The sequence below is a fragment of the Podarcis melisellensis genome, assembly GCF_964234715.1.
Source record: "Podarcis melisellensis genome assembly, chromosome: 8".
Taxonomy (NCBI): Eukaryota; Metazoa; Chordata; class Lepidosauria; order Squamata; family Lacertidae; genus Podarcis; species Podarcis melisellensis.
The window spans coordinates 21,976,909-22,109,831 of NC_138540.1; the positions used below are offsets into that span (position 1 = coordinate 21,976,909).

The 132,923-nt window shown below is 43.9% G+C and overlaps 2 protein-coding genes across 4 annotated transcripts; one reads left to right on the forward strand and one right to left on the reverse strand.

Annotated features, from left to right (window-relative positions):
• Positions 1-1,754: 1,754 nt before the first annotated feature.
• CFAP74 (cilia and flagella associated protein 74) lies at positions 1,755-79,267 on the reverse strand. Of its 3 annotated transcripts, none has more exons than XM_081923402.1 (39): positions 79,117-79,267; positions 75,568-75,731; positions 73,280-73,388; positions 72,169-72,324; positions 69,590-69,688; positions 65,194-65,298; positions 62,869-63,042; positions 61,325-61,435; positions 61,123-61,225; positions 60,284-60,441; positions 57,889-58,096; positions 56,048-56,242; positions 53,821-53,994; positions 52,149-52,267; positions 49,465-49,531; positions 47,386-47,475; positions 41,424-41,615; positions 39,061-39,205; positions 36,321-36,442; positions 35,531-35,653; positions 33,437-33,558; positions 30,770-30,898; positions 24,673-24,760; positions 23,307-23,480; positions 22,346-22,479; positions 20,602-20,878; positions 19,403-19,537; positions 18,190-18,317; positions 16,508-16,642; positions 13,916-14,025; positions 12,300-12,355; positions 9,883-10,002; positions 8,320-8,475; positions 7,281-7,407; positions 6,028-6,182; positions 5,027-5,162; positions 4,491-4,618; positions 3,593-3,727; positions 1,755-2,731 (listed from the first exon to the last, which is right to left on the reverse strand). In XM_081923402.1, exons 2-39 carry the CDS (start codon positions 75,704-75,706, stop codon positions 2,633-2,635), a joined length of 5,133 nt encoding a protein of 1,710 aa, XP_081779528.1. In that variant the 5' UTR covers positions 75,707-75,731; positions 79,117-79,267; the 3' UTR covers positions 1,755-2,632. The 3 variants fall into 3 exon arrangements, with proteins under 3 accessions (XP_081779528.1, XP_081779527.1, XP_081779529.1); XM_081923401.1 differs by lacking the exon at positions 79,117-79,267 and adding an exon at positions 78,962-79,092; XM_081923403.1 differs by lacking the exons at positions 1,755-2,731; positions 3,593-3,727; positions 4,491-4,618; ... (1 more) ...; positions 6,028-6,182; positions 79,117-79,267 and adding an exon at positions 78,962-79,092 and having other exon boundaries at positions 7,278-7,407; positions 8,320-8,417.
• Positions 79,268-91,048: 11,781 nt separating this feature from the next.
• Positions 91,049-124,228, forward strand: GABRD (gamma-aminobutyric acid type A receptor subunit delta). The gene is made up of 9 exons (XM_081923726.1): positions 91,049-92,268; positions 112,748-112,860; positions 114,361-114,428; positions 114,586-114,806; positions 115,917-115,999; positions 119,458-119,595; positions 120,448-120,603; positions 121,761-121,972; positions 122,835-124,228. The coding sequence occupies exons 1-9, from the start codon at positions 92,201-92,203 to the stop codon at positions 123,123-123,125; spliced, it is 1,350 nt and encodes a 449-aa protein (XP_081779852.1). The 5' UTR covers positions 91,049-92,200; the 3' UTR covers positions 123,126-124,228.
• The last annotated feature ends 8,695 nt before the right edge of the window (positions 124,229-132,923 follow it).

Below are 132,923 nucleotides of genomic sequence, written 5' to 3' on the forward strand. Positions count from 1 at the left end.
TGAGGATTAGGGCTGCTCAGTCTCTCAGCCTTACCCACCTCGCAGGGTTGAAGTGAAGATAAAAAGGGGGGAAAGGAGAACCACGTTCACCACTTCAAGCTCTTCAGAGAATATAAATATAATAATAATAAATGTGGAAATTGACTTATGAAGGCACGGAAAACCGATGTGGAACCCCTCCTTCCAAATGCTTTTCAAATATTACTCTTACCCCACCAGGCAGTTGAGCAACACTTTGGTAATGCTATCTACCCACTTCTCCAAAGGATCCCTTCCCACCTCCACCACAGAGCCCCTGTTCTCCACATCCAGCTCTTGCGTTGAGGCAGTTAGTTTCACCTTCTGAATCCAAGTTCCCCAACCTGGTGCCCTCCAAGAGATTGTCTCCTATCAGCCCCAACCAGCATGGCCAATGCGCAGGGCTGGTGGGAGTTTGCAATCCAAAATATCTAGAGGGCACCAGGATGGGAAGGCTGTAATCTGAACAGCTGAGGGTGTTTTGAAACATGTATCATGAACACATCTGTAATTCAGCCAATGATTGAGAGTGGACTCATTTCAATCAACTCAAGGTGGGGCTAGAGATGCATTAAAAAGTGCAGTCCAGTGGGGCAAAGCCCCACCAATCCTCAACCTCCTGGCAGTCAGCCTCACCAACCCGCGCCCTTACTTGCAACCACTCATGGGGTTGGCTCTGCCTTTCGTTGACTCTGGTGCCAGCTACTATTGATCTTGCTGCCTTCTGCTCCACCAGTCCCAATGGGCATCAGCCACCACTGCCTGAGGCTCTGTGGGTGGGTGTTTACCCAATTTTGGTATAAACTAGCAAAAGCATGATTTCTTCCAAAATCTCTGCGCTCTAAACCTTTATTGGATATTGTATCTCAATTTCTGACAACAACCAGAGTGATCTAAAACACGGATGGGGAACCTACAGCAGTCTAGATGTTGCTGGACTAAAACTCCCATCAGTGGAGGGCTGAGGCTGATGGGAGTTGGAGTCCAATGGCATCTAGAAGGCTACAGGTTTCACAACCCCTGGCTCCGAAAGGTTATCTAAAGCTGCATCTATCTTCACAGGCACACAACCAATCAATCAAAGAGATTTGTATGATTGGGTAGGCCTTGACACTGATGCAACAGCATGCGATGTCTGCAAGTCTTTACATTACCAAATATTCCACGTAGCACACATTTATTGTAATAACTGGTTGTGGAACAAGCATTTGCATGCAGAGGCCACATACTGGGCAGTGCAAGCTCCTACAGTATAATTATTGTCATTTATAGCACCACCCGTGGTGTGCAATTATCACCCTGGAACAGACCTCATTGGCTCAGAGGCCAGGATGGAATGTTCTGCCAGCTGATCAGACTGTGAGGATAAACAGCTATTAGCTGCCCTTCACAGTGATTGACATATGTTTGCAAAAGGTCTGGAAAAACTTCAGTCAAGCGAACTTCTAAGGAAGAAACACACAGTGTGATTACGAAGTGGATGGGTGTGGATCTGTGGCTCAAAACCCCCACAAACTCCCATCATTTCAGGCTACAACATTGCTTCTTGAACAACTGGAGGCTGTGTGAGTTCAAAACTGAGACAGTCCCGGCACCACGGGGAAATAATTAGTTTTTTGCTGCTTTGGCCCTTGCTGAAACATAAGGAAGAAAGTATACCAGACCTCCTTTCTTTTTCTTTTTTTAAAAAAAGTTTGAATCAACTGAATACACAACGTAAGCTACTTTAAAACATCTTTGTATTCAGAGGACTTTACTCAAAACAACAGTGCAGCATTGACTCAAATTAAAGTCATCAGTGGGTTCCTTGAAATATGGCAGGTTTGGCTGCTAACCATCCATCTGTGGAGTCTCATTCTCCACCTTATTTGCCAAATTCAACACCCCGCCTACATCCCTCCTTCTAGTTTCAGAAGATAAGTTGGGCTCACCATTACTAGAAAACCATAAGGGGTCACGTAAAAGAAAAATCAGAGCAGTGGTTCTGTGGAAGGAGGAGTTTGACCCCCTTCCCCATCCTGTTTTCCAGATCTATATAGCTCTGAAACTGCAATTAGCCTTGCTGGTGTTTGGTTACCTGCATTATTCTGATTGTTAAGAGTAATTTACAGCTTCAAAAGGGGAAGGATTTAGATCCAAAAGGCGGGGGGTGGGGGGGGGAGAGGAAATGTCACAGCTCCCATAAAATTTGGATTCTGCAAAAAGAAAACAGAAAAAGGAAGAAATCAGGTGATACAATCACAGCTGCCCTACCTAAGAGCCCAAGGGTGGAGCTTAAAAGGAAAGTAAGACTTTCCTGTGCCTTCCATCTCTGAAAGCTGAGAATGCCACAAGGATCCCACCTTGGCCCATATATTCTGAAGGAATCTTCCTGGTTTCAGTAGAGCTGGTTATGAAAGGATACAAAGGACCCCCAATTTAAGCAACTTTAAGGGAACTGGATTATGCCATTTCAGATTGCAGACTTTTCCTCATCTTCTTTTTGATCTGTTATCTTTTGCTTCAGTTCTGGATGCTCTGGGAAATTCATGAGGATGAATGATCCAACACCCCCAGGGATGTTTTTCCATCTTTCTTCAGAAAGGGCAATTTGGAGCCTCAGCTCAGTGGCAGTTCACTTGGTCACGATCCTGCCCATGAAGTAGACACTGTACACCTCCTTGATGTCTCCCTTCACATTCAATATGGCTGATCCAGTCACAGGCTGGTTGGGCTGCAGAGACAAGATGGAGGGAAGCGCTAGGCAGAAATTGCAGGCAGCCCAGTGCACAGAAATGCTAGCCCTGCCTCCCCATTGACTTCTTTATGTTTTCTGAACTACAGCTCCCGTCAACCCTGACCACTGGTCATGCTGGCTGGGGCTGACAGATTGCCTGGAGGGCCACAGGTGCTCCAGTACTGTTATAAAGGGTGCATAAATGTCACTCACCCTCTCCCCACAACCAAATAGATTCATCTAGAGCAGGAATGGGAGACTTGTGACCCTCCAGATGCTGCTGAAATACAACTTCAACCATCCATCAGCACTGATCTTGAGGAAGATTCCTCCTTTGCTTCTTTTTTGGCAAGGGGTAGGAGAATTCCCCATCGGCACCAATAGGATCAGGAAGAAAGGAAAGAGTTAAATTCTCCCCATACCACCTGCTGCAGTCTGGAGAATTATCAGCCCCCACATCAGATGCTACTTCCATTAAAAATAAAAATTGCACGTTATATACAAAGCTGCTTGTCGTGTTCAGTTTGGCCCTGAGTGTCTATTATAAAATGACTCTCATGCTTCACATGGACATATGAAGATGCCCCATTGGCCCATCTAGGCCAGACATCTAACTGGCAGTGGCTATGAAGGATGTCAGGCAGAGATGTTTCAAGCCTGGCTATGCAAGATCCTTTTAACTGCAGATGCCAGATATTGAACATGGAATATTCTGTCAGCTATGCTGGTGTTTTACCTAAGCCTCCTTTGCTTAACAGGGAAACTGACCTTATAAAAAACTTCGCTCCTCCTATCCTACTGCTTGGGGAAGTATAATACAATAGCAATAAATGGCACATTTTAAAACTTGCAACATACATTTGATCCAGCAGGGGGCACCCAAGAAACATTGATGGGTTTGGTTTGTCCACGCTCAATGCTTCCTTTCACAGGATCGACAGTGAATCCTTTTAGCTGAAGAAGTTGCATGTTTTCCCAGTTGAATTCTACATTCTGCAGAAACGAAAGGTTCACAACATGCTGTCAGACACTATGGCTGATGAAACCTCATGGCACAAAACATGCCTGGGTGAATAAGCGAACATGCCCTAAGATCTGCTCCCCATTTGTAGAACTGATTCAAACTGGGATTCTTTTTTTTTTTAAAAAAAAAGGAAGGCAAGAGACCATCTCATTTTTTCTGAGTATCCCATAATAAGGTGAATCTATAGCACTGATTTGTGCTGGTGTAAAAAAAACCCCGAACACCAGCAATTTCTGCTCCCATTTCTGTTTGTGCATGAATTCTCTGAACATCCCTAAACACAAAGATGTGCAGAGCTGGACTCTACATGCTAGTTTGCCAGGGTCTGTAAGAGAACAATGGGGTCTCTGCCACTGCGTCTGACATCAAACCTCACCTATACCTCTATTTCCCTTTTTCCTCTTCGCAATTCTCCCGCAGGGAAACGGTGGTGGGAGTTTTCCCCAGGTGACACATCCCAGGGTATTGTCGCTCCCTTTCTCAATGTGCCTCTTTCACCTCTGCTAGCAAAATGGTTCATGAGAAGGAAGGCCAAAAATTGCAGAGAGACTTGCAAGCGTAGAAAATGACTGAGGGAGATGATTGGCTTTTTCCTACAACTTGAGTCCCATCCCTTCCAAACAGTGTTAACACACTCCTTAGAATATGGCCCATGTTTCCCAGAAAACCACTGTGCTGGGTCCTCTAAGGGTGAGGGTGTTGACATATGCCTGGTCCCTACGGCTCCTGCACCTTCTTTGATGCAAACTGAGTGCTTCGTATCGCGCCAACTCTCAGCTCCCGAGTGGCTGGGATAACAAAAGTCTCTGACTGGACACATTCCAGGTTCAGAAGAATGGAGTTTGTAGACTTGCCGCTCTCTGCAGGAGAAACAAATCCAGTTGTAATTGTTGGTGGGGCAAGAAGAAGTTGGTAAAAACACATACACATACACTCCTAAACAGTATTAATTGGGATTGTACAGGGACCGTAACTACTGTCACTGGTAGGGATAGACAAATTTGCCAATTTCAGTTTGTTTGTTTGCTTGTTTCATAAAATTTATACACTGCTTGGTTTAATAAAAAAATTCTCAAAGCTGTTTACCAAAAAAGACAATGACATTATCAGTAAAAACAACTAATTAAAAACATAAAAATCAGCAATAAACAAAAACAGATTAAAACATACATCAGCATTCTACATGGTGCGGCAAGTTAATCTAAACATGCTTCTAAAAATGAAACAGAGATTCATCCATCAATATGGATGGGTTTAAGGTGGGCTACCTGCTTTGGTTGCTTCTTCAGCCATAGACGTAGTTACGGCCAGTGACTCAATGGGCACATCCAGCGGGTCACCTCCTTCCACATACATTATGTGGTTCCGTGCTGCCCCTTTCAGCTGGATCACACGGATGGTTTCCTAAAAAGAAGATTATCGCAGCCTAATGTTTATTCCACTTTACTGCAACAGCCCTCAGTAGTTTCGGCAGCAATTCTCTATGCAAACAGCTTTGAGGGTTTTTTTCTTTAAACAATTGGAAATTAAGTGGTTGCTTTTGGGCAACTATTCAAAGCTCTCCACCAAAGTTCAGAAACTTTGTGGAAATCCATATGAAGTTTGGGCTTTGCTGGGGGGTTTTAGTGGCTTTGCAAAGGGAAGAGTTGTTCTTGTTGCTTTTCCAGGGTATTTGAGAGTCCTTTGCCCTTTGGCCTAGTAAACACTAGATGGCACTCCTCATTCATCACCAATGTTCCTTCGTTCACTAGTTCACCTTAAAGTAGGGAAGACACTTTCACAACTCAGTCCTTGAGGCCAGTCACTTCTGTTTGGATTGTGCCACACATAGTGTACCAAGAACCAAATTTACAAGAGCCTTAGGAACATAGGAAGCTGTTTTACACTGCATCAGACTCTCAACACCGATTGGAGGTGAGTCTCCAGGCTTTCAAGAAGGAGTCTTCCCTGGCACTTGCTACCTGGAAATGCTGGGGGTTGAACCTGGAATCCTCTACATGCAAAACAAATGCCACACCACTCAGCCCTTTCTCTAAGATACAGGAACAAAGGAAGCTGCCTTATACAACTAGACCATGTTGGGTCCATCTAGCTCAGTGATGCTGATACTGGCTAGCAGCTCTCCAGGGTTTCAGACTGCAGACACTCCTAGCCCTACATGGAGATGCTGGGGATTCCAGGGCACTAGCAGGACCTGAGCAGAACAGAACTCTTCCCTCCTGCAGTTTCCAGCAATTGATGTTCAGAGCCCTACCTGAGCCAATCTCACCTTGCCAAAGATTAAAATGTGGATGCAATCGGAATAATACAGGCTCTCATGATCAGGGCTGAAGGTGATGGTGAACTCTTGACACTTCTTGAAAGTGATGGTGCCTTCCACGGGAGAGACGCTGAACACACTCAAGCCATTGTAATTTTGTGTACCTGGGAAAGGATGGAAACACAAACCGGTAGGAGAAAAGCAGCTGGAGAGCCACATCTCCTTGGCCAATATTTTCAGCACTCTGTTCTACAGGAGAGGTAAAAAACCCAGCAGCAAAGCTGGAAAAATCTGGATGATTAAAAGTATTAAGCTGGAGCCTGCTGTCAAGCTTGTAAAAAGGTACAAGAGAGAAACACACAACACACATACACACGGCTTAGGGAACTAAAGTACCACAGATTAGAACAATTCAAAGCAAATATTGAACACAAGGCTTGTCACCTGGCCAAGGAAGCCCTATCTGTCTTTAGTTTATTAAGTAAAGCTGCATAACTATGCATGTGAGAAAAGATTACTTAAGATTTCAGCAGTCACAGCAGTCTTCATCTTACAGGAGAGATCCTCATTCTTTCCTATTCAGGTAGGAATACCTCTGAAGATGGTGCTTGCAAATGGTTGTATTAAAAGTAAATGATCAGGGCATTTAAACACCGTCGCCTACATTTTGTTAACTCCAACTCCATAGGCTTTTCCCTCTCCTTCATCTGCCATCCAGCAGCAGCTATTCCATTCGTCTGCTGCAGAGAAGAGAAGCAGGGCCAGCCCTTTTCCCTTTCACGCTGCACCTTCCAGATTGTAAATTTGAGGGCAGGAACTGCTGTAGACTGCTACAGTTTGGCTTTTGCTAAAACGTATGCTATACATCTCACTATCTGCTCTGACCAAAATGAAAACAGTTATTTCTTAAATTAATTTCAGTGGAAAAGGAATGTCAAAAATGATGCAGAAAATAATGTAATTATTTATGTTATGTTCATGGACTAAAAAAAGGATGGCGGGTGATTGTGTGATTTCTGTTCCTGACCTCGGATGAATGTGCGGATTGCGGCAATTTCCACTCCTGGTTCCAAAAGAATTCTCCAACATCCCTACTTACACCGTATGGCTGGAATTATAAACAGCAACTGTGCCTACTCTTAGAATTACTTTCATAGAATATATACAGATCCTGATCAACACAGGATTGCTTTGAGTAAGTCCACAATTATCTCCATCACTTCCATTAATGAATATTCAAAACATTATGAGCTATTATTTACCAACTACATCTGCTTTCCCTGGAGATGCGAGGAAAGGGGGAATCTTTGGCTGTTCTCTCTCTCTGCTTGGTGAGAGCGAGTCAAGAAGAATATTGTATTTCAGGGTCAGATTCGAAGTGTTCTCTATCTGCAAGAGACCAATCAACCAATGGCAGAATCAAAAGCTGTGTTCCTGCAAACTGACTTCAACCTTTTTCTGTGGTTGTCTTTCTGCTATATCCATGCATGGGCACATTTATATTAACAAGGAATCTTGATTAATAATAATAGCAATCAGCTGCAGCTGCCTTAATATTTGTATACCACCTTCAAGTATTCTAAATGTATTGCATGTGTGATCTAGTTGTAATCCTTACTCTGTACAGAAGTGATGGAGAACCTGTGACTTTGAGTGTTGCTAGACTCCAGCTCCCATCAGCCCCAGGCAGCTTGGGCCAAGGATGATGGGAGCTGCGGTCCAGCAACAGCTGGAGGTAAGTAAGTATTATTATCCCACATGCTGCAGATGAGGGGACAGAGGCTGTGGTTTGCTTAAGGCCAGCTAGTGAGTTGTGAAGCAGAGGTGGGATTCAAACTGGGGGTTTCTTGATTCATAGCCCAGTGTCTTAGCCACTAATTCAAGGCATTGTTTGTTTTGTCCGTGTAAAAAATGATCATATAAATACACTCTTTCTGGTCATCACTTGGGATTTGGAGCATACTTTCTCCTGGCTTTTTACAGTATTGAAAAGGCAGCTGTTTAATTCCAGGCTTCCTCAACCTCGGCCCTCCTGATGTTTTTGGCCTACAACTCCCATGATCCCTAGCTAGCAGGACCAGTGGTCAGGGATGATGGGAATTGTAGTCAGATGTTCGGGTTCCAAAGAATGTTCATAAACCAGAACACTCACTTCTGGGTTTGCGGTGTTTGGGATCCAAGGTACAACTGTACTGCTTTTATTCATGTGCGTAATTTCTGTTCCTGACCTCAGACGGACCATCTCTTCCATTTCTGATCGAATCCTTCAACATCTCTATTCACAGTGCAGTTGTGATTTACCTTGAAAGTGGCAGTGGCTGTTTCCTTAGCAAGAACATATCCCATGTTGAATACATCTCCTTCCACTGAGCAAGAAATTGAAGGGATGACACCCTGGCCTGTCAGGGTAAGGGTTAGAGTGAATTTCCCACTACGGATCTCCAGCATTTCAAAGTACTGTGGGATAAAACATTATTGGTCAGTAAGGATAGCATTATTTCAGGTGGCATGAGCCACCTAAGGGGCTCAATAAAAGCTGAGTGTCAGTGTCACCTTCCTGATATTTAGGGGCTACTGATAGTAAAGTGTCCATTACGGATGGCTAGACCCATGTGTCTCAAAGGGGAAGGGACTAAGTCCCACTGGGAGCATTGGCACTCGATAACATTCCATCATTCTCAGGGCAAATTGTACAGAAGAAAACCACTAGGGACAGCCCTGTTTCTTTTTTGTACACTTGGACTAATGAGCAAATGGGGGCACTGACCCACCAACCTCAGTCTCCTCTCAGCTAGCCACCACTTGCCTGCCTTTTTACAACCCGTCAGGATGTGGCTCTGCCTGTTATTGGCTCTGGCTCCACCTGGCTTTCATTTGAATGTGTGATATATCTAAATGTACACACACATTTCTATTTATATATGCATATTCATTCTTTGTTTTAATATGTCTGTCTGTTTGTACTTATAGCTAATTGAACTGAATTATTTTTTTGTATTACTGTCATCAGAGAGGTAGAAGACGTGCCTGTAAGATTTCATCCCTCAGGTGCCAAAATAACCTAGCTGGCCTTGTAGCCTGACTTTGAGGGGAACCGTGTCTGCTGGCTGCACTGCCTCAGGCGGCAAAATGCTTTGGCCCTTCCCTGTGCACTTAACATGTCTGCCCAGCGTTAACAAGCCAGGCATACATGATCTGAGTGCAGACTCTGCTGGCATGCTAACACAGCATGTATTGTGGGACAGCGCATGTGACAGGTATATTTAAGCATGGTGGGGGCATGCAGAACTCATGAACGATTAACCACCTGTCATGAAGTCTGCATCACATAAACTGGGCCTTAAGATAAAATGGGTACGGAGGAGAGTATGCCAGGGCTGCAGAGCCTTTTTCAGCCAGAGGGCCACATTTCCTTGTGGAGAACTTTCCAGGGGCCACATTCCAGTGGTGGGCAAAGCCGGAGGTAAAAAGTGGGGGGGAGCAATGGATGTGCCTCCTACCTTTGTACATAGGCAACATTTCAACCACTGAAAAGTCAGGTGTTCTACACACACACACACACACACAACCCTACCTCCATCTTTCATCCAGGTAAGAAAGAGGCATTAGCATAGTTCGAAACCCACACATTTATCCAAGCTATCCTAGTTCAAGGACACATCCTCAAAGAATTTCCGCAGGCCCAGGGAATGGTGTGGAAGGGGTTGTGGCCTGTGGAGAGTTCTGAGGGTCAAATAATGAAGCCTGGAGGACCGCAGTTGATTCCTGGGCTTGAGGTTCTCCACCCTTGCAGTACGATCCCCTTGGAGGAAAGGTGGGGCACCAGTGAAATAAACTAAACCAATTCCTTGTTTAGAGACTCACCGGTGTGTTCTCCTCTGGGCAGAATGAGATGAGAAGATTGCGGGATTCACCTTCCTCCAGTGTCCAGAAAGGATTTAGCACCGTGAAGGATCCAAAGGGATTCAAGAAGGAATATCCCAGCTGAAAATGACAGCTCAAGGAAACACAAGTTTAGTGGTAACCAAAGCAACCACTCCACCCCCCAAAAAGAAAAGAAATGGAGACAGCCATGGCAATCTGTTACCTAGGGACTATTACAAGAATTAGCAAGTATGGGGACTTCCCTTCAGATATTACCGTATTTTTCGCTCTATAAGACGCACTTTTCCCCCTCCAAAAATTAAGGGGAAATGTGTGTGCATCTTATGGAGTGAGTGCAGGCTCCATGGCTTCAGCGAAAGCAACGCAAAGCCTCCAGCAGCGCAGCGCCCCTTCAGCAAAGCGGGAGGAGAAATGGAAGGGGCTCCGTTTCTCCTGCTGCTTCACTGAAGGGGTGCTGCACAGAGAGGGAGAGAATTTTTTTTCTTGTTCTCCCTCTCTAAAACTAAGTGCGTCTTATGGCCGGGCGCGTCCTATAGAGCAAAAAATATGGTAATTAGTATTTGCCGGAGGACTGAATTGATCTACCTAGCCTGGTTGGGTTGCCATGTGTTGCCTAACTACATACAGGGGCACTTCCGGCTACATAAAAGACTCTGGGCACAGGCTTATGATGTACACTTGCATAAAATCTGCAGCTGCTAATCTAGATCTGCAGATGCAAACACTGGTTTCTGAGCAACTTAAGATGGAGGGGTGAATCGGTGTTTCACCAGGACTCTGCTTTGCAGTATGTTGAAAAACCTTGTAACCAAAGGAAGAGGCCTAATTATCATCAGCTTGTGGTAACATGGAGGTGGGTTTTTTCACCAATGGCACCAGTGGTATGTAATGCCTTCCTTGAGGAAATAAGAGAGGCCCCATCAATATTGGCATTCTGCTGGCTCTTGAATACATGCATACCTATTTAGGGTTCCAGCGTTTTCCTGAACTTTAACTTCATGATCTAATAGTTTTAACTGTTTTTTTAATTGTTATGTTTTTGTACTGGCTTGTTTCATTGCAGATATTAGCTATGGATGTTTGTTTTCATGAAATTGTTTCACTGTGTATTTTAATTACGTATAGATTTTATAATTGATTTTACATATGTAAACTACTTAGAAGCCATTTTGGCATGTAAATGGTGTATACATTAAAAATAATAAACTAAACTAAACTAATAAAATAAAATAAAATAAAATAAAAGAGGAAGGAGCAAGAGATCGACAGACCAGCATAAACAACATGGGGCTGGCTGCCCCTCCACCAGGTCACTTCCTAACAGCTCAGATTGCATGCCAAGAACAATATCAGATGGTGGACAGCTGATATGCAGGTTGTAGCAAAGTGCCTCATCTATTTCATTTATTTGCAGATTTATAAAAACGCTTCGCAACAGAAAGTTAACAAACAGTAAAAATATACCATACTTTTCCGAGTATAAGACTAGGGGTTTTTTTTAACTAAAAAGTAATGTTAAAGGGGGGGTAGTCTTATCCATGGGGACAATCTCCCCCCATTTTCTTAATTTTGGGTCCCCAAAATTAGGGGGCGAGTTATACATGGAAAAATATGGTACAGGATATATAAAATATCATCTTACTTTATGTTCCCTACCTCAAGCAGGCTTACCCACTATTGCTGCTGGCAGTGACAAGCAAGAATGTGATCTGTAGCTGATGACTCCGAGATCCCTGGCATTTTAATTTACCCACAATATCCCAACACAAAGGCCTTGTAGTGGGCACAGGATCCCACCTGCTCAGCTTCCAACCCCTTCCATTGCTGAGTGCAGAAGGTCTGAAGGGGCCTCCTATATCCAGATGACAGGGAACACTGCCTTTTCAGGGTTCCAGATTGTGTGTTGGTTTCAAACAAATAGATAATATAGCCCCTTTCAATCCTTGCCCACTCAGCACAGGAATTCAGTAACTGAGATGTGCTCTTATAAGATGCACCTACTATTCCATTGTCTTTTTGTATAATCTCCACTACAGATACAAACTGTTCCTGCTCCTCAGGAAACCCCTGGGAACAGCAGTTCTCCAAAGCGGTGGAGGAAACCTCTAGTGATTCTCAATTCTCTCACCAAACCATAATTTTCAGGATCCTCTGGTTGCAATCATGCCAATTCAATGGGTACCCAACTTAAATTAGTAGCACAGGTATCTCCATAATATAATATTCTAACCTGTGACTTTGAAGATGGAAGTATATGTGGGTATCCTATTGTGTTTGTTTTGGAATATTTGGAATATTTCACCCCAAACAGCAGAAGGTGAGTCCAGTTGATGTCTTCTACTGAACAGCCACAGATTTTGGAGAACAGAGAGGGGATGATTCAAAGCAAAGGATACAACCAGCTGTTCTTGAGAGATGTTATGTAGCTTCACTTCTTTCTTAACTGTGTGCCCTAGTAAACAAGAGAACCTCACATTTACAAAGGTGAGCCACCCAGAAAGCATCTTTACTGGACGGCCATACAAATAAAAACAACAAACAAACAAACCAGGAAATCCAGCCAGCAGAAGTCTATTTTAAAAATCCACCCAGAAGCCATTCTCATATTATTCCAGAAAACAAAACAACACCCCCCCAAATAAAATTTAAAAATCAAAGAAGAATTCTTAAGATGCTTTCAGATGTTTCAGTAGGGAAGACAGAGGTCCAGCTGTTCCATGTGTAGAACTGGGACACTTTTTACAAGTGCCACACTATGTTTATTTGGTACTTGAAGGAACTGATCCTTTAGTGTGGCAGCACCTACTCTTTGGAACTCCCTGTCCATTGATGTTTGTCAAGGGCCTTGACTGTTTAGTTTTCAGCACCTGCTAAAAATTTTTGTTTAGGCAAGCCTACCAACACATGCAATTTTTAGCATGTAATGTTCATGACATCCATTTGTTGCAAAACTGCTTTTATTTTTATTTTGATAAATGTTTATGTCAATTGAGTTTTTTAACATATGATTTTATTGGCACCTAAAAAAAAGTTTATTAATTTTGAATACAAGAACAAACATACAATCAGTTGCAGTTTCCCCCTGCTACATCCCCATAACAACCCCAACTACGTATTAGCATTTTAAATTATTATTATTTGCATTTTTTTATGGGAAAGTCTTAGAGGCTTTTGGTGATTAGGCAATGGTATAAGCCTTGTTAAATAAATACAGTGTGGCTGCCAATGCCCTTTTAGGGACAATATATGATTTGAGCCATGTCAAGAATCAGACTGTGTGTGTTCTAAAATTATCTAGTGAGTTCACAGTAAAGGCAAAGACTCAAACAAGGGAGTCCCTCCTGATTCAGCACTACAGCCCCATCTGTGGTGTACATTTATAGCACTATCATGTCACTTTAAACATTCCTAACTCTCTACAAGGCTCAAGACAGATCTGGCTAATGGGTGGATTTTATGTTTCAAAAAGTGGGGGAGCAGCTTGTGTAGCGATTAAACCAACTCAGCTCTTTACTGAGCATTTGGTCTGGTTTGTTTAAGGAGCAGTTATATGAAAATGACCGCTCGTCTGATATTCATCCTGATTTGCTTTGCGGGGTACTTACACATCGGCCCACTAATCATTTGTTCACTCCACAATTCTCAATGCATTTCCCTCTCACTTTCCAAACCACTTTTGTTTTGTTTTTTAAGTGGAATTGTTGTGCCAGGTCCTTTAATTCACTTTAACTGCACAAACCTACAGTTCCAGTTAAGTGTTCCAATCCCTCCTGCAAAATGTTTATAGCCTGGAGATCACCCCATGTGTTTCCCAAGGGTCAATGCGGAAATCAGAGCTAAAGATTCCTTGATAGATGCCCATGCAACCTCCCTTTAAAAACCTCCAGTGAAAGAGTTCAGCATCTTCCAAGGTCTGCTGCACCCTTCTACACTCCATCTTAAGACTCATGACATATTTTTGCTGCTTTAACACCATTCTAGCAATAGGGTGTGAGGAGGCTTGGTTCCATACCTACGGCAACATCCCCAAAGTTGAAGACTGTTCTCCCATTATTAGAAATCACCATAAGAGCAGGTGCTACGGAAGGACAATGCAGCTCTAGGTACAAGGTAAAATAAGGGCTACAAACACACACAAAAATAAAGAAAAATGATGATTACTCTCAGAATATATAAGGTATCTGGTTGTTCCAATATATGGACTGCAAGCCACCCTAGTGTTTTATTCAAGGTCTCAAGTACAGCATGTGCAAACATGGCTTGAAAATGGGAGGCATTGGAAATACAGTTTTCTTGAATTTGAAGGCTTGTGCACCAATATCTGATATATGGGTTGGGCTAAAAATGGTATTTCCCTAATATGGATTTTGAATCAGCAGTAGAATTAAGAGTGTAGAAGGTATGAAAGAAGAACATTTTCCTTTGGGCTAATGGTAGTATAGAGTAAAAGGAGGGGATTTTTGGTGGGACAATAGTGGGAGGGGAGAAAGGGCAAAACCTCTACTCCTCCCCCATGGCTAAGTAAGGTCCATTAATTTCAATGGATCTACTCTGACTGGTTCTTAATTATGGATTGAGAATCATGACTACTTTGGTCCTCAGTTAATCCTGACAACAACAAAAACATGGTGCCCAAATCTAGGTGCTTTCCTATTTTCTTTCTCTTTCTGCATTGTATTTATTGGTCTGTGGCCAGGGACTGAGATTCCTTTCTTAATCTTTGTATGGTGCTGAGGAAACTAGGAACTTTATAAATAAATTAATGAACAACCACACCCATTGAAAAGTAGGAGAGACATTATGCTGCACAAGGGGGCAGAGGATGAGAAAGAATGGTTGGCCTAAAGGTGGGTTGGGGAACTTTTGACCCCCCAGAGGCTGCTGGACCATCCCTGAGCACTGGCTGTGCTGGCTGGGACTGATGGGAACTGGAGTGCAATAACCTCTGGAGGGCCAAAGCTTCTCCAGCCCTGGCCCAAAGCCATGAAGTTAGTTCATGAGAGAAGCAAGATTTGAACCAGAACTGCCTGGGTTTCATTTTAGTCATTTCCCCACTGTGCTACACTAACCAATTTATTATTTATTACTGTTTTATTATTACCTTTATATCTCGCCTGTTCTCCAAGGAACAAAGGGTGATGGACACGGATCAGCCTCACCCCATTCTATCCTCACAAAAACGCTGTGAAGTAGGCGAGGCTGAGAGACTGTGACTGGCCCAAGGTCACACCCTGAAAGCTTCATGGTCGAGTGGGGATTTGATCTCTGGCCTCTTGGGTCCCAGTCCAGCACTCTAATAACTACACCACAGCAGCACTTGTTCCAGCTGGCTTTGTGTAGTAAGCTTCTTAACTGGTTTACCTATCCACTCAACTCCTACTGCAAATAATCCATCAGTGCAGTGGTAAATTACAACAAATTGAAGTGTTTTTTTTCCTTTTCCTTTTTCATATTTAATAGAACAAAATAGCTACTTTAAAAGTGACCCCTGATACACTGCCATGTGGCAGGGGAAGCAGTGCCCTCTCTCTCTCACACCCACACCTCAACTCCCATCTACATCTATGCTCAAGGCATTTAAAACTATATGACCAGGGTACAAGACTGACAAAAGTATGCTTGAGCAAGTCTAGTCTTTAATTATCCTGTGACGCAAAGAAGTCTGTGTCTGTTGCAACAGGCACACAGACTACTTGCTAATTTTAGCAGCTACAGATGTAGCCAAAGCAACCACAACAACAACACCCCCGCCACATGAACTGTATGGGGGATTGCAGCTCCCAGATAGTGCACCTGCTTGGCTTGCAGGAGGCCTTGGCTTTAATCCCCAGCGTCTCCACAGTTAGAAGGGGAAGGAGATAGGAAAGATCTCTCACTCTCTGCAATTGACCCTGGAGAGCTGCTTTTAGTTAACAGACCAAGAATGGGAAGCCTGCAGCCCTCTAGATGTTGTTGGACTCCAGCTCCCATCAGTCCTAGCCAGCAGGGCCAATGGTCAGGGATGATGGGGGCTGTAGTCCAACAACATCACAGAGGTCCACAGGTTCCCCACCCCTGATTCGGATGGAGAGAATTCAGAGCCACCCTAACAAGGCTGCAGCACCATTCAACTCCATAAGAATGGATATTTAGATCTGACTAAATGCATATATCTTTCTCTCAGCATCATCTCAGAGGCCCACAGGTTTCCCTTCCCTGGACAGAAGGCTCTTGGGAGCTGGGAGCACCATCCAAAAAAGAAGGCTGCCTGCTGTGTCTCTGTAGGAGTAGCTGCACTGTCTTTTATCAAGGCTGATTACAATGCAGATGGGGAACCTGTGGCCCTCTTGATGTAGCTGGACTCTGCCTCCCAACAGCTCCAGCCAGCATGGCCAGTCCTTTGGGATGATAGGAGTTGGAGTCCAATAAGAACTAGCCACCCAGAATGGCTAGGGCAACCCAGACAGATGAGTGGGGTACAAATAAATAAATATTATTATTATTATTATTATTATTATTATTATTATTAGGCTCTCCCTCTCAATGGCAGACAATGCTGGGCTAGCTGAATCAGTGGCCTGGCAGGTGGCTCTGTATACATTTAGTTCCACATTCATCACTGTACTTGTAGTGTAGGTTTTCAGTTCCTTTCTTCTCGTCTATATCTCCACATGCTATCAGGCAAGGGATAACATATTTGTCAAAGTGGTTGGCGAAGCTCCGGATCAGAGATAAATGAGCTGCGATATACTCTTCGGAACTAGAGAGGAGGGAAAGAGAACATTGATGGCAAGGAAAAAAGAAAAGCAAAACAAATCATCTCGCGCATCCTTTCAGTAACAAGTCATGGCTGTGGATTTGATGCATTTATAGCAGAAGAGGAGTCATTCACAGCTAAATGAAGTTTCCCTGTTCAAATGCAGTATGCCACTGAATACCAGTGGTGTGGAACAGGCAACTGGAACAGGAGAGGTCTAGTCTTTAGGTCTTGCTGGGAAGCACACAATTGGCCACTCTTGGAAATCTTTGATCTGATCTATCTGAGATTTTATTATGCTCCCTACCAGGGATCACTAAGAGGGAAGAGCAAGCCAGGGATGAGTCTATGGCAGCTGCAGGCACAGTTATCTCAGACCAGAGCAGAGATGACTTTACTGGCAGGCATCAGAAAGGGCCAGTAGAGCAAGAGGCAGACAGATCTGATCCATAGGCAGGGCCTGAGGCTCTAGCTGGGGATGCAGAGAGAGTGTGGTAAATCTACAAGGGGGGCCTGGAGCAGGAGTCAAAGATTTTCCCTGACAAGTGTACCAATAAAAAAATTAAAAATCTGTGCCACGGTAAAGGTAAAAGGACCCCTTACCATTAGGTCCAGTCGCAGATGACTCTGGGGTTGCGGCGCTCATCTTGCTTTACTGGCCGAGGGAGCCGGCATACAGCTTCTGGGTCATGTGGCCAGCATGACTAAGCCGCTTCTGGCGAACCAGAGCAGCACACAGAAACACTGTTTACCTTCCTGCCACAATGGTACCTATTTATCTACTTCTGCTGGCATGCTTTCAAACTGCTAGGTTGGCAGGAGCAGAGACTAAGCAGTGGGAGTGCACCTCGTCGCAGGGATTCGAACCACTGACCAAATTACACAAGTAAAGGTTAATTCTGCTACCCCCATAAATGATTCTCTGCTACTGAGTTACAGCCCTACCTGCTTAGAAGTGGGTAAAAAGAAGCCAGGATGACTGCTGGAGAGAGTTCCATCAAATGGCAAGGTTGCTAGCCACATCTTTTGTAAGGGAGACTGCTGGCTAATCCATTAGGAATCTATCTTAAATTGTAGATTATTGATTAGGTGTGGGAGCAGCCATTGTGGTGCTCTGCAAATGAGTTGCACCAGCTCTGCTTGCCTGTTTCCTGCTTGTTTGTTCTTAAGTCTTCAGTTATTCTGGGGTCCCAATGCTCTAGCAGAATCTACCATCTCTGAAGCCTATCCTGCCTACTCTCATGCCGGGTGGCTATGAGCCACTTTTTAAAAAATTCCCATAATGCTGAAGTTTAACAAAGCATCACTCTGGGGTTTGTGGGAAACAGCAGCTCTTGGCTACTCACTTTTACCATTAGATAAATCCATAATGGGGGGAAGGGTGCTAGTGTAGGAGAATGGCCCACTGAGGGCATTGTGCTAAAGATTTCCCAAGCCTGATGCCAGCCCCAATTAGCTGTCCACACCCTGGCATGCACCCTGACAGTCATGGAGAGGTGCACTTGGTCAGCCATGGATGAGGGAAATGGAAAATGCCTTTTCTCACGCACTCTGGAGAAATGTCCTCTGGGTTGGGCGGCTGAAATGGTCGGGTGTGCTTTGAGATTTGACTGATGGAGAGTATGCTTGATGGCCTCTTTCCATCTTTCCGGGTAAGCAGGGCTTCCTCTTTCCTTCTCTGGCATGGAGAGAGAGAGAGAGAGAGAGAGAGAGAGAGAGAGAGAGAGAGAGAGAGAGAGAGAGAGAGAAGCAGGGAAGCAAAACCTTTTGATTAACTGCTGGAATGGGGGGGAGTCAGAGCAAACCTCCTTTGCTGAAAGCAGGTGCCTAATGGGAGGGGAAAGGAAGATGATAACAGAGCTGAGTAGAGAGGAGAGTTATGGGGAAGGAATATGTTGTGCCATGAGGGCAAGACATGGACTCCACTTCCAATGAAGACCTTGTGCAGAAGTGGATCACCAGGTGCGGAGGAGTCACTATGCTTGCTTTCTGGCAGGTGGAACGCTTGGTTACGGAGGGAGTTGGCAAGGTGTCAGGAAGGTCTGCATGGTGTAAATGCACTCACGGAGCCAATCCAGTGCTCCTGCTGATGCCTTTGCCCCATACCGACTTCCCCGTTGCCTCACCCCTCCTGAAAAGCAACAGCAATCTACATTCTGGGAAGTGACTGTAGTGGCTCCTCCCCACCCAACAAGTTGCTTCTGGCTCTGTGAGCCCTTCTCGTAACGGACTGCTTGTTGATAGGGGCTGATTTGTGGGCAAGAGCAGGGATATGGTAGAAATAGGCATGTCTGGAGAGCAAAATGTTAACAGGAGGTTGATGAGGAAAGACCATCACTATCTCCAGTACCAGAGGCAATGTGCCTTTGAGTATCAGTTGCTGAAGAATGGGTAGTAGAGACTGGTTCATTAGGACAAATGGGGCACTGCCCCACCAACCTCAGTCTGCCTGCAGACAGGTCCCCCACCCCCTGTCTTCTAACTTACAACCACTGCCTGCCAGCATCCTCCTCCTTAGTGTCAGTGTCACCATTAAAGGATAGGGACAAAACTAGAACTGGTTGGCTTTCACTGTCAACGGCTTTGACCCTCCCTACTTCTTGGGCTCCCTTGCCTTCGGTTCCACCAGCTGCATCAGCCACCGCTACGCGGCTTGGCAATTCCTAAAACTGCACCTGCCTCTCCACACAGTGTGACATGGGTACGGCAGATGTTCTTTGCAATGAGCAACACGCAGGAGGCAAAGATCCCTCCCACACTTACCTGCAGTTCCAACTCCCGAGCCTTCCTCTCCATCTGAGCCTTTGCTTCAGCAGCCTGGCATAGCAGGTGGACTGCCTCCAGCCTGATAAGCTGATCACACAACACTGGACGAAAGGACACTTCCAGCATGCATTTCTGGCATGTGGGGGAGGAGAGAGGAGGCCAGAAAGAAAGAGAACATGCAGAATGAACTTGGGTAGTTAAATGGAGTTTAGACTTATGCTACATTTAACAGACACTCCAATCCATAATAGAGAACAAAGCAGGAGGCCTGCTGGATGTGGCCAAAGCATTCTGTTCTCACTGTTATTCACCTCAATGCTATGAGGATAAAATGTGGAAGAAGGAAACCATAGATGCCCCTTTGAGCTCCAATGGAAATCCCACAGCAGGAAATGAGTAGAACAGCACTCTAGCACACATGATACCTAGCAACTGTTATTCAGAGGCATACTGGAGGTAATATAGATATTATGACTGGTAGCCTTCATGGATTTGTCAAATCCCCCTTCAAAGTCATCCAAATTGGTAGCCAGAACTATAGTTTGTGGCAGCGAATTCCACAGTTTAACTGTGTGCTGTGTGAAGATGTACCTCCCTTTGACTGTTGTGAATCTCCCACCATTCCGCTGCCCTGTAAGACCCCATGAGGTTATAGTATTGTGAAAGAGGCCTATCCACGTTCTCCAAACTGCACATAATCTTATACGCCTCTATCATGTTCCCCATTACTCAATTTGCTTTCTAAACTAAAACTCGCCAAGGCTTTGCAACCATTCCTCAAAGGGGAGTTACTCCAGTCCCTTGATCATTCTGGTTGCCCTTTTCTGCCCTTACACTGTATGGTGCCCCACAAGGCCTGTCAATTCTGTGCCTCCCTCTGGACTCACAAGATATACATTGTATAGCAAATGAACACAATCCAGTTCATGTCCATGTTACTTCCTAAATCTGGGGTTTTACGCTTGCAGCATAGGCTCTCCTTATTAAGAAGCCTGAACTATATCTAGTGGAGAACAAAAAAAGGACTCTGATTACATTTCTTCTTTAAAAATGTGAATTAAAGCTACATGTGCTCTCAACACTTTATTTTCCTTTAAGGGAGGTGCATCAGGCCAGATACATAGGCTGTAGTACTCCATAAGCATGAAGGTTCTATTTTTATCCAGATCTTTAATAGGCTGAGAGTGTGTGTTTACCTTTCCAGGCAGGACAGTTCCGACACATGGCATGATCGTAATAGGAGAGTCTTCTGGAACAAGGAACTGGAAGGAAGTTGGCCCAACGGGGACCACTTCTCCTTTGCCAACTCTTGGGACACTGTGAGTGAACTGATTGACACTGACGTGATTGTTGATCACAAAGATATTTGCTGTTGACACGTCGTTGAGAGCAGTGGCAGAAAACTGGACCAAGGTATGAGAGAGCTCAAGAGGAGGGTGGACTCCGACTGCCTTGCATGACAGCTTGAATTCTCTAAAAATGGAAACACAGCTGAAAAAATCCGGTCACAGCACAATATGCAGCCTGTTGCCAAGACTTTAAATAAGCCCTATGACAAGTATCTCATTGCTTTCAGGTAAAAAGATGTTTCGCTGCCCATTCCAGGTTCTGTGGCACCCCTATGGCTCAAGACTATACGGAAATCAAACCATGATGACACAAGATGGAAACAGCCCCTCTAATCCCAATGTTCAGGTGTGAGTGTGGTTGCTTAAGTAGCCAAAATGGCTCCATACCCATGCAGAATAAAGAGTTTTCATCAGAGGACAAAAAAGGTTGCACCAACCAAGTTATTCTTAGAGTAGATCCACTGGGTTGGTCTTCAATGTTAGCCCTATGCAAAATAGACCCACTGAAATTAATGGGCATGGCTAATGTACTCTTAGTAAAATTTAAATGATACAATCAATTGCAATTAATGGACCTAAGTTTGCTATGTCTTTTATTTTCAACGAGTCCACCCTGAATAGACCTGAAGATGTATAAAACTCAAAACCTTTCTTAACAAAAAGCTTAAAGGGGAAACATTCCCCAAACAGCCCTACAAAAACATGCATCCTGGATGAACACACTGCACAGGAGCACTTCATGCTGCAACATTTTGCTCTCAGTCCCACTTCTGGAATACTTTATTTTCACTGAAAAGATGCTGCTGATGCTGAAACATGACTGCAGAAATGCTGAAAGAAGTTGGAATGTTCTCTGGTGGTTTATTACAAGTAGAGCAACTGCAAATATTCACTTTTAAGTTTTGGGTTTGGTTCTAACATGCAAAGCTCCGGAGCGGGGGAAGCTTCGCTGCGAAGAAGCGACAGGTAGCAATGCATGTTTAACCCAGTCCCACAGCTGCTAATTTTCCTATGCAGTTCTTCCACCCTGGCTGATTTCCCCTCAGCAGGGCTCCAAGACTGGTGGCATTTCCAGGCTGTCATTGTTTTCATGTAGGATTCAATCACACACCAGCAATTCCAGACTGCTCAATTATAGTTGATGGGAGGGAGGGTCTTTTGCAACAAGCCTTCTTTCCCCCAAAGGTTGAAAAGTGGCAGGGAAATGCAGTTTGAAAGTGTGGGGTAGCACTTTCATGCCACATCATCTAATCTCCCTGTGAGGAAATCAGATTGCATGCTCATTAAATAGCCCATATCATCTGATCTCTCAGCAAACAAATCAGGATGAATGCTCAACAAACAGGTCATTTGGAAGCATTCTGAGGGTCCTGGCTAAGCAAAGGAAAGTGGCCTCTGTGTGCATGTGCATGCAGAATTCAAGCACCCTGCCCCCAAAGCAGTAAACAGGTATAGGTTGGCCTTCACCTCCTTCCAACTACCTGCAATGTGTTTTGGCCATTTGGGGCAAACCTGAATCAGACTGGGGGATCAAACCTGGTTATCCTGCCTCATTGGCAGAACCCTTGATGGCTTGAAACTCTGTGCACACCTGTTGATTTCAGTCTTGCAAGTCAGCTCAAAATTGTATTCTTTTGCCCGCTGGGCTTTGAAGATGATGTCCAGCTGCAACTGTTCAAGAGGCAGGAGCATTCCAAATCCATCATTGGGCTGAATTTCTACAAACTTTCAGCAGGAGGCAAAAAAGCATCACTCTCTCAGACAAACTAGCTATAATCCAAATGTTAACCCTCCAGAAAATAACCTACCTATTCTAAACCCTCCCAATTTGGATCCTGCCCCCAACCCAACTCCGTAAGTGGTAGAAAAAAATCACACTCATTTATCTTCTCACAATATAAAAACAAAGACACTGCATGTACTTTTGTCACTTATGTAAAAATCTTTCAATAAAAACATTTTTTTTTAAAGAAAGGGAGTAAAAGAGAAAAATAAATGTACAGTATTGAGAATATACCAAAAGGGAAAAAAGCACTATCGATCAAATGGAAACAGGGGAAATGCATTGCCTAATAATGCACTTATCAGGAACAAATATTCATTTGGTCCTAGCCCATGCGTATTGTGATGATCAGGGCTGTGTGTTTGCATATATTCTGAGTGGAGTACAGAAAACCCTAGAGTGCAGTACTGGGAACACAATTATGTTGAAAATCTCCATTTAAAAAAAGTTCCTAACCTTCATGGCTATAAAATGGTATACTTTGAAAGCGTGGGTGAAACGAACATAGCTCCTCGCCACTTTTCCATAATGTGCAAACCCAGAATGAATTAACATGTTAGAATATATTATGCAACACACACTAAATGATATACATTTGCTTAGTTTGGTAATTTGTGCACGTTACAGAACTGAGCTGTTCATGGGACAGATTTTATTCAAAATGAGATATATGCAGCTCTGATAGTAATCATTTGGGTGCAGTTCTCTCCTTCATTACAAAACTTCATGGAATATTTATTGTGTTAGAAACTGAGAAGAAGGTATTTACCTCTGGGAGTTCCACAAATCCAAATTCCTGGGGAAGGATGGCTTTGTTTGTTAGTGTGATTGTTGTTTGGACAGCTTCGTAGATAGAGCAAAATCCAAAGTCCACTTCAGTTGGTCTGATCTCCAAATCTGAGGTTGTAACAATTGCATGGACCGTAAATTCAACTGGCTTACTCTGAAACAAGAATACAAGTTGTGTTGTGGTGTAATGATTGAATTAGGGCAGAAGAGATTCAGATCCAAATCTCAATTCAAATATGAAGCGCGCTGGGTAACATTGAGTCAACCCAAGTTTATTGTTCCAATAATTTTGTTAAGAGATCTCTCCCCATCCTTGCTATCTTAAGTGCAATTCCTAGAGATCCCTAGAAAGAAAGAATTACCATTAAAACAATGTGTCCACCTTGTAGATATGCTCTAAGAGAGATGCATCAAGAGAAACATATACATTAAAAAATTAAAACTGAAAACATCAGAATGACTTATGGGAAATATTGGGAATGATTATGAAAAGCAGTAGAAGTATGAGATGAGATGATCAGATCTCCCCCGACCTCAGAGCATGGTGAAGTCGCCCCCAAAAATTTATAATTTGGCATAATATTTGGATTGATTATTGAATAATATGTATAATTTGGAATATACGATGTGGTTTGACTGGATTGTTAAAATGGAAAGTTTAATAAAGATCATATATATAAAAAAACCCTGAACACTGTGCTTTAGGTTACAGTCCTAGACTTTGTATCCCTTCAAGGCAACTCCTGCTGGCCTGGGGAGCTCTCCTAGGTTCTGAAGAAAACCATTCTGACCCAATCCCTGCACTTCACGTGTGAGGAACATTTTTTAGCTGAGGAGCTACATTCATTTATGGGTAACCTTCAAGGGGTGGGTGGGGGTCAGTGCCAAAGTGGGTGGGGCTGGAGGTAGGGCAAACTGATGTGCCTCTCACCTTCCTACAGTAGGCTACATTCGAGTCATGCCAAACTCAGAAGTTCCAGCATACACATTTTCCCATGCAACACCCAGGCAAGCAAGAAACATTATTATAACTCCAGCCATGCCCTTGAAGAAGGGTACAGAGCTAGGTCAGCAAAGAGGGATGCTCTGGGGACAGTGAGTATAGCCTAAAGCCTTGAGGGTCAGATAGAGAAGCCCCCATCATAGGGTGGGCACATTTGGCTTCCAGACCTGAGGCTCCCCACCTCAGCTGTACTTGGTTCTCTGTTTCCTACCACTGATGGATATTATGCTACTCAAACCATTTCCCTCAGACCTGGACCACACCCAGCAGGCTCTCATCCTGCCTGAGCAGGACACAATCTTCCCTTGTTCTCTAACAACAAGCAGCTGAATCTTGCACCAACCTGATCTGAAACCATGACCATCATTGGGACTTCCAGAACTCTTGTTTTTACATCAAAGTACTTCCTTGCATCTTCTCGAAGAGAGTGCCTGAAACAGCAAGGTATCACATACTCTTTAAAGAGCCAAGCAGAAGGAACCAGACAGAAGGAAATCATTATGAAAGCCTTTTAACATGGCTGACTTTGGTCCTGTTATCATGTAGCCAAACCTTACAAGAAGATGGGGACAGTCCTTGAGAAGCTGTTTGGGGCTTTTTCAGCTCAAACAAAATGAGGTACATGGTGCTTGAAGAATGTCTGCTGAACCTGTGCAAGTAATGCTATCTGGAAATATGCTTCCAGGGGAAATTTTGGCCCTCCAGATGCTGGACTACAACTCTCATCATTCCCAACCATTAGGCGTGCTGGCTGGGGCTGATTGGAATTGGAGTCCAACTACATATGGAGGGTCAAAGGTTCCCTAGCCCTACAGTACAGGCTTGAAACGTATTTCACCCAGATAACAAATGCTCATAGAAAAGTTTCACATTAAGTGTTTAGATCATGCAAATGACGTTAATAATTGCCTATCTCTTTCAAAACCTTAAACAACAACTTCCCCCACCCAATACTGCATCAAATCGCTGAATAACAACTGATTCCTGCAATGTAGATAGTGTAAAATCCAGGCTTGTTTCGTGCGACAGTGTATTTTTAAGTACCAATTCCATGTGGGAACTGCAAAGCACATGAAAGGGTCTTGGCCTCTGTTTCTTTGCGTGTAATTCCCATTAATGCTCTCATAAGTGTTTTCGGCTTGCATTACTAAAGGGAGCTGATTATGGGGCCATGTTGTATTTACCAGCGTTTTAAGAAAGTATTAACCGATATATTGCTCTTTTCCTAGCAAAATATTGACGACTATAAATAGGGCTTTAGAAACTTGCTCGATAATCAGTATGCAAGCTTCCTCGGCCCCAGCTGTAGTCAGGAGCACAGATGAGACACCCATCTTGGGCAATCTGTTCCTTTTGACATTGACGTTAATTAATTACCAGCTCTTCTGAGTCAGTATCAATAGGAAGGCAATACCACACAGATACTGAAATAAGAGCAGGCTGTAAGGAGAGTCGTAAAGACCATCTCCGTCTGTCTGATTACCCACCACGGAGAGGGGATGTGTAGGGATTCGCTTGCCAGAGCTTCTTGCCTAGCGCAAGCCTTGTTTGCAATTTTGAGCCAAATTAGTACAAATAATGTATCATTTTTAGAACCCCCATCCTATTTATAATCTCTGGGTCCTGTAACACAGAGTGATTTTTCCCATTTTGTCTCCAGGGAGACAGTGTTCTGTCTTGGAGTCTTTGCTTTATAAAAACGGGTCGCTAGTGAGACGGTACAAGGTCATATAGATTTGGTTTCCCTCCTTTTATAATATCATAAAAAGTGGAGGCAATGCTGTGAAAATGTTGTAGATGTATGGTTTTCAAATTTAAAAAGGAGGAGGTAACCTCAAAATAGATTCCAAAGGGAAAAAATATTTAATGAGTTGCCCAGTATATGTTGACAAAATCTTTGTCTGGAGCAACTGTAATATTGTTAGACTATCAAAATCAAATCAGGGAAAACAATATTCTGTAAGATGATAAAACAATATTTATAAAAGAGAGGGAGAGAAACTGAGTAAACAATCAGCATACAATACAAAATTGCCATACTGAGTCATGTGAATACATTTGAAATCCTTTTTTGAAGAAATGATTGGCAACGGATTTATGATTTTCTCCTACTCAGAGCAGACCCACTGAAATTCATGGCCATGACTAACTTGCTCTGAGCAACACTTAGTTGGAGACAACGCTTAGAATATAATAGTTTATGACAACCTATTTTCAAGCCAGCCATTAAATGAACACCTTCAGCTAGCAAATTATGCAATATTCTTGAGAAAAAAGACAAATTTTGCATATCAAAAGGGCATCTTTTAGATTAGAAACCTGCAACAATTATATCAAGTTGTCCTCTTTTGTAGTCAAGCATTGTCACAAAAGCCATTGTATGCTTTTTGTTTTGTTTTTTTCAGAAGAGAGCAAGGATCCATTCATGAAACTCAGGCTTCTGCTAGAATTTGTCTTCCCAAACAACCCCTGTGAACAAAAGCCCCTCTTTTGGAACCCCTCAGAAGCTTCTCAGGATTTCCTTCATGAGAAAATTATTGATGGCAGATAAGTTTCTCCAAGCCCATTGGTACTGATCTTTCCCCTATTGCAATGGGCAGCCATGTGGGGAGTGCCAGGCGTGTTTCTAGATCACACATTTAGTTGACATGGAGTGATGGCAGAGCCAACAGGTGGTCAGTTGCAACCACAGGTTTGGCATCTGCTCAGAAAATGGATGGATACAAGGACCATATACAAATTGCACATTGATACTTATAGACACATAAACACAAAGGGAAGTAGGTGTTTACAACTGCACACATTAACACCCAATCAGAAATTCAGCGAAGCAGGGCAGTGATAAAAAGTATCTGCAAATGAATGACTCTTAGGTGGTGTGGTGTGATGGACACAGGGACATGGAAAACTATCTCATACCTTTGACCCTCTAAATGTTGCTGAATCACAATGCCTATCAGGTCTAGGAAGCATGGCCAGTGGTTGGGAAGTGGCTGGGGATTATGGGTGTTGTAGTTCATCTTTAACATTTTCAACACCAAACTTTAGTAAACCCTCCCTGTAACCCTGCTCTGCCTTCCATGCACCCCATCCCCTTTTATCCGATCTCTGCTTGGTGAACCAGTCAGGGGCTTATTTCATGAGTCAGAACCTCCTTAATCTCATCAAATCTCCTTTGAAGCTTTCCCCCAGCCCCCCCCGAAATGCAGATTAACATTTTAAATCCAAGCTGTGTCGCCTCTATCCACTTGACAAAACTATAGCAGTGTTTCACAACATTTGAAGTTTAGGGACTGGAAACTGTCATAATAATGGTAACTCTCTTTCTATAATGGGATAGGAATTTAATTCTGCACAGAGACATGCAGTGTTTGCATTTCTTAAGGCTCTACTGCAAAAAAGTGCTCTGGTAATTTATTCCACCAGAATGCAAATAACAGATGCTGATGCTGCTTTCATCTTGGTCTATGTAGTTCCGTGGTTCTCTAAAGTCTCAGGCAGAATCCTTCCCAACCCTGTGACCTGATGGCCTTTAGCCCAGGGACCGGAAAACTGCAGATAGAAGGACCTTTTCCATGCATAGGCTGAAAAAGAGGCCTTACACTAAATCTGTATGTTGTAAGAACAGAAGTAGAGCCCTGCTGAATCAGGCCGAAGGCCCATCTAATCCTACATCCTGTTCTCACAGTGGTCAACCAGATGTCTCAATGGGAAGTCTGCAAGCAGGAACTGAGTGGAAGAGCCCTCTCCCGTCTTGTAATTCCCAACAACTGGTATTCAGAGGTATTACTGTATTTTTCGCTCTATAAGACACACCAGACCATAAGACGCACCTAGTTTTTGGAGGAGGAAAACAAGAAAAGAAAAAATTCTGAATTTCAGAAGCCAGAACAGCAAGAGGGATCGCTGTGCAGTGAAAGCAGCAATCCCTCTTGCTGTTCTGGCTTCTGTGATAGCTGTGCAGCCTGCATTCGCTCCATAAGATGCACACACATTTCCCCTTACTTTTTAGGAGGGAAAAGGTGAGTCTTATAGAGCAAAAAAAACGGTACTTCCTCTGACAGGGGAGGGAGAACAAAGCCATCATAGCTAGTAGCCATCTGCTTCTCCTCCCCTGGAACTTACTCCACGGTCCTTTGGGACCCAATGTTAAACTTGGTGGTATTCATGGACAACTGGCATTCAAAGGCATTACTGCCCCCAACAGTGGCAGCAAAGCATAGCCACCAGGGTGAGTAGACACTGACAGCCTTGTCCTCTATGAATTTGTCTAATACTCTTTTAAAGCCATTCAAGTTGGCAGCCATCACTGCATAGTAGGAATGTAATCCAAGTCAATTTCCTTTCAGGACACTCCTAAATATGTTGGGGGGGGGAGGAAGAGAGGCATGGTGGGAAAGAGCCAATAGACCTTTTAAACTACATGGTAGTCAGAAGTGTATTCCTTAATGTAAGGTAAACTACTCACAATATTTAAATAGCATGCTGCATAGTTCACATCTGTGCTGTCTAAATGCTATTGTTGGATGAACTGGTGATTAATTTTTTCTTACAATTAAGCTGAGCACAGGAAAAGTTAATCCCATCTTCCCTTTCCCCAGGATACCTGAAGGAGTGTCTCCACTCCCATCGTTCTGCCTGGACACTGAGGTCCAGTGCCGAGGGCCTTCTGGCAGTTCCCTCGCTGCGAGAAGTGAGGTTACAGGGAACCAGGCAGAGGGCCTTCTTGGTAGTGGCACTCGCCCTTTGGAATGCCCTCCCACCAGATGTCAAAGAGAAAAACAACTACCAGACTTTTAAAAGACATCTGAAGGCAGCCCTGTTTAGGGGAGCTTTTAATGTTTGACGCACTATTGTATTTTAATATTTTGTTGGAAGCCGCCCAGAGTGGCTGGGGAAACACAGCTAGATGGGTGGGGTATAAATAAGTTCTTCTTGTTGTAAACTCTTAGTTAAGGTCACACAATTATACACCAACAGTACAATCCTATGAGTCCTTGATGGGGGGCACAGACTACCTATTTATTGACTGAGCATTTGTCCTGCATTCATTCTGATTTGCTTACAGGGTGTTTACACATCTTCCCATTAGTCAGTCATTCATCCCACACTCATCAAAGCATTTCCCTATCACTGTGTAATCTTGGTCCTCTCACTGCCACTCAGCCTAACCTGCCTCACCAGGTTGTTGTGAGGCTAAAAGTGGAGAAAGTATAACATATGTTACATTGAGCTCCTTGGAGGAAAGGTAAGATAGAAATGAAATATAGTAACAACAACCTTAAGACACTGGAAGTTGTCTTATACTTGGCCTATCTAGCTTAATACAGTCATACCTCATGTTACGTTTGCTTCATGTTATGTTCTTTCAGGTTATGTCCTGTGGTGACCCGATAGTACTGGAAAGGGTTACTTCTGGGTTTCGCCGCTTGCGCATGTGCAGAAGCGTAAAATGACGTCACACGCATGCAGAGAAGTGGCGAATCGCAACCCGCACGTGCGCAGATGCGCCGCTGTGGGTTGCACTATTTTCATGTTGCGAACGGGCCTCCGGAATGGATCCAATTAGCAACCAGAGGTACCACTGTATTGTCTACACTGAGCAGCAGTAGCTCTCCAGGGTTTCAGGCTAGGAATATTCCCAGCCCTACCTGGAGATGTTGAGGATTGAACACAGGATCTTCTGTATGCAAACAGATGCTCTACCACTGATCTAGGACCACTGATCTAGAACAACAGTTTGGGACCAGGATATCTGAAGGGCCACCATCTATGGTATGGTGCACAGAGATATCTCCAGAGGCCCCATAGTGATGTCATGGCTAGGTAACTCCATCCCAAGAGATTTCCACTTGACGCCATCTCTCTTCTCCTTTCAATAACATCTCAGGATAGTTTTATTCTCTCATACCCTGGGTGACCCAATATGAAATTGTCTTGCTGCTACCTTCTGTTCCCATTTCCATGGTCTGCATTGTTCTGAAATTTTTGTAGGCTGCTTTGGGAGCTATAGAAGTGGGATGTCATTAGGGGCCAATGACTGCACCCACATGAAAAAGGCAAATAGATGATGGAAGGATCCCAGGCAGAGCAGGGAAATAAAGATCTCCCAGGATGGGCGACTAGGGGAGGAAATGAAAGCTCCCAGGCTGATTTGTGGGGAAGGTGGAGGCAGGATAAGAATTGTATTTGTGTACTGCTTTGTATTTTAGTTTTTCTTCTTTATTTTTTATCTTGCTGCTGTTATAAGAATGTGCATTTCATAATGTATTTCTTATTGTCATTAGTTGTATTTCTATAACCATTCAGAATTTTATGTTGTATAGATAGTATGCTATGTATGGACAAAGGGTGGTTTGTAAAGTTAATAAATATAAAAATAATAAAGATTAGCATTTAAATAGAATTGAGACACTTGGCCATGGATGGCTGAGGTCTACCTTGGCAGAAACTTCAGCTGCACACTAAAGGATGAATGAGCTTGAATGTAGCCTGTCTTTGGAAGCAGCTCCATGTGGTTGGCAAGTTCCTTGCAAACTTCAAACTTCAATCGCAAGGCACTTTTTGCTCTGCAAAGAGAAGAGGAACATCTGAGTTGGCATGACATTCTCTGGCCACCTCTAATGACAGATCTGACTGTATCAGCTACCATTTCTTCTCGCATTGCACAAATACACAATGATAGCTGAATATGTTAATTTTGGCTTCTCTCAGGCCACATTCACACCCTGCATTTAAAGCACTACTATGATACAACTTTCAACAGTCATGCTTTCTTCCCCCAAAGAATTCTGGGAGCTGTAGTTCAGCCCGGACACTGAGATCCAGCGCCGAGGGCATTCTGGCAATTCCCTCATTGTGAGAAGTGAGGTTACAGGGAACCAGACAGAGGGCCTTCTCGGTAGTGGCGCCCACCCTGTGGAACGCCCTTCCATCAGATGTGAAGGAAATAAGCAGCTATCTTATCTTTAAAAGACATCTGAAGGCAGCCGTGTTTAGATAAGTTTTTAATATTTAATGTTGTATTGTTTTTAACACTCGATTGGGAGCTCCCCGGGGTGGCTGGGGAAACTCGGCCAGATGGGCGGGGTATAAATAATAAATTATTATTTTTATTATTAAGGTTTCTGAGAGTTCTTACGAGACCCGGCTTCTCCTCATAGAGCTACAATTTCCAGAGTGTTTTAACGTTGGAAAGGGGATGAGCCTATAGCCTATATTTTAAGACAGCAAAAACATCTCATTTAAGGAGCAATTAGCAGGAGAGCATTCGTCCAGTGCAGGATCCTGAACACCATACAAAGAAAACAAAAAAATGATTGATATTTGGTTTTAAAAAAAATATGAAAAGCAGCTCAGGTTTGGGGCTAAGCAACTTGACAGTTTTCTGTCGGGAACACCTCAAAACCTTGGATTTGCATTGTGAGGATGAAGCAAATGGATCTGATAGCAAAGATACTCTGCCACTATACTTATAATCCCTTTCCTGGTAGTGAGTGTTATCTAGACCCAGGAAAGTCTCTTACATAACTTGACGTTTGTCACACTTGTAAGCTGAATTTCTGAGATAGCAGCTTTATTCATTTCCTTCCAACTGTGAAGAATCTCAGTGGGGTCTAATTCTAGTAAGGAGTTTAGGATGTATCCCTTTCCAACAAAAATAGGAAAAAAGGAAAAGAAAAGAAAAGAAAAAAGAGAAAAATAAATACCATTCAATTGTATTCGCTTGCATTTAACTAGAATGCGAAATAGTGATAAAGAGGAGCAAGTTAAAAATAGCAAGACTCAACATCTAGCTAGCAAAATCCATGGATTCAAAAAAGGGGGGGGGCGTCAGCAATGGCTGGTCAGGGGAGATGACAGAACCATTTCTAAATAGCAAAAATTGAGCTTCCATGGCCTACAAGTGGGATGGTGCTTGTCTGCCAAGAAACAAAAACCTAAACTTTTTCCTTTTAAAACTGCCATGTGTAGAAGTCCTGTGGAGATAAATGGGAATCTTATATCCCTATGAAACTACAACATAAAAATATGGGCCAAGGGCATATATCAGCTAATCAATTAATTACTTTGTTACCGCCAATAACCAGTATTCACAGAACAGCTAAATAGAATACAAATATCCAGAGCCAGTCTAATTCTGGACCACCTGCCCTGCTTTTTTAAAAAAAATAATAATTTACTTTTAATAGTTTTAATAAATACAGAAAAATGAAAAAAATGAGGGATAAAAATGAGGGATAAGAAGCCTCATCCCCTAACAACAACAACAAAACCTGCTTAATTTCTACAAAATTAAAGAACTTGGGTGTAGCCAAATCCTACTCAGAGTAGACCCACTGAAAGTAATGTACCTAAATTAGTCATCATCATTAACTTCAATGGATCTACTCTGAATAGGATTAGCAACGGATGCAACCCTATTCAGAATAGATCCATTGAAGTTAATGATGATCAGCAACCAGCACAGCTTCCCCATCACTTCCTTTAATATGGACCCCAGAGTTGCTTCTGACACATGTGAACGACCTAGCAAAGGCTAATGTAAATGCCTGCCCAAAGCTCTCCTGCTGTTTACATTGGGAAGGAAAGGGTCAGCAGGCCTTTGCCTGCATTTGAGGAGAGAGCAAATAATGATAAGGTGTGTAGAAAAGGCCCGTAATCATGGGGTAGGGCTGGGAGGCTGTGGGGTTGAAGGCTGGCCACCCAAAGGCAAGGCTGGCCACCCAAGGTGACCACCTCTGAGGAAGGCAGGAAACAGACTGTGGTTGAGGAGGACTAAGCCCTGCCTACTTACTACAGCTTTGTGTGCATCGGATGACAGGTGGCGCCAATACCCATTGTGATGGACCTTCATCCCAGCAGAATAAAAGTGTACTTGGGAACACAATTGAGTTCCCAGCTTTAAATAAATAATGGCAGATTAACAAAACCAACAGTGCAATCCTATTCATGTCTGCTCAAGCTAAGTTCCATTGAGTTAATTTAGACTTCCTCCCAAGTAAATGTGAATATGATTGCAGCAAATACTAATAAATGAGGGCAAATTTAAGAATCAGTCAACCTGCAGAAGAACCTGGAAGTAGATGAATTCCTGGGCCACCCACCTGCTTTGGATGATGATGCAGTCCTGATACAGCCTGTCATACATGCAGATTTTGAGGTCAACGTTTGGATTGGGCACCCACACTGGCACAGCCACAGAAACAGCAGTGACACTGAAGGACAACTGAACACGAACAGATGCAAAGTTTCAGGGGCAACGCGGTCTTGTATGCTGAAAAAACAATTGCTGCCCCAAGTGTTCAGGTTCAAACTCTTCCCCCAAACTCTTGGAAGCCCAAATTACATACGAGAGTGGCAGATATGTTTGCTTAGTCTAGGGATGGGGAATGTTTGTGGCCCTCCAGATATCTTCCTTACCTGACCTTTGGCAACACTGCCTGGGGCTGATGGGAGCTAGAGTGCAACAACATTTGGAAAGCCACAGTTTCCCAAGCAGCCGGTAGAGTGCTTTGAAACTCTTATCAGCTTAGGGAGGGACCACCTTGTTTCAAAAGGGACTCCCTTCAATAGGAACCTGGATAGGGCTGCCCTCTTCTACCTTTTCTCTTCACTCTATTTCTCTTGTGTGTCTTTTTAGTTCCTAAGCCCAAGGGAGTGACCATTTCTTTCCACTTTTGCTGTTGATGCCAGCTCTCTCATTTATCTGAAAAGTGTGTGGGGGTGATAAATGAATGAATGAATATTGTATCACTTTGCTCTCACAGGAGGCAGTGATGGCCACCAACTTGGATGGCTTGAAAAGAGGATGGAGGACAAGGCTATCAGTGGCTATGGTTAGAAGCAGTAATGCTTCTGAATACCAGTTGCTGAAAACTGCGGGAGAGCAGAGTGCTATTGTGCTTGAATCTTGCTTGCAGATTTAGCAAAGGCATCTGGCTGGGCACTGTGAGAACAGAATGCTGAACTAGACAGGCTGTTATTCTGATCCAACAGGCTCTTTTTATGTTCTTATGCTCAACTCTCTGAAAAAGCACCATCATCCTAAGAAGGGGCGCTAGTCAGAATTGCCTGCAGATCTTAGGGTGAAAAATACACGTTTGGAGGCAACTCAGGTGACCAAGGGCACTTCCAAATTGCCTGTTTATTGCACATTCATTCCTATTTGTATGCAGGGAGCTTAGATGATGTTGCATCGAAGCAAGTGTTGCCCTACACTTTTCAGTGCATTTCTCCATCAAAATCTGTCCCAAAAGTCTGATCTTTGTGAGGAAACTTGGTTTGTTGTGAAAGACCTCCCAGTAAACTGCAATTGCACAATGTGATTTACTAGTACGAGGTTAAACCCCACATGAAAATAGTAACAGTATGAAAGTGCCCTAACCTGGGGCCCCAGGCCTCTGCCAAACAGCTACAATACTGCAGCTGTTTGCCCTGGAGAAGAGGTGGCTGGATGCTTAATGCTTACTCCTTGAAAACCCCTTTTCTTGCTCAGGTTTCTGAATGTGCCTTTGCCACATCAGGGGAAAAGAACACCTGTGGGGACTAGAAGATGATGTTGCAAGGATGGGGGTGTGGGGGATGGTGGGCAGCGGGAGACAAGTTAAGCACCTTTTTTGGCAGAAGGTCCCAGTTTGACTCCTGGGCATCTCCAGGCAGGGCTGGGAAAGAATCCTCCAAGGAGAGCTCTTGCCAGTCAGTGTTGACAATGTGACACTATATGCCCTGGCTTGATGTAAGACAGCTTCCTATACTGCTCTTTTCACCTGCCACTTCCCCACTGCTAAGCATGTTTTACTGCTGTTTGGCAGCAACCCAGCTTCCCAGACCTGCTAGGTGCATATGTGGGCCTGTCAGGTGTGCACTTCTGGACCTTCCAGAAGAGGGTTTCAAACCCATTTTGTCCTGAGCAAATTCTTCTAGAGCCATGCCTACCCTGGCCACATCCCTCACTAGCCTTGCTTTGCACCCTCCCCTAGTGATTGGCATTCCATGGCTGGAATGTTTCTTTGAAGTGTGATAATACTTTTGGTTTGCCTAGTATGTGTCTGGCCAAACCCACTCTGGGAATGTGGACTCAGCAAAGTTCCCCATGAGAAAATGTGGCCCTTATGCTGAAAAGCCCTCCATCCATTCCACAGCACATCCTAGCACCAGCACAAAAAGCAAACATAAGACTCAGAGCAATAACTACTCACTGGTTTGCAGTCTGGGTTGTCAAAGGTAATCTTGAAATCAGCCTCCACAGCCCCAGGAACTGCTGGGGTGAACATAATCTGAAGTTTGACAGAGCTGAAGGGTCCGATATCACCTTCAGAAACCTGGATAATAAGCAAAAATGAAGAGTAACGACAGCTCAACTTTCTAAAAATGGTTTGTGGTTATTGCTTACTTTCACTTCCTTTTTATCTTCACTTTGCATCTTTTCTCATCCATGTTTAAGTTGCATACACACCATACCTTTAAAGCATATTTCCCACCTTCCCAAAGAATCCTAGGAACGCTAGTTTACCCCCCACAGAGCAACAATTCCCAGTACCCTTTACAAGCTACCATTTCCAGGGTTCTTGTGTGGGGGAGTAAATACTCTCCCTATTAAGCTTCAGGAGGAATTTGGCTGAAGGACACGGTTTCTGGCATCCCCAAGATCACTGGATATAAGAATGTATTTTGACTGTAATTGCTTTTAAAATGTTTTTTCTTGGTCAAATTGTTGACCTTTCTTATTGTGACCTGCTTATTGGCACAGTCCACTATGGGAAAGTGCCACTAAAATAAAATAAACTACATGAAGATATCTCACCTAAGGTATTGGAAAGCCTTTACATTCACCAATAAGCTCACAGGGTTATATCCCATGTTAGTCCAACCCAGAGTAGACTCACTGAAGTTAACAGGTGTGACTAATTAGGTCCGTTAATTCAAAATGGTCTACTCTGGGTAGGACTTTGTTAAGCTACAACTACAGTTTCTCTTTCAATGCATTACCTTGCCCACTGTGATCTCAAGTACTTCTTCCCTAGACTGCTGTCCCAGAGGTCTCTCAGCTGAAGGGACTTGTAGGCTTTCCCCAATGATGTCCGTGTCGGAAGCCAGATTATCAAGTTGCTCTAAAAGGTAGACAAATGAGGAAACCCTGTAATATTATTAACCATATTTATTTATTTGTCTCCACCTCCTGCCTCTAAAATCGAACTCAAAGTGGCTTGTTAAAATCAGACATTGAAAACAATTGGAAAAACAAGGGGGGAAACAAAAAACCTGAACTGTTCACCAATAACATTATATAATATGCAGATCCAACTCAACCCCAACTCACGAAAAGAATAGCAGAAAGTGAAGATCCAAATGCCTGGGAGAAAAAGAGTGCTTTTGCCTGCTGCCTAAAACAGATGGTGCCAGCTGTGCCTCCCTAGAGGGAAAATTCCACTAACAGGAGCAACCACTGAGAAGGGGTACACGAGAATGGCCTCAGATGACAAAAGCAGTGTCAGGGTTGGTTCAGAGTTGGAGAACCTGTGGTTTTCTTGATGCTGTTGGACTACAACTCCCATCATCCCTATGTTCCTGGTCGGGGTTGGGGTTCTGCATGCCTCTTATATAGCATGTGTGGTCCCCCAGATACTGCTAGACTAAAACTCCCATCATCCCTATTAGCCATTTGTGGCAGCAGCTGGTGAGAGTTGGAGTCGAACATCTGGTGGGCCATAGGTTCCTCAACCACTGCTATAAAACAAAACATGACTCTTCAGACAATGATACTAGAATCAACAGCCTCCTGAACTCTGCAAAATTATCTAAAGCATGTTTGCTCCTTCTTGGTGTTTTGTACAGGAAGTTGATGGGATGAGTGATTTCTCTTGGCTATCATAGAATACTCCAGCTGTTCCTTTCTGACTTCTAGAAACTGCTTCCAAAGGGCTGGTGCTGCAACACCAAAAGCCCAGTTCCCAAGCGATCTAAGGGGCAAGGAGGTCCCTTTGGCAACCTGTCCCAAGTCATGTAGGGCTGACATCAAAATGCTGCGCTGTATTTGGTAGCCTATTGGCCACCAGTGAAGCCCTCTCAGTAGAGGTGTTATATGGTATTTGCAGAATGTCTCAGTTAACATTCTAGCATTCATGAACAATAAATGAGAGTGAGCTATTGGGATAGGTGGCAGTTACTGTCGCCCCCCCTCCCCGCATTGCTTTCACCACTGCAAGAGTTATGAGAGATAGTGAGGAAATGAAAAATATAAAGGTGTGAAAGTACTGCTTGTCCTCTCCAGGCCTGCAAATGGATTGGGCCCAAAGGGTGAAAGCAGGGGAGGTAAGGGTGGCAAGAAACTGCAGAGGCAGATGTGAAATATATTCGGAGTCGAGAGTGGATTTCATGCTCTTTATTCAGCTCATAGTGGTGAGGAGGAGGAATGGAAGTTCCCCCAGAATGCCTGCTTTATATATATTATTTACACAATGAGCCCCACATGATTGGCTAATTCCAGGATTCACCTGTAGGCTAATCAGGTTGCGGATTCACTTCCACCTGGAGCTGCATTGGGTGGCTCCTGTGGACCAATCAGACTGCTGCATTCTGGACCTATTGTTCTAGGACCAATCAGACTGCTGGATTCTGAATCCTATTGTTCTAGGACCAATCGGACTGCTGCCTTTTGGATCCTATTCAACTCAGTACATAACAAGATGATTCTAGTCAGAATTGGGCATTCTAATACAGCTGTGTCCAGGACCCTGATGGTCACTGGAGACTGATTCATTAGGGTGAATGGGGCACTGCCCTGCCAATCACAGTCTGCCCTCAGCCAGGCCCCACGTGCCTGCCTTCTTAAAGCCAGTCCATGGGAGTGGCATTGTCCATCACCTTCCTTCCTCTTACTCTCACAGTTTTTCCCTATGGAATTCAGCTGGGAGGAGGCCAAGGACACAACTGGAATTATTACAGGCTAGAGTTTTGTTGAAAAGCAGCACAGCAGGGCAACTGTGGCACAGGCAGCATTTGATAAGGACAAAAAATGGGGGAGCAAATATTTCCAAACTGAATGGCTTTATTTTCTCCAAAATAAATAAACTTGATGACGCTTTTGAAACATTTAAAAGCTGGGGAGAGAAACTTATGCAATTTATCGTTGTGTCACTTTGTTCATAAAATTGCAGGTTGCAAAAATAAACTTGTCACATGGTTCTCGCTTTTTGAGAGGTGGGTGTTTCAGATAATTTCAAGAACAATGATAAGGATTCTGTATCCGTGGGAAGAAATCCTTGGAGGTTTTGTACTTGAGGGGAAACTGCCATTGCCTGCTCAGGACAGGGTTGCAGGAATACGCACCTTGAGGTGCTCCTTGATAATTCTTTGTCATTAGAGGACCAAGTGACCCCAGAAGGTTGGGAATGCTGTCCTTGGGCTGAAAAGGATTCCCCACTACTGTTTTAGGCCCCTTTCCAAGCTATCATTCTCTCTCCTTGCAGGTCTATGAAGATGGGGGGCGGGGGAATCCAAAATCCATAGTAGGGTAATAATGTTATTAGGCAGCTAACCCAAATGTCACAAAATGGCGAGCATGATTTTGATTTCTTCAGAACTCTTGAACAAGCCAAGTTTTGAAGGAAGCTTTTTAAAAACAAAAACAAACCAGGCACAAATAGTTTCTGCAAGAGATTTTTTTCTACTTCTACTTTTACTTACACTCTTGGAATTTACCTTAAATCACTTAAACCAGAAACCTTACCAAAATTGTCAGGCAGAGGGGTGTGGTGAATAACCTCTTCAGAGCGGTTAAGAGAAACCGTTTCTTTGTCACCAGTGAAGCGCCCCATACTAAAGTTGCTGTCTTTCTTATTCCCAGTTGTTGTTTCAACCACAGGGGCACAAACCTAAACGGGAGATATACAAAAAGCTCTCGGGTTTACGAATTCCAATTATTTTCAGATGGACTAAGATTTGATTTGATTTATCGTATTTATATCCTGCTTTTCATTCAGATAAATCTCAAAGCCGCTTACAAACAATAAATAACAGTAACATAATAGAACATCACAAATACAGCATAAATCAAATAAAAATAATCAACAAATGATCAGTAAGCTTTATGGTTGAGTAGGGATTTGAACCCTGGTCTCACCAGCTTCTAGTCTGACTCTCTAACCATCACACCACACTGACTCCCAACACAGTATCTGATCAGTCTGGCCTCCATATAGGGCTATTTCCTGGACAGCTACTCAGCCTTTTGATTCTGAAGGGAAAAAACTATCAGTAGCCACAGAACAGGACCATCCACATAAGAACACCAGAAAAACCTGCTTGATCAGGCCAGTGGCCAGTGACTCATCTAGTCCAACATCCTGTTCTCACACTGGCCAAGCAGACATCTTATGGCAGGAGTGGCCAACTCCCCAGAGACTGCGATCTACTCACAGTTAAAGACTGGCAGTGATCTACCCCCTTTTTGATCTACCACAGACATCCAATGATGTTACCTGTTGGACGTGCTTGTCTTATGGAAAATATGCAAGCAGGACTTGAGCACAGCAGCACTTTCCCCACTTGCAATTCCCAGAGACAGGCTGCCTCTAACAGAGGGGGGTGGAACACAGTCATCATGATAAGAGATTGAAAAATAGATAAGAGATAAGTTAAGAGATAATATAGACAAGAGATAGATAACAGATAAGCAAGGAAAATGATAATATAAAAGATAAGAGATAAGAATATATAAGAGAGATGAGAGATAAGAGGTATGTAAGCTATATATGATAGAAGATGAGATATAAAAGATGAGAGGCAGGTATGTAAAGAGGCAGGCAGGTGGGGACTGGCTGACAAAGACTGAGCTTGGTAGGGCGGCCTCCACAGAGTATATGAAAGGAAATGTCAGTGCTATATAAAACCTTGCCTTTTGTATCATCAGTTCCAGGGCCATTTCCCCTGAAACACTGCACCATATATTGCATAAAACCAGGGTATTTTTTGGAGGGGAGGGGGGAGACAAATACTCTTGAACAACATAACAGCCAGGAAACTCAGGAGGAATATATGGTCAACGAGCAGAAGCAGCCACTGACCTCAGTGTTGCTGCCATACTAGAGTAAAGTAAACTGCCCTAATCTCTGAATGGCACAAATGGGGAACGTAGGAGTCTCAGTTTAGAGAAATTTTTCATTTGTTCCAAAATGAAAGAGAGCTCATAGTGCTCATAATGATCAAGGGGCTTGATGTTTATGGTTGTGGTAACTGCCTGCTCTCTGCTTCATTTAAGTTAGTCATCAAAGCGTTCACTGGCTTATCCCAAAAAAGGTTCCTGGGAAAAACACACACTTTGATTCGATAAAACAGTAACAAACAAGGCATGTGCAGTTTGGGACAGAGAAATTTGTTCATTTCAGTTTCTCATTTTTGCAATTCAGTTCAGCTGCCCCCATTTCCTGAGTTTGCTAAAAAATTTTAAAGTTCGCACAAGGTTTGTATGCATTTGCTACATACAAGCAATTTTATACAGACCAATTCCCTCAACATAATGTGGTTTTGTACATCATTTTCCATAATATGAGCATTTTTGTGCTTTTTTGTAAACATTTTTTGGTTGGGTGGATGCACCAAAAATTGAAAGCAGTGCAAATTTTCAAGTGATAACTGCATTTCATTTTGATGAATGGTTCAGGAAGTTTGGTATGTTTCTATTAAAATGCAAACAAAATATGTTTCTCCTCTATCCCTATATTCAGTCTGTACCCCACCCCATCCCACAAGAAATCTTATCAGAATGCTTTCTTTCTTTCTTTCCTTAATAGTCTTGCCTGAAAAGCAATCATTAATTTTGCTTTAAGTTTTCATATTTCTAGTAGCAACTTTAGGCTGGGGAGAAATAACATCACTGGGCTAGACTCTTGGATCCTATTAGGAAGCCAATCCAGAGCAAAAGGAATAGAGAAGAAACTCTGAATTGCAAACTCATCAGGAAAGGATTCCTGCTTCCAAGGAGGCTTAAGGGAAATGACAATCAGATCTCTCTGGGAAAGGAGCACCTATCAATGACTAGTTTGAGATATGCCGATCTATGTCGCTTAGAGCTCTCAACTGAGGAAGGCTTACAAAGACTGCTTTGTCGATGGAAGGTGGTGCAGTCACAGTATGTTGCACCATTGCAGTGTGTGTAGTGTCAGCTGCTTTGCGGAGCTGGAATCGTGTTCCCAAGGCGCCACAGTTCGTCAAGGTGATGGTCCGTGAAATTGTCTCTCCCACCACATGAGTGCCAAAGTCAATGAGCTCTTTATCTAGTGCCAGCTGAAAAGAGAGGGAGAGAGGGAGGAAACATAATTACTACTGTCCTAGATAGGCAGTAATGTCAGTTAAATGAACGGCTACCATTTCAAGCACAAGACCTTAAAATCCTTATTGCCGCTTCAAAAGGCAATGTCACAGTGGGATCTTTTCCCCTTGACTGTTGCATGGAAGCTGCAGCAGATTTATAAATCAATGATTTTTATATTATTTTTTTACAAAAAGAAAAATGAAATCAAATTATAAAGAATGTAAATCATTAAAAAAACACCCATCTAAATACTACAGATTGCACTCAGTGTTCATCCTACTCAGAGCCAGGATTAAGGCCCATTAAATTCAGCGAGTCTACTCTGAGAAGGACTTACAAGGATAGAACCCAACATCTCTCATATACAATTGGGTTAATACTAAATCTTGATAAAAACACAAGTCAAAGTTTAATCTCTAAATTAAATCAATGCTTCTACTAGGTACATCAAGTTAGAGGAGGCTTGTCTATGTAAATGAAAAACTCACTGAATCATTTATCAAATATGAATATTAACACTCTATCATCCACTGAGGTTACAGGACCCCTCTAGTATGATGAACCCATCCTGCACTAATTACTTCTACATTCCACAACTGTACATTCATACGAATGTTTCTATCCATTTGGTGAGTATAGGACAGAATATTACAGCCCCTTCCACGGTACAGTAAAGATAATGCTTTTTTATCAACTTTGTATTTGGATATCAGGTGTGCTACTTGTCCCCAATACTTCATCCTCCGAGCTGCTGCCTCAGTGATACGCCTTCTGGGATGGGGCATTAACTATATTCATAATTCAGCTATTTTAGTATTTAGGCATGTTTGTTGTGCTGCTCAGTTTTGACATTTAGTGACAAATAAGAGATCCAGCTAACCAATTTATTAAGCAATTCATTTCCTGCCAATTTGCTGCTAAGTCAGGGGGCACATTTCTAAACTTGGCAATGCTGATTGCCATGGAGAGCCAGCAAGAAGTGATTCTCGCCCAAGCGTGGAATACTTGTCATGGTTTATTTGATGGGAAAGAAATTATTTATGAAACATCCCTGATACGGGAAACACACACACACACACACACACCACAAAATCCTAAATGCATCAGGAGAGCCCTGCTGGATTAGGACAACCCTTTTCTCACAGTGGCCATTTGCTAACATTGTCCTCCGAGATGGCTGTCTAAATGCAAACTCTTGAATAGTCCCGAGGTCCTTCTGTGGTCAGAAAGTAGCACAGAACACATTTACACTGGAATACACATCAGACTGATCCTATTAACTTGAGGCCTTGGGTGCAGTGATGCACTAACAGGCTTGTCTTTGGGACAGAGGTCCACTCAGCAAAACTAGTAGGAAGGCTCAGAATTGAGGCGTGTTTGCGGAAGGAACAAGCAGCAATGCACTACATAGACTCAGCCTAACCTACCTCACAGGGTTGTTACAGAGATTAAAATGGGGTGGAGTAGAAACATGTGCACCACTTTGAGCTCCTTGCCCCTTTGCTGGTTTCCCACAATTTGCCTTTGAAGAATTAAAATGCTGCTACCTTGCAATGCCTTGATAGCAAGCACATGTTGTGGAACTAATCATGTCCTTGGTTGTACAAAGAGCTTGTTTAAGCATCTATGTTTAATAAGAGTGACTGTCCTTGATGGAACTGTGCGTCCGATGCCTAAAAATAATGCGTTGACGTCTTTCCCCTCGAATAGCTGTCTTGATAAAATTCTCGAAAGGCTCCCAACAATGTATCAGCAATAAATAAATAAACAAACAACAGGTTCATAAACTTTTATTGCAAGCTGTTGGTTAGATTTCAAGATGCTGTTGTTTTCCACTGCACAGCTAATTTTAGGAACAAATTCTCTGAAGTTGTTGTCTTTGAGCATTATACTCGAGTGCACTTTTAAATGGAACCACCTACATGTGTTTTTGCAGCACTGGCACCTGTAGTCTTAAAAAGAAAAAACACTATAGCAATACGTATGATTTAAAATTTAAAACAGAGAACTTCTGTGTGTTTGGGACCACCCTGTTCTCTGCAGTTTTTCTGAGGCTTTCCTCCAAGTGGTGCTATGCAAAGCAGGTCCCTTTCAGTAATGACACCAATTGTGTGGAATGTCAGGTTTTACAACATACTCCTTTCACTGCCAGGTCAAGAGTGGTTTTCCCTGCTCTGAAGGCTTTAAAGTCAATTCTTTTGAGGCCCTTTTCAAGGAAGACAGCTTGAATGTGAGTGGAGGAAGACTCCAGTCAAATGAAGTCAAACACTGGTGAGGACTCACCATTGAGCCAACCTAGTGGCAGTGAAGGCAGAAAAGAAGGCATACTTTGCTGCCTCCATTGCATCCTTGCTGTGCTGTTCAGCAGAGCTTTTCCAGGTAGTGCGGGTCCTTTTAAAGTCTGGCCCAAAAGAGGTGACAAAACCAACAGTAGTTTGCTGTGACTTGTTTGCTAAGCATTTTGAGGATAAAATCAATTGCATCTGCTTGGACCTTGACTCTACTCTTAAAGCAGATAGTCTAGTCATGTTGGATGAAGTTAAACAATACGGCTTGAGGATGTGGACAAGTTGCTTGGATTGGTCAGAGCAACCACTTGCGCTCTGGACCATTGCCCCTCTTGGTTGATACAACTAGCAGGGAAGGGACAGCCAGATGGATGAGGGAGGTGATTAATGCCTTCTAGCAAGAGTGGGTGATACCTGCCTGCTTGAAGGAGGCAGTGGTAAAAGCACTCTTCAGGAAACCCTCCCTGGATTCAGAAAACCTAAGTACAGTGGTGCCTTGCAAGACGAAATTAATTCGTTCCGCAAGTCTTTTCGTCTTGCGAGTTTTTCGTCTTGCGAAACACGGTTTCCCATAGGAATGCATTGAAAATCAATCAATGCGTTCCTATGGAAACCGCCTTCAGACCAGGTCCGGGGACAGTCTGTCCCCCGACCTCTTCTGAAGGCCGGCGGGGGGCGAAAGTCTTTGCTTCCCCCCCCCCTGCCTTCCCGGGACAGCGGAGACTTCTCCGCTGTCCCGAGCGATTTAAAAGCCCCCGGGAAGGCAGGCAGGGGGGACAAAGACTTTTGCCTTCAAAAGCCATCCGGGATAGCGGGAAGCGCTTCCCTGCTATCCCGGACTGCTTTTAAAATGCTGGCGGTGGGGAGCAAAGCCTTTCGGCCCCCGCCGGCCTTCCTGGACCTCTTCTGAAGGCCAGAGGGGGGGGGAAAGGCTTTGCTCCCCACCGCCAGCATTTAAAAGAGGTCCCCGGAGATTTCCCTATGGGCTTTCTTCTTGCGAAGCAAGCCCATAGGGAAATTCGTTTTGCGAAGCATCTCCAAAACGGAAAACCCTTTCGTCTAGCGGGTTTTTCGTCTTGCGAGGCGTTCGTCTTGCGGGGCACCACTGTACCATATTTTTCCGTGTATAAGACTAGGTTTTTTTCCTTTAAAATGTCAAAAATTAGGGGGCGTCTTATACACGGGGCCATCTCCCCCCATTTTCTTAAATCTGAGTCCCCCAAAACAGGGGGCATCTTATACATGGGAGCCTCATATAGACGGGAAAATATGGTAATTACCAGCCAGTTGCCAGTCTCTCCTTCTTGGGCAAGGTTCTTGAGCGGTTAAGTCTGATTAGTGAGGGGTTAATGCCATAGTAAGCTGTCCTGCCAGGCCTCTGTCTACCTGAGAAGCTCAGAACCTAAAGAGGTATGAGCTGGTTGCTCCAAGCTCTGACAATATGGCTCTGACAAGCCTCTCTTGAGTCCCTATACCAATAATTTAAGAACTTTCACCACTGTAACTAAGCTAGGTTTTAGTGCCTGTGCAACTTTTTCTTTATGGAAAAAGCACATGAATCTGACCTTTGAAGAGTTCATAAGCAGAACATTTTTAAAACATGTGACTTTTCCCTATGCTAGTGGAAGAGGGGAACTTTGGTAGGAACTGAGAAGAGCATATTTTAAAGGTCTAACAGCCTACATTTCCATGCTTTCCTATGTTTCATATTTTGTGATTTTAAATATCTGCTGGGGTTTTCTCACTAAAGAGTACTTGCCCCAAACCTGGATCTTGGCATCAAGGAAATTCTCCTTTTATGCTTTCCCCCCCTTGCCACCAACACTTGCTTCAACAGAGGTGGTGGTGAACTGAGGTCTTCTGAGCTTCTGTCTCCTGTCCACCTCTCCTATGCTCCACCCTCTTTGTTGGAGAACTAGAGACTCTTAAAGAGCCAAACCTATCAGCTGAAAATGGGCACTTCTCTGATACTCCATGGTCTCCCACTTGGAACACTCTCCATACCAACAGACTGGTGTGTGTAGGAGTGCCAAGGCTCCTCTCATTGTAGCTATGGAGACAACAGCTGTTCCCGCTTTGGAGTGCTGCTATGCTGACCTGATTAGAGTTACAAGGCAGCAGCTTACTTAAAGGAAGCTAATAAGGGGAGGGGGTGGAGCCAAGCATTCTGGAATGCAAGCCTCAGACTTCAGGAAATCACACCAGGAGATGGTGGGCAACTGGTGGGCAGCCCCCGGACAGAGCAGCCCAAGTGTTCCAGTGGCCACTTCATCCCTTCCTGAAGCTCAGCAACGGTGGTGCTCTACAACCCTGTGGTCACCACCAGCTCAGCCACAGCCAGGGCTTGGGACTGGTCTAATTCTTCTTAAGGCCAGATATATCTCCTCCCTACTTAAGTTGGGACGTGGGTGGCACTGTGGGTTAAACCACAGAGCCTAGGACTTGCCGATCAGAAGGTCGCGGTTCAAATCCCTGCAACAGGGTGAGCTCCTGTTGCTTGGTCCCAGCTCCTGCCAACCTAGCAGTTCGAAACCACGTCAAAGTGCAAGTAGATAAATAGGTACCGCTCCGGTGGGAAGGTAAACGGCGTTTCCGTGTGCTGTTCTGGTTCGCCAGAAGCGGCTTAGTCATGCTGGCCGCATGACCCGGAAGCTGGACGCCGGCTCCCTTGGCCAGTAAAGCAAGATGAGCGCCACAACCCCAGAGTTGGCCACGACTGGACCTAATGGTCAGGGGTCCCTTTACCTTTACCTTACTTAAGTTAGATGAAATTTTTAATTCTTGCACCAAGGAAACAACTTGCTCCAATAAAGCTTAACAGCAGATTGAGCCTTTTTAAGACTATGCCCCCACACTACCTTTCCTGGGCTCTGCCCCCCACTTTGTGGATAACTTTAGGTTCTTAGTGGGCCAGTCCTCTGGTTGGAAGATGGGCACCCCTCCTCTGTCCCAAAACCTCTTGCTTGTTGTGCTTCCTGCACCTCAGGACGGGGTCCTGTGAGGGGACATTCAGCTCCTCGGAGGAAGGTGCCAATGAATTAACTGCCTCTGCCAGTCTTCACTCTGGCTCCGCCTACTGTTGGCTGTCTTCTGCCCTAACAGTACCAGTAGCTACCAACCTTTGCTGCAACTGGATAATGAATTTAAGGTACTTGGAACACCTGTAAAGTGCTATACAGAATGTTAAGCGTTGCTTTTACTACTTCAGCATGTTATAACTGTGCACAACAGGCAGGTCACAAGTGACTTGGGTTGCAGTTCCACAGAAAAGTAATCAAAACACATGCAGAAATTGTGTTTACTCTAGAATAAATGATGTGTGGATTTGCTGCATTAAAAAGGAGAGAATGCAATCAGTTTCCCTCCCTCTACTTGCTAATATATTTACTTTCATTCCTATTTCCTGAAACAGGGCTGTTTCATCCAAAGTTTCAAGGATAGGTACTGGACTCACCACACACTTCTTGGTTGAACACTTGAGTGGGATTGAGAAGGAGCCAATCTGAGATAAAAATGTGACTTCTCCTTCAAGATCCTGGTTTACCTAAGAAGGAAACAAAAATTGCTCTTCAGAATCTAGTTCTACCTGTCAGTAAATTAAGCATTGCTTTAGACTATTTAAGGAGTTAATAAAAGTGTGCAACATTTTGCAGGATAACAGCAAGTATTACAGTCTTTTCATATATAGCCCTAGCTCTGGAATTAAGGCAGATTCACCCAGCACTATTACTGTGATATTTTTTTTAATCAGTCCTATTTGCATAAGCTTTTAACCATAATTAGTATCAACTGTCCACCAGCACTTCTTATTGGCAACTGTGCTATTGTTTACTTACACACTGTTTAATTAGGCTGTTTTTTAAAATTGCTATTACTTCATACTGTTTTATATCTATTATCCAAGTCAATTTGAAAGCTGAATTAGTGGGTATACAACCATGGTGAAGAACTTCAGACCTGGAGGCAGAATGTGGTCCTTCAAGCCTCCCTAACTGGCCCTCAAAAGTCTCACCTAGCCACACACCCTTTCCCCGGGCAACACCCCCTCTCTGGCCCTGCTTCATGCCCCCTAGTGCTTTTGCCTGGCTGGTACGTGATTTGCTCCTTGCTTGGTTTTAAATAAAAACACTGAAGGTTAAACTAGACTCACATTTAAACTCTTATCATCCCACAGTAGCCCTGATTGAATCCTTGCTGTTTGCATTACACCAATGGAAACTTTTCCTGCCAATGGAAGTTTTTCTTCTAATGCAAATTGCAGGCATGCCGCCCCTGCCCCACCCAGGTTGGAACATCTGCTTAAACAAAAGGGTTAAAGCCCCCTAACTTCTGTGTGAGGGTTCTAATCCCAAACAAGACTCCTACATCTGCTAATCTGTGTAGTATTGTGGGTACATCCAATAGGTGTGCATGGGAAAGTAGGGCATGTAACATTGTGAATAGACACTGCCACTGCTGGTTGGCTATGGCTGAAAGTCTAGCCACCCCTGCCTTAGGTGTCTATTAAAGCGAACAGGAGGAAACATTTGCTCTTGTAGACTGTCACCAGCCAGAAAGCATTTCAGCAAGTCCATGGTCCCTCTTTAGATGCATTTATGGGAGGGACTGCACTTCAGTGGTACAGGGGCTGCTTTGCATGCAGTAAGTTTCAGGTTCAGTCTTTTGCCCCCCCCCCCCTATTTTTAAAAATATCACTTTTTATTTGCAAACTAAACAGGAGAAAAAGAAGAAATAAATTTAAAAATAAACTCCATTGCCAGCTGACATTAGTAACAATATTCCATCAATCCTGATTTAAATATATGAATATGGGTTGCCTGTAAAAGTATCTGAATGAAACAGATGATTACGAACCACACAATCAAATGTAGAATGTTGAGATCTTCAGATCACTGGTGGGTGTTTCTCCTTCCAACCTTACAGGATTCTCAGAACTGTTGTCCATCTGTTAGTCCCCACTCCACAAGAATATCATTTAAGAGCTTGTGAACATTCACAAATGTCAAGGATTTATCCAAGACATTGATGTGAGCAGTAATTTCTGATCAGAACGAAAACTCTGCAGCAATTTCAGTGCTCCATCAGCAACACCCGTCTGAACTGTCTGAATTCCTTCCTATGGAGGTGCTGTGGAGTCCAGTATGCCCCAAACATAAACCTTTGTTGGCTCAATCTCCATTTTAAATCTAAAGAAATGCTGCACACCAATGATAAAGCAACATTCCATTGATTTACCTTGCAGTACCTGGAATCCTGAAGTGCTACAGTCATTCAGAGTGGCCAACAACTGGGGCAGAAAAATACTCTGCCCTGGGGGGGGGACAGCTTTCTACACTCCTAATTTTTCCTCAGTTCAAGAAGGAAGCATTTCAAAATGTCAGCTCTCTATGACTGGTACAGTTATAAAACAGAATGATGGAATTTCACGGTTTGCAAAAAGCAGATCAACCTTGTGTGACTCTTCACTTAATCCTTTTGCTATCATGAAATTTGCAAATGCCATTTAATCAGGATGACTGCATGGCACGCCTACCATAGGTTTAAAGGTCACCCCTACTTCGCAAGACATTCCAGAAGACATTGGGCCTGGAGGATCAAAGCTGCAATGGGAAATGAAAGACAGAATTAGATGACCATTTGAATGAGTTATTTGTGCTGTTCTTGTAACAGCAGCAAGCAAAATATGTGACTAAAATCATTTTAATCAATCAAGGTTTTTTTGAAATGAATCAGCTGTCATTTTCCAAATTAACTGACAGGTCTTTAAAATTCGCATATATTTTGAAAATTACTGAAAATTACTGAAACTTCAGTACAGAGGCCTTTCCGAGACCTACTTTAATACATTTGCTCTTTGAGAGATTATTATTCACTGTTCAAAGGGAACAACAGGTTTAATGGTTTCTTTTACAATCCTTATTAAAATAAAAAAGAAATAGTCTTAAAAATAAGTTAGGGACAGGTGAATCTGTCCATTTCAGTTTATCATTTTTCCACTGTCAAATTCAGTTCCCCATATTTCAACACCTGTTTGCATTTATTTTTAAAATCTCATTAAAATTATCAGTAAATTTCTCCTAATAAAAACAACTTTTCCTAATAGAATGTATTTTGCATGCTATTTCCCCTAATATATACACTTTATGCACACTTTACCCTACACACATCACTGGGCTGAAGAACCGCTCTGCAATTTTCAAAAGATGTATGTGTTTTACTTCACATCATGGGTGGTTGTTCTCAAAAAAATCCTGGCTACATTCAGATATATTTCTTATCAGTATCAATCTCATATGGATACCTATCTGGCCATCTGGAAGTCTTATATTGATCTATATGCTTAATTTAAGATTCATGAACAGATGAGATGATCACTGTTATTCACGATGTGAACTGATGTGGTCTATTATAATATTATTAGTAGTATTCTTGATAGTATTTTTATGTATCATTATTATTATGTTTTTTTTTCTCTTCTCCTTCTTTAATTTTATTTCATCTTTTTCTTTTTTTCTTGTTAAATTTAAATAAACAAATAAGCAAACCAAAAGTGGTAAGCCAAGTACAAACCATGGCTACAAATTATTATTTCTTTGGAACAAAACAAACCATAATCCCTGATTCAAGCATAATGCTAAACCAGGGTTCTTTTTTTAGTTTTTCCTGGGGGTTTTTGAGGCAGGGACACAAAGTAGGCAAAACTAGCTTTATACACCATTAACTACGGGTCACATGCAGTGGTGGTATGCAACATACATTGGACTCTTGATTCTATACATTTCAAGTATTTATCATTACTATTGCCCTGAATTTGATATTTGATAATTAACACACTGGTGTAACAGTGCTGTGCACCTTTAGCATAAGAAGAGAGAGCTCTGTCACATGACACATAACCACTGTAACTATTTTTAAGCAAGTGAAGTTAGAGATCCTGCTTCCAGGGTGGGTGGGGGGGAATAATCCAGCCTGGCAAGCCAATCCCTGATTGGGACTCTTAAAAGGATGACATGAAAGTAAGATGTCAAGTTGCCATTTGATTTACAGCATAATTTCTGAACACTTGGCTAAAACCGGTCACTGTAATAAGCTGCTAATTTACAGCTTTCAACTTGAGACGAGAGTATTAGAGAGCCCGAGTTCAATCCACACAGATCTTTTCTTTCCAAGAGCCACCCCTAGCAGCAAATCTGCTGCAGCATGTAATCTTTGTCGAGAAGAGGATGTAGAGTCGAAAATGCTACCCATGTGCTTGCTTAATATGTGCCGACACAGGAATAAAGTTGTGCTTTCACCATATGAATTTGCTAATCAACATTATGTTCTTAAGTATCAGGTACCAAAGGAAATAAATCAAGCTTCATGAATGGTACCCTGTAAAACAGGAATTGGCAACATGCACCCCATTGTAGTTGGACTGGAACGCCCATCATTCCTGTTCATTGGTCATGCTGGCTGAAATTGATGGTAGTTATAATCCAACCACTTCTGGAGGGTTGCGGGTTCCGCATCCCTGATTAAAATACTATCCTAAACATGTTTGTTCAGAAGTAAATTCTGGGCTTCTTCCGTAGAACAATGCAGGGGGCCCCTGTGTCTCTCCAGGTGTGGCTGGACTCCAACTGCCACCATCCCTGGCCACTGGCCATGCCTGCTGGGAGTTGCAGTTCAGCAACATCTGGGGACTGAAGGTTCCTCACATACAATGACCAGGGACTTGTGGCTCTACAGGTGTTGCTGGACTCTAGCTCCTAGCATATCTGGCCACTGGACATGCTACTAAGGCTGATGGGAGTTGGGTCCCATAACATCTTGGGGAGGAAGGGCCAAAACTTCTTCCATCTCTGTCACAGGAGATGACAAGGGGAAGCTAGGACCCAGGGAACCCACAGACTGTGAGAACTGTTGACCAACCATATGGTGTTGACCTACCACTCCTGAATCCCATTAGCCTTGACTATTGGCCATGCTGATGAGCGATGTGGTTCAGCAACACTTGGAGGACCAAAGGTTCCCCACTTCTGCAGTAGTGGAAAATCCTGTTTCTTTACTACCATGGTCATTTGCTGCATTGCTGGCCTTCAGAAAAGTTAGCAGCGGCTGAAGCATCCGACTGGGAAGCTGTAAGGTCTAACAAGTGCCACTGCTCATTTTCTTTTCCACCTCCCCTGCACCCCCAGTCTCAGAAGAAGCAAAAATCCAACCAAATGTACTTACTGAACTGTGAAAAAATCCTTGAGGTGTTCACTGACTCCCACCAGCTTGCAGTAGTTAATGCTATAGAAAGCATTGATCAAAATCATCTTCTTTTTATAGGTTTTACCAATGTCAAAGTCCTGGAAAGAATTAAAACATGTGGTATTCTAACACACTAAGAGATTTTGTGGTGGATAGAAATGTCATTGACTGTGATTGGCTGAGCTGCCCTCATATCACACAAGAGTCAGGGCAATCAAAAGGCTTTCTTGTTGCCATTGGTTGAGTTCTATTGAACTTACTTCTGAGTAGGCATGTATAGGATTGTATTGTTGATTATAAATTGTTCTTTTGATTCCAACAGGGATTAATTTGGCAGTGTACTTTTATTTTTAAAAACAATTGTAATACAAAAGCTAACTAACGGGAGGTAGCATGCACCATCTTAGAAGAAGCATTCCCCTTCTTTCACACACAAGGGAACACCCCTTCTAAGACTGCCTACAATGGTGGCTAACTTGTGGCCCTCCAGGTACTGTTAGACTCTAACTGCCATCAGCCATAGCCAGCATAGCCAATGGTCACGGATGATAGAAGTGATGGTTCAACAATACCTAGAAGGCCATAGGTTCACCATCCTTGTGTTATAGTGCAAACCTGTGAATATTTATTTAAATAAAGTTCCATAGTAATCAATGGTGCTTACTCCCAGGTATGGAATTGCAGCCGTAATTCATAGTTCCATTAAACAGGGTCACTCTGCAATTGATTAATCCATGAAATACATCAATTACAAGCAACCTGATTGGCTAAAAAAAATAAGTTAGGCTCAAGATCTATTTTAAATTTATTTTTAAATACATGAACAGCCATAGGTCAGGGTGGAGGAACCTATGACTTTCCAGGAGTTGTTGGATTGCAATTCCCACCAGCATGGCCAATACGCAGGGTTCATGGGATATGTAGTCCAGCAACATCTGGAGAGGCATATGCTCCCTATCTCTGGAATGAACCTAAAAAAGAATGCACAATATGTTTCAATATGTTGTAAGTGTCTTAAATATCTTTGAGTCAATCTGTTGCATACCTTTTGAAATATCAGAGCCTTATGTTTCCCCTTTCTTTAAATAAGATGCTGTGTGTGTATAGACATTGCTCCACACAAATAAAGAAATATGCATGCAGCATGGAAAGCTATTCCTATGTGATATTGATTAATCAACTAAGATTTTTTTAGATGAATGGATGAAGAATTGGAGAGTAAGTACAGTCTAGTTGTTGCAGTGCTGAACTAAATCCCCCACTCAACCATGATGTTCATTGTTTGACCATGAGTCAGTGTCTCACTTTTTCTTCCCCTGCCTTCAGTCTCACCTACCTCAAAGGGTTGTTGCAGGGATAAAATGGACCGTGTACACTGCTCTGAAATCAATGGAGGAAGGGTGGGATGGAAACATAATCATCATCATTTTATGAAACTTGAACTTTGCCAGAGTAGGAAATCCTGTTTTGTGCATATTGCAACAGTATGTATTAAAGCCACCAGAAGTCAATGGGCCATTTCTATTCTTTCCAGAGCTGAAAACTCAAAGTTGTTTATTTTTTTAAAACACACACACACACACACACACACACACACAAACCACCCCAGGCCCTGATCTATCCCCCACCCCCACAGAAACCCCATACTAACCTTAAAGTGAATGAGGCTTGGCTTGCTATAGAAAGGACACCCCCTAAATTCAAGTCCACAGACTTTATGTTTGCGAATAATTCCACTATGCAGCTTCTCCAAGTTTTGAGAAAATATCTCCTTTTCCAGTTTAGATGCACCAACAGGTTTGGAGTCTAAACCGACATCTGGCATCTGAACAGTGTGAAACCATAGCGGAGAGGAGATATATGATTAGGTCATTTAAAAAATGGGAATATTCCCCCCCCCTTTTTTCTTTTTTGCTAAGTCTATTCACTATTTGCAGAGCTTTAGTTAACAGTTGCAGAGAGGCCCACAGCACTGGGAAGAGAAGGTTAAACTCATTCCCTAAAATTGCTAATTGTCCCATTGGGTGAAACATACAGGAGCCCAGCCTCTCGCCCACTCCAGCTTCCATGATTCCAATACCATGATTGTGAACTGAGAATTAGAAGCATTAGGAATTCAAATTGTGAGAAGAATTTCTGTCATTATTATTATTTTTAATTAAATGTGACAAATCTTCCTGGCTGATCTTCTGGATCACATAATGGCCTTGTTTGCACACCAGAGTACAGGATAGAAACAAAACTACAATCCCTGGTTCAGACATACCACTAGGGGCAGAATTCAACAGTGTACCCTTCTGATTGATCCATCAATGAAACCATGAAGAGGAACAATTTCCCTCCTCCCCTGTAGCCTTTTTGGGGTTACTACAACCCCTCCATCATGGAGGGGGGCAAAGGGGGATCCCTGTTGCACAAGCAAAAGCCGTTGCATGAGCTTCTGCTGATAGTACTCATTAGCTAAATACCGTCCTAAGTCAGGGATTGTGATATGTTCCATCCATACACTACTGAGGAGACACATTTTCAAAAGGCCCTATCATTGTAAACCACTATAAACTATGGTTTGCCACAATGTGCAAACTGGGCCAGAGTTTGGCCCACAGTTGTCTCCCAAAAGCCACTGGAGAACAGAACACAAAGGTTCTTGGCAACAGAGTGAAACAGAGGTTTCCACTTTGTGAATGTACATTATTCATTTGTCTTCCAAGCCTTTAACACTGCTGCAGTGCTCTAAAGAGTCGCTCTGTTGTTTCAAGCGCAGGGTGAAAAGGGATTTCTTTTTTCCACATGAAATCATCTCCATCACCAACTCAACAGAATGTCATGTTCAGTCGCAACAGTCAAACAAGCCAGCAAACATGAAGTGATATGTGTCTTCACAAATCTCTGAGGCAAGACTAAGCCAGATATCTTGCCCCCCCCCCAGTTAGGAGAAGAAACGCTTTTGAAAATAGTCCCAGACTTCAGCTCCTTTAAAATAGAGCATCCTAACAAGAGCTCTAGCAAACCAAACGCTTCTCCAAGAACTGAGGTGAGGGGGATTCAGTTTGAAAATGGCATGAGAGAAGCATCAATCCCATAATAATAGGAAGCTGAAAACCATTGATATACTGGTCCTTTGGGATTGCCAGCTTCACAGAGATGTAAGGAGATACAATTTATGTCCTGCTCCATTCAATTAAACTATGGTTTAATGCAACCTGCAAATCGGTCATAACCACACCATACGCTTTAAAAGGCTATCTAATCTCTACTTCCTGAAGCAATAAGCAAACTGAAACACAATCATTCTTTGAGATTCACAGTTCTCTGAATTTTGCAATGCAGTTCTCCAGCAAAGTAATAAGCAGAAAAATGCTTATACTAGGATAAATTGTGCATACAAAATAACATACAAAAATGCATTATATTAGGGGAAATTGTTTTGCAAAAATCAGTACATTAGGCAAAATTCAGGTGTGGGTTATAGCCAATGCCAGTCCTACTTAGACCTATTAAAGTTAATAGACACAGCTGATTAAAGTTTGCTAATTTCAATGAGTTTACTCTGAGTAGAACTTAGTTAGGGAAATGCACACAAAAATGCTGATAAATTCTTACAAAAACTTTAAAAAATGCAAACTGATATGGAAATGTGGAGAACTGAAAGTAAAAATGTGAAACTGAGAGAAACCAAAATTGACAAATTCTCCCATCTCTAGCAGTGAGTGGGGTCTCTCACAACAACAGGGTAAGACTCTTCAAGGACTGATAGGGCAGCCACCCCCACCCACATCAAAGGAGTAACCTATCTTAGCAGAACCTCTTCTGCTGAAGGAGATCTAGTGTGGTCCTACCAAATAAATAAACAAAAAAGTAAGTAAAGCATGATGAACCTGGGGCACGCTGCACTCTTGGTTCCAAATTCCCGTAAACTCTGGCTTTGCTAGTGTCTCATCCCGGGTGTTCCCATCTTCTTCCTCCTCCTCCTCCTCTCGGTATTTGGTTTCTGCAATCATCTCTTGAGATGTTCCCATAAGTAAGTTTCTGTCATCAAGTGAGACGCAAGGTGAAGGGGAACGCCAATGTTTCTATTGCAATACAAAAACACGAGTGACTGCCTGGCTAGCCTGGTGAAACAGACTAAACCACCTTGAAACTTTTACTGATTAAAATTACATAGGGGAGAAATGCTGGAGATATATTTTATTTTTTACGTTGACAAATGATCTAGAAGTCTTGACAATATTACAAAACAACATATCATGCATTTCAAAGCAAGAGCAGCCCAAACTAGTCCAGGAGTCTGGCTTTCCACAGTGACCAATTAGAAGCTTCCAGGAAACTCAGACTATGGGCACTAAGGCAATAGCACCCCTGCATCAAATTGCATTTGGTGAAATAGTATCACCAAACCAGGAAGTTCTCCTTAGCTATTAATTCCAATAGCCAGCCATTTATACATCTTTTATTAACTTGTCTAATTTGACTATGGTTGCCATGCGTTCAGAATTTCTTGGACATAGCCAGAATAATGCAGTCAGAAGCAGTGTCCAGAGGAAATCGCTGAACTGTCCAGGAAAATCCAGACGTATTGCAACCAAAGCCGGTAGTCTTGATTTTGGCGTGTTTTATTAAAAATTGCTCAAAAACTTCATTTTTTAAAATAGATTTTGCAAATAAAGCTCAACCAACAACTTTGGGCTGGGAGAGATTCTGCTTGAAATCCTGGAGTGCTGCTTCCAGTCAGTTGTAGACAATACTGAGCTAGGCGGACCAATGAGTCTGACTTGATAAAGCAGCATCTGATGTTCCTAATCACACTGTTAACATCACATGTAGTTAGGTGCCAAGACCCAGGGTAGATTATGCATTCCCTAGGGTTTGTTTTTCTTCTAGAAATAGTGAGTGGTGGGAGGGATCTTGGATCGGGATTGTGGTGTATAAGAAGGAGAGTGATCCTTCCCCCGCCTCCTATCATTTATCTCCAAAGGTGTCACTGCAACAAATAGAAATTTAAGGGGCAAACAGTAGTTCTGAAGAGTTGATTTTTAGGGTGGAAACAGTGGAGGTCACAGTCCCAATCTATAAGATCTGTTCTTCCCTACCAAGACATAGCTGCAGTTTCTAGAATTAAAACAGATCCTGCATTCTTTATAATCTGGAGCTAAACTAGTGGCCATCAGCAACACACCTTACGTCAGTGAATTCCTACATGGATTCTTATTTATTAATTAACTTTCTATTGAGCCCTTCCTCCCAAAGGAGCCCAAGGTGGCAATAACACTGAACCAGGGAGCCCTACAGGTCTGGTACTATTTACCTACGCCTATCCCGACAAAGGAAGGAACTCCAGGCATTTCAAGCTAGGACAGCCATACCACTGATTTATTAGCCCTTAAAGACAGAAGTGGGAAACCTTAGGCCTGGTGTGGGGAGTGAATGCTGCCCTCCAGGTTTGTCTGTCTGACCCTCAGAACTCTCCACAGACTACAGCCCTCATTGCCCTTGTTGAGCACCTCAAATGTTTGCCTGGCTGAAAGGAGGATAAAAAAGTGATTTTTTCTGTAGAAACTGAATTAATGTATAAAGGTAAAAAAATGCATTTGTTGCTCCACTCCCTTTTACCTCTAGCCCTGCCCACCACTGGCATCTGGCCCTCGAAAAGTGAATGTGGCCCTTGCGCTGAAAAAACTTCCCCACCTTAGTTTCAAAGGCTAGCTGCACTTCTGTTTACCTGTGGAACAATGGGCACTGCATCATCACATGCTTTCTTGATGTACTGCCATGTTTTCATGCGCCATTTTACAGCGTCAGAAAGCTTATCCTGGCTCTTCAGGGTCTGTGGGCACGACTGCTTCTTCACTTTCTCCATCTGAGCATCTTCTTTCAAAATCTGACTGACAATCTCAATTTTTCTTGCTTTCTGCTGTTCCACAAATTCCCTGTATTGAAAACAAAGATGTGCAAACTAAGAGCCCTAATGAACAGTCAGGTGGCTTCATCTTCACCTAAACAGCTGGAATGTTATTATAATTTGAAAAAAAGAATATATAATAGAAAAAAGCATTCTCTTTGCATAGGCAAGGTATTCCCTTTCAAGGCTTTTGTATAGTTTGTGCCAGCTAAGTAAACCTGTGTTATCTAGTACCTGTTAGCTACTAGAATTTGTGTCAATGCCCCACCTGCTCAAAAACTATTCTGCAGTTTGCATCTAGCCAGTGAAAGAGACAGAAGCTCCAGATGGTTAGCAAGAAGGTGTCAGGGAAGTCTTCAAGGATTTGCTACTGGGGTGGCTTGTGGGTGGAAGAAGCAGTAGCTTTACATCTGGCTACCTGCCTGCTCCCACTTTAGAGTCTCTATGCTGCTGTAGGAGCATTGATTATATCCCTCTACTTAGTTATGATGTTAAAAAAATACACAGAGAGGAAAAAAGTTGTGTGTATATCACTTATGCAAAGTTTCCCCATAAAAATAAGCATTTCTAATTTAGAAGATATATTAGACTTAATCCAGGAGAAGGTTAAAAACATAATGGATGGCCATCTGTCATGGATGCTTTAGCTGAGATTCCTGCATTGTGGGGGTTGGTCTAGATGAACCTCAGGGTCCCTTTCAAATCAACAATTTTCTGTTTCTATGATAAGAAAAGCCTGTTGGATCAGACCAAAGGCCCATCTGATCCAAGTTCATGTTCCCACAGTGGCCAACCAGATGACGTTGGGTAACCTGCAAGCAGGATTCAAGGACAAGACCACTCTCCTCTCCTGTGGTTTACAGCAACCACTTATCAGAATAATCACTGCCTCCAACTGTATCAAGGCTAGTAGGTATTGATAGCCCTATCCTATGAATGTGTCTAATCCTCTTTTCAAGCCGTCCAACTTGTCCTGCGCAGGACAAAACCCAATGAAATTATCAGGAGCCATGCAAGAACATTAAATGAGCTCTTTGCTTCAATGGGACTCATACAAAATGACTTTTTAGAGCTTGAGGGAACACTGTAGAGCAGGGGTCAGCAAACTTTTCCAGCAGGGGGCTGGTCCACTGTCCCTCAGACCTTGTAGGGGGCTGGACTATATTTTTTTTAGGGGGGGTGAATGAATTCCTATGCCCCACAAATAACCCAGAGTTGCATTTTAAATAAAAGGATACATTCTACTCATGTAAGAACACGCTGATTCCCAGACCGTCCATGGGCTGGATTTAGTTGACGATTGAGCCAGAACCAGCCCCTAGGCCTTAGTTTGCCTACCCATGCTGTACAGTGTCTAGTCCAACTCCCTGCCTGATACATCAAGCCCATAGTTAGATCAGCTCCAAAAGATGCCTATCTAACTTCAGCTTGATAAACTCCACTGTTGTGACTTGCTCTTCCCTGGTACTAGACACTGCGTCTTCAGAGGACGAAAGAGGTTGAGGACCTTGAGGGTCAAGCCAGGTCTCCTTCAGTCAGTGCCAACGATCCTGTTGAGGAGCCCTGTGAGTTGACATGTGCTGAAGGACTCTTGAAGCCACCACTCTGTCCTTGAGCCCAGGCTGCAGAGTAACAACGAAACATGTGTCTACAGACCCAAAGTCATCACACATCTCATGAGTAAGGGGTCTGGTTGTGCGTAAGCAATCCCTGGAACTCCTCTACTATCAGCAGCTGGGGTTAGGGTGTGGTCTAGCATGTGTAGCCAAGTTATGAGAGTAGGGACAAAAATCACATACTGTATGTCACATTGGACTCATTAGAGGAGAGTCAGGCTAAACAAATTTTGGGGTGACAATCTTGTGTGTTTTTGCAGGTAACTTTATGCAGCCTAAGATGACTCTCAGAGAATCCCTAGAAAGTCAGCACCTAATAATATAAATGACTTAATGCACAATGCCAATGCCTTCCTTTCTTTCTTTTGATAGACCCAGCAAGCAAAGCATAAAAACCTTCATCTAATCTTTGTCTTTAGTGATGCAATGCCTCCCACACCTTTCCAGAGTTAGATATTATATAAACCAGTGTTCACTTGGTAGTTTCCTCTAAGTTTGAGACTTCATATCTTCATTGCAAGAGACACAAATAGTTTCCTGTTCCTTTTTAAAAAGTACTACAATCCCCCCACACTCGCAAAAAAAAAGTGGCAGCTCACTTCTTCCGCTTCTCAAACTCCACCTGTCTTTTATAGAGAAAAGCCTCCCGGGTGACATTGTGTCCTTGGGCCTCGATGGTTTCCTTCAATTTCTGCTCTTGCTCTTGAGTATCAAGAAAGTTGGCTTTGTTCTGAGCCTGGTGAGTTCGGAGCTTTTCCTACATATTGGTGCAGGGGAGGGGTTAGATTCATTTGTGCACAGTTCCACAAGAAAGAAACTTAAGATAAATTTGCAGAGCACTACATATTTAAACATGCCAGACAGAGGGACATCAACCTACAACTGAAGACCCTTGGGACAAGAGGGCCTTTGCCATAGGGTTGAAGTTTGCCCTGCTGGCCCCTGTTATCAAGGAGGCACCCTGCCTGTTGAAACCAACTGAAGACACATTGATTTCAACACAGAGTTAAAATTGGTTTCAAAAAGTGTAATCCATTTCCAACCTAACCAAGATGCCAGTGAGCTTCCACTGGACTTGAAACAGGTTGCAAGCATTCCAGCTTTTCAAATGCGCTCCACCTTCCATATAATAGCAACACTGGTGGTCGTTAGAAGGGAGATTGTAATTATTACATATATATCCTTCCTTTCCTTCACAATTGAAGCAATACACATAATCTGCATACACTTGTAAAATAGGTTAGGCTAAGACACAGCAGCTGCCCCCAAGTCATCAACTGAGCTTCATGGTTGATCTGAATCCTAGCCCAACACTTTAACCACTGTGTAGTCCTGTCAAGGGGTGCTAAAAGAGACTCCTCAGTTGGGAAAGCTGGTCTACCCAAGGGCTCCAAGGCATGCTTAGAAAAATCAAAGAACTTCAAAATAAAGCTAATACCCGATTGGAAGAGATGTTGTTCTTCAGGGACAACACAGTTTCCATCCTCTTTTGCATATATTCCTGGTTTTTCTGTTCCTCGCTTGCTTCTTTGTCACGGATCCTATTGGAAGAGCAAATCCAGTCAAGTTCATGGCTGCATCTATCATTCCCAGTGTTGTTATTGAAAACTTAAAATTTTAATGAAGTGCAAATGGCAAACCTTCCCAAACTTTTCTTCAGAAACTTGACTGCTTTTTCATGGTTCCTCTGAGCATCTTCCAATGCTTTGGAAAGACGGTGCTCATAATCATCCCTGGCTTTCTGTATTTTTCTATAGAGAAGCAAAACACAGATTTCAAAACAAAATAACATTGTATGCCTGGCTTATATTCTTGAGTTAGTAGGACCATGGCTGATGTTAGGGGTTGGTTTTGGGGCATGTGGCAAGGTCCACAATCCAGAAGGGGCCTTTTACTAATCCTAGCCCTGCTACTCCTCTTCATTGCTGCTGCTGTTGTCTGTTTACTTGCCCTCTACAAGCAGAGAGAGGAGCAAGAAGGAGCACTAACCTTTGCCCAATTCGCCTTCCCTCCCTGGATGCTGCTGCTACTGAAACTCAGAGGAAGAGGCAAGTTAATGGGTGGCAGCAGCATCAACAGCAGGCTGGCGCCCACTAAAAACATGTTACCCAAGAACCACCACACAAGAAAGCTGGATGCAGCAGTGACAGGACCTTCAGAAGTTAACTGAGTTTGCTCTCAGGCTGGTGATCTGGAAGCAAGCAGGTCCCATTCAGGTGGGCAGTCCAACCAGGAAAAAGGTGGTCTGTATAAAGTGAGTATGTGAAAGTGAGGAAGGGGCAGGTTGAGTGCATCTCAACCTGCCCCAGGGAAATGAGTTCAGGAAGTTCTTCTTAAGGTTTAGTCAAAATCATCTCACTTGTAATCTGAACTCATTAGTTTGGGTCCTGCCTTCTGGAACAAGAAGAAACAAACTTTGCTCCATCATCACGTATTTCAAGGATGATCTCATGTTTTATAATGATTTATCAGTACACAAGTATGCATCACTAAGGGGAAGAGATATGAAGGAGCTGGAGAAATGGACAGCTACATTGCAGTATACTGAGGCAAGAACTCTAGGAAAGAAAAACCAACAGAAGGTTCCTACTGCTTTGGTTGCAACTTGAGAACTAGGACAGGTAATTTAGAACTCCAAAATCCAGGGAGAAATATGGATGGGGAGACTTCGGGAAACAACTCCAGAGCGGCCCCTGCACTGGTACCTTCCAGATATTGTTGGGAATAAAACCTCCATCAGTTCCAACCAGCATGACCAACGGTCAAGGGTTTAGTCCTGGGGTAGGGAACCTTTTCAGGTTGAAGGCCATATTCCCTTCTAGGCGACTTTCCAAGGACCACATGCCAGTGGAGCAATGACTGTAAAATTTACCTCTATACAGTAGGCATGTTTCTATACACACCTCTCTCTATCCTCCTTCCAAGCAAGCAAGAGGTGCTTTCAGGGTTTAAGGGCACATTCCAGCCAGGCAAAAGCACTCAAGGGGGATGCAAAGCATGGCCACTGTGGGATGTGGTCTGAGAAGAAGGGATGTAGCTTTGGGGAGAGTTCCTGAGCTTGATAAAGAACAAGTAGGGACATATTTGCCCCCTAGGCCCGAGGTTCCCACTCCAAGTTTAGTCTAGCAGCATCTGGAGGGGCTGGCCTTAAGTTGAGGAAGACTGCAGCACACACCTCACTTACCTCTCCATGGCCAGCCACCTCTGGTTTAGCTGCAAAGTTCGGTTCTTCTGGTTCTGGAGGCGTTCTGCTGCTTGCATTTGGTTCTGCTGGTCCAAATATTCCTCGTCCTGTTTGATCTGGTTACGGAGCTCGGAAAAATTGCCCTGCTCAATTTCAATCTTCCACATCTCAAGTCTTATAAAAACAGACAAAGGAAGAACAAGCAATAATTAAGGACGTCTGCTGACTTGACCGCTGAGCAATTTGCTAGCACTTTGTGGATGGGAACTATGCTGCATTTCCCCCCTCCAAACTGACCACAGCTTACAATAACACACCAAATCAAGTGAAAGCTTGTCAAGTCACATATTAAAAATATTTGACGGTGGAAAATAAAATGAAACATTACAATATAGAAATACCATGAAAGTAAAACTCACTTTTCAGCTACTGAACAGAGAAACCACCTTCAGTTCATTAGCCAGAATTTTCCCTCCCAAACACACATACAACAGCCCGATAAGGATGCATCATGCTCAATGAGAACAGAATGCTTACTAGCTATTCAGGGCTTAAAAACCAAACATCAAGTGGACAGGAGTATGGAATGGAGTATCCGTAGACCAGGCATGACTAGCTACTTTGAACCCTGAACAGGAGCACTTGATACAGCAACATTTTTTCATAGTTGCCCCTTGTTTCTCATCATTACAAAACTTAGGTTATTTTGGTTTCATCATGTGAGAAATGTTTTATGCTACAATTCTATACACACTTACCCAAGAGTAAATCTCTAGAGACTTAGTGGGTTGTATCTAACCAAGTCCTAGCATCATTGGGTCTACTCTAAGTAGGACTACCATTGGCTAAATATAACCCAAAGGCAATGCCTAAAAAATAATCACATGTGGTCCTCTGCATACCAAATACTAAAACCCTCAATTTCATCCACTCCTTTGAATTAGCTTGGGCCAGCTGAGGCCACTTTTGACAGCCGTTTTTTTAAAAATATTTTTTAAAAATGCAAATGCCACTCATCACACTACTAAAAAAAGTGCCAAGGAAGGTCCCCCCCCCCCCGTTTCTTAAGCTTTTTATATAATTCAGCTGCAGGAGTCAGGCTGCTCTCTGGTTAATCAGCTGCTCAAGCTCTGCCATAAGCCCTTCATCCTGGACTCGCTTTGATGTGGCTGCAGCAGTGGTGTGACCTCCGAGACAAAAATAAAAAGGATTGGGTTTTTCTCCCCTCAAAAGACAAATACATTGTATTTCTGTAAAGCATGATTTCAAACATGCAAGGCATCAGTTAAGAGCATGCAGTGTTGACTATTATGCCAGCTCAAACATAAATTGCTGAACTAGCCATTATTTTGACAATTCAGCCCCCCAAACACTCCTCTCTCATCCTAGTCCAACACTCTTAACCAGAATACCACACTGCCTCTTCTCCCCTTTCAGGCAATTTCTATCTCAAGTGTGAAAAGGAAGGATTGACTTTCCTCCCTCTGTTGCAAAAGGAGAAGCAGGCCAAACCAGTGCAGCCTGGCAGAGCTCCATCAAAACATCATAGAAAGTTTGAGGAAGAAGTAGGTTAGACAAACATCTGTTGGGAATCATTTAGATAGAAATGGTCCTCTTTCAGGGCATGGGATGACCCCATTAAGCTCCCTTCCTGCTCCAAATGTCTTTAATACTAGCAGTTGCCTTCATTTGGTTCAGCTTGTATATCAAAGTTTCATTTACAAAGCAGTTAATTGCATGGGTGCAAGAGAAAATAACTAGTGCTTCTTCTACAAATATGTATGTTGAACACTTAAGTTATCCAAGGAATCATTTAGTAACCTAAATCAAAGCTGCATTTTAAAAATACATGGTTTCTTTTTGCAAGTTTATTCTGGATTGCATTGAGGACACAAACGACAACGTAAGGTTCAGGAGATGGGGCACTTTCTGCTTCCACCCTGCCCCCTCACATTCTTGCCGCAGAGGGGGGTGGGAAGGAAGGACCAGAAGATTTACCCAGTGCCTGACAGTTGGAAAGAATCAACATGATGTGAAAAATTATTTCTAGGCATCTCAGTTGTATCCATGATGCCACAAGACCAAACAAATAAATAAATAAAACTGTTTCCACAATGCAATTCAAACTTTCTTTAAGAGGGTGGTTGTCTTTTCAAAATTTCCTTCCATCCAAGCATTAGGCCTTAACACATTTGCATACTTATTGATTAATTCCTCCACTTTAAGTAGGTTTTTCTGGACTCAGGGCTAAATTGCTAGGTTGCATTAATAGAAAACCATAATGATCAATCCTGCCTCTGTCTCTTTTGTGCTCCTTAAACTTACAGGCTTTCGTTCAGCATTGCAGTAATTTTTGACTCAAGGTCCTTTTCATTTCCCAGTTCAACACACACACGTCGATGCATTGCCTGTAGGCGGAACACGGCGGCACTATTACATTAAAGGGAAAAAGAGAGAGAAAGAGAAAAGGCGAAAAATGGAAATAATGAATGTTAAAACCTGGCACATAAAAAAGAGAAACAATTATGGTGCCTTGAGGGGTAAAGGCTTATGTTTTCAGAATTCTGCCAGTTTATATTAACAGAATGTCTTTCAATTATGTCCCTAAAGTGTCCATTCCCCGTTCAATCTCCTTAAAAACATCTACACAATTTGAATGACAATAACCATGGACAGCATTTCTGCAGACCTTACAGACCATTTTAAACTGGTTTGTGAGTAAAAAAAGAAAAAGGAACAGAAAACATATTACAACATTTTGTAACTAATATATTTTAAAACACAGGAGATTGGTTTATCAGGTGTGAACAAGGCCAGGGGCATCTTACCCATAGACGTTAGTGGCGCGGGGTGCCGGGGCGCCAGATTTTGGAGGGCGCCACAGGCTGAGTGTCCGGGAAGGAGAGTCAGGGCGCGCTCCCTTCCCCACTCTGGGGCAGCCCGCTCCTCTCCTCTCAGAGCATGCTGCGTCCAGCTCAGGGAAGCCCCTTTTTGTCGCCTCCTGCTGGGGCTGCCTGGCTACCCGGTGGGTGCAATCGGAGGTGGGAGTGGGGTGGGGGTGTCTCTCCCGCCCCTCTCTGGCCGCATCACTGCCTGCCGCCTCCCTGCGGAGTCTGCGAGTGGAGCAGGGAAGCACCCTGTGCAATCCTGGCGCTGAGCTGGGATGGGACAGCCGGTGAGCCACCTGATCTGCTTGCTGGCCCTCCTATCGCACGGACTTCCCCAGACAGGGGGAGGTAAGGGGCACTGGGTGCTTAGAGGGAGGCTTCTCAGGATGGCGTGGGAGGCCATCTGGGCTGCAATCAGACCCCCTTAAAAAAGGTCGACAACTCTGAGAAACGGGGGGCAGGAGCGCCGGAGAGATATTTGCACCACGGTGCCGGATATGCTTAAGACGGCCCTGAACAAGGCCACTTAACTGTCCAGGACTCACACCAGTAGCAGACATCACTGGGCACCTGCAGAGGCCCCTGTTTCCTTGCTAATTTCCCCTGCTCCTGGTGTTCTTCCTTCTTGCTACTTCTGCCTTTCATCTGCCCTCTGTGAGTAAGCTGGCAGAAAGAGGAGCAAGGGAGAATGGTTACATCTGCCTGCCTCGTCCTCGTCCTCAGAAAAATGGTGCCAGCCAGGTCTACAAGGAGACTCGAGCTGTTGGTTGGAGGAGTCACTTACAGGCCATCCCAGCTGGGTGTTTGCCATTGCAGCCCATGATTCCCCTCACGTGGGATGTCAGGCGATGCTGAAGGACCAATTGGGCATGGTGGAGAAATTTAAGCACATAGATCTGCTGACTTCACTCCAGCTAGCCGACTCGTCACTGGGGATGAGTCACATACTCCTCCCCATGTACCTGCAAACTTCTAGTTTACAGTCTAGCTATGAATGGCTTTAAAAGAGGAATAAACAAATTCATGGAGGTCAAGACTACCAATTGCTTTTAGCCACAATAGCTATGTTCTGTCTCCACCATGGGTAGGCAAACTAAGGCCCAGGGGCCGGATCCGGCTCAATCACCTTCTAAATCCGGCCCACGGAAGGTCCTGGAATCAGCGTGTTTTTACATGAGTAGAATGTGTGCTTTTATTTAAAATGCATGTCCGGGTTATTTGAGGGGAATAGGAATTCCTTCATATTTCCCCCCCCAAAAAAATATAGTCTGGGCCCCCACAAGGTCTGAGGGACAGTGGACCGACCCCCTACTGAAAAAGTTTGCTGACCCCTGGTCTCCACAATTGGAGGTAGTGTGCCTTTGAATGCCTGTTGCTGGAAAGTGAAAGTGGAGAGAGTACACTTGGGTCATTCTTGAACACCTAGTTTCTTAAACAAGTACCACAGATCAGAAAGTATCAGTGTGTGAAGAACTGAGACCAACTAGAAAGAATTGACAAGTATGAGCCTAGCAACAAGCAAGTCAGCCTTTTGTGCTTTGGCTAGCATTGAAATAACCATTTGGAAAATCTGATTTGATGTCTGCTTTTATGATGAAGCATCCTCCAAATGTGCATTTTTTTCTGAGCTGAAAACATTTGCAGAGATCACTACAATGTGTAGTTATCGGGCATCTGTACTAACTCTACAGCATAGATAGGAGCCTGTTATCCCTGATGACTGGGGCTGATGGGAGTTGGAGTCCATCAACATCTGGAGAGCCACAGGTTCCTCCAATCCCTGCTCTGTATCAACTTTTTAGAATCCTTAACTGTAGAATTTAGTAGATGGACAGAACATGAAGTCAAGTATAGTTCATAATTTTAACAGAGGAAGAGTGTCATCAAAAGGTTAAGGAGAACAAAACAAACAAGGACTTCACATAACCACGCTGCTGTTTAGAATAGGAGGGGGAGCCATAAGTTTCAAGAAATAATTGGAATTCCTTCAGGATTATACTATTCTATCTCAGAACAAAATTATGATCATAACTTTGCATTTGGTTAATGAATCAGAAGCCCATCCTGCTGCTAAACACATTTGTGTGCCTTATTATTGCTTTCTCCTCAGTGAACAAAGCCATTAGAAATTACTGTCAAATTTAAATTAGTCCCATGAGCAAAGGGTTGGTAGCAGTACAGTGCCATCTTGCCCTATTCTCCTTAACAATCTGATATAATGATGGTATGAAACCATGAAAAGGGAACATTTTGCTTGATTTCATTTCACCTTTGTACCTAGTGGTTGTCTTTAATGCACAGTAGACCAACTGAAGTTATTGAGCATGACTAACTTCATTCCACTGACTTCAATAGGTCTACTCTGAGTGGAACTACAACCCAAAACTCTCTAAAATAAGGTCTTACAAACTTTTATGTATTTCACCTAGCTTGCCCCTAACAATAATACTTAAGATTTGCATAGCACTTCTAGTGTTCTGAGAGCTTCAAATACGTTATCTAGTGGCAGTTCTGACAGCAACCCTGCAAGGCAGGGATGGGAAACCTGTGATCATCCAAATGCTGTTGGACTACAATACGCATCATCCTAACCACTGGCCACACAGGCTGGGGCTGAGGGGACTTTGGGTCTAACATGCTCCCCAATTCTGCTGTAAGGTTAAGCCAGTTCTATTTTGCAGATGGGGGGACTGAGGGAGCCTTGCTTAAAGCCCTCAAGTAAGTTCAGGGCAGAAAAAGTTCTGCAGATGCAGAATAAGACTGGAGACCTCCTGATTTATTGCTGAAATGTCATATACACCATACATTTAAGTCACATTAAAAACCCAGCCCACAGACACACACACAAGGGAAGGGCTATTGGTTTGTTTCTATTATGCATTTTGGGTTCTCATTTTGTATTTTTATTTTGTGAACTACCCTGTGATCTTCAGATGAAAGGAGGTCTACAACAACAAGGAATCATGGGAGCTGTACTTTTACCCCTCACATAGCTACAATTCCCAGCATCCTTAACAAACTACATTTTCCAGGATTCTTTGGTAGAAGCAAAGTGCTTTAAATGTATGTGTATGTGCAGCCTTACCCTCTATGCCAGGCTTCCTCAAACTCAGCCCTCCAGATGTTTTTAGCCTATAATTCCCATGATCCCTAGCCAGCAGGACCAGTGGTCAGGGATGATGGGAATTGTAGTCTCAAAACATCTGGAGGGCCGTTTGAGGAAGCCTGCTCTATGCTATATCAATTCATGAGAAACGAAGCATTTACATTATGAGGAGACAGAAGGCTTAACTTGAGCGTGATTCCCCTGTGCATCCCCCCTCCCACAATCACCTCGTCCTGTGTGATAAGATCAAATGATCTTTGATCATTTTCTTTCTTCACTGCATGGTTCAGCCACAAAGAAAGTTCAGTAATCTGCTATTAGGCGCCTTGCATGTGTGAACAATTGCCCGACTGTAATCTTACCTCCTCCTTGAATGTGGAGAAGAAAAAGATCAAGCATTTCCAAAGCTGCAACATGCACCTAACTCTGCTGAGTAGTAGGCACCCACTGGGTATGAACAGTGTGTGACATACAGAGAGAAGGTTAATGTTTCCTACCGCACACTGTGGTCCTCAGAGATAACTGCATTTGTGTTTATCAAACATTTTAATCACTGACTCATTAAGAACCATTCAACAAAGAGAATCAGGAGAGATGGAGGATGGGGACTATCAAACACTTCCAGCAACAGCAAGAGGCCAGAGAGAGTAATCAAAGTTCAGAATGAGCCATGTGAATAAATACTGAAAAGGGTAGCAATCTATGACATGCAGGTACAGCTACGTACCTGTTCCCAGCCTCCTTCTCTCTCTCAATTTCGCTCTCTACAACCCTTTGTTGGTTTGTTAGGCTGTCGATATGGGAATGACAGGCGTCCAGTTCCTCCCTGAAAATAAGCAGACACAAATCACTGGGGGCAGGGAGGGGGTCTTCCTAAATCTCAGGCTCTTCTCTTTCTTTGACATTTCTGGCAACTAAGTTGCAGATTTCAGCACAGAATTAAGAGTCAAAAATCCATCTGTGTACAAATTAATGATTATAAATACTGTATATTTTAATACTGCAATTTAAAAAAACACACCAAGAATACCAGGCTATATCCAATGTTAGCCCTACTCAAAGTGGACCCACTGAGATTAATTGACTAACTTCAATCTATTAATTTTAATGGGTGTACTTCAAATAGGACTTAGTTGTTTACAACTGATGTTCATCAATTCCAGTGGCTCTGCTCTGAGTAAGCAGACAGCGATACTTAGGGTAGTGTTCAACTTATTCTGAGTAGAACTTCAGGAATTAATGAAGATGACTAAAGGCTTATCCATACTTCCTCTTGTCCCGCTGCTTTCACCTGGGGAAAACCACTCTTCAGTACTCAATCAGAGCAAATGGCATTCATGTTTTCTCTGAACTGAAATTTGCTCCAATTTAGCTCCAAGAGCAGGTTTTCCCTGGGAAAGGAATGGGGCAGGGGGAAAACCACTCAGGCCAGTGCCTAGAAAGTGTGGATCAAGTGGAAAATCGCTTGGACATTTGCTTTCTAGGCACAGAACTAACAGAAGTGTGGACAAGCCCTAAGTTAGGTCCAGTAATTTCAATGGGTCTGCTATGAGTAAAATTTAGCTAATACCATCCTTCGTTTTTATTTTTTTACAAAAAGAATTTCTAAACCACTTTTCATTTATAAATAAATCCTGAAGCAGTATATAAAAATAATATAGTCACAAAAATAATAATAAAACATTAATTTATGTTTATGGGCTTCTTTGAAAGGATGATCAGGATATAAACTGAATAAATAAATAAATAAACAAAACAAATATATAAATAAATAACAACAACAGTGAAACAGTAAAAACATCACAATTACAGAAGCAGGTTCATCAAAAGCTAGCATCAATGGTTGAGAAATTTATATGTATTTATTTAAAATCAAGGGACGCGGGTGGCGCTGTGGGTAAAAGCCTCAACGCCTAGGGCTTGCCGATCGAAAGGTCGGCGGTTTGAATCCCTGCGGCGGGGTGCGCTCCCGTTGCTTGGTCCCAGCGCCTGCCAACCTAGCAGTTCGAAAGCACCCTCGAGTGCAAGTAGATAAATAGGGACCGCTTTCTAGCGGGAAGGTAAACGGCGTTTCCGTGTGCAGCTCTGGCTCGCCAGAGCAGCGATGTCACGCTGGCCACGTGACCCGGAAGTGTCTTCGGACAGCGCTGGCCCCTGGCCTCTTGAGTGAGATGGGCGCACAACCCCAGAGTCTGGCAAGACTGGCCCGTACGGGCAGGGGTACCTTTACCTTTACCTTATTTAAAATCAATGATACAGATGTTGAGGGTTGGGGAGGTGGGTGCTTGCTTAGGGCAGCTGAGTGAGTTCATGGGAAGGGAGAGATTTGAACTGAGTTTGTAGCCAAGAGCTTACCTGTGCCCTTAACCACATAAAATGTCATAAATTTCTGAAGAGGGAGACAGAAGCAATCTGTGTTAGGGCTCTAGCATGAGGGGTAGGGAGGCGCAAACCCTTCTGGACAGTGTGCAATTTGCACTGCAAAACAACCTCTAATTCAAGGGGAGCTCTTTCCCCCAGCCCTCCACGCAAATTGCAGGTTTGTGTCCATGATCCCAATCAAGACCATAGCAGGGGGCAGGCAACAGGATTATCAGAGAATTCTGATGAAAACAAAAAAAATGAGGTGGAAATTGCTGCAATTCACATGTTTACAGTCATGCGATTCACATGTTTGTTCACACCCTTCTTGATTTTTTAAGTCCTCAAATGATCCATAATCAATGACTATTTTTTAAAACGTTGTTTTGACGTTTCCTTTACATTGAAATGAATGTAAGTTACATAAATAGCTATATAATCTTAAACAGTGAACAGTGAGAAAAGTCTTGAAATATTTGGCAGAAAGTGAACTGCAGTGAAACAGAAACAGCACTGATTATGATGAATACAGATCAGAGCAGAAATTACTGCCTTTTTATGCCCATAGGAGAAGCATTAAAGACCCCTTACCCACCATGCTAGGATCCTAGAATGCTAGCAATCTGCATATAAAGCACACCCCTGCACTTAAGGGCACTGACACATAGCTAACTATTGCCTAGCTCAGCTCTCAGTTGCTTGACACTATATTATGCTACTCAGTTCCTCCCCTGACTGCTTACTCCTACTTCCAGGAACCCAAGGGTATTTTAAGCAAGAGCATTTTCTTTAAAATAATGGCAGCAGACAGACCCTTTCAGCATAATGAGAAATCAAGTCTTTAAGCACAGGCTAAACCCTAAAAACAACTTTTACTCCATACATTGTGGAAACAGCGGAAAATGCTTATGTGTGTGTAGTGGGGAGGGTGGATGGAGAACTGACCTGGTTTTCCTAATAATCATCTCCTTTTCCTTGGCTAGATTGTCAAGTTGGTTCAGGTTCCTGCGCAAGTTGAGAACACGAACTCTGTCTGCGTAGTTCATTGTTTTTTTTATTCTCTGTGTCTTCGGTTGTTCTGAGCCTTCCCTGCTTGGTTGGCTGGGCGTGGGGAGAGAATAGATTTCTATTTCCATAGATCTTAAGATCAAAAAGCCATAAAAAAAACCAGAAGCCTTATAGGCCTTATAAATTTACTTGGTTTACTTATATATTTAATTAACATCTTAGAATTATTTCTGTTCCACCTCTTTGTCCATACAAGGTGTCAAAGATGGAGACAAGCAACAAGAAGAAAGTTGTGTTTCTGCTTTCCTTGAGGGCTTTCTGTCTGGTATAGTGTCACCCAGCACTGAAGACAGGGATGCTGCATGAAATCAGGTTGAGGATTTCCTGTGCCCCCCAGGGTGGGGGCTGACGGCATCCCTCCCTGTATCTCCATCTGGCCCTCAGCATTCTGCCCAAGTCACAAGTCACTCCCCTCAGTGGCTCTGATTTATTTACCTGTCTGGAACATAAGTGTGAAAATACTTACTGGAGAATGGGAGAGTGGTGTGTGTCTATCTGAACCCACATCTCTCACACCCACCACTGGCATGTGGCCTATGGAAGGTTGCCCATGAGGAAATGTAGCCCTTTGGCGAGAAAAAAATCCCTACTCCCATTGTAGAGCTGTTGGATTAGAACTTCCAACATGCTGGTGCTCATGGGGGTTGGAGTTCAACCAGATCTGGAGGGTCAGTGGTTCCCCATTCCTTGAAGAGACCTTCATCTAATCAAGGGAAACAAGATGCTGCCTTATATCAAGTCAAACCAATGGTGCATCTAGCTGCGTACTGTCCATCCTGACTGGCAGTGCCTTTCCAGGGTTTCAGGCAGGGAGCATCTTCTGTTCTACCTGGAGATACCAGGGATTGAACCAGGGACCTTTTGCATGCAAAGCAGATGTTCCACCACTGAGCTATGGCTGTTCCCCAAGCAAGAACATTATGTTCTTATGGGTACTCTATCTGAATTCTGAAGTGAAAAGAGTATCTTCTCATGCCAAAGCACTCACCCAACAGAAACCAAATCCTCTCCTTTCTCTCCTTCCTCTTCACCTCCTTCCAAAGCATCGTTACTGTCTGTGCGGGCCTCCTCCTCATAATCATCTTCAAGTTCAGGTCCTGATGGAAAGGAAGGAAACTTTTGCTCTTTGCGACTTCGATACCCTTCCTTGACAAGTCGACACAAGACAAGAGGCCGCACAGATGACAAGCTAAAAGCTTTACTACTGTCACAAAATATATACAAAGACAATTTTACACTCAGGGACTTAACACAGGCAAATGCACTCCACCTTGGCGACAGAGCTGTCACAAGCCATCTTTCCTAAGTGCTGTACAAAGGAACTCTGTAATAGCCAAATGGGAAAATGGAATTTACAGTTCAATGACAGGCTGTAGCAGACAGCAGAGGAAAACGCATTTGTTTGAGCATTCTGTTCATACGTCTCCACCATTTCCATAAGCTCCACATCTATGCTCCATTGCTATCAGGAGAGGCAATGAAGGTCCTGAGTCAGTGCCTGGAGGTGGTAATGGACGGGGTTGCTACCCTGGGCTCCTTTCAGGAGGAATGGCAGGAAATAAATTGAACCCATAAATATAGACCCATAAATTGAAGCTGAATCCAGACAAAGTGAAGCTTCTGTGCTCCCCAGGTCCAGGATTGGTTGGGACAGACTGTTCTGGACAGGGTGGTAGCACACCTTGAAGGACATGAGGACATAAGAGACTGCTGGGTTAGGCCAATAACCCATCTAGTCCAACATCCGGCTCTCACAATGGCCAACTAGATGCCTGTAGGAAAACCACAAGAACACAAGAGGACTCTCCCCCCTTGCAGTTTCCAGCAACTGGTATTCAGAAGCATTGCTGCCTGGTAGGTAGTTTGGGAGTACTCTAGGAACTATTGCTGTCACTTGAAGCCCAGGTGTTCATGCCCAGTGTCAGGTGGTGTATAACTAGAGCCTTTTCTGCACAGGGATAGCTGGCTACAGTTATCCACACTTTAGTAACCACCAGGAAAGACTACTGTAACACACTTTATGTGGGGCTGACCTTGAAGGAAATACAGAATTCGCACCTAGTGCAGAATGCAGCAGCCCAGGGTGTTGACGGGGAAAGTCACATATAATCTCTATTTTCAGACAGCTGTAACATTGCCTCTCTGACGGGCAGACCTTACCTAGGATAATTTGTTTTTAAGATTCAGCAACTGTTGGGACAACTTCAATGCTACCATTCAGAACTCCGTGCTTGCTGTTGAGCCTGTATTGTTATTAACCTGAATAAAATTATCTTCCTTTCAAGTCAGAGCTGCTGTAGTTGCAAAGCTCTGATGACCCAGAGTATAGCTCATAGACAGAGTAGAAGGTTTGCTCTTATGAGGACACTGATGTCTCTAAGATAGGGGCAGACCACCGCTTTGTTATCTATCTACTATTCCCTGATGTTCCTCTTCCTCAGCTCATTGCCTATGTGTTTCGTGCTTCCTTCAGCTGCTTTGCTTGTGGGCTTCATGATACTTGGCTTCCTCACCACTCTGCGCCACAAAGCTAATCCTGCCCCTATGACCTGTGTGCATTTTTAATTAGCAATGTGCTAAAGCTTTCCTTTTGTTTATTCAAATACAAAAAGGGGAGCTATGGGAAGAGCGTGAAAAACACACTTTTCTCTAGCATTTGCCTTTTTTTTTTTTGCCTAGGCTTCTTCTTTCCCAAGTGATCCTGACTATTCAGGGATCATATAAGGAATCTGCCAATGCCACAGCATCACACCCGTGGTTTAAATTAGCAAGGGGTGAGGAAATTTCCTCACTGTCAAGGCAACTGAGCTGTGCAATCCTGGGTTTCTTGGCACCAGAGACACAATTTGTCCCTATTCTCCAGAAAAGTGAGTACAGACACCCCCTGATTTGCTTGGGGGTTGCTTTCCAGGTCATCACATGCAACAGCAGACCATGCAAAAGCCTGCTCTGACCCCATTCTGTCCTCTTTTCCAGCCATTTCCGGGTCACTGCAATGCACATGCACAGACATGGTGAAAATTGTACTTCTAAGGAGACACAATTTTTTCCTGAAACCCATTCCCACCCTCCCACTTCCAGCTCAACTCTAAATTCCTGACCAAACTGGTGGCTCCCTTCCCCCATTGTATCTAGACTTCAAGTATTCTTGCAGTGTCCTTCCCTAAGAAATTGGAATGTTCACAAATATTCCGTGTCCTCACACTCAGCTTGACCAATTGGTGCCAGAAGCCTCACAAGTACAGTAAAATATACATCGTCATTTTATATATGAACCTTTCCAGCTTTCCTCCTCTTGCACAAGTTGGCCAGATATCATCTCATCTTCTTCATTATCTTCATTCTCTTCATTCTCTTCAGGCCTGAGGTTCTCTTCTGAAATGCCAGTGGATTTCATGTCATTTATTTGGTCCATCTTCTTCCTTTCAAACAGAGCTTATCTGCCAAAGAAAACAAGAAATGTTAGTGCGAAAATTGTTTTCAACCAAAACAAAGCATGTAATTTAAAACAAATAGTACTAAATAAATGTATTCCTGTTCTGTGGCCAAAAGACTATAGGTCCAATATTTAAAAAGATTATATGCAACTAAGTTACTCTTGGCCTAAGCTAGTCATACTATTTAATTCCGTGTGTCTACTCTGAGTGGGACGCAGGTGGCGCTGTGGGTTAAACCACAGAGCCTAGGACTTGCTGATCAGAAGGTCAGCGGTTCGAAACCCTGCGATGGGGTGAGCTCCCGTTCCTCGGTCCCAGCTCCTGCCAACCTAGCAGTTCGAAAGCACATCATAGTGCAAGTAGATAAATAGGTACCGCTCCACCGGGAAGGTAAACGGCGTTTCCGTGCGCTGCTCTGGTTCGCCAGAAGTGGCTTAGTCATGCTGGCCACATGACCCGGAAGCTGTACGCCGGCTCCCTCGGCCAATAAAGCGAGATGAGCGCTGCAACCGCAGAGTTGGTCACGACTGGACCTAATGGTCAGGGGTCCCTTTACCTTTACCTAATAGGAAAGTGTGATAGACCATTGGTCTATTTAGCTCTGATTGGCAGTGATTCTCCAGAGCTTTTGACAAGAGTTCTACCCCAGCCCTACTTGGAGATGCCTAAAAGGACATGGGTGGCACTGTAGTCTAAAGCACTGAGCTGCTTGGTCTTGCTGATCGGAAGGTCAGCAGTTTGAATTCGTGCAATGGGGTGAATTCTCATTGCTGTATTCCAGCTTCTGCCAACCTAGCAGTTCAGAAGCATACCGGTGCAAGTAGATAAATAGGTACTGCTGTGGCCGGAAGGCAAACGGTGTTTCTGTGTGCTCTAGCACTCATCGTGGTCCTCTGTGCACCAGTAGCAGTTTAGTCCTGCTGACCACATGACCTGGAAAGCTGTCTGCGGACAAACACTGGCTCCCTCAGCCTGAAAATTGAGATGAACGCCACATCCCACAGACACCTTTGACTGGACATAACCATCCAGGGGTCCTTTACCTACCTACCTGTAGGTAGGTAAAGGTAAAGGTAGATGCAAAGGATTGAATCCAGGACCTTCTGCATGCAAGGCAGATGCTTTACCAATGAGCTATGGCCCTTCCTCTAATCATCCAATGGTAGGATTAGCATTGGATACAACCCTTGATGTTTTCCTTAGAAATTATATGAAAAGTGATTTTTTTAAAAAACAAAAACACAGCCAAAATTAATTTTGTCTTAAAAAAACCAAGTCACTGAGGAATTATTTGGTGAAATCGGACCAACTTACATACCCGGAAGCATCAACTAAAGGTCACTACAAATGTGGTAGTTGCAATGTATGCAAATACGCACTACAAGTAAAGGAGTTTGTCAACATACAGACCGGCTTCAAGTTTCAGATTGAACATTTTAGTAACAGTAACACGAAGAATAGCGTGTACGCATGGATGTGCCCATGCCACAAGATATATATAGGCAAAAGCACTAGACCAATTAAACTACGCATAAACGAACATCGATCACGGATCCGCAACAGAGTGCTAGAAGCCCCAATGGTGGAACATTATATACAGCAAAAACATACGGAGGATGATTTTGTCTTCTTCATTATTTGGAAACCAAAAGTAGATTCATATACCAAGAGAAACATTGATAGACTATTATTACAACAGGAAGCACGATATATTCATCTGTTTGAAACGATGTCCCCCAAGGGCTTGAATGAACATCAAGACTACAATTCTTTTCTTTAAAAAACCACTACAGACGACCTTGGACTTTATATCTCTTCTCTGTTTACACCTTTAAGAAGGGAGAGCCTATCCTCCTCCCCCACAGACACACATATAAGACAATGATCTCACTCCCTAATAGAAAACGCACATAGAAACACAAGAAAATTTGGATTCATTTATCTAAGGTGAGAAAACACTCATCTGATGTCCGTTTTTCACAAACAATTAGACTGGAAATAATAACTCTTGTAAATTCTCATTTCTAGACGTATGTTGGAAAAAGAAACATAAAAGAATTGAATGATACAGACTTCCAACAGATTTATATTCTTTAAAAAATCGAGGTATGGAACCAAATATCATGATATGCATTAATACACTTTAGAATGTATATACTTCATTATATTTATGATTTATGGTATTGGAGAACCTTGATTTATTTTGACATATTATTTGATATTACCAGCTGAAGAAGGCGTTTACTCCGAAACATGGCCCTGTCCCGGTCACCACTACTGAGTCGTACATCTGATTCATACTCCGGATACTTCTCTTTGGCCCTATTTGATTCTTTATTCTGATTTTATATAATATGAATTCTTTTTTACTGCCATTGAGACTTGTATGAAACAATTGTTTGTGTACTGGTATTTTATGTACCTTTATACTATATCACTACATATTTGAAACTACATTATTTCTGTACTTAAACGTTGTGTTTAAATCTACTATTATTTTAAAACAATCGCACTTATACGTTGTGTTTAAATTTACTATCAGTTTAAAACTGTTATTCTTAGCAGAATATACACATTTTTCTTTTCAACTCTCGAGTAGGAATTATTCCTTGTATTGAAACTTTTGGCCAGAGCTCTTGGTTTATCCTTTTTAGTGTACTTTCAACAAGAACTCCAATTTCTTTAATGTAATAAATAAAAACATAACAATGCTGTATATAAGAGGTTGACGCAAAAGTGTATACCTAAAAAAACATTTTAGCATAGCCCACCTTCCTATTAAAATGCTCAAAGCTGCCAAAATAAAACTGGGGTGCTTAAAAACAACCCAAGGTTGTAGCCAACTAAGTTTTATTCAGAGTAGACCCACTGAAATATGTGGGCTGTATCCAACACTATTCCTACTCAGAGTAGACACAGTGACATTAATGAGCATGGCCAACTTATGTCCACTACGAGCAATGAGACTACTCTTGAGTAGGACTTTTTGTTCGATACAACCCCCAGGTCTCTAAGTTAGTCGTCGCCATTCATTTCAAGGGGTCTACTCTGGGCAGGACGAGCACTGGGTACTGTACAACCTTCCGACAGTTTTAATTGTGTACACCTGTAGCAGCTGCAGAATATCAACTTTCCTTCATCCCCTGTTGGATTTATCGCTGTTGAGTAAAGTTGTTATCAGCGCGAGTGACTTAAGATTGACAGATAAGTGTAGCAAACCAATCTGTACTAACTTTGGACGTCTTTTACATCTAAAACAGCGCCGCAATGGAAACTTCCCCCACCCTTCAATCTCTCCCCTTCCCGCTATTGGTATCGCCCAACCGCCTCGAGTTTTAAATGAACTTGCCCCAAAGGAAGGACGCAAAAGGGAACACAGTCGCCTTACCTCCGGAGCGCTTTCCACTCGTCAAGTTTGGGGTGGCTTCTAAGGCAACGGAGCGAACCAAGTTATTAAAAAGGGGGTGGGAGATCATAGTTTTGCTTTTATATTATTATTAAAAGGGGAGAAATATGGCGCTTTCCCGCACGTCCTCTAACAGAAAATACTTTTCTTTTTTTTGGGGCCATTGGTAAAGAACTGAGGCAAAGGCGGGTGGGCGTAGATGTCCCCCTGCCTCGAGTTGAGGGGATGGTACATCCCAACAGCGCCTAGGCTAGCTAGGTGAGCTCTGTCACCTTTTAAAGCTTGCGAAGAAGGGCAGCTTTTTAAAAAGCTGTTGAGGGGACAGCAGGAGAAGTGGCGTCTGACCTAATGGTGCCCCCCGCCCCCTCCCCACACTTCTGTTTTAAATCTTAAAAAACCCAGAAGCCTAATTCTTTCCACTTCGCTTTCTAGACATCATGTTTCTTGGGAAAACACGAATTACAAACGTATACAGTACTCGCCGATGCCAAACGCGCGCTCTCTCTCTCTCTCTCTCTCTTATTACCTCAGCTGCCTCAATACTGGCAAAATGGGAACCGATCAAAACTGAACGATATGTAGCGCCCAGTGAAAACATTGATAGCATTACAATCAAGTCTAACAACTGAAACATCTTTTTAATAATAATAATAATAATAATAATAATAATAATAATAATAATAATGAATAACATTACAAGTTCAGGTCAAAGGAACAAGGATAGCTCAGTCAGCTGTAGAGCATGAGACTCGTAATCTCAGGGTAATGGATCCAAGCCCTGCTGGGCAAAAAGATTCCAGCTTTCCCGGGGTTGGACTAGATGATTCTAGGGGGTCCCCTGCAACTCTACAATTCTATGAATTGTATGAATGCTTGATTTTTCAGCGGGAGAACAGACTCCAATAGAGTCTCTCCTTCCTTGCAGGTTTTTAAGCATAGGTTGGATGGCCATCTGTCATGTAGGACCTTACTCTCAGGGTCCCTTCTCATGCTATGATTCTATAAACACTGGTGCCACCTGTGGGGAAAAAGTCCCACTATGTGTTCCCACCAGCCACCAGGCTGTGGCAAAACTAACTGGACTCCATTAGTGTCCTTACTGGGCAGTGAAGAGAAATCCTTTTTTACCAGTAACCTGGTCCAGAGTTAGGCTGTGAGGGTGTGACTGGCCCGAGGACATCTACTGAGATTCTTCATGAGGATTTGAACCTGGTTCTCCCAGATTGATTGATTAATTAATTGGTTAATTAACAGCTACACTAGTGATGGAAACCATTTTTTGCCCAAGAACCACATTCTCTGCTGGGCCACATCTGCAGTGGACAGGGGACCGAGCAACAACAATGATTTTTTACCTCATGTGTAGTAGGGTAGTTTCTACACACACCTTTCTGTACAAGGAAGCATGATCAGAGGTCCAGGACATATTCTAGTCAAGCAAAGACACTCAAGTGGATTGTAGAGCAGGGCCAGTGAGGGGTGTAGCCTATAGAGAGTCCTGAAGGCCAGTTAGTGAGATCTGAAGGGCCACATTTGGACCCTAGGCCTGCAAGATGACAGCTATTCACCAACACTAGCAGTCAGTACCAGGCTGCTTGCAAGATCAGAACCATAACTTCGAATTGCACCCAAAGACAAACTGGAAGCCAGTGGAGATATTTTAAACTTGGCAAAATATGTTCAATGTGGCAGGTCCCTTCCAAATCACCACTTAATCTCCGGGTACGTTTTCCTGAACTAAACTGACATTGCTCAGTGATCGAGTTTGCCAACTGGCTGTGAATAAAAAACAGTCTGCCAACTGACAGGAAAAACAATTGATTTCAAAAATAATCAGCTAAATCCTTATTTAGAGTTCTCCAGTTTTCCTGTATATACATATCTCCAAGCCAGCCCTTTCTGGCTCCTTTTCTCTCTGTTCTTTTTTAAGAACTGGCAGATAGAACATAAATTCTTATAAAATGAAATCTCCTGCTACATCTGAGCGACAACTTCTCTGTTACCATTTTTAATTTGTATTTCATCTTCCCACTGCCCTCCCCCATAAAGGCTACTGTTGTAGAAATAGCATGTATAGCTATTTTCCCTCTTTCCTATACTGAGCTATAGGTTGCATCCAGATAAGGCCCCATTGCACTATATGTTGAAAGCAGTGCCATACCACTTTAAACAGTCAACAGCTTCTCCCTGGGAACTGTAGTTTGTTAAGGATGCTGAGAGTTGTTAGAAGACCTCAGTTCCCCTCACAGAGCTACACTGAGCCAGTGTGGTATAGTGCTTAGTGTCAGACTAGGACAGGGGAAGCCAGGATTCAAATCCTGACTTAGCCATGAAGCTCACTGGATAACCTTGGGCCAGTCACAGCCTCTCAATCTATCCTAACTCACAGGGGATTATGATGAAGAGGGGGGAGAAAACATGCAACCCTTGAGCATCTTTGGGAAAAGGTGCGCTATAAATGCAATAAACATACATAAAATTTCTGTAATGGTTAACAATCAATTCCTGTTCCCAAGAAGTTCTGGGAATTGTAGGTCTGTGAGTGGCATAGGGGTCTCCTAAATAGATATCTATGCAGAAGCACTGGAGGAGGAACAGGGGTGGGGTGGAGCGCGATCCCAGTGGGGTGCCCTCGCGGCTGCTCCCCCCGCAGGCGGTGCGCCACACCCCCAAGGACACGCCCCACGCCCCTGGGACGCACGCCAGCCATGCCCACACCTGCTCCCCCCCCCACCAGAGCTTGAAGCTCCGTCACTGTGCAGAAGTAAGTCCCACAGAGTTCAATGTGACTTCACTCCCAGTGTGTGTACAAAGGATGGCACAGAAAATGCAAGCTGTGGGGTCATCCATTGTATTCTCCCTGAAACATTTGTTTTAATTTGTGTAAGCTGCCTTGATTCCCGGTTTTCGGAGGAAAGGCAGGATATAGATTATTATTATTGTTCACAAACACAAAAACACAGCTGAGAATCATCAACGTAGCCATTTCCAAACCCCAAACTAATTCTCTAGCTGTTCCAAAAATTCCAGCATGAGTTTTGTATGGTGATTAATCAACTACAGTACTTTCTGTTGACCCAGCTCTGTTCAGCTGGCTTAGGGACAAGATAGCAACGGAGGTGCCATTTCAGAATTGAGTGTGGGAAGGATGGAAAGATTAACACAGCTAGATTTGCAAACACCCACTCTTGGACATATTCAACCGTACATTTGATGTCTTATATTACCAATAAAATAAATGGCAAGGGTTTGTTCTGAAACATTTTAACACGTTTTCCATGAACGACATACAATTAAAAATAGATTAACAGTACTGAGATGAACACTATTATTTTCACTAAGATATGTATTTTTACACACCCTTTCCCCTCGTGTACTGTATATACTGTTGTGCAAATTTCAAAGGATGGCTCTGTTTTCAGTATGCATATCATTTTGGAAAGGGTAAATTAGGGCAAATTTATCCTGCATCCCCACTTGTAATAAAACAGACTCTCCCCTGCCTGGTGAAATGCTAATGATAAACAAGTAAACAACCTAACATGAGGACAGGGAAATTTAAAGAGTCTGTGGGTCTATTGTTGGAATTTAAGGGTAATAGATTTCCCTTGAGCTTTAAAAGTGTGTAGGAACTATTAAAAGCAATGCTGGGGCTGGGGTGGAGAGAAAATAATTGAAACTCTATCAAGGTTGTTTTCTGCCTCCTGAGACAAGGTGCATAATGTTTGTAGATTACAAGCAATTGTAACTGGAGAAGCTCAGTCTTAGGGTGACCATGTGCGCATCACCGGAATATAGGACGATGCCTTATATCAAGGATGCATTCATCCATACATATGTTTTCTCTCCTGAAATTGCAAACCACACTGGAACACTTAATACTACACCTAATGTGTCTCTTTTGTAAGAAATTAGTAAAGAAGAAGAAGAAGAAGACATCAAGCTTTCTTCTTTTTAAGGCCCTGTTTTCTGCTCCGGGTCTCCTAACTCCCTGGACCACACTCCATAGCAATATAAAGTTTTCAAGAAAATTTTGCCCTGTTGCACAGTGAATGGCAAAGGAAGGTGTCCTCTGCTATTATTACCCAGCCCGGGGGCAAAAAAAAGATGACATGACTCTTTATTGCACCCCCTCCTTTCTGGCAGTGATGGGAATTTTTAGCTTATATGAGTAGCTGTCACCTTGGAAACGCAGGAAAGGAAAAGCGAACCTATATCCATAAACAGCAATACCATATATATCACACAGAAAGAGTGCCCTGTACTTTATTGTATTTCATTCCAGTGTATATCTATCATGTGACGTTTTTAAATTTTTAAGTGTGCTTGAGATCTTTATCACACTCAGAACAACCCTGTAAGGTAGGCCAATTTGATTATCAAAGGTGGTGTATAGTAGGCAAAATTGCATACAAATATGTGTAGATTAAGAGAAATCTGCACAAAGATGCTGAATTTTTTTCATGAGGACTTTAAATTAAAAAAAAATTACAAACTGATGTGGAAATGTGGAGAACTGAACTTAAGACAAAAACAGGGAACTGAAGAGAATCAGAAATGGACACATTTGCCTGTCCCTAGTGGCTATTCATCATGGTCAATTCTCATTGGGCAGTTTTGGGTTTGTTTTGTTATGTTGCTGGCTTATGGTTTTTGTTGTTTAAAGTCTCTTTTGTGCTTCTGCAAACCTCAGGAGTCTCCCCATTGAGCCTGCTGAGCATCCTTCATTTCTCAGTGGCCCTGTTTTAGCTACAATCCTGTTGGCACACACTACCTGCCTTCAGTAGTAGAGGGTGTGATATAGACTATTGTTCAAGTGCTCATCCCACCAGCTGCAGAACTAGAAGCAATCCCTGGGCAAACTCACCCAGAAGAGATCTAAATATTCCTGTGGCGAGATTGTTATTGATATCTCCAGCTCTGCTTGTAAAGATAGGGACAAGGGTGCAATTATATATTCAGAGATGTTTGGAGAGGCTGCCTTTCTTTAGGTGTTCATGCAGAGCTCGTGGGAGAGAGCGAAACTAATTGTGGATATAGTGAATTATTTGGGGAGGGGAGACGGGATGGACTTGATTTATTTATTGCCTCTGGAAATTGCACAAGACAATTAGCAGTGCTCAGCTGACAGGTGGCTACGAAGCCACCTGTCATTCTTTGAAAGTGATCCATGAGAAAAACCTGAAACAATGCAGGTGCAACTTTTAAAAAGAATAATAATAATGAAAAATATACTGATCCAACCAAACAAAGCACACAAAATCACCCTCATTCCCTTGAAGATGTTGCTCTCATACAGAGAATTAATGGATCAGGTTGTAGCTCTAAGGTCCTGAAAACAAGCTGGTCCATTATGCCAGTCTCAGTCTGCTCTCAGCCAACTCCCATCTGCCTGCCTTCTTACTTATTTACTTATAGCTAGCCCAGGGAGTGACCCTGGCTATTAGATCCCCCCCTTCCTTAGTTCTGCAGAGAGGAGGATGGGGATAAAACAGACTCCGCCTGCCATTGGCCTCCCTGTCTTCTATGCTACCATTCCCAATGGACATCAGCCATGCTGGTCATGATCCTATCAGTACCTGGGGTCAATTAGTTGTTGTTGCCCATTAGACGCTTGTTATTTGAAGGTCTCCAGGTGACTTACAAAACATTTAAAACATGAATATAAACACAATATACCAATTATTCCACATGGTAGTGGTGCGTGGGGTAACAGGCAAAAGTGGGTGAAGCAATGAATGTAAAATTTACCTTTGCTTGCACATCTCTTCTCCATCAAGGCAAACAAAAGGCATTATCAGAGTTCAAGAGCACATTCCACCCCAACCTCTGAGCAGTGCGAGATTCCAGGGGCTTCAGGTGCGTGTTTCCTTTTGGAATGCGACACAGCAGAGACAGTGGTGTCTTTATGATATATGGTTTATTTACACTTATATACAAACTGAGCCTACGCTGGCGGGGTTCACAGCATCAACACCCCAAAAGAGTCTTGTTTCTTCTATAGGCATAGCCTTGAAGTCAAGCAGAAATAAACCATGGCACTTTCTCTCTGCCTTTCCAGCCTGAAGCTATTTCCCCTAGATCACATCACAGCAAAACTTTGCCCTCAGACTCTGCCTTTGTCCCTCTAACTATCTAAGATCTGGAGAAGGGGCCCCACCCCATTGCTATCCAACACAAAGCCACTTTTCCTTTGTTCTCTTAATGGCCCATCACCCAGGTGATTACCTGAACACAGGAAGCTAGCCTGGCTTATATTTTAACAGTTGCTGGGTCCAGAGGTTAGACTGGGTCTGGCACTCACAAACTCAAAACATTCCCAACCACGCAAAAACACTCAGGGAGACTGAGATGCAGGGCCAGTGAGGGAAGTGGCCCCTGGGGAGGGATGTGGTTGCAGAGAGTCATAAGGGCTAGGGAGAGAGGCCTGGAAGGCTGTATTTGGGACCTACGGTAGGCCTGAGGTTCCCCAACCCTGCCCTGTAGCATCCTTAGGAGAACACACCAGACTCCATCTGCCTGTATTTTGCAAAAGTTGGTCCCAAAAGGTGACAAGAGAATCTTCCTACAAGAAAACAGATTTCAAACAGAAGGAACTGAAACACATTTTGCTCCAGACCCAACAAAGTGACTTATGAGGTGTGACTTCTGTTTACTTGGCTGAAACAAAAAAGACACCCGGGATAAACAAACAACTTCCAGCTTCTGGCAGATGCAATTCATCTTCCTTATGAATTTCTTTACTCTTGCAAGCTCACATCTGTGCTGAGCTGAATTCCCAAATGTTCCCGCAAGGTCCTTAGCAGGCACACTTTTTCTCACTGCTGCAAAATTGTAACAGGAGAAGTGGCATTTGTCAAAATTCCCTCTTCTGTACAACACCTCTGACTTTTATTACATATAATCTGTTACAGAGCTGCTTCTGCTCATCGCACACAAAGTAATCTGTACATGTGAATTTGCACATCTGAGGAAGCTTCTCTGTATGATATACCAATCTCAGCTTGCCTCCTTCCAATCAGCCTCCACTGTGGGTTATTTCATATCTTCATTATGCATGTGAAACAACCAGCTACTCCCCAGCACTGAGATGAGCTGCCTTCAGGAAAGGCTGACCACCACACCTCAAGAAGTGTCACTGTTCTGGACATGCCTTCTTCCGGTCAGCCTCCCCCTAGAGAATGAGCTGGCCTCAGAGGAGCCTTCCTGTTGCATCTCTGCACAGGAGTGCCAACTTGAATAAAGTATTGGGGGTGCAGGTAAGCCCCACCCTACATAACCTATCACATGATGCGGTGCATTCACACCATTTGAATGGCAATGGAGAGGGGCTGGCCCTCTCAAATATTTTAGGGGGTGGTGGTGAAGGGACCTTGGCCCCTAGGAGTTGGCTCCTATGTCTCTGCATGAGTTTAGGAGCTTGGGTTGTCTCCTTCCAATAGAATAGATATGCCCAAATCACATATTTATACCAAAAAACAAGGGGCAGACTCTCTTGGGAATTACCGTATTTTTTGCTCTATAAGACTCACTTTTTCCCTCCTAAAAAGTAAGGGGAAATGTGTGCGCATCTGATGGAGCGAATGCAGGCTGCGCAGCTATCCCAGAAGCCAGAACAGCAAGAGGGATTGCTGCTTTCACTGCACAGCGATCCCTCTTGCTGTTCTGGCTTCTGAGATTCAGAATATTTTTTTTCTTGTTTTCCTCCTCCAAAAACTAGGTGCGTCTTGTGGTCTGGTGCGTCTTATAGAGCGGAAAATACGGTTGTAGTTTGTAAACTCTGAACAAGTGTGTTTCTGAAAAAGTGTAATGTTGCCTTGTACTGAATAAGATCATTTGTCCATGTCTGCACTGACTGGCAGTCATTGTCCAGGGTTTCAGGCAAGGGATACTCCAACCTACTAGAAGATATCAGGTATTGAACCTGGAACCTTCTACATGCAAAACAGATGCTCCACTACTGAGCTGTGGCCATTTTCCTAAGCCACAGGAAGTTGCCTTATACTGAATCAGCTAATGGTCCATCTAGCTCAGGACAGCCGGTGCTGATTGGTTATGACTCAACCTCTTTGCCAGTCCTACCTGGGGATTTGAACCTAGGACCTTTTGTGTGACAACTCCTGATTAATTTCATTTTAAAACTAAATAAGGGTGCAATGTTCAGCTGACTGATTGAAATGTTTTTGATTGATGAATGAAACCAATCAACCAAATAGGTTCCCCTGATTAAATTGACCGTTACATTGTGTGTGGGGAAGGAATGCAAATTATTTTTAATCTACATACTAATAAAAACTGCCCATCTTAGAAGACGCATCCACCTTTGGAATAGGGAGGGCATACCTTTCCAAAGATGACGTCTGCTTTGAGTTTATAATTCAGGCATTCCCTGCCCCCTTTATAGCTGTCATTTTATTTACACTAAAGTTCTTTTCATACGAGAGTGTTTTTCACCCCAAGGGCCACATTCTTTTTTTGACAATCTTCCAGGGGCCATATGCTAGCAGTGGGCATGGCCAGATGCAAACAACAGGCGTTAATTTTACCTAGTTTCTAGACACACACACACTTCCCTGTTCTCCCTCCCGAGAAGCAAGGGACATCATCACAGCTCAAGGATATATCCTAGTTAGGCAAAATCACTCAAGCAGGGTGTGAAGCAAGGCCAGCAAGGGGTGTGGCCTGAGAAGAGGGGTGTGGCTTGGGAGAATTCCAAGGGCCAGACAGAGGGATGTGGTGGGCCACATTTTACTTCCTTGGGCCTGGGGTTCCTCGCCCCAACTTAATACATTTCCATTAACATCGATTCACAGTCATAGGATTCATCCGCAAAGAATTATTTAACTGGGCGACTGCTCTAGAAACTAAGCGGCAGTGTTAGGGAGCGAGTATCCCACCCACCCCTTCAGAAAGCCCATAGTTGGCTGTGTTGCTGGGGCTTTGCAAGGGAGTGGATTGTCGGGGGTGGGGGTGGGGGGTGGGAATGGCGTTTAACATATCTTTCCCTGGATTAAAGGAACAGATTTACATCTCTGAGAAGAGCATTTTGAGAGATTATCCAACTCAAGACTTCTGCGGGGCTTGTCATCTTGCATCCTCTTTTCCACTAGGGTCTATTTAAATACGAGCGATCAGAAACTATAAATAAGTATCATGGCATAGGCAGGCAGACAAGGCAACTCCTCCACTCCCAGCTTCAAGTGTGAGGCACACCACAAACCCCACCCTCTGCTTCAAGGGGTGGGGAACATCAGGCTTGGGTACTGAAAGCGGCCCTCTAGTCCTATCAGTCTGGCCCTTAGAACTTGCCGCAAGCCACCCCCCACCCCACAAAGGCTCTTCTTCTTACCACCACCCCATGTTTTTGCCTGGCTGGAATGTGGCCTTAAATACTGAAAATGCCTCTTGCATATCTGGATAGAGGAAACAGGGGACTTGTTTGAGTGCCCTAGCCTACTGTAAAAAGGTAAAGGTAAAGGGACCCCTGACCATTAGGTCCAGTCGTGACCGACTTTGGGGTTGCGGCACTCATCTCGCTTTATTGGCCGAGGGAGCCGGTGTACAACTTCTGGGTCATGTGGCCAGCATGACTAAGCCGCTTCTGGCAAACCAGAGCAGCACACGGAAACGCCGTTTACCTTCCCGCCGGAGCGGTACTTATTTATCTAATTGCACTTTGACATGCTTTTGAACTGCTAGGTTGGCAGGAGCAGGGACCGAGCAACGGGAGCTCACCCCGTCGCAGGGATTCGAACCTCCAAGCTTCTGATCGGCAAGTCCTAGGCACTGTGGTTTAACCCACAGCACCACCCACGTCCCTCTAGCCTACTGTACGAATGTTAATTTACACCAGTTGGTCCTCATGCTGTTGCCTCTGGCCCCCGCACAACTGGCATGTGGCCCCCAGAAGGTTGCATGGAAGCTAACACAACCCTTGGTCGGGGGGGGGGGCAATTGCATGTTCTCCCTGGTAAGCTGTACTCTTTAAATACCACCACAAATTTTCAGGAGCAAAAAACCCACAAACCTGTCTTGCTGGATAACTGTAGTTTCACAATGAGCAAGGCTTATCTGTGGCAGGTGGAGGTTGGGAGAAGGACTGATCTTCTTCCTACAAATCTAATTCCATCTAGAAGAGGACTGAAGCTTTGCTGAAGCTTTAATCCTGGCACATATCCACAGAATCATAGAACTGTAGTGTTGGAAGGGAACACAAGGGTCATCTAGCCCAGCCCCTTCCAATGCAGCAAATCTTAGCTAAATAATCCCTGACAGATGGCCACCCAACATACCTCTAGTGAGATGGGGGTTTGTGATTTGATGGTTGTATATTGTTTTCATTTCATTTCAATAACTCACAGTGTGTACTGCTTAATAAAACAAAATCTCTAAGCCAATGACAATTATAAGATCACAAGCGAAAAGTCAGTACACAATATCAAAATGCAATTTTATAAGCTGGTAAAACAGCAAAACAATATAGAAATGCTGGAATTATGCATGTGGGCTGCTGCACTAACCTGAAGAAAAGTCATAGTGACCCACGACTCTGGCAAGTGACTGACAGCAGAGGCAATGTGGTTCTGGATGGACAAGAACATTTTGACTGACTTAATCTCTTGTACTTTTATTGCATATTTCCTTTGTATTCGTGTACTGTTCACTGGTGCACAAAGGAGTATATAAATAAAATGTCACGTAGTTTAGCGGCATTTGCTTTTGAGCATAGACAAATATGGGATGGTGCTGTTCACTGTCTATTATAAAAGGAACACGGCCAGTTTAAAGGAAGGGCAGCAGAGAGCAAAGTGTGATGGGAAATGCAAAAAGTGGACACCTTAAATACTTACACCCGTACCTTAAATAGCTGTGCAGAAGGGGAAATTTCAGCAGGTACAGGGGTACCTCGGGTTACATATGCTTCAGGTTACAGACTCTGCTAACCCAGAAATAGTACCTCGGGTTAAGAACTTTGCTTCAGGATGAGAACAGAAATCGTGCTCTGGTGGCGCGGCGGCAGCAGGAAGCCCCATTAACTAAAGTGGTGCTTCAGGTTAAGAACAGACCTCCGGAACGAATGAAGTTCTTAACCCGAGGTACCACTGTATAACTTTATTTATTTATTGTTGCATGTATACCCCACCATTTTCTCCAAGGAGTTAAAGGTGGCATACCTCGTTCTCTCTCTCTCCATTTTATCCTCACCCTGTGACTGAGAGATCGTGACCGGCCTATGGTTATCCTGTGGGCTTCATTCATGGCAGAATGGGTATTTGAACCTTGGCCTCCCAAGTCCTAGTCAGACACTCTAAGCACTACAACACTTGCCAGGCAAACTGCACCTACAGCCCTCCAGATCATAGAATTGTAGAGTTGGATGGGAGAACCAGGGTCACCTAACAGTCCAACTTCCGGCAATGCAGGAATCTTTTGCCCAGCGTGGGGCAAAAACCCACATGCCTGAGATTAAGAGCCTCCTGCTCTGCTGACTAATGTTGGACTCCAACTCTCCTCCTAGGAAACTGCCTGATACAGAGACAGATCTTTGGTTCACCCAGCTCAGCGTTGTCTCCTCTGACTGGCAGTGGCTGAGGCAGGGAATTTCCCCCACTCCAACTAAAGGTGGTCAGGGAGTGAACATGAAACCTTTGGCATGCAGGGCAGGTGCTCTGATAACTAATCTGCTGTCCTTCCCTTAAGACCCAGGCAGACCTCTGGTCCCCCTACCCCAGTATTGACTGCACTGACTGGCAGCAGCTGTCCAGGATTCTGGACAGGGAGTCTTTCCCACCCTGAACAGGAGATACTGGATATTGGACATGGGACCTTCTGCGCCCAAAGCAGGTGCTTAACCACAGAGCAACAGCCCTTCCCCAATCACCAAGACAATTCTGTCTCTGGGGGGCCACCAATGCCCCCCCCTTCCAGGATGATTTCTGAAACCTTGAGCTCAAACAAAGTTCTTTGTTCACACTCTCACCCCCTCCCCAAGATTGGGAGGCTGAGTTTATTCGGGCATTTTTGCACTACTCTGCTTCTGTTACCCCCCACTAAAACAAAAAAAAAAACCTCTGGAGCTGAAACTGACGGATGCGGGGGAGAAGAGCGTGCTTCTAACACCCACCCATCCCTCCGGAAACTGACAGCTTGTTTTTCCCAGGAAGAATAAAGGTAGGGGGTGGGGGGAGAAAGAGAATTCGCCTTCTTTTTCCAAGACCCTCCTTCCCAATAATTCCTGCCATCCTCCTCTGCCTTCTCCCCAACCCCGCTTCGCTGTGCCTTGGGGACCGCCTGACTGCTCTTATTTATTTATTTATTTATATACATATAATCAAAATCTGGGCTCGAACTGAGCACGTGGAGAGGCGCTGAGCCCTCCTCCTCCTCCTCCTCCTCCTCCAGCTGCTGCGCTCTCTCTGGTAATGCTCAAAATCTGTAATTTCGGAGAAGGTTTATTTTCGGCCACCAGCTTTGTACGGATCTGCTTTTTTATGTTTAAAGAAGAATAACGGGAGAAGGAGAATAATTTCGCCTTCTTGGAGAAGGGGAAGGAGAGAGAGAGAGAGAGAGAGAGAGAGAGAGAGAGAGAGAGAGAGAGAGAGAGAGAGAGAGAGAGAGAGAGAGAGAGAGAGAGAGCGCGCCATGTGGGGCAGGGTGCCATTTTTAGGGTGCCCGGGTGCGCGTTGCCTTTGGCATCCAGGGAAGGCGCCCCTCTGAGCGGAGCGGGGCAAGGCAGGGCAGCCAGGTAGTGCCTGTCCCGGAGTAGCTCTCCATCCCTCTCTCGCTACCCCGGCTCTAACTCCGGGGCGATGGTGGGAGCTGCGCGGCCGCCTTGGCGGCCACTGAGCCACTTGGCGTGAGGAGGACTTGCTCTCTGCCAACTTCCTCCCTGGGCAGGAGAAGGACCAGTCTGTGGATGCTCTCGGGAGGATGGCGACGTTACCCCATCGCAGGATGCGCCGCTGCCGCCGCTGCCCAACCGGGATTTGCCAACTTCTCCTCGTCTGAACAGCGCTGGGGACCTATCTAAACACACACACACAAACACAGACGTATATAGGAAAAGATGGAATTTTTGACCTGGGCTTTGCCTTCCTTACTCCTGCTCTGCACCCAACAGCACACCTGCACCAGGTAAGAGGAGCAAGCGCACCGTGGCAAGCGACTCCCTTCTCTAGTTAGAATGTGGTTTGTTGCTTTATTATTTTAAAAAAATAGGTATCTAAAGGCAGCGATCCCAGCTGGGAGGATGTTTGACTGAGCGCAGGGAAACTTCTCTCTGACGAAGGCTTTGGGCTGCAAGCCCCAGGCACGCTTAACTCAGGAGGAAGGCGGCTGGAGCAGAGCGGGACTCACTCCCGAGGTAGGGTTGCCTAGTGGTTAGGCTGCACGCCTGCCATTCCTAAGCGTCCTGGAGGCGCGATCCTGTGCGCGTCAGCCCGGAAGCCGAGCGCTGCAGAGGTCAGCCGGGCTTTGCTCTCAGAGATGCGTCTGAAGGATCTCCCAGCATTACAGGGCAAAGTGGGGTTTGCTTCTGAGGACCCTAGTGCTGAGTATTAGGAGGCGGGGGGGGGGGGTTGTTTCTTTTAATGCAAGATCCAGCAAAATCGCAACTCATCCTGGGACAGGGATGCGGAGCAGCTGTGGCTCTACGGGTGTTTGCTGAACCCTGCCGGCCAGCGTGCCCAACAGTCAGCGGTGACCAACATGGGTGACCAATGGGCTCCCCATCCTTGTGCTAGGGTGACCAAGAGAAAGGGCTGGACCACCGGCCTTCTTAGCTTTTAAATAGTTGTGTAAGGAGAGGGGGATCCTCTCCACCCCCATGCCTCCATCCCCTGCGCTGAAAATGTCTTTTTTTCTGCGCAACTCTTAAAAAGTACAGGAGTTCCTTCTTCCTTTGCTTCCGACCATCGCTGGGCCTATCCCCAAAGTATTCAAGGGGGACCGAGGATTCGAGTTAATGTTAGCTCTGGAATCTCTCTTCCCCCTTCCTTGTGCCAGAGAGCTTTCCTATTACAGGCTGCCTCTGGGTATGTGCAGAGTGTTTATGAGATTCCGACGAGCTCGTTCACCATGCGAGCTGGGAAAGAAAAGGCTTTAGGACACGGCGCACAACTCTCTCCCCCGACCCCCGTTAACAAAGGCTCTCAGCCCATCCTATGTAAGTTCGGTAGGAAAGTCGCACTGGGGTGAAAATGGGAGTTCCCTCCCAGTTGGAGGGGCTGGTTGGCTTGCACCACTCTGCCCTAGGGTGCGCTTGGCTGGGGTATTATTTCCCCGTTTGCAAGAAAGCATTGTGCGCAGAAATGAACTGTACGTCTGAAGTGTGCGCAATAAAGGACGATAATAAGGCACTCGGAGATAGACACAGATTGATGTACGTACAGACCCCTCATTACTTTTACCAACGAGGATGAGAACTAGGGGCTTGAACAAGAGAAAGAGGGGGGGAGGGAGGGAGGGAGAGAGACCAGACTTTGCTGAGAGTTCCCCCGCACTGGGAGGCGAGATTCGAACTCGGGAGTCGCCGCTGCAGATCTGTCTGCAAGACTTTGGAGTTTTGCCCTCAAACGGATGCCGCTCTTGGGTCTTCCCAAGGGCGGCGGATGAAGGTTGCACTGATCACTTGGCAGGGGAGAGGAGGAGGTTTTCTGCAGTAGAAGAGAGAATCATCAAAATATGCCCTACTTGTTAGACAGGAGGGAACGGGGGATCTCCCCAGAGAGTTCATCCAAGCGGTTGGGTATCAATTTAAGGAGCTATGGAGCAGAGCTTAAAATATATATTCCTTTTCTTCCCAAATGTGGGTTGTGCCCTACTGAGAGTAGGCTCAGTGGGTTGTATGCAACTTTACTCCTGCTCAGGGTAGACCCTTTGGAATGGCTAGACATAACTTTGTCCCGTTCATTTCAGTGTGTCTACTCTGAGTAGGACTTAGTTGAATCCAACCCTTTGCTGAAAGCCCCCCCTCCCCTTTCTGTTTCTCCATAGCTATCTGAAGTTGAGGTAAGAAACACTCAGTGCATACTCAAAGACAGCCAGAGGTGATCAGATCACATAGGTAGACAGTCTCGCTTCCTCTGCCCTTTTCAAAAGGTGCAATCCTATATGCAGTATTTCACTCTGAGTAAGTCTGGGGCTTGCTTCTGAGAAGAAGAAGAAGAAGAAGAGTTTGGATTTGATATCCCGCCTTTCACTCCCTTTAAGGAGTCTCAAAGCGGCTAACATTCTCCTTTCCCTTCCTCCCCCACAACAAACACTCTGTGAGGTGAGTGAGGCTGAGAGACTTCAAAGAAGTGTGACTGGCCCAAGGTCACCCAGCAGCTGCATGTGGAGGAGCGGAGACGCGAACCCGGTTCCCCAGATTAGGAGTCTACCGCTCTTAACCACTACACCACACTGGCCAGACGGGACAAGGGAAGCAGTGTTACATTTACACTTCTAATAATAAACTAATGGTCCATATAGCAATTATTATAGTCACATTTGGTTGTGTCCTATATTAGTGCCACTTGGAGCTGACCCACTTAGGTCAATTAATTTCTATGGATTCCATCCTCATTTACATTTGACTTCCCTGGGGAGGTGGGGGTGTTCTAGCAAATGTTTTTGCAAACTTAACTCCCTGGACCCTGGAGGTTGGGATATGTTTCGATGTAAACATGATAATAGCAATGGGGTTAATGCTATTTTGTGGCGGGGGGTGTGTGGCTTTTTAGATTGTAATGTGTATTACTTTGAAAAGTGCTAAGCCAGCTGTGTTTGGGGCTCTCAAAGTCTTCCTTCTGAGTGGAGGCCCTGGACTCTGCTCAAAAGTCCTTCCCTGGTGGTGCCAACTGCTGATAACAATTCTGTAATGAAATCTGTCTGCTATTCAGGACTTGGGATCTATAAACCAAAGGTGCACTTGGGGCAGTGGCGTAGCGTGGGTTGTCAGCACCCGGGGCAAGGCAAGTAATTTGTGCCCCCTAATCCGTGGATTTGCGCACCCTAACCTGTGGATTTGCGCACCCTAACCCTAACCCCCAGATGTTGCGCCAGGTGCGGCCAGCCCCCCTGCACCCCCCATGCTACGCCACTGACTTGGGGACCCATTTCTTAATTTTTAAAAATATATATTTGTATGTTGGTAGTACTGCTTTTTGCAACCCACCTTAGGTCAGGCTGAGACCTGGTAGTGGGTCCCAACCCACCAATTCGAAACCAGTGCTTTAGACAACTAGAACCTCCTGCTAGGTGCATGTTCTTTAAACAGGTTGTGCATTTTTAAATCTGAAAGCAGGGTATGTATATGTGATCAGTTGGATGTGTGTAGCAGTTCTTGCTTCACTTCTGGGACAGGTTATGATGAGGAAGGCCAAAAGGTTTCGAGAAACAAAATGGACTCATTTATGTTGTGTCTGTCCATTAATTGCAGGCAGGTGTGCACAATGGCACACTTGATAGGTGAAAAACTCTCTTGTCTGCAATTGGAGGTGGCATTTCTTCGGATGCTGTTAACTAGGCAACAGCCATGGAGCTTTTCTGGATGTGGATATGGTAGGAAAAGCAATTTGATAATGCAGTGGAAACTGAGATGGGGAGGGGGGTGTCAGCTCATAATGCAGTGGAAGATTCTTGTGGGGTGTTATTATATTACTAATCTACGCCTAGGTCAATCTTGGTATTTCAGGGCTGACAAGATGGGCAGGGAAGAGTCCCCCGTGATATTTGTAATGTTTTCCTTCTTTGTGTCTTTTTTTTTTTTGCAAGGAGGGAATGTTGTTCTAAAACGAGCATCAGAAATAAAAATAAGGAAGAGTTTTATTGATTCAGCATGTTTTGGATCCTTATGATCCATCGTCATGGAAATTCAGAGAACAGTGGTTCAAAATTCAGATAATAATAACAGTGATGGTCACCAACTCAGATGGCTTCTGGTTCGTCCTGGGCGTCCCTATATGAAAATCTGTTTTCCCAAGTATTTTTTTGTTTTGTTTTGTTGACTGAAGCAGGAGAAGAACAGAAATGCAAATTGCTCTGGCTGCACAGATTTAAACCAGCCTGTCAAGGTCAAGGGACGCGGGTGGAGCTGTGGGTTAAACCACAGAGCTTAGGACTTGCTCGGTCCCTGCTCCTGCCAACCTAGCAGTTCGAAAGCACGTCAAAGTGCAAGTAGATAAATAGGTACCACTCCGGCGGGAAGGTAAACGGCGTTTCCGTGCACTGCTCTGGTTCGCCAGAAGCAGCTAAGTCATGCTGGCCACATGACCCGGAAGCTGTACGCTGGCTCCCCCGGCCAATAAAGCGAGATGAGCACTGCAACCCCAAAGTCAGCCATGACTGGACCTAATGGTATGGGGTCCCTTTACCTTTACCTTTATCAAGGTCAAAGTTGACAAACCCCAAAAGACAGCACGGAATGGCAGGCATATATGCAAATACTTGACATGGCAGCAGGAGATTTGGGAGAAGGATCAAGAAAATGGGTTGACTCCAACAAGGTTCTACTCACAGGAGTCCTATTTAAATTAACAGAACACTGTTAGTCATGTCCATTAACTTCAATGGGTCTCCTCTAGGTAGGATTGGCACTGGATACAACTCAACAAGATTAAATACTGTCCACATTGTATGATGATAAATTGTATTCAAGTCGTGTGTTGTCATCCGTCCCCCGTCCCCCATTTAAAATTAAATAAAAATTAAGGTCAGGCTTAGCCAACAGCCATCTTGCTCAAGAGGGTATTGAGTTTCTCTCTCTGCCCCCACCTCACAGCACAAGTTATGAACTGCTGGTTCAGGATGCCAGAGTGGATTACACTGGTAACACAATCACCCTCGCACAGGCGAGAAAGCTTTCATTTTTTCAAAAAAAGAGGGATGCACAGAGTGACCAAATGCACAGCTAACCCCGTGCTTTTTAATAGCTAGTGTTGAAGGGGGAATTTTAGTGAGAACCCCTTCCCCCAGCCCACCACTGCGTGACAAGCTGCAGGAGCCAAGTTAGGATTTAGCATCGCAATCCCCTCTGTCTGTACATCATTTAGGAGCATTTAGAAGTCCTGCTGAGTTCAAAGAGACTTACTCTTAGTGTAAGATTGAAGTCTTTAGATTTGGGATTTTGATTCCTGTTAACAAGGAGAAAACTTTAGGATGCTTTTATTAACCACAGTTAAATGCTACAGAGCTTTCCAAAGGGCGGAACATCTCTCCCCTCAAAGCTTTAAGGGTTGTGTGTATCCAACTAAGTCCTACTCGGAGAAGGCCCAGTGAAACTAATAGACCTGTTAGTTATGTCTGTTAGGAGTAGAACTGGATGCCACCTTAAGCAGTTTTCAAAGCAGAAACCCTAAAATCACAAGGCTGGAATACAAACTGAGATTCCTGCATTGCACGGTGTTGGACTAGATGGTCATTGTGGTCCCTTCCAACATTTCTATGATTCTATAAATCAAATGAAAACACATACTGGGTTGTAGCCAATTCTAGTCTTACTCAGGGTAGACTAACTTGGGTCCATTAATATGAATGGGTCTACTCTGAGAAGGGCTTACTTGGATACAACCCACTGCCAGCAAAAAATAAATTTAAGAAATCCAGTATCAAACTGCTAAAGCAAAATACTGAACTGTCCAATCTAAAAATTAACAGTCCTGAAATGCCTGAACAAACTGTACCCAGGCAGGCATCGCCAGCCCAATTGTTCCAGAGGACAGGCTCTCAAAAAGCAATTTAAAAGTTCTAGTCAATATTCTTCGGTTATATTAAATAAGTGCTGCTCTGGGAAGATCATGAAATGACCATTCGTCTTTTGACAGCAGTTCATACTGTAGGAGGATATGTCAGGCATGGAAAAATCCGTACTTTCACAAAGTCTGGCTGCTGAACTCTGGCGTGCTCTGGTTCATGGGGTCACGAAGAGTCGGACACGACTAAACGACTAAACAACATAGAGGCCAAACAAGCAGGGAAGGGGATGGAGACGATGGGATGATAACATCATAAAACAAGTAGAGTTTGAAGTTACTGGAATTCACGAATGCAGTGGATATATATTATTGTGGGAGAGATAAACATTGTGAATTTGGAGGTTTATTTTGCAGTGGGAACACCTTCTGATCTGATTGATTTGTTGAGCTTAATCAGTGCATCAAACAGAAGGATTTCATTTAATTATATATCAGCAATGATATCGTTTATGACATATTACTTTAAATTAACAATAGGTTGTATCTGGTGCTAGTTATATTTAGAGCAGAACTACTGAAGTTAACAGACATGTCTAATTTGGGTCCATTGATTTCAGTGGGCCCTTTCTGAACAGAACTCAATTAGATTCAAGCCTAAGTATCAATTATTAGTATCTCATTTACGGAATCATAGAGTTGGAAGGGACCCTGAGGGCCATCTAGTCCAACCCTCTGCAATGCAGGAATCTTTTGCCCAAAGTGAGGCTCAAACCCATGACCCTGAGCTTAATAGTCTCATGCTCTAGTGACGGAGCCAGCCCAACAATTATGTACATATTCAAAATAAATTCATGGCAAAATAAAATGTTATTGTAAACCTAAAGTACGGGTCGGGGTCAAGAACTTCATGCCCGGGGCCAAATGCAGCCCCCCAGGCCTCTCCCTCTGGTCCTTGGTATTCTCTGTAAGGCATAGCCCTCACTGACCTGGCTTCACATACTCCTTGACTATATTTGCCGGGCTGGGACTCAGATAATGCTTCTTGATTGCCTGGATGGAAGGCAGAAATGTGTGAGCATGTGCAGAGAGAAGCCAATGGTGCAAAAGGAGCATTTAATCCATTGCCCTGCCCACTTTTGCCCGTGGCCCCGCCCACCGCTGGCATATGGCCCTCAGAACGTTTCTCAAAAAGCTAGCTAGGCTGGAAAGCTTTTCCTTCCCCACCCGCACCTAAAGCTGTGCATAACCTAGTACTTCCATCACTTTCGCCTCCCCTCTGAATCAGATCAGGAACTTCACTCATCTCCTGAGACCCTTCCTGCTGTCTTACTGTGGGTGGAAATTCAGTTGGTGGGGGCAGTGGGGACATATTCACTGTGGAATGCTCTCCCCACTGAGATCCACCTGGTGCCCTCACTGACCTCTTTTTGCTTTCAGATAGAAGCAGCAGTTTTCAATGGACTGCAGTGATGTGTTTGCTGTCTGTTATGCTGCTGAAGCATTTAGGACCTCTTTGCAGATTTTCATAAACTGCATGCATTTTTATACTATAGTGTATATGTGTGTGTGTTTTTAGCCTATTATAGTGATAAGTGAGGGACGTGGGTGGCGCTGTGGGTTAAACCACAGAGCCTAGGACTTACCGATCAGAAGGTCAGCAGTTCAAATCCCTGCAATGGGGTGAGCTCCCGTTGTTCAGTTTCTGCTCCTGCCAACCTAGCAGTTCGAAAGCACCTCAAAGTGCAAGTAGATAAATAGGTACCACTCTGGTGGGAAGGTAAATGGCATTTCTGTGCACTGCTCTGGTTCTCCAGAAGCAGCTTAGTCATGCTGGCCACTTGACCCGGAAGCTGTACGCCGGCTCCCTCAGCCAATAAAGCGAGATGAGCACTGCAACCCCAAAGTCAGTCACGACTGGACCTAATGGTCAGGGGTCGCTTTACACTTACCTTTAGTGATAACTGAGGATGGGGACGCTTTTCATACCAAAATCACCTCTGCACCAAGGTGGGGCGAATCTGTCTCTCATTCTCATTCTTCTCATCTTATTTTCCACATTTCTGCAGCAATCTGTGATTTTTTAATTTAAAAAAATCATGACAACTCCTTACCCATTTTAGTGTAATCATGTCCTAATACAGTAACCACATTTTTCTATGCAGTTATGATTTACTCATTTTTACAAGCAATCTTCCCATCAATGCATTGTACATTACCGTCAATAAATTTTTGCTTTAATGTTGTATGTATTTTTGGAAATATTGTTTGTGCATACCGCAAAATTCAGAGAAGTGTGAATTTCAACAAGGGTATTTAAGTTCATATATTGGTTTTAGAAATGTGAATTAGTTAGTTTCTAACTGGAATGCAAATGAAAGCAAATTTGTTGCCCCCCCCCATCCCTCTGGGATTCCAGTAAACCACCTAAACTTTGCTCTTGTGTGAATTAAAACAATAGTGACTTTCTCCTGGGAGATCAGGATGATAAGTAAAATATAGACCCATTCCCACATATTAGTTTCAGACGTCTCTCATTAAAATGCAAACAAAATTGAGTTTCTCCTCCACTCCTAATCTGTGTTGTTATGCATTCCTGAAGACCCACTTTTGTTAGACGCCAAGAGAGTGCTTGTGTTGTTTTGCTTCAAGACAGTCTCGAACAAAACACACTTCGTCCCACTATGTGTTACCAACAGCAGTTGCAAAAATGTGCGAAGCAGCAAACAGTGCGGTGCATGGTGTGCTTTTTCAGTGCTCTCTTCGTGTCTGCATTTGCCAACATGTGCACTTGAGATGCTTTGCATCCAACCGTCCACCCACTCACCTTCCTTAAGCTTCTGGAGACCCAGGGGGAGGGAACTGAACCTCAAAGAGCGGCGACGCTAGCAAATTGCACAAATGAAATTTTTGGAACAATCTCCCAAGTGGGGAACAAAATATCAAGGACAGTGGTCTGTTGGGGACAGATGTGGGAAAGGAGGGACACTCAGAGTAAAGTCTGCTTTTTTAACAGCAGTCTTATCTGCAGCCGTGAGAAATTTAGGAAGTCGACTTATACTAAGGGAGGCTATTGGTCCATCTAGCCCAGTATTCCTTTATTTATTGAATTTATAATCCACTATTCATCCTGAAGGAGCCCAGAGCAACAAACCAATCCACAATCTAAAACAAAAAAAACCATTATAAGGCAGTTAAAGCATTCTGCAAACAATTAGAGTGAAAGAACCTTCTAAGAGCACTTACAGTTTAAAACATTACTCCATCCGGTGATCTCGAGGTTGCCAGGAACAGTATCCTTCAACCACAAATGCCTGGGTAAAAAGGAATGTTTTCACATTCCTCCTGAATGTTAATAATGATGGAGACAGGGAGCACCTCATTAGGGAGGGCATTCCACAAACAGGGAGCCACCACCGAAAAACCTTGCTATGGGTAACTGCCATGGGCAGCACCTGGCTGCAGCACCAACAGCAAGGCCTCAGTTGCCAGTCATTATGTCCAAGACAGTTGGTACTGTCTACTCTTGGCTAGCAGTTTTTCTCAAGAGATCAGGCAGAAATCCCTGCCACCCTCTACTCCCTGTTTTATTTGTTTTAACTGGAGATGGTTTGCACCTGGGGTCTTCTTTGTGCAAATCATGTTCTTTATGAGCCCATGTTCAGTTCTCAGAGCAAACATCAATCTGGGTTGGCGGGGGGGACGACATTTCAGCAGTAAACTGGGTTTTCCCAGGAAAGGTGGTGGGGACCCCCCCCCAAAAAAAAACCCATGCTCAGACCTGTGCCTACAAATCATGGACCTGTGCGGGTTAGCCCTTATAGGCAAATCTATCTAATTCACAATTTCTGAAACAATACACAAACCAAAATAGCCATCCTTCGAAACTCACACTTCTCCTAATTTTGCAATGTCGCTCTACAGTTTTGTAATGTGCAGGAAAAATGTGTGTACTAGGGTAAAGAGTGCAAAAAATGCATATACCAATGAAAGTACATTATACTAGGGGAAACAGCTTTGCAAAAATGTGCAATTAGGCAAAATTGCAGACAAACGTGCACATTTCATTCTGAAATGCTGATGTATGAGAATATATATATTTTTATCCCAAAATGACGTGGAAATGTGGAGGACATGAAGACGGGGGGAAAACTGAGAAATTGAAACTGACAGATTTCCTAGCTGGATTGAACTTTTGTGTGCTAGAGTCAATGTCCTCAAGTGCAAACTCGTCTCAGGCATCTGGAAAATGCTGGTGTGCCGTAAGAAATTTGTTAGTCCTTCAGGTGGTAGGACAGGCCAGTTTTTTGTTTTGGCAAGCTTATTCGTGCCAAATCTTCTTCCAAGCTGGAATTGCTTTTCCTCTTTTAATAGCACAGGAACACCATAACATTATGGTTTACATCACAAAAAGAAAGAAAGAAAATAAATCCAATTAAAAGTTTAAGCTTATGCTTTCCTTTTTAATGCTGTCTTAAAAGCCAGCTACCCAGCTGAGCTATGTTGAAAACGCAGCTTCAGTGTCCTATACAAATGCAGTCAAACTGCATTTACAGAATCCTTCACAGAAACCACATTTTCTGCAGTTCGTCAGATGTAAGCCCTGTAGCCTGCAGAATCTGGGGAAAGATCTTTCAGACTTGGGCATTGTCCAGCTGAAAGCTAATAAACAAAAGGTGGCTTTGGAAAGCTACCTGCAGGGCAGAGCTTCTGCTTATTCAACTGTTCTGTTGTTTCTGTATTTTTATATCTTTCCTCTCAAAGCCACCTGAGAAATATTTATATTTGAAGGGCAGCATATAAATTCTTAAAATAACTAAATAATGAACAAATGCATTCTTTCTTAAAAATAATTTTTATTACATTTTCAGTTTCACATCTTAAAATAAACATTAACATACTGTTAGATATCCAGCGACTTCCCTCCTCTTGCCTTGGTTCGTTTTAGTTATCTTTCATTCCTGGATATTTTGCTATAACCATCTTAGTCAGTTCTCCACTTTTATATCACTCGAACATTAATTACCCTGTCGATTTTATCTTAAGCTGCCAAGCGTTTTCAGCTGTGTACAGTTATTTTCCATATACTCAGTACAGTGGTACTTCAGGTTAAGTACTTAATTCGTTCTGGAGGTCCGTACTTAACCTGAAACTGTTCCTAACCTGAAGCACCACTTTAGCTAATGGGGCTTCCTGCTGCCGCAGCGCCGCCGGAACCCAATTTCTATTCTCATCCTGAAGCAAAGTTCTTAACCTGAAGCACTATTTCTGGGTTAGTGGAGTGTGTAACCTGAAGCGTATGTAACCTGAAGCGTATGTAACCTGAGGTACCACTGTAAATATTTTCCACTCTTATTTGAATATATATTCTTATTGCTCTCTTATTTTATATGTTAAACCTGCAAGCTTTGCATATTCTACCATCTTAAGTTGCCAGTCCTCTTTGCCCTTGCTTTCCATTTTGAGGCTAACAAAACTCAGGTCGCTGTAGTTGCATACATAAATAATTTTTGTTGACACTTAGGATTTCGGTCTGGATTATTCCCAACAAAAAGGACTCTGGTCATTTTGGGAAAGTTATTTCAAACATTTTTTTCAACTTGTTTCCCCAATATTCGTTTACCTTTTTACATATCCACCACATATGAAAAAAATATTCCCTTCATTTCTTTATATTTCAAACACATATCTGATTCTGCTTTATACATCTTAGCCAACTCTGGGTAAAATACCATCTGTAAATCATTTTCATATACAGTGGTATCTCGGGTTACATACGCTTCAGGTTACATACGCTTCAGGTTACAGACTCCGCTAACCCAGAAAGAGTGCTTCAGGTTAAGAACTTTGCATCAGGATGAGAACAGAAATCGTGCTCTGGCGGCGCAGCAGCAGTAGGAGGCCCCATTAGCTAAAGTGGTGCTTCAGGTTAAGAACAGTTTCAGGTTAAGTACGGACCTCTGAAACGAATTAAGTACTTAACCCAAGGTACCACTGTAATTCACTTTCAGTGAATAAGCTGCAGTAAATTTCAAATCATTCTTCCAAAGTTTCCCCCAGAGGTTTAAATCTATGTTGTGTCCTGTATCCATTGCCCAGTGTGTCATTGAAGCTTTGACTAGCTTGTCGTTTGTTTCCCATTCTAATAAGAAGTTATACATCTTGAACAATAACTTATTGTTATTCTGTAATAATTGCCTTTCAAATTGTGAGCTTTGGTCCAGGAACCCATTTTTAAAATCTATCTTAAACATATCATGTAACTGATGATACTGTAACCAGTTGGAAACTTGGCTACTTACATCTTGCATTGGTTTCAGTCTGGGTTCTCTCCCTGTAAGGTCCAACAGTTCTCTATAGGTCTCCCACTGTCTATCCATATTAACTCTTTTAATTGTAATTGCTTAAATGGGGGACACTCATAAAGCTGTTTTTCTTTCCAGCAAGTATTTAGATTTCTCCCAAACTCTATACAAATTTGTTGTTGTTTAGTCGTTTAGTTGTGTCCAACTCTTTGTGACCCCATGGACCAGAGCACACCAGGCACTTCTGTCTTCCACTGCCTCCCACAGTTTGGCCAAACTCATGCTGGTAGCTTTGAGAACACTGTCCAACCATCTTGTCCTCTGTCGTACCCTTCTCCTTGTGCCCTCCATCTTTCCCAACATCAGGGTCTTTTCCAGGGAGTCTTCTCTTCTCATGAGGTGGCCAAAGTATTGGAGCCTCAGCTTCAGGATCTGTCCTTCCAGTGAGCACTCAGGGCTGATTTCCTTAAGAATGGATAGGTTTGATCTTCTTGCAGTCCATGGGACTCTCAGGAGTCTCCTCCAGCACCATAATTCAAAAGCATCAATACTTCCTAAGAATGTTGTCTGTAAAACTTTAGCTTTCCCATACCAAAGGCATGCCAGCCAAATTTTATATGACGGCCTTCCAAATGTCTGCATTTTCCAATATGATCCATTCCTTCAGTCAACGCAAGTAAGCTTCCTTGTAATACAATTGAAAGTCTGACAGGGCAAAGCCTCTTTCTTTTATGTCTATCAGAATGAAACCAACAAGCACCCCAGCACTGGCCATCCCACTTGTGTCTCTCTCGATTGCACTTGAATCTTGGTGCAAGGGGTGGAGCGGGGTGGTGTGGTGGTGGTGGAGATGCACCTTGTATATGGTGCACGTGCTTATAAATACACATGCACTGTATCCTGCAAATCCTCCTATTTCCAATGCTCCAGCTTAGAGGGTTAAATTCTGAGTAGTCGCTATGATAAATTACAGTATTTTCCCTAGTGTGTCTTTAAGCTAAAGAACCGACACCCTTTTTGCTTTTAACTCGACACAGGACAGGCTATTTTAGGGGAAATTAATGCAGTGTTACCCACAGGGAATAAATGTGTAAGCGTTTGTGTGTGTGTATGACAATGAGGGCACTGCAAGACTCCAAGTATACAAGGAATAAGACAGCCATGTGGGTCATTGGGGGAGGGAATGGAAAATGGAACAGAGGGTTCTTTTATTTTTGTGTGACAAATTCACTTATCCTTTGTTTAGGTGGTGTGATACTGAGCATTCAGCCCTCTAAACCCCTCCAGCAAACCATGGTATTTCATTCTTTAATTAAAAATAGAAACATAATCTCTTATATTTTGTTTGTAGGAAGAATCTGTATTTTTTAAAAGAAGAATTGAAGCATGTCTATTTGCAGATAATTTGTCACGTACTTCGTGCAATCTTTTAACCTAAGAGAAGAAAAGCTTTTTAAAATGTAGACGCTATATAGATCTAAAGAGTGTACTATGTGGTGTTGCTTAAAGCTAGCAGGGAAAAGGAAATCTGGTGGGGTTTTTTTGTTCTTGTTTTTTTTTGCATGTTTGCAAGGTTGCTGTGAATTAAGCCTAATGCTTTTTCAATTACATTTCAAAATATAGAACATATTTACAGTGAGCATCACTTAGAGTCAGGAATGGCAGATGGAAAGGGTACGTGAATTGCTCTGGATTATCCCAGAGGCCAATGCAAGAGAGAATTCATGCGGTGACCCCAGAATGACTGAGAGGCTGTCCTAAAGAGGTGTGCTTTTAATGGTGGTGGAAATAGCACCAGGCCCTGCTTTGAGATGCTGACCTGTCGCAAACTGGTCCCAGGTAAGGAGAAGCAGGACGTTCTTCAGGATTTCCAAAGAGGCAGCAGTGTTAGTCTTGCACAGGAAAAGCAAGGGCCCAGTTCAGGCCATCCCATCTCACCTTAATGAACTGATAGGTGCTTTTCCTTAGGTGCTTTGCCCTTGCATTGCCTCTTCCCTCTTCCTTCTTAGCACACTCTGGTAAGCCAGGAAGCCTTCAATGAACCATTGTTCTCAGGGTTGTCTTAAGCATATGCAGCATCGGGGTGCAAAGATCCGCCCGGCACCCCCACCCCCAGTTTGCCCAGTCCCAGGTGTGCAGGAGGGCGGAGCCGGCCAGCCGCCTCAGTGTCTCGCTGGCTCAGTCTCCCCCGAACTTGCGGCGCAGAGCCACTTGCAGAAGAGTCTGCTGCAGCACTCCAACCGACGGGCAGGCTCTCCCCTGGACTCAACTCTCGAGCCCCAGACTCTCGGCCTGGCGCCCCTGAGAGCCTGGCACCCGGGTGCCCCGCACCCCTAGTGCCTATGTGTAAGATGGCCCTGATTGTTTTTCCAGTTATATTCAAACAGGGAAACAATGCTTAGTTACACAGTATGGATGTCCTTTTAAAATGTGGCTCTTTTTGGGGGGGAGAGTTGTTGGGTTGTTGCTTTTATTCTGATTATATATATATATATATAATACACACACACAGTGGTATCTCGGGTTACAGACGCTTCAGGTTATAGATGCTTCAGGTTACAGACTCTGCTAACCCAGAAATAGTACCTAAGGTTAAGAACTTTGCTTCAGGATGAGAACAGAAATCACAGGGTGGCAGCGGGAGGCCCCATTAGCTTAAGTGGTACCTCAGGTTAAGAACAGTTTCAGGTTAAGAACAGACCTCCACTGTACAGTCATATCTTGAGTTGCGTCCGCTTCGTGTTGCGTCTTTTTGCGTTACATCCCGCGGCAACATGGAAGTACCGGAATGGGTTACTTCTGGGTTTTGCTGCTCGTGCCTGTGCAGAGGTGCTAAATTGTGTTTTGCGCATGCGCAAAGCGCCAGAACGTGCTGCGCGCCTGTGCAGACGCGCTTCAAGTTGCTGGCATTTCACGTTACGGATGGGCCTCCGGAACGGATCCCGTCCATAACACGAGGTACCACAGTATTGTGGTTTTTATGTTGATCTTTTCTGTGAACCACCCTGAGACCTCTGGTTATAGGGCGGTATATAAATCCAGCAAATATTATAACAACAACAACATGGAACTGTTTTAAATTTGGTAACCATCATTTCAGGATTTTGACATAATGGGAAATGATGATTAACCAAAACCTATGGAGTTAATTATGATGTCCCCAGAAAGGGATAGACACAAACACACTGACATCCAAACCAGGAGAAATACTCTTTCACCGTAATTATTATACATACCGAAACTGGCAGATCCTTCCATCCCTAGGTGGGGGGGAGAGGTTCTCTGTATTTTGCACTGAGTGGGCATTTGCTGAACACAGCCTCACCCTGCTAAGATCCTCTGCTGAGCTACAAAAACATCTCCAATAAAGGCATGTGACATTTATAGGAACTTGTAGTTGGGTGTGTCAAACTCTCTTAACGCCTCCCAAGAAATGCTAATTTTGTAGTCCATCCTTATCAGCCATTCCTCATCACCCAACATATTTATCAGCCCCCATTAAATAGTGCAGAGAAATAGAAGGAGCATTTTGGCTTACTGGGATCTTGTTTCACTAACTGACATAGTTCCCTTCCCGCCCCTACCAACAGAATAAATTATGTAGAGCAGAATAAATTTTGCAAGACAAAATTATGCAAATGAGCTTAATTTATAGAGATCTTAGGTTTTCTTATGGTATTGCTTTTGAGTTGCCTTGGCATAGATCTTTTTATTTGTGCTGTTATATTTTTTATTCGCAGAGTATGTGCATTCTTGTTACAAGGGCATCACATTGATACAGAATTCTTTCAGAAACCTAAACTAATGAGGATGTGGGTGCTAAAAACCTAGGCAGGGGCCTGAGGGAACACGGAGTGATGCTTTTTTGAAACCTACACACCTCAAAGAACTAATCTATCACATCTGTAAGCCACCCATGAGGCAAGGTGAGGCTACTGCCTCAGGCGACAGGATGCAGAGGCGCAGCAGATCCAGCCTCCAAGGAATGAATCTCCCACAGTGAATGAATCCACAGTGGATACAACAAATGTGGAGGCCAGATCTGCTGCCTCCTTGGCATCCCCCACACAATGCCACCTTCACAGCGGCTCCTTAGCAAAGAGGAGACCTTGCTGGTCTCCTCCCATCCTTGTTCCTGAAGTGGAGCTTCACTCACTCCTTTCCTGGTGTGGAGATGTGCCATTTTGTAGTTTGCCTCAGGTGCCAAAATGTGTTGAGCCAGCCTTGCTGTACAGCAGTGGAAGTTCCAGGAAGGCATGGTCAGTTGAGAATTGTATCCATTCCTGATTAAAAAGTGGCATTGGGATTATTTGTGCTGATGAGTCATAATACATTTTTTTAAAAAACCAAACACCTGGAAACAGGTGGATGGGAAAACTTAAAAACATTAAAATTGGGGGAATTACATTTAAAACCTCTCTTGGTAAGGAAGTTAACCAGCTTTAGTTGATTCAGCGACTTTGTTCAATGCTTCGAGAGGAAAGGTGTGGTAGAAGAAAAGGTTATTCATTTGTTTATTTTTTTTTAAATGAGAGTTTGACAGCAGCACTTAATGAATGGGGGACAAAATGTTGCTCAATCTCCAGCCTGCTCCACTAGAAAAACAGAGACCAATGTTGACAGCAAATCCTTGAAGTAATTTGATGAAATGTCCCTCCCTGGTCCTATAGTTCCTAAGGAACCATTACTTTTTGTTAGTTAGATTGGTGGCTGTTCCGTCAGATGGTTAGGAGATGGTTTCCTGAAAGGTGGGAATCTCTCCCTGTTTTTAAATGAGATGCCCTACAGAGCTTGGGGAAAGATGCTCTCCCTTGTGAAAAGGAAGAGACGGAGTGGTAGGGGTGGTAGTGAGTGAGTGAGTGAAGAAACCATAGTTTGTGATGGAGAGGGATACACGGGCATAGTCAAGGGGTGGCAGATGGGGGCAGCTTCCCCCCTGCCCCAGATTCACAAATATTATTGAAAAGCATTGAAAGTACTCAATTATCTGAGATTCTGCCCCCCGCCCCCTGCAATGTCCTATTTACAGGGTATATTTACCCGTGATTTCCCAAGAAAAGCTCAACAGATGCCAGCCTGGCCAGGACGGCTTTCCTTTCATACTTTCTGGGCTTGATGAGGCAGGTGACCCTCACCTGTCCTGCGCCTGCACCAGATGTGGAATCACACACCTCCTCCCAGAGCTAGCAAGCCCTACCTGGGCTGTGGGTCCTTGCTTTCCTTCCCACAAAACTGACAGCTGTAAGTTCTAGAATCCTGAGGTCAGAGATGGTGGTGGCCTGGCCAAGAAAACGGCTCAACAATCTTGGCTGCTCCCCCCCCCCCCAACAAAAAACCTGGCTACGTCCATGGAGGGATGTACATTGTTGTGAGATTTTAGGAGATCACTCTTCCCTTCCGAGAGCTACAGTTCTCGGCGTGGTTTAACAATCCATCCCTCATCCCAGAGATGTCTGGGAATGGTAGCACTGTGAGGGGAATAGAGGTCTCCTAACATCTCTCAGCATCTTTAACAAACTATAGTTCCCATGATTCTTTGGAGGAAGCCATGACTGTGTAAAGGGGTATTTTCTGGTATAAATGCATGGTGCAGATGGAGCCTCTGCCAGTCAGTGTAAACAACACTGAGCGGGATGGACCAATGGCCTGACTTGCTGTAAAGCAGCTTCCCACGTTTCTAATTTCTCTTGTGCTGTCTCTCTCTATAAAAACCCACATTTTAACGAATGACACAGAGGTTAGTAACCAACAGGGCATGACTTGCTGAACCTTTGAATACAGGGGAAACATGTCAGAAAGAAATGCAAGGGTTGGCTCTCTCTTCTTTCCCCTCTTTCCTCCCCCACCCCACCCCACATCCAGTGATGCCATTGCTAATGACAGCTCCTCACACAGTGGCTTTTATTAAACTCTGATGCGGTGACTGAATGCAGGGATGAATCACTCATCTTGGGATACATTTTCAATTCAGACATGCAGTATGCACTTGCCAAAGGGAGTGGGAATACAGAAGCAGACGGCTTTGTTTGGCTTTTTTCCCTTGTTATTGTTCTTTTTTAAAAAAAAACAAAAGCATTGTTTCATATACAGTGGTACCTCTGGTTAAGAACTTAATTCATTCCGGAGGTCCGTTCTTAACTTGAAACTGTTCTTAACCTGAGGTACCACTTTAGCTAATGGGGCCTCTCGCTGCCATTGCGCCGCCACCACGCAATTTCTGTTCTCATCCTGAGGTAAAGTTCTTAACCTGAGGTACTACCTCCGGGTTAGCAGAGTGTGTAACCTGAAATGTTTGTAACCTGAGGTCCCACTATAGTGCAGTGGTGGGGAGACTCAAGCCCATGGCTCTCCATGCAGCCTTCCAGACCCCTACATCGGACCCACAAGTCTGTAAACCCAGTGGCGTAGCGTGGGGGGTGCAGGGGGGCCGGCCGCACCGGCCGCAACATCTGGGGGTTAGGGTTAGGGGGCGCAAATCCACGGGTTAGGGGGTGCAAATTACTTGCCTTGCCCCGGGTGCTGACAACCCACGCTACGCCACTGTGTAAACCCCAGTTCCTGGGAATTGCAAAGGGGGAGAGTTGCTGTTGTGCTCGGATCCTGCCTCTGGGCTTCCCACAGGAATCTGGTTGGCTTCTGTGAGAGCAGGATTTTGGACTGTATGGGCCATTGTTGGCCTGATGTAGCAGGACTCTTATTGCATTCTGTAAAGCTCTTCCATCTTTGACAACTCCACTAACAGCAGCTGATGGTGTCTGTGTTACTCAGAACATACATCCACAGAACGGTATCCCAAAACCCCCTGACGCTGTTTGCGCATACATGGGAAGCCAGAGCACAATCGGCACAAAAGCTGAATAACACTTTCCACCCTGTTTGTTTTGCAGAGCAATTCAAAGCATGGCCTTGTGGCATTAAATGCAAAAGACCAACTTCGGAAGTAGGGCTTTTGCTTCCTTTTTTGGGCCAGTGACACATGGAAGAAGAAGAAAGGGGAGTGTGTGGGGGGGAACCCCTAGGAAAGTTACGTAAGTCCCAAGACAGGAAATGCTTATGGTATATTCGACTACAGCCTTTCATCAATATTTAACAAGATTTCTCTCCTTCTACCCGCATTATTTCTTTTCAAGCGCTCTGCTTATTTCGGAGCCTGGTGGGAGCTGTTGCGCCAGATCTGAGGGCGGCTCTCATCTAATGTTTTGAGTTATGTAGCTCATGTAGCTCTGGAGCTTAACTCATTACCGGTTTTGAGGTCCAACAGCAAGTTCTCTCTCCCACATCCAGGAGGGCCTTTGTAAAGGGAACTGCTGTCAGAAGGAGCTGCTCAGGGGACTTTAAGGACAGCGCTGCAGGATCAGACCCAAGGCATCCTGTTTGCCCACAATGGTCAATCACATGCTTCTGACAGGGTACAGAATACTGCAGCCAGGCTACTGCCTGGGGTCAGTTAAATGTAGGGAACATATTACTCCCCTGTCAAAACAATTTCACTGGTGACTGATCTGTTTCCAGGCACAATTCAACATGTTGATCATGAACTATAAAGCCCTATGTGGCTTGGGCCTGGGTTACTTGGAAAATTGTATCTCCCTTTACGAACTTGCCCGTGTGCTAAGATCCTCAGGTGAGCACCTTCTCCAGGCCCCATCAATATCAGAGGCACAGTTGTTGGTGACCTGCGAGAGAGCCTTTTCTGTGGCTGCTCCCATGTTGTGGGACTCCCTCCCAAGGGCAGTTAAATTTTGTCCCTCCTTGATATCTTTCTTTCAGCAGGCAGAGACTTTCCTATTCAGACAGGCCTTTGGGCAGTGTTTTCATGCTAGTTATAAATGTGTTTTATTGTATTTTAACTATTGTTTTCAACTGGTTTGTTAGAATTATTTTGAAAGCCACATTGAATCCCAACTTGGGAGACAGGCGGGATATAGATACATTAAACAAATAAGTGCTACCCCTCTCCCGTGGTCTCCCCCCCCCATTGCAATTGGTAGTCAGAGGAATTATCTAGGACAGGAATGGGGAACCTCAGGCCCAGATGTGAAATGTGGCCCTCCAGGCCCTGGCTCTCAGAATTGTCCCCAAAGTCACACCCTCTCTTTTTAGGCTACACCCCTTGCCTGCCCTACCTTGAGTGTTTTTGCCAAGCTGAAATGTGTCCTTGAACCCTTATCATTCCTCTTACTTGTCCAGAGGGAGAACAGAGCACAGGGAAAGTTCTCAGGTACAACAGATCCCTGCTGCAAACGTCCTGCCCCAACACACGGACTCCTGCCACTGCCAGCCAGTGTGGATAGTACAGTGATACCTTGGGTTACATATGCTTCAGGTTACATAGGCTTCAGGTTTCAGACACCGCTAACCCAGAAATAGTGCTTCAGGTTAAGAACTTTGCTTCAGGATGAGAACAGAAATCGTGCTCCGGCGGCGTGGCAGCAGCAGGAGGCCCCATTAGCTAAAGTGGTACCTCAGGTTAAGAACAGTTTCAGGTTAAGAACGGACCTCCGGAACAAATTAAGTACTTAACCTGAGGTACCACTGTACTGACCTACAGTTACCCAATGGCCTGACTTGGAATAACTTGGCAGATTCCTGTGTTCTGATGACATGTTCCCCCCCTCTTTTTTAACAACAACACAGAGCTATGAACGACATTGGAGATTACATCGGGTCAAACATAGAAATATCTTGGTTGCCTAATTTGGATGACCTGATGAAAGGGTATGCAAGAAATTTCAGGCCCGGAATTGGAGGTAAGATTCTGGCTGATGTCGTTAAACCACCCTGGGAATCGTAGCTCCATGAGGGAAATAGGGCTCTCCCAGAAACATTCAGCACCCTTAACAAACTACACTTCCCATGTTTCTTTGGGGGAAGTTGTTGACTGTTTAAAGTTGTATGTTACTGCTTAAGATGTACAGTGCAGATGGGGCCTAAGCTGGATATGGCTCAATTTTTTAAACAAACAAACCATGAAACAATTTACATTGCAGCAAGGTAGCATATATTTGTGGTTATAGGGCAAATTTCAACAGAATATTACCATGGGCTCCTGATTTGGATTGATGGATATGCCATGGATCAGGACCGCACAGTCTTTTCTCCACATGCCTAAACGTGTGTCTGATGTATAGTGACAATGACAACACAACAAGTGTTAACACTTGGGTTAACTCTGGAAACCACATGTGAGGCTGTGGAGGTGAAAACTAAGTAGCCAGTATAACTCTGAGCCTGTATAGGATAGTTGTGGAGGGTTTTGCAGTTGCCAGACAATATACCAACCTGAAACGTGAGTATTAACAGTTTAAGCTTTTTCAGAAAGTCCTGGAACCATGGCTTTTAAAAATTGCCATTGTCCAATCAAATTACAAAGTTGGATGAGGTAATATAGGTGGAGGAGAGGAGGTTATTGCTTTGCTTTGTTCTTGATTTTATTTGTTCCTGTTTTTATTATGTATTTTGTGTTGGCTATCTTGTATTTTTATGCTGTGAACCACCCTAAAATCTACGGATGAAGAGCAGTCTACAAATTTAATGAAGAAGAATAATCATGCGTAGTTTGGCCCTTAGGCTTTGTTAATGGCACGAAAGCCCCCGTTTGGACACCATCAGGTGGCAGGTGGAGAAGCAGTCACGATTCCCTCAGTTTCACTGATGGGGGTTCTACTTGCAAATTGTGTAACTCCTGTTTTAAAAGCTGCACGGGTTACCAGTTTGTTGCTGGGCCTGATTCAAAGTACGGACCCCTGGAAGATTTTGGTAGGCCTCAAATATATGAAAGACTGCCTCTTCACCAATCTCCCGGGGTGTTAAGAATTGCCTGTTTGGCCTTTCTTGGTAGTTTTACTACCCTCAGAAAAGCGGGCCATTGGTGGCCCAGGACGAAAGGGGCCTTCTCTGTGGTAGCCCCTAAATTGTGAAGTTGCCTCCCCGTAGACATGTCTTCATTATATCTTCACTGAGCCTCTTCATTGTACAGTACACATCACTTTATCCTGGCCTGTGGCTTCTTGCAGTTAACGTGCTTTGCTTTGCGGGACCCACCTCTTTTGCTGAATGTAAACTTTTGTGTACTGTTTTGAAAGGTTTCCCTTGCTTTATAATAGTGATGGGTTTTTTCCTTTTTAAAGACTAAGCTAATATTCTATTGTTGTAACCTGCCCTGGGACCTTATGGTGAAATGGGGAGTAAGAAATCTCATAAATAAAATTAAATAACCCCCTCTTTTTTTTTCCTTTCCCCTAATTCAGGCCCCCCTGTTAACGTTGCTCTAGCCATTGAAGTTGCCAGCATTGACCACATATCAGAAGTCAATATGGTAAGTTGGCGCTTGAAGAAAAATAACACTGCCGTGTCGTAACATCCAACATTTTTCGGGGGTAGGGGTGGGTGGGGAATAAAGATATATGTTTCTCCAGATTATGGAATTGTGGGAAATTTTAATGGCAGCCAGTGGTGGTGATTCTTGTCCTCAGGAATACACAATGACAGTCTTCCTGCATCAAAGCTGGCGCGATGACCGGCTGTCGTACAATCACACCAACGAAACCCTGGGCTTGGACAGTCGCTTTGTGGATAAGCTGTGGCTGCCGGATACCTTCATCGTCAATGCCAAGTCTGCCTGGTTCCATGACGTCACTGTGGAGAACAAGCTCATCCGGTTGCAGCCTGATGGGGTCATTCTGTACAGCATCAGGTAAAACAGAAACTTCATGAGGAAGAGTGACCTTTTGTGCTGGGTAATTAGATGGCAACCTTTGCTGGGTTTTAGGTGGTTTCCCAAGTGCTGCATATTGTTCAGGCAACATGTGTTTGTGGGCAGGGACCTGTTGGCCTTTGATCAGCCTTGTGTGGTTCCACTAATCAGATTCAGAGGGATCTGTAGTTCATGCTGATGTTTACTTGCACTTTTATAGGCTGGTGAGGCTCTTGAGAAGCAGAAAGTCACCAACTCACCAGTCACCATTAGTGCTGCCTGCCCCACAAACTTGTTGGAGGGGCTGTTCATTGTTGGGTTCATATAAGCAAATGTGGCAGACCTGCAATAGGGGAGCCACATTTTGAGGGGAATTATTCAAAGATATTAGGGAGATAACCGGACAAAACACAGTAAAAGGCCTGGAGTTCGCATTACATAAAATTTACCTATGAGACAATATGACCCTGCATTTTAAGCACATTTTTAAAGTTTTAACTGGCCAGGTAGGGTGGGATGGGGTTATTTAAGCATCTTGTGTTTTAATTGTTGCAACCTGACCTACAACCTTAGGCTGAAGAGCGAGTAATAAATTGTAGTAGTCAAATCATCATCACCATCCAGCTTTTAGCAGCAGCCAGGCTAGTAATAACTAGATATTGGAAATTATTAGAAGGTGCAACATTGACCACAAGGTATTTTTTAAAAGCCTGGCAATTAGCGCGGACAGAAAAATTAGCCACCAAACTAAAAATAGCAAGGAGAATGAAATGAAAAGGTACATTTTGGGTGAATTGACATGCTTTTATTATGTACAGTACAGAATAGGAGAATGCGGGATCTCCTCCAGTTTATAAAGGTTTGTTTGCTATCATTGCAGGCAGTAAGAGAAATTGCCACCAAACTGGAAATATGACAATTTAAGGGATGCAAGCTCTGATGTAACCCAAACTCATGTCTTCAAAAATGGTGGGAGGGTGGGTTTTTGTTTTAACACTGCTTCTTGTTGTTTTGTAGTATAAAACAGTAATAATAATAATAATATTTTTTAATGGCAAATGTTAGCCTATATGTAATGGTGGTTTTTGTTGCTGTCTTCATTTTGGATAGAATCACCTCAACGGTGGCCTGTGACATGGACCTTACCAAGTACCCTATGGATGAGCAGGAGTGCATGCTTGATTTGGAGAGCTGTGAGTTCAATTCTGAGGTGTCTATTTTAAAAGGGGCTTCTCAAATGGGAGGGCAGGGAGTGGAGGAGATAATTAACTTCACACAGGGTAGCCTTGGCCCAGAGTGCAAACCCCTTATTGGAGCAGGAGCAGGGAAACCGCAGCTCTCCCAGCTCCCATAATCCCTGACCATTGGCCATGCTGTCTGGTGTTGATGGGAGTTGGAGTCCAGTGGCATCTAGAGCATGGAAGGATAACCTTTGGTGCTCCAGCTTTGGCTGGAATACAGCTCCCAACATCCCTGACATTTGCAGAAATGTGCATATTAGGAAAGATTCGCCCTGAAATGCTGCAACATTTTCACGGACTTGTTTTTGTTTTATCCCAAACTAACGTGGAAATGTGGATAACTGTACTTAAAGAGTGGAAAAAGAAGAAACCGAAATTAACAGATTTGGCCCTACCTGCAGTTTATTTGAACGTTTTTAGTGGGCTTCCTGTAACTCAAGGCAGCTTACAGCAAATGTCCACATTGCAACTCTGTCTAAATGTGGTTTCGTCACAGAGCTTCTGAAATCTGGCTGGTGGTGGGATGGCAGGTTAAATGGTGCTATGCATGGCCTGATGGCACCATGGAAACGCTGTTGCACACAGTTTAATGCCAGGATGGCCTGGATGCTATTTCTCTAGGCCTGAATAGCTGTGCACCGGGACTAGAAAGCATTAGAGCGGATTGTACACTGGTGCAAGTTTTCTCCTCCTCCTCCTCCTCCTCCTCCTCCTCCTCCTCCTCCTCCCTCTCATTTCATTTTTAGCACTGACTGTTTTCTGAGCAATTAAGCACAATACATTTTTATCCCACCAAATATAGCAATCTGCAGTTCTTTTCACTTATGCAATCAGTAAATGCAGAGGCAGCCAGAGAATGAGGCGGCAAAATTTTAGTCTGCTGGCGAGTTTTTACAGAGGGCTTGGATTTTAATTTAATTTTGCAGATTGTGTTTATAGAGCAATAATCACAAGGAGAAATGAAGCCTCTTAAAACAGATTAAAAAAAGGAAAGTTGGTTCTCCATGGGAGTGGGGGCGGTTTAAAGACAAGCGAGGAGTTTTGTTTTGTGGGGAGGGGGATGTTGATGTAGAAAATGGACAGGTGAGCCAAGCACTTGAAGAGTAGCAATTTTGCTCAAGTGAGTAGCAATTTTGCACAAGTGAAGAGAAGCTTTAATTTTATTTCTTGCAGAAATATTTATTTCTTACAGAAAAAGCTGTAATTTTATTTCTTAATATATACCTTGCCTTTTCCTGTGAATGTTGGGGTAGGGAAGAGGTGGGTGAATCTGCCAATATCAGTTTCTTATTTTTCATAGAATCATAGAATTGTAGAGCTGGAAGAGACCCCAAGGGTCATCTAGTAGACACCCTGCGATGCAGGGATCACAAAAAAAAGAATCCCTGACAGATGGCCATCCAATCTCTGCTTTAAATCCTCCAATGAAGGAGAGCCCATCACTTTCCAAGGAAGTCCATTCCACTGTCAAACAGCTCTTACTGTCAGAAGGTTCTTCCTAATGTTTAGTCGGCATCTCCTTGCTTGTAATTTGAATCCACTGGTTCGAGTCCTACCCTCTGGAGCAGCAGAAAACAAGCTGGCTGCATCTTCCACGTGACAGCCCTTCAGATATTTGAAGATGGCTATCATATCGCCTGTCATAGAATCATAGAATCATAGAGTTGGAAGAGACCACAAGGGCCATCGAGTCCAACCCCCTGCCAAGCAGGAAACACCATCAGAGCACTCCTGACATATGGTTGTCAAGCCTCTGCTTAAAGACCTCCAAAGAAGGAGACTCCACCACACTCCTTGGCAGCAAATTCCACTGCCAAACAGCTCTTACTGTCAGGAAGTTCTTCCTAATGTTTAGGTGGAATCTTCTTTCTTGTAGTTTGGATCCATTGCTCCGTGTCCGCTTCTCTGGAGCACCCGAAAACAACCTTTCTCCCTCCTCTATGTGACATCCTTTTATATATTTGAACATGGCTATCATATCACCCCTTAACCTCCTCTTCTCCAGGCTAAACATGCCCAGCTCCCTTAGCCATTCCTCATAAGGCATCGTTTCCAGGCCTTTGATCATTTTGGTTGCCCTCCTCTGGACACGTTCCAGTTTGTCAGTGTCCTTCTTGAACTGTGGTGCCCAGAACTGGACACAGTACTCCAGGTGAGGTCTGACCAGAGCAGAATACAGTGGCACTATTACTTCCCTTGATCTAGATGCTATACTCCTATTGAAGGACTAGATGACCCTAAATTATCTAAATTAATCACAAATTGACAAAAGAGGGTGCCAATTTGCATAACACATGCATATGCTAGTTTGCAGTCAGATATGCCAGTTTGCAGTCAGATATGTCAGTGGCACTATTACTTCCCTTGAAGTAATAGTGCCACTGTCAGTGGCAAGTAATTGTCAGTCTTCTCTTCTCCAGACTAAACATACCTAACTCCCTCAACTCTTCTCCATATGGCTTGGTTTCCAGATCCTTTATCAACTTAGGGCTCATCCACACTTCCTCTTGTCCCACTACTTTCCCCAGGGATGACCGCTCTTTAGCACTCAATTGGAGCAAATGGCAACCTGGTTTTCCACAGATTGCAGTTCTGATCTAGAGCTAAAGAGTGGGTTTTGCCTGGGAAAGGAGTGTGACAAGGAGGAAACAGCTCAGACCCATGCCTAGAAAGTCCGGGTCAACCAGACCCATGCTTTCTGGGTGCAGGAGAACCAGTAGTGTGGATGGGCCCTTAGTCATCGTCCCCTGCATACATTCCAGTTGGCTCATATCTTTCTGTCTTTCCAATCCTCTATGCATTAGCTTGCGATTCTCTAAGTAAAAAAAAGAAGTCATCATGAAAATTCATCATGCATTTTTGTGTGAGTTTCTTTTAATGCACACATTTTAATGCAGTTTTGCCTAAGGGTGAGCTCCTGTTGCTCGGTCCCTGCTCCTGCCCACCTAGCAGTTCGAAAGCACATCAAAGTGCAAGTAGATAAATAGGTACCGCTCCAGCGGGAAGGTAAACGGTGTTTCTGTGCACTGCTCTGGTTCGCCAGAAGCGGCTTAGTCATGCTGGCCACAAGACCCGGAAGCTGTACACCGGCTCCCTTGGCCAATAAAGCGAGATGAGCACAGCAACCCCAGAGTCAGCCACGACTGGACCTAATGGTCAGGAGTCCCTTTACCTTTACTATTTTCCTTAAAGGGGTGGGTGATGGGAAGAGAAGCATGAGAACACCTTGCTTGTTTCCAGGTTGGTTAGCTCTGATACACTGAACTGGGTTCATTAGTTTTGAAGTGGGCCAGAAAGCATTAACCAGTGGGACCAGTAAGAGAACTGTGGCCATGGATTCTGAGTGTTTCATCTTGAGCATGTTCTTATCTTTCCCCGTATCCCTGTATTTATTCAGTTTCTTTTGACAGATGGCTACTCCTCAGAGGATATTGTCTACCACTGGTCTGAAAACCAGGATCAGATCCATGGACTGGATAAGCTGCAGCTCGCTCAGTTCACCATCACCAATTACCGGTTTGCTACAGAAGTGATGAACTTCAAATCTGGTAAACAAAGCTTCCAGTCCTTTTAAAAGCCTTGCAGGGATGGGACTGGGTAACATCCAACTAGGTTTTGCCCAGCGTTAGGGAAGGAAGGATCTCTTGATATTGTGATCTTTCCAAACTTAAATTTAGTTCTCCACATTTTTGAGCAATTTGAGATTTAAAAAGAAAAATCTTCATGATAATTCATCAGCATTCTAATGATGTGCACATTTTTGTGTGCAGTTTTGACAAACATGTGCATTCACACGTAATATACACATTTGCATCAATTTCCACTACCGTAATATTAATTTAATCATATGCATTTTAGTTGATTAATTGATCTTTGCAAGTTAAATCTACATATATTTTTTCCCTTACAAATAAAACCTGGTTTGGACCAGAACTGTGGAGAGACCCAGGGTTCAACTCCCAATTCAGCAGGGTCTCCCACATCTGGGGTGAGCTCCTTTGAATAATATAAATGTGGTGGCAGGGGAGAGACAGACACCTTTTAAAATCAATTAACTGCATTTTTATTTATACAGTGCCATTAGGAATGAATGGATAAGTCTATTTTGGGTCAGCATCAGTTCTGCACTTGTTCATCCATAAGACTGCATCATTCTGCTATCCCCCCTCCCATGAAAATGGATTTCACATGAAAATGTGCATTTTTACATACTCCCTACCCAAAAAAAAAAGGGTTTTATCCAAATGTTAGTCCTACTCAGAGCTAGCCTACCTCACAGGGTTGTTGTGAGGATAAAACTGAGCTAAATGGGGGAGAGAACCATGCAAGCCACTTCGAGCTCCTTGTAAGAAAGGTAAGATGTAAATAAATACATTTGCCTTTTTGTCTCCTTCGTTTAGCTGGTCAATTCCCCCGGCTGAGCCTCCACTTCCACTTGAGGAGGAATCGAGGGGTTTACATCATCCAGTCCTATGTGCCTTCCATCCTCTTGGTCGCCATGTCATGGGTTTCTTTCTGGATCAGTCAGTCAGCCGTGCCTGCCCGAGTCTCGCTAGGTAAAAGTGTATTGTTGATGGCTGGGGATCTATTGTAGGGTGTTAAAGCCCACAGAAGTGGGATGAGCATTTTGTGGGATGGGCTTTAATGGGTAGGTGAGGCTATATTAATCGGAATTTATGCCTCCAGGCGCCCATATGTGTGGTTGAACAGTTTCAAAATCCCATCATTGGCAGCCAAATTAAAAGCATAGGAATTAGGCTATAAAACCATGTTTTTGAGCAAGTCCAGCTATGAAGTAATCTTGTTCTCCCTTTCTTACCCCATTTTACAAAGAATCAGGCAACAACTTGTAAAGTAAGTTTAAAAAAAGATGTACTGTACTTACTTTACAATCATGCATTGGTTCACAACAACAGTAGCAATAAAAACTATGCAGGCAAAATACTTATATTTACAGTATAACCAGCTTCAGGCATGGGGCTAAATTTGGAGCAAGCACAGGGCACATCTGCCCTCATGGTTGGTCACAGAAAGAGAAAGGATCAGGAAGTACTATATGAACTTTCCTCTTTAGGTGAGGAGGGGGAAATGACATCACACAGAGCCCTCTCTACCAATTGTATTTCTATGGCCTGAGTATCTATCTATCAGCAATACAGCTCTGTTGTATTGGCCCCTTCTCATGATAACTAGCAAGAATATGCATTTGTTAGGTTTGGTTGTTAATCTCTTACACGTTTGCCTTTCCTTTTTGGTGTTTCTTCCCCCACCACTAGTCGAGCATAATGTCTGACGTAAAGCTGCTGCACTGGGTGCCTGTTCACTTTTGAGCCAAATGCAGCCCTCTAACCATCCAGGGTACAGTCCTGACTCTCTCTACTCTCCCCAGGACTCTTCCCATGCCAAATGCCTCACCAGCCTTGCTTTGCACCACCCTTTGGTGCTTTTTCCCTGGCTGGAACATGAACTCTGATAATGCTTATCCTGTATGAGGAATAGAGTGGTTTATGTGAGTGAGTATAGAATATGGCCTACTGTTCAAAGGTGAAATGTGCATTCTTTGCTCCACCCATTTTTGCCCCTGGCATATGGCCCTTGGGAGGTTGCCCAGATGGGAATGTGGCCCTCAGACTGAAAAAAGCTATTCCCAGCCTTGGACTAAACAGAATTAAACTCTAGCTGGGACATCCTCCCCACACCTTGTTTCTTTCAGGTATAACTACAGTCCTCACCATGACCACCCTGATGGTGAGTGCTCGGTCTTCACTCCCACGGGCTTCAGCCATCAAGGCCTTGGATGTGTACTTCTGGATCTGTTACGTGTTTGTCTTTGCCGCACTGGTGGAATATGCATTTGCTCACTTCAATGCAGACTACATGAAGAAGCAAAAAGACAAGATCAAGACCAGCAGGCAGGCAGAAGAGGTCAGTAAGAGCCTCTGGTGGGTTCAGACTCTGATCCACCCATTTGGTAGAACTGGGCTGAAATGTGTGGTCCAGCATTCTCCAGCCATGCAGGCAAGAAAAAGGGGGTGGGGTGGGAAAGAGTAATGGGAGAAGCAAGCCACTTTCTGATCATATAAACCTATCTGCCATGGACTGGCTGGACACAGAGGAATGGTAGCAGGAACCAGTGGGGGAACCCCCATGGAAAGAAGGCTCAGAGCAAGGGGATTGGTGGTGGGACGACGATGTGTGGTCGGAGGGAGAAGAGGAAGAAACTGGGAGGAGAAGTCTGTAGCTGCAGTGGTAACAGGGCTTAGTGAGAGAGGGGAGTCTGGGGCAGAGAGCAGTCCAGAATCAGAGCTAGAAGCTGCAGCAGGAGAGTGGGATGAGGGAGGCCAAAAGGCCCTCCTTTGCAGATCCTGTTTTTTTCTAATAAAGAGTTAACTTTACTTACTCCGTGTGATTTACTGCTGTCTTGAGGAAAATATTTAAGGGAGAGTCAAGGCAGGTGTCAGCAATAAGCCCTGGCGGTTCTCCAAGGATGCCAGGAGCGGATGCCAGCCCAACATGCTTACTTGGAGAAAGTCCCACAGATATCAGTATGACCACCTAATAACAAGACAATGACAATAATCCACCAACAGCATACAAATCAATATGGCTAACCTGATCCAAAACACCCGCCCACCCTGCTCACACACAAAAACAAAGATCACCACAGCCAATCACAAACAAACAACCACACCCTAGGCAAACCCCAACCTCTCTCACCTCCAAAGAAACACAAATGAACAGCAGAGAACCTACAGACATGTTGATCATCTTCTGCTTCTCATTTCAGGTCAACGTGAAGAACGCCATTGTTATGTTTTCCCTCTCGATAGCGGGCGTCAACCAGGAACTTGCTGTTTCCAACAGGCACCACAGAGTCCCTAAAAGCTTGCCTGGGTCAGTGGAAGTAGAAGCGGGAGATACCAAGAAGCAGCAGGAGACTAAACCCGAGAAGAAAAACGGCCTGAAGTCTCTCTTCAAGCCCATCGATGCAGATACCATTGACATATATGCTAGGGCAGTTTTCCCAGCAGCCTTTGCAGCAGTCAATGTCATCTACTGGGTGGCTTACACAATGTGAGGGTCACAAAATGGAGGCAGGCTGGGCAACAGGCAACTGAGATCCTCTGAGGTAAAGCAGAGCTTCTTAATGGAAGGGCCTTACTCAGGGCCAACTTTTTAACCACAGCACTTCCAAAGCCAGATGGATATTCCATTAATAGAGAGGATTGTTCTTCTCCCTTCCTCTGTCGCTGAGACAGCAAAGCAGTTGGCCACCACCCCTTTTTATTGGCTTGTTTCCCCCTCTTTAGTCTCCACAGAGCGAGTCAGATGCCACAGTCTTCCCCAGTTTGGCATGAAACTCCTGCCAAGGCTCCACAGCTGCCTAATCCTGCGCAACAATAAGGCGTTTCACTTCTTCATCCGTTGTGTCATCTTCCAGTTTCAAGAAGGATAAGTCCTGGATTGGGGCCTGGAAAAAAAATAGCTCCTGGTGCATCAGGGTCTGATCCAAACTAATTTGGTGTGTGTCGCCAGGGAATAATTGCTTTGCCAGGTGTTTGTGGGGAGAGATGCTTAAAAGTGGAGCAAAAATGCAAGGGTGGAGCTCTGCATGGTCTGGATTTTAACCGGCTTTTAAGGACCCAATAGAAAACCTTTTTATTTGTGATTGGACTATTAAAAGGCTAGCTGGCTGGCAGTCCATTTCTTCGCAGTTCTGAGAACTTTTCTTTCTTCAATCTGCACCTGTTTTAAACACACATACACACACACCCTACTTGACTGCACAGTTTGTGTCATAGCTCTGTATGGACGTGATGGTTTAGCTGTGATTCCTGCAGTGCAGGGGGTTGGACTAGATGACCCTTGGGTCCCTTCCAAAATCTACAATTATTTGATACTATGATATCTGTAGCTGGGCATTTTGATGGGGATGTGTGTAGGGTGGGGTGGGGGAGAGACAGACAGACACACACACACACACACACATACACACATGCTTATACTCATATTCCTTGAAGTTTCTTTAATGGTTTTAAAATTTGGGCAACAAAGGGTAATACTGGGTTTTGGGATTCTGGTTTGTTTTTTTTAAACTGTATCATTTGTCTTGGATAAAGTATTTAAAACACTTTTTTATCCTCTTCTAACCACAGCATGAAATAAAGCCTATGACACAGAGCTTGGCTGGAATTGTTTTATCACGGATACTCCATTGCTGGATTGTGGGGAACAAAGATCCAATGGAAAGGGAGCAAGATTCACTGCAGAGAACAAGGGCTTGCGAAATTACAGAAAGAGAGAGAGATTTGTGTTTTTTATATATACACCATAAACACAGACATGTATGCAGCTCTGGAGAATCACTGGGTGGATCCAGACCGCCTGTTTATTGGGTGTTCATCCTGATTTGCTTGTAGGGAAATTAGACGACATTGGCTATGTAATGAACATTCTTCCTGATTGGTAGATTAGGGAAAATTGCAGAGAAGAATTATTGGGAAAGTCGCGCTATTATCTTGATGAATAAGGACTTGCCTTTTTTGTTTTTTAAAATTGTAAACTGGTGCAGAAATGATCGGAAAAAATGAGCAAGCGAACTCACATCCCTACCAAGTACCCGGGTGGGCAGAGCTGAGTCAGGCCAGGCCCACGCAAATCATCCACCCTGGTCCAACTCGGCCACCTGATCCACAATTACAGACCAGAGATATTTTCTTATGGACTAGCCTGTCTTTCAGAAACAGCACCACAAGGTTGGGAGGTAAGTTAGCATCACTTCCCAAGATTTGTTGCCTGGGGAGACTGGGGTATGTGTGGAAGAGGCAGCAGCCTGCAAACATATTAACTCTGCATCTAATCCCTTTGCAGAAAGCCTCCCTTTAATACAACTTTAGATGTTAATTTGGCTTTAGCAAAAACAAGAGGGGGTGGAAGAGTGTTGATGGCATGGCCCAGTGAGACCCTTGTGCGAGCTTCTTCTGCTTTAATGTTGGAGGAACAGACTGAAAATGAAGCAGGATAGCGTAGTATGTTACAGATGAATGAGGGATGAGGGTGATGTAGCTGAACATCACCATCTGATGCAAAGGGGGCAGTGAGGCGGGGATGGATGGGAAAGTGGGAAGAGTTGAGGCTTATGATGATAATCATCCAAAAGGCTCCCACTTTGGCTCTTAATGGGACTGTGTTACTTCAGCAGATAATGAACTAAAAAAAAAAACAAAAAAAACCAGCACAGACCCAATGAGCCTTCTACAGCTGGAGCAATAGGCTCCTAATGCACTTCTTCGGCTAATAGGTGCTGCCATTGGGTTAAGAAAATTGAAACACTTTTTAATGTTAGAATCAACAGACTGCCAAGTTTCTTTCTGCCAATGCTTGGCACCGAAAAACTAAACAAGAGAAAAGAAAAGAGGGTTGGGTGGGGTAGAAATGGAATTCTCCCAATATTACATTCAAGAGGGATTTAAATGGTGCTTTTTAAAACTATATTTACTTGGAAGTAAGATCCAGTAAAATCAATGGGCTGTATTCAATGGTTGTCCTGCCCAGAGTAGACCCACTGAACTTGGCATCCATAAATTTCAGTGGGTTGACTAAGTAGGACAATCTGGTGGGATTTATTTATTCAGTAAATGTTTTGGGGATCTGCTTGGGTGAGTTCAAAGGCACAAGGTCAGACTATTTGTCCATATAGGCTGGTACTGCCTACTCTGACTGGCAGCGGCTCTCTGGGGTCTCAGGCAAAGATCCTTCCTGTCACTTGTTATTCTTTCAGCTCAGGGATGAGGAAGCAGCATTGCTGGACTACAGTTCCCATTAGTCCCCACCCCAATCAAAATGAGCAATGGATGGGGATGATTGGAACTGTAGTCCAAAAGCACCCGGAGAGTGACAGATTCTCCATCCTGAGTGATGCCTGTGAATGTCTGCCTGTTTGAGCTGCAGCTCCTGCAGGTGACAATCTACTGCTGGAAACAGGAACCTCAGCTCTTATTACCTTTTTAATTAGCAATCTTTTATTCCTGGGGCTCCATGTACTGAACATCTCTTAGAATGCTGTATGGTCCTCTTTCACAAGAGGTGTTTAGGAACAGCAAATTTTTTCTTTTAAAAACTCCCGTGTCTGAAATTCTAGTTGTAAAGGGTCCCTTTTTATTGTTGGAGTGAAAAATAAGTTTTCATTTTGCGGTAGTTGAACACATGCCAAAGAGTGTAATTTATGTGTGCCTTTAAAGCACTTGGCAATTCCTCGCCCACACAGAGGATTAAAAACTAGCTTTTCTATTTTAAAAAAATTGATGAAATACATAGGCATCCTTCTCTAGAGGGCTTAGAACACTGTGTTAAATAACATCACAGTAGCAAGTTCTGACTTACATGATCTATTTCTTTTCCCCCCTGTTCTGAATGGTGTCTTGGATTTTCTGGCATCAGATCAGTCTTTACTCAAAAAGCAAATAATCCTCTTTGATCCCCTTTGAATGTATCACTTACTATGCTGGAACCAGGAGTGTACATACCATACACTTAAAGTACATGCTGTCACCCGAAAAATCAAGGAAACAGTAGTGTGCTAAGGGTGCTGGGAACTGTAGCTCTGAGGTAAACTATAGTTTGCAGGATTCTTTGGGGGATGCATGTATTTGGGGGAAGGGCCTATAAGCTTAAGCAAAGCCAGTTGGTCAGTCAAGTACAATCCGCAAGGCATCTGGTGCCGTAGCTTCCTTTGGAATGATATTTCCTCCTTCTGCACATGTGAAGAGTAAGGAGAGAAGGAACAATTCTCCTTCCGGAGAACCATGTAATATACTGCATGTGTGCACCATTCAAGAACTCTCTATCCATCACCTACTGGCACTTAGCCATGGTTGGCACATCTAATGTATTACAACTCCCTCTTAAGAGCAAACTCAGGTGGTGAGTGCCAGCAGGACTGTAGCCAAAATGGGACCACAAGCAGGAGATTTTTTAGAGAATGCTCAGGAGGATTCCAAGGTTTGCGTACGTAGGTGGCTGGGAGCCTTGATGAAGCCTAAGGAAGGCACCCACATACACAAACACTCCAGTGAGACGCCCCGTGACCACAGAATGTTATGTGCCTGTAGAATGGAATGGAGTCCCCTGAACGTTTTGTTGCAGGTCTCACTCGTTCCCTTGGATAGCGAACTGGGGTGCCTATCCATTTGGAGGTGAAACTGCACCATCCAAAGTATGTTAGTACTATCTCCATACTCAGCTACGAATTTACAAATGCATATACTACACACAAGTATATGGATTTGTAAATTCGTAGGGAAAAGGTTGAAACTACTAACCCCCAAACAGCCAGTAAAGGACATCTGAGTGTACAGAAGACTTTGGACTTGATATCCCGCTTTATCACTACCCAAAGGAGTCTCACATCTCCTTTCCCTTCCTCCCCCCACAACAAACACTCTGTGAGGTGAGTGGGGCTGAGAGACGTCAGAGAAATGTGAGCAGCCCAAGGTCACCCAGCAGCTGCATGTGGAGGAGCGGAGACATGAACCCAGTTCACCAGATAACGAGTCTACCGCTCTTAACCACTGCACCACACTGGCTGTACAGAATGGTGCGGTTGTGGCTGGGAGGGAAGTGGGGGAGGAGGGAATGGGGAGGGAATTCATAGCAAGTATCCTAGAGGGAAGGCATAAGTATTGGGGTGGAGGAACTCATGATATGCCCCATGGGATTAAAAATCTCTCATTGCAAGACACAATGGGGTTTAAAGAGGGAATACAGGAAGAAGAAACTTTTCCTCTCTCACTCTGCATACTGCATCCACCAGCTATATAACCTGTGCTTTTCTTTCCCTAAAAAAAATGTTTAGGGGTACTCTCATTTTCCTACTCATATTGAAATACTGCCCCTCAGTGAGGCCAAACTTAGATTCACAAAATGTTTAGGGGTATGCGTACCCTTGTGTCCCCCAAGAAAAAAGCACTGTGTATAACTGTTACAAGTTTTTGGGGGGGAGGTAGACTGTACACCCAGACCCTTCTAATTGCTGGGTCCAGCAAATTTTAAAATCTAAGCAAGGATTCAAATTCCTGGAATAGTAAGACTAGATTCCTAGTGAGGTAGTGGGCCATTGAGGTAACAAAGGAAGTGACTTGGTGCCAGATAGCAAATACAGTAGCCGATTTAGGGTAGTGCAGGCAGTTCCCCCCACAGGGTGTTGAGCCAGGGTGTGTGTGTGAAAAAGTGAGAAGATCTGCTTGAGGGTGCCCAGTGTTGGCCTCACACCTCACACAATGTGCCATAATACGAAAGATTACCAAAGTCCACCCCTGGCAAATAGGTGGTCCCCTCTGTTAACTTGCTGGTAGTTAGAAAGACAAAGCCCAGAGCTGAGAGTGGAGTTATGTGCGCTGGGAGCTGGAAGCAAGGAAACAGGCTGGGAAGCCAGAGGGTCAAAGCCATGCTTGACTTCTGCCTGAATCCAAGGCTGTGGCTATGGGACAAGCAAGACCTTCTGTCGGGTTGCCATATTTTGAAGAGCAAAAAAGAGGACACATTTGCTGACTTCTGCTTTTAACTATGGATAGCTATGACGACTCTCATTTTAAATACCCATGGGGGGGCGGGGAGAAAGAGGATGCGTCCTGGAAAAAGAGGACATATGACAAACCTATTTGGGATGTTAATGTTGTGGATCCCTCCATCACAGGTTCAGGTTATATATACTTGGCTCTGCCCCTTGCTGATAAAAAGAACCTCCAAGAGGTCCAATGAGGAGGGCAGTGCGTGGTGGCATGGCTGGATTAGGCAAGGAAGAGGGCCTTTCCAGCGCCTGGTACCCTTGGCCAGTGCCTGACATAACCGACCGTTGGTGCTGGCCCTGAGAGAAAGGAGTTGGCATTTTCAAAAGGTGTCCATTCAGCTGATCAGCTTTTAAAAAACCAGCTAACTTCATGCAGAACCTCCTAGAGCGAGTGAGATAATTTCCCCCATTAGTAACGCACCTCTAATTCCCCACAGCCGTCGCTGATGTTCATAACTCTGGAAATTTTGCTGATACTTATAACCTCTCTCTTTGACAAGTAACCAAAGAAAATTAGTTATCTTCTTAATGTAAGTGTTAAACATGGGGCTGGCCTATTTTAAGAGAGGCTAAATAATAATAATACTGGCATGCCATCCTCCAAGCTTACTTGCGCAGAGATTACCATGGAAATCAGCTGGCGGGGTGGTTTCATACACATACACATACGTCGCTCTACAGTTTCAACGAATTCTGATACAGCAAACAAGATCCTATCTTTTGAACTTTCTGTCTTGCTTAAACTCGGTTCTTTTTATTTATTTCTTTTGTATAATAAAACATTCTGTTTAATCTGTCTTTCCCATATTCAAAAGAACTTGTACATCAAGCGTGTGGTTTTATAACAGCCGTTGCACACAGAAAACACAAAATGAGAAAAGAATAAAGGGTTAAAAACAACTCTGTGGGATAAATTAATGCATAAATTAACAGCATACTCTTATATTAGGCAGCTTCCTCTATTCTGCACTCAGGGGAAGCAGTTTGGCAGGTGACGGAAGGGGAAGGAAGTTTGATGTTTCCACACCTACAAGCTTTCCTCCACCGTTGGATCCCAGACGTTGTTGCACCACAGTGTCCATTAGCCTTGACCATTAGCCATGCTGCCTAGTGGGAGTTGGCATCCCAACATCGTGTAGAGACCCACCTGCAAGCTGGGGGGAATCCTGTGTGGGAACAAGGCAGTTCCAGGGCTCGAGAGACCAGGCAAAAAGTGTGGTCTCTTTCCATGGTGCTGAATCCATTTTATATCCCGAAACAGGGATATCCAAATTGCCACTTTTGATTACATGTGTTTGAGGCAATGAAGCCAATTCATGTTATATTGTTGGGGGGACGTCAGATTTCTCTCCCACCCAATCCTGAGAGCTTGCAATGGGCTTACAAGTAGAACCCCATCTCCTTCCGTCCTCCACATGATCTCTGGGAGCTAAGTCATTGTGAAAGTGAGAAAATGCCGGTGAATTGTCCGCATGTCAAAGAGGTTGTGCATTCTTTGATAGGACTAGCCAGGAGTGCCTTAAAGGGGTTCAGTTGCCATGGGGGCAGAGGAAGGCTGGGGAGCTGATGTGGAGATGGTGGTTCGGGTGTTTGTATTAACTTTAGTTTTGCGAAAAGTTCTGCGAGAGAGAATAAAAGAGCAACATTTATTACAAAGCCAATTAGGAGTGACAGCACCGTTTTGAAGCAGAGTTGTCTGTTACCATGGGGTGTGGCAAGGGTGGAGTTGGGAGAGTTTTTAAGTGAAGACAGGAAAAGAAATAAATTGATGGGCAGGAAAGCATCATGAAATGATAGGCGGGGAAAATATTTTCTACCCTCCCTCGAAACTGTCTATTGACAAAAGGCACCAGCTCTTTTCTTGCAAAGCACTCCAGGATCTGACTCCTTTTTGGTGTTTTAAAGCTGTCTGGCTTTTCCTCACTATTGTCTATACCATTATTGACTCTACCATCCTGGGATCCTCCAGATGCTATTGGATTCGAACTCCCGTCTCCCCTCGTAATTTTCAGGACCCCACCAATACCCTGCATATCCAAAGGGATCTGGACACAGAGGCTGAAGGGACACCAGGTGGGGAGCTGGGAGCCACCAAACACCCATTCCACACTTGTAAGAAATCAATTTTCTAGGACAGCAGCACTTAAGCTTTGGAACTCCTTGCCTCCTGACATCAGGTAGGTGCCTTCACTGTCCCCTTTCTGCTGCCATGTTTCTTTAGAAAAGCCTATCCAGACACATGGAACACTGACATGCATTTTATACCTTTTCAACTACAGTTATTTAAAATGTTGTTAATGCTTTAGAAACCTGAGCTCTTATCAAGGAGTTTGGTGTTTTGTTTTCAGCTCTGCTAACCACCTAGAGGGTGTATGTATAAATCTTGTTGGATAACTAATAAATAAGTGAATAGCTATTGCAAAGTGCTGTCCCCAACACACAAAGGGCTTTAGCTCAGAGCTAGGGCACCTGCATTGCATGCAGAAGGTCTGAGGTTCGATCCTCAATGGCATCTCCAGCCGGAAAGACTCTCTGCCTGAAATCTCAGAATGCTGCTGCCAGCCTGTGTAGGCAACATTGCGCTAGATCAACCAACGGGGTTGACTCAATGTTAGGCACTTTCCGATGTTCCTAATCCCTTACCCGAGATTCCCATTAGAGACAAGACTGCCAATGTTTCCTGTCATTCTCTTATCCAGGCTAAACATACCCAACTCCCTCAACCATTCCTCATAAGGCTTGGTTTCCAGACTCTTGATTATCTTGGTCACCCTCCTCTGCACACATTCCAGCTCAGCGATATTCTTCTTAAACTGTGGCAAAGTCAAGAGGGTCAAATAACTCCATAATGCTTGGGAGTTGTTTAAAAATACAGTATTAGAAGCTCAACTTGAGTTTATACCGCAAACCAGGGTAGGTACAATGAGGGCCAAGAGCACACAGAAGCTATTAGAGGCAAGGAAGCTTCCTTCAAAAAACTGAAGTCTTGTCCAAATGAAGAGAGCAGTAAGGAACACAAGTTGAAAGATTTGGGACCAATAAAAGAAAGCATTTTACCACACAGAACATAGTGAAACTACTACCCAAGAGCATAATGGGAATTGTACAGCAGGAAGTTCAAAGATTACACATTTATAGTGTGCAGTGATTTATGTATCTTAAATATTAGTTGCCATTCATGGGTTGTCTCCAACTAAGTTTTACTCAGAGCACATATCCATATCTATTTTTACTTGTATGCTGCCTTTCCACAGATCAAACTATGCACAAGGCGGCTTACAGCATGAAAAAATATATTACCACAACATAAAAATAGTAATCATAAACAATAAATAAAACATTAAAAGTTATGCAAGCAACGGAACATAAATCACAGCAAGATCAACACCAGCCAGGATCATGTATGCTGGCTTATGCTTAATTTACTCTCCTTCCTGGCATTCGGTCCCAGAGCTGATTGGAAGCAGGGATCCTATTGGTTCAAAGTTCAAAATGCGCCTGCCCCTCCTCGCACAGCTCCGTAGACTCTTACGCCACAATATTTTTGCCACATTCCTATCTTTAAAGCCTCAGTTAGATCACAAGCCGTCACACAGCCTGCGACGGAATAAGTGCTGGAATCACTCCACACACCCCCCCCCCGCCTTGTTTCTGTTTTCTTTTTAAACACTATACCTCAGGAAAATTGGATGAGCTTAACGGACTAGCAGACTATGCAGATCAAGAGACAAAAATAGAAATGAGGAATACAAAGGAAGAAGACTTAGACTGGCCTATTTAAATAAATGTAGGTCTCTTCATCTCTGCCTGGGGACATTGTCACAAAACAGAGCCCGGATCCAGCCTACGTATTACTTCATAGAGTCAAAGGTCAGTGTGGGATATATGAGCATGTGTAAAACAGGTGTGGAGAGTACCTAGGCCAAATGTGGCTTTCCAGGTCTCTTCATTTGGACCTTGTGAACTGTCCCCAGACCACGCACCCTTCACCATCCCTACTGAACAGAGGTAGGATTTGCAGGAGCGTCTCCACTCCCATCATTCTGCCCAGACACTAAGCTCTAGCTCCGAAGGCCTTCCCTCACTGTGAGATGTGAGGTTACAGGGAACCAAGCAGAGGGCTTTCTCAGTGGTGGCGCCCGACCTGTGGAATGCCCTCCCATCAGATGTCAAGGAAATATGCAACTATCTGACTTTTAGAAGACATCTGAAGGCAGCCCTGTTTAGGGAAGTTTTTAATGTGTGGTGTTTTATTCTGTTTTTAATCTGTTGGTAGCTGCCCAGAGCGGCTGGGGAAACCCAGCCAGA

Bases quoted from the DNA above. Each gene is read 5' to 3' on its own strand.
- GABRD (XM_081923726.1), top strand. From the start codon at position 92,201: ATGGAATTTTTGACCTGGGCTTTGCCTTCCTTACTCCTGCTCTGCACC. The intron at 114,807-115,916 runs GTAAAACAGAAA...CATTTTGGATAG, and splicing joins GTCATTCTGTACAGCATCAG to AATCACCTCAACGGTGGCCT. The intron at 119,596-120,447 runs GTAAACAAAGCT...TCCTTCGTTTAG, and splicing joins AGTGATGAACTTCAAATCTG to CTGGTCAATTCCCCCGGCTG.
- CFAP74 (XM_081923402.1), bottom strand. From the start codon at position 75,706: ATGGACCAAATAAATGACATGAAATCCACTGGCATTTCAGAAGAGAAC. The intron at 36,443-39,060 runs GTAAGGTTTCTG...TCTACCTTTTAG, and splicing joins CCCTCTGCCTGACAATTTTG to AGCAACTTGATAATCTGGCT. The intron at 22,480-23,306 runs GTAAATACCTTC...TCCTGCTGAAAG, and splicing joins GATTTGTGGAACTCCCAGAG to TTTGTAGAAATTCAGCCCAA.